Below are 132,490 nucleotides of genomic sequence, written 5' to 3'. Positions count from 1 at the left end.
CTAGGCATGGGACATGGGTTCCACAGCCTAGTGAGTTGAGAGAGTGTGGGGGATATTTTTCTAGCATTGTGAGTACAGGAAAATGGGGCCCTGGGGTGGTTACTAGCCATGTTGGAAAGTGTGGCCAATTTGTACCAGCAACAGGGCCCAGCTGGGTCACAGGAAGGGATGGGAATAACTGCATATATTTCCCACTGAGGGTGCCCAGCCCTGGTTTGTCTGGTCCTAGCTAATCCTCTTCAGATGCTAATCACCAGCCTTTTCCCCATGGCTGCTCCCTCCAGCTGCCTCTCTACCCCTGTTAACGCAAAGCTGCCCAGGGCTCCCTGCTGCCAATGTCAACGGCAGGGCTAGGGGGACTAGTTATGTATTCAAACTCCCCATACTTGTTTCTGGGCTATGGTGACCTCTCTGCCGCTGACCTCCCACTGGGGCTATGGGAGCTGGCAGGGGAGGGCCCAACACACACACAACTGAATCCATCCCTTTTTCAACCCAATTCTGCTCTTTGGTGGGTAAATGGGCCAGAAATTACAGCCAGAAAAACAGGAAGCACAAAATAATGTGGGTATCAACGACACCTTTATTGGGTCTATGAAATGACAGGGGTTAAGGCCATGCTCAGCAGGTGCATCTTAGCACATAGGCATGGACAGTGAGTTGTATGGGCCGGTGGTGCCCATGCTTCACCAATATTTAGAGCATGGGGCCCAGCTCCACCAAAGTTCAAGGCCGGGTCTCTCCCGCAGCCATGCCTGCTGCCACCTCTGCACGCCCCCCGGTGTGATTTTTGGGCTAAAATGGCTTCCTACCCACCCGCTCCGTGCCTGGCGGCTGCGGCCCCTAGTGGGAATGTGTGTGTTTCCGCATGAAATTTAATGTGGATAAATGTAAAGTAATGCACACTGGAAAAATAACCCTAACTATACATACAGTATGATGGGGGCTAATTTAGCTACAACAAATGAGGAAAAAGACCTTGGAGTCATCATGGACAGTTCTCCGAATACGTCCACGCAGTGTGCAGTGGCAGTTAAAAAAGCAAACGGGATGTTAGGAATCATTAAAAAAGGGATAGAGAATAAGACGGAGAATATCTTATTGCTCTTATATAAATCCATGGTACCCCCACATCTTGAATACTGTGTACAGATATGGGTCCCCTCATCTCGAAAAAGATAGACTGGCATTAGAAAAGGTTCAGAAAAGGGCAACTAAAATGATTAGGGGTTTGGAACGGGTCCCATATGAGGACAGATTAAGGAGGCTAGGACTTTTCTGCTTGGAAAAGAGGAGACTAAGGGGGGATATGATGGAGGTCTATAAAATCTTGAGTGGTGTGGAGAAAGTGAATAAGGAAACGTTATTTATTTGTTCCCATAATAGAAGAACTAGGGGCCACAAATGAAATTAATGGGCAGCAGTTTTAAAACAAATAAAAGGAAGTTCTTCTTCACTCAGCGCACAGTCAACGTGTGGAACTCCTTGCCTGAGGAGGTTGTGACGGCAAGGACTATAACAGGGTTTAAAAGAGAACTGGATACATTCATGGAGGTTAAGTCCATGAATGGCTATTAGCCAGGGTGGGTAAGGAAGGGTGTCCCTAGCCTCTCTTTGTCAGAGGAGGGAGCTGGATGGCAGGAGACAGATCACTGGATCATTCCCTGTTAGGTCCCCTCACTCCGGGGCACCCGGCACTGGCCGCTGTCGGCAGACAGGACACTGGGCTGGATGGACCTTGGGTCTGACCCTGTCTGGCCGCTCTTATGTTTTTATGCTGCCCCTGCCCTGAGCCCCTCTGCTGGCAATGGGAGCTGCGAGGCCAGGGCCTGCAGTCAGCAGCATTCAGAGACCCCCGACCCTCCCCACCAAGGAGCTGCTGCCAGAGAGGGGGTGCAGGTCACTTATGGGAGTTGCCCCAGGTAAGAGCCACACCCCCCACCCCATCTTGCACCCCGCACCCTTTCCCACACCCAAACTCCCTCCCAGAGCCCAACCCCTCACCCCCTCCTGCACCCCAATCCTCTGCCCCAGCCCAGAGCCTGCACCCCACACCCAAACTCCCTCCCAGAGCCTGCACCCCAAACCGCCTCCCGCAACCAAACTCCCTCCCAGAGCCTTAGGGGGCAGGGAACGACTTGGACCCGTTCTGGGCACCACCAAAAATTCTACAAACCTGCCACCCCTGCACACAAGGGAGCTATACTGGTATTCTCACTGTGTTACAGCAGGGCAGTACAGAGACAGGAACACAAAGGAAAAGTGAATATCTTTGATAATGTCGTATCTCCCATAGTGTGTGTGTGGCTGCTAAATCATTTGCACCCTCTGCTAAAGGCAGGGACAGTATCTTAAATCAATTGCATCACCAGGGGTGTACGATGAAGCCCTTTTAACAGCAAAATGCAAACCTGCTTCCAGTCTCCCCTGCCTGACCTCAGCATGACAGTCAGGCAGCTCTGATTCATCAGCTCCCTCCCCACAGACAGCACCAAGGATGGACTCGACTGTGTGCATAGTAGGGCTGGGAAGGTTAGTTGTATGGTCGTATGGGAAAGTGCTGAGATGAGAAACGTGGGAGGAGGCAGGGGGGAGCCGTGTAGCCTGGGTGGAATGAACATATGGGGAGAGAGGGAGAAAAGCCATCTTGGTTCCTTCCCCTGAGTGAGTCCGATTCATCCAGCCCGGGCCCCTCGCTCACGCCGCCCTGGGGCCGCGCTCTCACTCCCCTTCCCCTGGCCCAGCTTCCGAATCCTCTTCCCCAGCTCTCCCCACCCCTCCCTCCATCGCGCTGGGACCAGCTCCCTGCACATGGCTGAAGTAGGAGTAATGGTCTCAAGTTGCAGTGGGGGAGGTTTAGATTGGATATTAGGAAAAACTTTTTCACTAAGAGGGTGGTGAAACACTGGAATGTGTTACCTAGGGAGGTGGTGGAATCTCCTTCCTTAGAGGTTTTTAAGGTCAGGCTTGACAAAGCCCTGGCTGGGATGATTTAACTGGGAATTGGTCCTGCTTTGAGCAGGGGGTTGGACTAGATGACCTCCTGAGGTCCCTTCCAACCCTGATATTCTATGATTCTATGATTCTAAGTCTCACTCCTCCCCTGTGCTGCCCCCCTGTGGCTATTTCACCCAGCAGAGACTCCTCCAGGGCTGGGGTATTTCCCTGGCCTACTGGCCCCCTTACACTTACTGGGGGCCTGGGCTTGCCGTTCCTTTGGAAGTTGTATAATGCAGTTAATGGCCCCGAGGGGACCTGAGAATCCTCCAAGTCCCTTCCCACTCCTTCACCGTCACAGTCATCCTCATCAGGTAGGTGAAGTGCAAAACCCACTTTTCCTCACTTTTCACCACCTTAAACACTGTGGGGACGTAACAGAGCACAAGGTGAGACTGAAATGGGGGGGCCTCCTTGGAGCAAGAGGGAGGGAGGAGGGATCACTTGGGTGGGGGGGCCTGTCTCCCAGCAATAAACAGGTCTCCCTGAGCCCCCACCTACAGAAGCACCTCCCTCCCCATCTCCTGAGAGAGAAATCAAACCTATGTGGGAGGGGTGTAAAGTTCTGTTTCGGACACCCAGAACTGTAAACCAAAGTGTTACCCCTCTGTTTCAGAAAGAGTGAGCTTTACTGGAGATTAGACGGTGTCCGCTCCCTGCCACATCTTTCTGTTCAATTCACCAGCAAACTCCTCGAGACTCTGCCAGTCTCTACCATAGCTTGCAGGTAACAAATCAATGATCTCCACTTCCCGAGTTCCCCAGAGATATTTCTCTGCAGCATCCAGTCGCTCTCACAGGACACTGGCAAAACGTTACTAAGTTTTCTGACTCCAAAGAGACACACAGCACACCCCAGCCTGTGAGCTGAGCTGAGGACTCAATCTACACTCCAGTATAACAGCACTGATAGGTAGGAAAAATAAGACTCAGTTTATTAACAAAGAACAGCCATTTAAGTGATACTAAGCAAGAGAAGAAGAGACCAGATTGGTTCCAAACAAAACTAAACAAAGCAGACTTTCCAGTGACTACAACTCAGTTTTAGCACGTTACAATCGTTACCTAAGAAGTGGTTTCAGCGACGTCACTAGCCATCCAGGCCAGGGGACCCAGCTTCCACGGGCTCGGAGGGGGCCGTTCTCTTTCTTCCCTAACTAACAGTATGTCCTGGAAGTCGACTGCATTTTTTTCAGGAGCCAGGAAGACTTCCTGGGGGTGCGGACTCTGTCCCCGGTGTGCTCACTAAGCCCTTTCCTGCCAGCCGCATTGCTTCGTTTACCTTATCTGTAAATGTACTTTCGTTGTTCTCTGCCTGTACCCAAGCCAGTTGGACATTCCTCTGGCTAGGGCTGGCTGGCTTTATGCACTGCCTCCCAAACACATTAAGAACATATTTCCAGCACTCACGTATAACTCTTCTGTACACAACCCACACAGACATCACACAATGATTTTGGGGACCAGCATGTCACCAGTTTATATATGACACCGTCTGGATACCTATGAGGACAACCGTGGGGGGGGGGGGTAATGAGTGTGTCAGACCTGATTTGAGTTACTGTACAGTGGGTACTCTGCCAGTTGGCATTGAAGGGCTCATGGAGCACCTCAGGAATATTTTGGCCCTGGCGTTGCTATACAGCACCGTCCACTGTAACTCCCTGCTCTCTGTCCCATTTTCTCTCTCTGCCAGATGTCTCCCTGCTCCCCTGGCAGCTGCCTTTTCACCATCAGTCCCAGAAACTGTTTTCCATCCAACGCCCCACTTATCCCCCCCTCCCCCTCTATGCAGCGATCTCCTCTCCATCAAACCCCCTGTCTTGGAATCTAGTCACGGCACAGATCTGCACCGTCCTGGCTAACGCTGGGTGGGGTTTGCAATGGAACATGGTTCTGATCTATGTTCATCTTCCCCTGAGTCATACAGGGCCCTGCAGGTGCCTCCCGGGGCAGCGCAGCTCAGGCACAGATGAGACCGAGGTTAGTCCTGTCTACACTGCAGCACCCAGCCGCGCTCTGAGGGTGTTGGCAGCCACCGTGCGCTCAGTGGCTCCTGCAGGAACAAGAAACGGAGAGTGCAGACAGGGCCAATCCCTCCTCACTCATCCCTCCCTCCTCTGACTCCAGCCTTCCCCACTCCTGGATCCCTCCCTTCTGCCAACTCTTACCCTGCCCAAGATCCTCCTGCTCCTCACACTGGGGTCTTCTCCCCTTTGTCATTTCTGACATGGTTCTCTTCCTCCTTGTGGTCTCTCTCCCCTCCCCTCACCCCTCCCCTCTCATAACATCCCCCAACCCCCTCCCCAGCGTCTCTCTCATGATCTGGGCTCTTCCCTTCCTGCTGCTGCAGCCCCCTCCCCACTCCACCCCACCCTTGGCCACAGCATCCACCGCTGACATTGCACCCACACATCCCCATCTGTCCCTGCACCCCCACAGCCCAGCAGCCTGCTCCCCGCACCCCCTTCTCTGCCCCCTCCTCTCCCCCAGCTCACAGGCCTGGGACTGGGAACTGAGGGAGGGGGCAGGCAGGTGATACCCTTTGTACCATCCCCATGGGAACAGGGCTGGGGGCTGGTCAGCGCTGGGAGGGGATAGTCTCTGCCACGGGTGTCACTCTCAGGGACAAAGATTCCCTTTGGCCTGAGCTGGGACAGGACAGATTATTAGGGGAGCAGTGTTTTTACCCTCCTCTTTGTAACCAACATAAAAATAAGGATGGAGCGTCCCGGAGAAGGTGTCAGTGAAAGTGAAGAGATGGGACCTGTCAGTCACACTGTAAAAGGAGACCTCGCCTGCTTCATAGTCCAGGAAAACCCCCACCCGGCTGGGCCTGATGCCTGTGGGGAGGGGGATCTTGGGGGGGGAGGTGCAGGCCTCGTATTTCCCATCCCTCAGCCACACAGCCCAGTATCCATTCCCAGGAGTGAGTCTGACCTTCCCTGTCCTGATCACAGATTCCCTACAAACCCCCACAGTCCAATTTATTTTGTCTCCCACCTCCACCTCCCAGTAAAACCTCCCGCCTGTGAATCCATTTGTGCCCAGGACAATCGGATAAGTATTGAATCTCTCAGGATTGTCAGGTCGATCCTGTCGTCTATCATCGTATGTCACAGTTTTCTGATCCTCAGACAGGATGAGGTTGGGATGAGCCGTGTTTGGATCCAGAGTCACGTCCACTGGGGAGAGAATTAGAGCCAGTGCTGGGGGCAGGGGCTGGTCACTGGGATCAAAGGGCAATTCACCCACATGCCCATTAATCACTGTGATATGGGGTTCCTCACCCTTAAGGGGAGTCAGGAGCTCAGCTAATGCTGAGGGGACAGGGGCAGGGGGAGGGGGGTGGGGAGCAGGAGTGGAAGGGAAGGAAGGGGGAGATCTCTAGGCAGACACCAGGGAATCAGAGGGGGACGAAAGGGTGGGGGCCAGGGATGCAGCAGGCACCAGGGAGGGCACGTACCAGGGTGCAGAGGGTGAAGGGAGGAGTGGGCGCCAGGGTGATGGGGAAGGGGAGGGGTGGGCACCAAAGGGGGAGGGGAGGGGCAGGTGCCAGGGGGTCGGGTCGAGGGGAAGGACATGGGGGGAGGGGAGACAGGGACGGAGGGGAGACGGGGGGAGGGTGTGTTGAGGGGGCTGAGGGTGGGTTGCACGAGGGGAGCAGAGAGGAGGGGCAGGTGCCATGGGGCTGGGAGGAGGGAAGTAATGGGGGCAGAGGAGTGGCGGGGGGCGGAGGGGGAAGGGTGGGGGAGGGGGAAGGGCAGGCTGGGCGGTGGAGAACACCCCTGGCACAGCCGTTGCCACCAGGTGAGGGAGCCCCTCCCCCCTTCCCCTCCCTTCCGCTCCCGAGGTCCCTGCCGCCCACCACCTCCCTCCTCTCCCCCCCATGAGCCCCCCCGCCTGCCCCTCACTGCGTCCCTCCTCACCCCCCAGCCCACCGCTCGCCATCCCGAGGACGAGGTGCGGTGAGCGGTGGGCGGGGGTCTCACGGGGGCAGGGGTGAGGTGGGATGCATCGAGTGACGGCCAAGTGGGGGAGGGAGGTGGGGGAGAGGCCTGGGGCCCAGTGGGGGTGGAGTGTGGGCGGGGCAGCGGGTGGAAGAGGTGAGACGGGGGGCTAGCCTCCCCCAAGGGAAGCTTCGCCCACTGCTCATGACGGCAGGCGCCAGGGGGCAGAGGAAGGTGCTCAGGGCTGGGGCAGGAGGCAGACATTGGGGGGCAGCAAAGGAACGGGAGGGGCAGGTACTGTGGGAGCTGCTGTGGGGCTCTGAGGCCACTCAAGCCGGTTCCCCGTTGTGCTGGTTGCTACACGGGCAGAGGGGGATCTTCACCTGGATCTGAATGACTGAGGGCACAGATCCCAGGGACTGTCAACAGGACAGTTCACGGGATCCGGAGTCACCTAGGGCGGCACAAAAGGAGCTCGGGGCCTAAGTCCCTGGTTTCAGCTCCACGGTGAGGCACAAACCTCCTGCTGACCCCGTAGCTTCCAAAACTCACTCACAGTCGAAGTTTGTGCAGTAAAAGTTCCCTCCGTGCCTGTGTTTCTCCCTCCAGCCATGACCATGGCTGCCTCCCTCTAGGCGCGTGGACGCCTATTCCCCTGCCTGAGCCCCAGCGTGATCCAAAGACTGGGGGAAGATCGGGGTCCAGCCACCCCAGCCTAGTTTGGTAGGCGGGCTCAGGGGCGCTCTCTCAGACCGGGTCCCTCAGGCGAGGCCACGCAGCAGCTGGTTGGGGAGGGCTTCCCTCATACATTTTAACCCAGTGGCTAGAGCATTCCCCTAGGATGGGGGGACTCCCAGTCCCTGCTCTCCTCAGGCAGAGGGGGAGCTTAAACTGAAACAGGGCTCTGCCAGTCTCAGGAGAGCGCTTTGACCACTAGGCAAGGCTGAGGTGGGGGGCTCCCGCACTCTCTCCTGCTGAGGATTTTCCATGGTGGATAAATAAAGGTCCATTGGTGCAGGGACGGGACCCTGGCTTCCCCCCTCGCCGGGGGGGTGCTCTAACCCCCCAGCTGTAAAGTCAGCTGCATACTTGCTCTCTCTGACCCAATCACAGGTGCCGACTCCGTGGGTGCTCCGGGGCTAGAGCACCCTCAGAAACAAAACAGTGGGTGCCCACCAGCCATCCTCCAATCAGCTCTTTGGTGGGCCCAGCTGTTTGGCAGTGGGCAGGAGGTGCTGGTGTGGGGCAGAGCGGGGGCAGGAAGAGATGGAGCAAGGGCAGGGCCTTGGGGGAAGGGGCAGAGTGTGAGCAGGGCCTTGGAGTGGGGGTGGAGCACCCACCCAGAAAGAAGAAAGTCGGCACCTGTGCCCAATGATCTTTAATTATTCAGTCCGTCGTGGAACAGCTTCCAGAGAGAGGAGGTCTCAGAACAGACTAACTTATACCCCAGGGGTTAGGGCCCTCCCCGGAGAGCTAGAAGGCCCTTGTTCAAATCCTTCCCTGCCTTGGGCAGAAGGGGGAATTGAAGCAGGGTCTCCCAGGTGATGGCTTTAACCACGGGGCTACAAGTCATTGCCAGCTCCTCCACCCCTGGCCGGTTTGTGTGGCGTGAGGAAGGCGTCCAATTCATTCCCACAAGATCTGCCGTACGTGCTAAGCAGCCTGACTCCAAGAAAGGGGATCCCTTTGTGGATCACTGAGCAGAGAGAGGTGCCCGTCTCCACGAGAGAGGCTGGGCTTAGCACACACCACTTTCATCCGCATCTCCTATCGTCTAGCGTAGGCATCTCCTCACCTCATGTCTTGGCTTTTGTGAATCACAGTCTAAGGGCAGGTCTTCGCTTAAAATCCTGCACCGATGCAGCTGCGCCGCCGTAGCGCTTTCACGAAGATGCTCGAAACTGAGAGGAAGGAGCTTTTCCCATCAGTTTAGTTCATCCAGCCCTGCCCCGCCCCCGGCTCAGTGCATTAGGATACCCTGGCGTGCGAGGAGCCCGGGGCTCCCGGTGCTACAGTGTGCGTGCACATCCACTGGACTCTCTCATCCCTGCTGGAGCTGCCAGACTCTCCCAGCCTGCTCGAGTACACACACATGGTCAGGCTGCGAGCCAGGTGAAAACACGCACACATAGCCACAGGTGTGAGGCAGAAAAGCTGCTGTATGGGCACAATTTGTGGCAACTGGGTCAGGGGAGTGTCACAAGCTGGTTATAAAAACCTGTCTGCCCTTGCAGTGGGGACAGGGCCTGCCTCACCCCAGAGCCAGGGGGACACTGAACAGCTCTTGTCTGCTCCTGTTACACGAGAAGAACACTGTGGGTAGAGCTCGGTCTGAGCATGGAAATCCTGCCGTTGGGAAGAGAGCTGAGCCGTTCAGTGCCAGTGATGGGCAGATAAGAATGGCCATCCTGCAGAACCCAGGTATGGCCCTGGGAAGGGGACACCAGGGGATATATTTCATCACTAATCAGCCCTTTCCCAAAGGGAGTGTGTCCCTGTGCTCAGCAATAAATCTGCGTTTCGTCAGCCCCCAGTGACATTGCTATTTCCAGCCGACTGAATGTCACAGGGAAATGCTCTGTGCAGGGAAAGGAGCAGAGAGCTCCCAGGGGAAGGTGGGTCTCACCATGGATTCAATGCCAGCGGTATGTACAGTACCTGTGTAGAGCCGGGCGCTTCTCCACTCTGCAACCAAACACAGACAGAGGGGTAAGAACGCCCCTGGACACAGACACACTGAGCAGGAGACAATGTCACACAGGGGTCGTACTGGGGGGAATGGAACTTACTGAGCTCAGCCTGGAGTTTGTCTGAAAATAAAACAGAGAAATGAGTCAGTGTCACATTATCTTGCAGAAGGGAAGTGAGTGAAAAAGACCTTAAAGCAAGGAAGCCTCCTGGGAAGCAAAGGAAAAGGAAAGGAAGAAATACAGTACAGTAACCTCATCTGGCCACCTGGTCAGGAGCAAGAGGTTGTTAGAGCTAAAGAGGGATCCTTCAGCAAATGAAAAGTATTAACCCTGTGAAGCCAGTAGAAAGCCACATTAAGTACACTGGGTGAAGCGAATGATAGGAATTAGGGGGTTAAAATGGAATTAGAAGAGGGAATAGCCAAAAATATAAAACAAATAAAGGGAACAATTGAGGAGGGTAATGACAATGCCGAGAGACTGATTTCTTTGCAACAGTTTTTACCATACTGAGTGTGGTGGGAAGAGACCAGCCCTGGAGCTGCTCTTTTCAAGAAATGAACATCGGGGCTTGAGGTGTGAAGCAGAGATAATAGAACAGACTGATTATGAAAGAGCTAGACGCCACCAAGACCAGAGGAGATCCTTGCCAGGTTGCAAATGCCCAAGAGTTGTGAAATGACCTAAGAGCATTATGGCTGAGCTGTTAACAATAATATGCATCTCATTAAAATCAGCTACTCTTCTGGAGAATCGGAATGTTGTAACCAGCTTTTCAAATTTTGGTAGGACTTGTCCTGAGAATGACAGCTCAGTGAGCCTTGGGGAAGGGGTTGGAATAGGGGCAGGGAGGAGGCAGAGTTGGGGTGGGGCCTTGGGGTAAGGGGTTGGAATGGGGGGTGGGGCTAGGGTGGGAAGAGATGGGGTTGGGCGGGGTCGCATGGAAGGGGTGGAGTGGGGTCAGGGCCGGGGGTAGAGGGGGCTCGAGCACACAGGGGAAATGGGGAAGTCAGCGCCTATGGTGGTATTAGTTAAGTTTTTCCTCGGTGATGCCCTCATCAGGGACAAACATTGTCATTCATGTCCCCAGCAGTGATCCTCACACATGGTGCTTGCCGGGCCTGTGTGAGGCCCACGTTAAAGAAGCGTTGCTCAGTCATGAAATGGATTCAAGTGGCTCGAGACCTTTGCCTAAAGCAGCACCTGCTTGAACAGGCTATGTGACCTGCTTTCGTTTTGAGGTCCTTGTCTGATTGGAAGTGGCCCTTGGGCTCTGAGAGCACTGTTGCTTCGCGGTCCAGAGCAGGTGCCTCTCTCAAGAAACGGGGGAGCTGTTCCCCATTGCATACACCAAGGAAAGGATCTCATAAGACCAACTGAGACTCCAGGAGACTCACTTTGCACAGGGCTGGTGCTCGTGTGCGATATGGCATGGGTGCCTTTAACCTTTCCCTGGTACCATGCGGAGAGATGAGAGACCTGGTGTTATGGGCTCTGGTTCCGGCCCCAGGGCATCTGTGGAGTCTGGTACCAAAGAGGATGACGGTGGCACTGACTGTCTCCGTGTCCGTGGCATTCCAGGCAGCTACCGACCTCCTTTGCCTTTCACCCCAACCTCTCCTTTGGTCCAAGGCTATGCCATCTATAGCCCCATTGGCTGAACAGGCTGTTGAATCAGGGCCAGTATCGAGGTTGGTGTGGGAGATCTCAACAGCGTTCACCGTCCTTGACTTCGGCACTGTCAACCAGTCCAGTACAACTGATGACTTTGGGACTGACACTGCCTCCAGCCTTGGCATACGCAGTGCAGCTGGAGCTGCTTCCATTATCAGCACTGGTCCCTGCCTTGTTATGGGTAACAGATGAGTCAGGCCAGTTACTTGCGCCCTCTGGTCTGGCTCTGACTTTATTCCTGGAATCCCAAGGCTTCTCAGTTTCAAGGTTGGGATCTTCCTTCTCCTGGTCTCCACAGCCAAACCAGCATCGGGGACTGTTTACAGAGCATTATAGGCATCAGGGCTGGTGCTTCTCTCATGGTCGAGATGGGGGTCTCTGGCCACAATGCCTTATCCTTACCAGAGGCCTCCATGGAATCTGTGGGACCTTCCTGGGTGATGGAGGCCATACTGCTTAGCTCAAGCAAAGGTGACATTGCTGGTCAGATCAGCAGTAGGAAATATAGGCCCACCACAGGTTCCAGCACTGGTGAGCTTTACCCATGGAGTATTTCGAGGCCTATCAGGACCTCTTGTCCCCTGCTTCACTGGGGATTCAGGCAGAGTTCCTTCGATGAATGTCCATCAGTTAGCGGATGCCCTGCAGCCATCTGCTCCTGGTAGCGTAGCCCTCCCGATCAATGATGCACTACTGTAGTCTGCAAAGGTTTCTGGAGCCTGCTGACTTCCATGCTGCCCACCACACTGCATTGATTCGGCCTTAACTGGAGTATTGTGCCCAGCTCTTGGCGCCACATTTCAGGAAAGATGTGGACAAATTGGAGAGAGTTCAGAGAAGAGCAACAAGGATGATTAGGGGTCTGGAAAACATGACCTATGAGGGAAGATTGAAAGAACTGAGTTTGTTTAGTCTGGAAAAGAGAAGACTGAGAGGGGACATGATAACAGTTTTCAAATGCCTAAAAGGTTGTTACAAGCAGGAGAGAGAAAAATTGGTCTCCTTAACCTCTGATGATAGGACAAGAATCAATGGACTTAAATAGCAGCCAGGGAGGTCTAGGTTGGACATTAGGAAGAACTTCCTACCTGCCAGGGTGGCTGAGCACGGGAATAAATTGCCTCGGGAGGTTGTGGAGTCTCCATCACTGGAGATTTTTAAGAGCAGGTTAGACAAACACCTGTCAGGGATGTTCTAGATGGTGCTGGTCCTGCCATGAGTGCAGGGGACTGGACTTGATGACCTCTCGAGGTCCCCTCCAGTTCTATGATTCTATGAAAGTGCACAGAAAGGGCTTCTTCTCTCACTTGGCATAAACTCCCTCGTCATGACTGCTGTGAATGATAGAGCCCAGCAGGGCAGGTTTAGGTCCATTCTGAAGGACAAATTCTCCAAAAGGATGGATTAAATGGGCAGGAAGATTGACACTTGCTCCTCCCTGCACATGGGAATTGTATGCCAGCAGGCATTGCTGTCCAGTTATGACTTCATAAATTGGACAGTGATGCCTAAGTTTGCAAACCAGCTGCAAGTAGCCACTAGAGAGGAATTTCAGGAATCTGATTTTCGGCAAAATCTACAGGGTTCTGACCAGAGTGCGGGGTGAGGGGCTCAGCCTACGTAAGCAATGAAGTATGCAACCTTCTAGTTGAAAAAAAGCCACATAATTTTGCTCCATGATCTAAATTTTCACCGTGAGATTCTGTGCTCGGAACCTGCAGCATCGGTGCACGGAAGAGCTAAGGTGACCGTGACGGGTTGGATCACAGAAACCCCCTGGGGCTGCCAACTGATGTGCCAAGACTATGTCTGCCCCTGCTTACCCTGCCAGCTTGGGACTCCAGCACCCTGTCCTGTGGAGCCAGACACGCCAGTCTGCTCCAACACAGACCCAGGGTCTGAGCCACATGCCCCAAAGCTGCAGGCTTATCTGAAAGCAACTTAGGAAGTGTTCCTGTCTTTAACACTCAGATGCCCAACTCCCAATGGGGTCCAAACCCCAAATAAATCCAGTTTACCCTGTATAAAGCTTACACAGGGTAAACTCATAAATTGTTCGCCCTCTATAGCACGGATAGAGAGATATGCACAGCTGTTTGGCCCCCCCCAGGTATTAATAAATACTCTGGGTTAATTAATAAGTAAAAAGTGATTTTATTAAATATAGAAAGTAGGATTTAAGTGGTTCCAAGTAATAACAGACAGAAAAAAGTGAATTACCAAGCAAAATAAAATAAAACATGCAAATCTAAGCCTAGTACAGTAATAAAACTGAATACAGATAAAATCTCACCCTCCGAGATGTTTCAATAAGTTTATTTCACAGACTGGCCGCCTTCCCAGTCTGGGCACAATCCTTTCCCCTGGTTCAGCCCTTGTTCCAGCTCAGGTGGTAGCAAGGGGATTTCTCATGATGGCCGCCCCCTGTGTTCTGTTCTACCCCCTTATATGGCGTTGGCATAAGGTGGGAATCTTTTGTCTCTCTGGGTCCCCACCCCCACTTCTAAATGGAAAAGCACCAAGTTTAAGATGGAGTCCAGTACCAGGTGACATGGTCACATGTCACTGTGAGACCCCCCCCCAAGCCTTCATTGCTCCCAGCCTGGCTCACAGGAAGGCCTGCCTGCAAACAGCCACCCACCGTCAATTGTCCTGGTTGATGGGAGCCATCAAGATTCCAAACCACCATTAATGGCCCACACTTTGCATAATTACAATCGGCCCTCAGAGTTATATTTCATATTTCTAGTTTCAGATACAAGAGTGATACATTTATACAAATAGGATGACCACACTCAGTAGATTATAAGCTTTGGAATGATACCTTACAAGAGACCTTTTGCATGAGGCATATTTCAGTTACATTATATTCATACTCATTAGCATATTTTCATAAAATCATACAGCCTGCAACGTCACTGTGACTTTTAACATTCCTGGCATCCGCCGGATCCTGGGCTGCTCTGGTGCCAAAGCAGCCCCTGAGGTAAGTCAGGGCTAGTCCACATGGGTGTTGCAGTGATGTCATCTCCAGAGCACCGTCTTCTAGCATACGGTGACTTGCATGCACAACACCCTCATTTCTATCCTGGGGCTCCCTATGGTTTTTCATAGGCCAAAGCACATAAAATAAATTTCCCCTTCTGCGGGGTTCTGATATACTATAAATAAATTCATTTATTTATTTTCTCCCCTCTTGTCACTTTACCTTTCTCTCTGTGTTGCCTCCACAAGCAGTACCCGGCCAGGGCAATGAGAACCACCAGGAGAGCCAGGATCACCCCCAGAACCACTGTCCAGGCATCGACTCTTGGGAAAAAGAGCTCTGCAAGAGAAAGTGTTATTGACTTGGGAACAAATATGTACACAAGAATATTAGAACAGCCAGACTGGGTCAAACAAATGTTCCATGTAGCCCAGTATCCTGTCTTCTGACAGTGGCCAAAGCCAGATGCTGCAGAGGGAATGAACAGAACAGGGCAATAATCACGTGATCCATCCCCTGTCACCCACACCCAGCTTCTGGCAGTCAGAGGTTTAAGGACACCCAGAGCATGGGGCCACATCCCTGCCCATCTTGGCTAATAGCCATTGGTGGACCCGTCCTCCATGAACACACCTGCTTCTTTTCTGAACCCAGTTATACTTTTGGCCTTCACTAGATGGCAATGAGCTCCACAGGTTGACTGTGCGTTGTGTGAAGAAATATTTCTTTTTGTTTGCTTTAAACCTGCTGCCTATTTGTTTCATTCCTTGGTTCTTGTATTATGTGAAGGGGTAAGTAACACTTCCTTGTTCACTTTCTCCACACCCGTCACAATTTTATAGACCTCTGCCCTATCCTCCCTTAGCTGTCTCTTTCCCAAGCTGAAAAGTCCCAGTCATTTTAATTTCTCCTCACAGTGAAGCTGTTCCAGGCCCTTAAACATTTTTGTTGCCATTCTCTGCACCTTTCCATTTCTAATATAGCTTTTTTGAGATGGGGCAACCAGAACTGCCTACAGTATTCAAGATGTGGGCATACCATGGGTTTATATATATTTATTATGATATTTACTGTTTTATGATCTACCCCCTTTCTAATAGTTCCTAACATTCTGTTAGCTTTTATTAATACCACTGCACATTGAGTGGATGTTTTCAGAGAACTATCTGCAATGACTCCAAGATCTCTTTCTTGAGTAGAAACATGTAAGTAAGACCTGATCATTGTATATGTCTAGTTGGGATTATGTTTATCAATGTGCATCACTTTGCATTTATCCACATTGAATTTCATCTGCCACTTTGTTCCCCAGTTTTTTGAGATCCCTTCGTAATTCTTCATAGTCTGTTTTGGACTTAACTATCTTGAGTAATTTTGTATCATCTGCAAGTTTTACCATCTCATTGTTTACCTCTTTTTCAGACCTTTTATAAGTATGTTGAACAACACTGGTCCCAGTACAGATTCCTGAAGGACATCACGATTTACCTCTCTTCTTTCTGAAAACTGACCATCTATTCCTACACTTTGTGTCCTGTCTTTTAAGCAGGTACTGATCCATGAAAGCACCTTCCCTCTTATTCCATAACAGCTTACTCTGCTTAAGAGCCTTTGGTGAGGGGCCTTGCCAAAGGCTTTCTGAAAGTCAAGGTACCCTGCATGTACTGGATCCACATGTTTGTTGACCCCCTTCAAAAAATTCTAATAGATTAATGAAGCATGATTTCCTTTCCACGTTGACTTTTCCCCCAACAAATCATGTTCACCTATGTGTCTGGTAATTCTGTTCTTTACTATAGTATCAACCAATTTGTCTGGTACTGAAGTTAGGCTGTAACTGCCAGGCTCGGTTCTGGAGACTTTTTGTTTTTAAATAAGAATTCTCTTCATCACCCCCTTGAGAACTGTGATGTTCCAGCACAGAGAGAGAAGTCACATACAAACCTAAATACTCTTGCTTGAAGCTTGCAGCGTAACACAATGTTTTGTTTTTTAGAATCCAGAATCTTAACACCCAAGAACCCAAAACAGAGAGGGGCTGCTCCCTAAGGCAGCAGGCACAACTTCCACCTTGCAGGGCCCTAGAGCTCAGTCTCTAGCCCAAGCCCAAATGTCTACACTGCAATTTAACAGCCCCTTAGCCCAAGCTCCACAAGCCTGAATCGGCTGGCATGGGCCAGCCATGGGTTTTGAATTGCCGTGTAGACATATCCAAAGAGAACTAAGCTTATTCAGAAGTTTCCAAGAAGTGCTCAACATGTTGAAGATCCAGGCCAATAAATAGGAGACACAATGATAAATACTTTCTGCCCATGTCTGTGGCATCTCAGTCCATCCATGTGCGGCACGGACGGGCACTGACCTGCTATGGAAATCGCTGACTCTCTCTCCTGGTCGAGTCGGGGGTTCCTGACACAGCAGGACACTTTCTGGTTGGACTCTTCTGTTAGAACAATGGCAATCTCTGTTTGAAACAGGCCACCGGCCTCTTGGGATATTTTTTCAGAGGCTGATGGAAAGAGCTTCCCCTGGAGATCTCTCCACTGAGCCTCAGGCTCTGGGTACCATCCAGATGATCGACACACCACCTGGATCCCTCCATCCTGATGTCCCTCTACAGAGATGTCAGGATCGGAGCCCAAACCTACAGAAGAAATAAATAAATTTGTGATAACCCAGTAATGAGCCAAAAGCTTTATTACACTGTTATCAAAAGCCATTTCCTATCAAACTAATAATTGAATGTGAGTCCACGAGTGCAGCTGGTCACCTAATTTGGCCAGATTCCTATTTGATATAGAGTAGAATTAATGTTAATGTCAGTGCTGTTCTATGCACAAACTTTCTCCAGTTTAGTTAACCTGGTTTAGTTAATCAAGTGCAAATCCCTTAAATCAAGACTAAAACGAAATCAATATAAGCCATTTCCAAACTCGTTTCAGAGGTTCCACCTGGATGTTTCCACTAGTTCAGCAGTTCTCAAATTTTAGCAACCTAAGGACCCCCATTTTGATTTCAAATTTTCAGAAAACCCCCTTGCCCAACCCACTCAGCACCAGGCCCTGCTCTCACTCCACCCCTTCCCCCAAGACCCCATCCTCGCCCCACCTCTTCCTGCCCCTCCTCTTCCCCACCTCTTTCTATCCCCTCCCCTGAGCACACCCCGTCTCTGCTCCTTCCCCTCCCTCCCAGCCCCTGCTGCACACCGCTGAACAGCTGTTCCCCAGCACACAGGAAGCACTGGGAGGGAGGAGGCGGTGTTGAGGGAGGAAGGGGAAGGAGTTGATCAGCGGGGTCAGTGCACTCCCTGGAGTACCTGGGGGTCCACGGACCCCATTTGAAAAACTCTTCACTAGTTCATTGAAACCAGTGTATGTGTATGTGTAAACAAGCCTTAAATAATTCACTAATAAAAAACTTTATTATAGGGGAATTCAGGTTGCCTTGGCAGGGCCTTGTATCCTTCCAGAATGCTGAAATGGGTAGCAGAAAACTGATACCTCTCAGAGCCAGGAAATACACTCACCAAAACAGAAACACAAACCATGGGCGGCAGGGAAAGCTGAGCCTTCCCAAACAGCCAGGATGTGGCCCATCCACACTCCGCCCCTTCTCTCCGTCCTGCTTCTCACTCTGCAGGTGTCCGGCTCTTCCGGGGCTGCCAGCCTCCTGATGCTCTGGGGCCAGGGGGGCTGGGGCTGCTCTGCCCGGCTTCGGAGTCCTGGCACACCGGGGCCGGGAAGGCAGGGGCCTTGCTGCCCAACAGCCCAGTGCTTTGGGGCCAGGAGGGCTGCGGCCACGCTGTCTGGCCTCCCCACACTCCAGGGCCGCGTGGTGCTCCGTGGCCGGGAGGGCTGGTCCCTTCGTCCCTCCCAATGTACTGGTCAACAGCCTGGTGCTTTGGGGCCAGGAGGGCTGTGGCCACACTGCCCAGTGTAATGGCAAAAACAACAGCCAGAAAATTTTCCTACTCCAGCCCTCCCAGCCCCGGAGCACCAGGGGTAGGAAAATTTGCTGGCTGCTGTTTTTGCCATTACATTGGCACTCCAGCTTGGAAAGGCTGGAGCTGCACTGCCTGGCCTCCTGGTTCTCGGGGCCAGGGGGGAGGACGGGCGCAAACCTGGGGCAGGGACCAGTGGCTACAATGGAAGGGGGCTGGGGGCACAGGGCAGGGGCCATGCCCACAATGTGAGCTGGGCTCCATTGGACACAGAGGGGATGAGGCCTCGGGTGGAAGGGGCAGGGCTGGGTCGGGGGAGAGATGGGGGCTGTCGCAAACACTAGATAAGGTCACACTGGGGATTTTTTATTACTGATGAGCTAAACTGAAATAAAATTATCTTAATTTGAAGCAAGTGTCTTGTGAATTCAAATGGATTTCTTTATTGCGGGGTCAGTCTGTGGGCAGAGAGGCCCTTAGGTTGCTTGGAAATTGCATACAGACCATCCTAGAGAGGGAAAACAACCGCCCAGAAGAGACAAAGAAGGGATGGGTGTCTGGTACCATTTCCGCTCGGGAGTCTTCACCAGAAAAGCACAGGCTAGCAGGGGTTCTCACAATAATTTTTTTGGTGGCCTAAGTGTGTGCAGCCACTCCGGTGGCCACTCTGAAAAACCCCTCTCCGACCTGCAGCCCTTAAGCAATAGCCCACCCTGAGGAAGGTGAGTCAGGAACTCACTGGCCAGCTACAAAGTCCCAGCCTCCCCATGCCTTGGCCGGGTGGGAGCCGGGCAACTGCCCAAGGGAGTGCCTCAGTGACCGAACCCTGCTGACAAGAGCCACCTCCAGTGCCATTCACACTGGTCCCACATGTCTTGTTTGTCTTACAGAAGCAATTACAGGTCCCAGCTGAGACTGGGTCCCCAGCGGGCTGGGCATGGTGCACATATCATAGGAGACAGTCTGCGCTGAAGAGTTTACAGTCTCAACAGGCATGATGGAGAAAGGGCGAGCAAGGAAACAGAGGCACAGAGACGTGCCCAAATTCTTGCACAGCTCAGTAGCAAAGGCAAGACTGGAACCCTGTCCCCTGACACTCAGTCGACGGCTCTATCCACCAGGTAACCTTGCCTCTCACTTATTGCTGGTCTAGCATATGTGCACCTGCTTCACATTCTCCAGTGATGCTGGGTGAGCGGCCCCATAATCCTGCCAGCTCCTGAGCAGGGGCAAGGGACTGGCTTTCCCGTTGATGAACACAGACCGTGCCTCTCGCCACAGACACTTCGCGGCAGGTGTGAAGGGTTGAATAAGAACCACTGGAAGCAGCTGTGCACAGTTTAACTGATGGGCAGGGAGGCTAAACTCTTCCACTACTTTCACTTGCAAAGGTAATTTTAGAAACATTATTTGTAATCCCCTTGGGCTTAGAGAAGCCCCTTTAACACCTGCCTCAGGCAGAGGAAGGGCTGGGTGTTCCAGAGGGAGCAGGGTGGAGAGAGGGAGAGGACAGGGGTGGAGGCGCCAACTCCGTGGGTGCTGCGGGGCTGGAGCCCCCCTGGAGAAAAATTAGTGGGTGCACCCATGGGCAGCCAAGCCCCAGTGGCAGGCGGTGGGCTACAGGACCCTGAATATCAACCACGGTTACCCTGTGGGTGCCAGACAGGAGGCCAGACATTAGCGTGAGGAGGATCAGCTATTGTTTGGCCCCAGGGGTGCACAAGAGAGTTGTAATAAACACAACATATTCATATCACCCAACTTTTTAGGCGTGTTTGTGTATTTGATTAACCCTGTAAATGTAACCCATTAATGCTACCCCAGACTCCCAAGAGCCACAACACTCTTCGAGACAATCTGAGTACTTGCGTGGATTTTAGAGCCCTTAGAAAAAACAGTCAACTAGAATAAACCTTCACCAGAGCAGAGCTGCTGCCCCACTGTAATGAGATAAATCAGGTGTCATCTCACAATGAATCTTTGATCCACTCATACCCTACTGAAGACATCCAAGTATCACAACAAGTTACTGACCTGCCACCTGTAGTTCCAACAAAGCTTCTTCATAAGCCACTCTAGACTGAAAAAAACACTTGTACTGTCCATCGTCGGAGGGTTGGATATCGCGTATTCTCAGGGAAACACTCCCATCGGTGATGTGGTCTTTTAAGAGCTCAGTCCTTCCTTGATATTCTGGCATCTGCTCACCATACTGATCCTGCCCATCGTGGTACAGATGCACAACTGCAGAGTACTGGGACCTGAACCATCTCACCTCCATGCTCTGAGCATCCATCCTGGGGGAAAGGTGGCAGGGCAGGAAGGCCTCCCCACCTAAGGAAGCGGTGATTGGATGGGCAGGTCCAGTTACTGTGAACTGTGCTGAGAAAAATGCAATGAAAATAGAAATTAAATTGACAGGGGGCTGAGGGTGGCATTAATTCAGCAGTAAGACAAAATAAAAGAGCGTCCTGCATTAGAAGTGAACACCCCGTCTCCATGCAGTGCCCTAGTCATGTCTATAAGTGCAGAGAGTCACATGCTTGGGGTAGCTGCATCTTTGACTCCCTCTGGGGTCTGCTTAAGGATTGTCCCTCAGGTCTCAGGCCTCCAGCTGTCACCTCTCTCTGGGCAGGGACCCATGGCCCTCTCTCTCCACTGGGGTTTAAGGCTTGCAGCTTCATAGAATCATAGAATATCAGGATTGGAAGGGACCTCAGGAGGTCATCTAGTCCAACCCCCTGCTCAAAGCTTCCTTGCAATTCACTGTGGTTTTCCCACCAGGTCTGACCAAAGTTCAGCACCTGTGCTTTGCTTTCCATCCCAGGGCTATGAACAGTGTGTGCCAGAGGTTACCAGTAACCAAACAGGTTTTCCAAAGCAGGGAACATTTATGGACAAAAGCCCGAGAGAGAAAAGTTACCATAAACCAATCAAACATCTTACACTTATCGCAAAGGATTCTCATCTGGCACATGGGGACAGACTCTCTGTCAAACCTTTCTCTAAGGGTTTCTCTCAGTTTGTAGCCCAAGATCCCAGGCTTCTGGTTAGTTTAAATCAGCTTTTCATACCAAAAATCTTCATTCTCTTTGGTTTCTGGAACCTGCTCTGAACTAGTTTAACCGCCTGGGGTGGTACTTCTCTGGAGCTGTTATCTGTCCCACAAGAAATTACACCCCATCATTTGTATATCCTGCAGGAGATGGGGTGACCCTCCCCCACGGAGTAGATTACAATCCGGAGCCCACAAAGATACATATAGAACGGATCGATACTGTGAAGTTCCACTCGGTATGCTTTATGAAAATAGGCTTATGAATCTGAAAATGACATAGCTGGAATGTGCTTTATGCAAAAGGTCTCTTGTAACACATCATTGACAAAGTTATAATGTGCTGAATTTGATTTCCCTATTTGTATGCATGTATCGTTCTCATAGAAATATGAGGTATGAACCTGTATTGCTGGTGTAGTCATACCAGGTGAGGGCCGTCAATGGGGCATCAGGACTTGGTGACTCCCATTGACAGGACAATTGGCTGTAAAAGGCCTTGTTTACCTTAAAGCCTTCCTGTGTATGGGTCAGGCAACCTAGGAAGAATGGAGACTGGGGTCTTACACAGACATGTGACCATGTCACCTGATACTGAAATCCATCTTGAAGCGGGTACTTTTCCAGAGTGGGGGTGGGATTCCAAACAAGGGTTTCCCCGCCTTAGGGAAATTCTATATAAGGCGGGGGAAGTAAACAATGAGGGTCTTCATCTGGCTTAAGAGATGGCCTCCCCACCCCAAGAAGATACCTGAAAGCATCTGGAAACAAAAGAACTGTAACTACAGGGGTGGGAGAGAACAGGCTGGACCCAGGTCAGAAAAGGCAACTGACCTGGGAAGCATTTTACTTGAAATAACATCGAGGGTGAGAAGTTATCATCTGTAACTGATTTCTTAGTGTATTAAGCTGAGCCGTGAGTGTTTTGGTTTATCTTGCTTTATGATTTACTTTGTTCTGTCTGTTATTACTTAAAACCACTTAAATCCTACATTTTATACTTAATAAAATCGCTTGTGTTTATTAATAAACCCAGTGTAAGTAATTGTTACCTGGGGGAAAAACATAGAATCATAGAATCATAGAATATCAGGGTTGGAAGGGACCTCAGGAGGTCATCTAGTCCAACCCCCTGCTCAAAAGTAGGACCCATACCCAATTAAATCATCCCAGCCAGGGCTTTGTCAAGCCTGACCTTAAAAACTTCTAAAGAAGGAGATTCCACCACCTCCCTAGGTAACGCATTCCAGTGTTTCACCACCCTCCTAGTGAAAAAAGTTTTTCCTAATATCCAACCTAAACCTCCCCCACTGCAACTTGAGACCATTACTCCTTGTCCTGTCCTCTTCCACCACTGAGAATAGTCTAGAACCATCCTCTCTGGAACTACCTTTCAGGTAGTTGAAAGCAGCTATCAAATCCCCCCTCATTCTTCTCTTCTGCAGACTAAACAAACCCAGTTCCCTCAGCCTCTCCTCATAACTCATGTGTTCCAGACCCCTAATCATTTTTGTTGCCCTTCGCTGGACTCTCTCCAATTTATCCACATCCTTCTTGTAGTGTGGGGCCCAAAACTGGACACAGTACTCCAGATGAGGCCTCACCAATGTCGAATAGAGGGGGACGATCACGTCCCTCGATCTGCTCGCTATGCCCCTACTTATACATCCCAAAATGCCATTGGCCTTCTTGGCAACAAGGGCACACTGCTGGCTCATATCCAGCTTCTCGTCCACTGTCACCCCTAGGTCCTTTTCCGCAGAACTGCTGCTGAGCCATTCGGTCCCTAGTCTGTAGCGGTGCATTGGGTTCTTCCGTCGTAAGTGCAGGACCCTGCACTTATCCTTATTGAACCTCATCAGATTTCTTTTGGCCCAATCCTCCAATTTGTCTAGGTCCCTCTGTATCCTATCCCTGCCCTCCAGCGTATCTACCACTCCTCCCAGTTTAGTATCATCCGCAAATTTGCTGAGAGTGCAATCCACACCATCCTCCAGATCATTTATGAAGATATTGAACAAAACCGGCCCCAGGACCGACCCCTGGGGCACTCCACTTGACACCGGCTGCCAACTAGACATGGAGCCATTGATCACTACCCGTTGAGCCCGACAATCTAGCCAACTTTCTACCCACCTTATAGTGCATTCATCCAGCCCATACTTCTTTAACTTGCTGACAAGAATACTGTGGGAGACCGTGTCAAAAGCTTTGCTAAAGTCAAGATACAATACATCCACTGCTTTCCCTTCATCCACAGAACCAGTAATCTCATCATAGAAGGTGATTAGATTAGTCAGGCATGACCTTCCCTTGGTGAATCCATGCTGACTGTTCCTGATCACTTTCCTCTCATGTAAGTGCTTCAGGATTGATTCTTTGAGGACCTGCTCCATGATTTTTCTGGGGACTGAAGTGAGGCTGACTGGCCTGTAGTTCCCAGGATCCTCCTTCTTCCCTTTTTTAAAGATGGGCACTACATTAGCCTTTTTCCAGTCATCCGGGACTTCCCCCGTTCGCCACGAGTTTTCAAAGATAATGGCCAATGGCTCTGCAATCACAGCCGCCAGTTCCTTTAGCACTCTCGGATGCAACTCATCCGGCCCCATGGACTTGTGCATGTCCAGATTTTCTAAATAGTCCCTAACCACCTCTATCTCCACAGAGGGCTGGCCATCTACTCCCCATGCTGTGATGCCCAGCACAGCAGTCTGGGAGCTGACTTTGTTCGTGAAGACAGAGGCAAAAAAAGCATTGAGTACATTAGCTTTTTCCACATCCTGCGTCACTAGGTTGCCTCCCTCATTCATTAAGGGGCCCACACTTTCCTTGGCTTTCTTCTTGTTGCCAACATACCTGAAGAAACCCTTCTTGTTACTCTTAACATCTCTCGCTAGCTGCAGCTCCAGGTGCGATTTGGCCCTCCTAATTTCATTCCTACATGCCCGAGCAATATTTTTATACTCTTCCCTGGTCATATGTCCAACCTTCCACTTCTTGTAAGCTTCTTTTTTATGCTTAAGATCTGCTAGGATTTCACCGTTAAGCCAAGCTGGTTGCCTGCCATATTTACTATTATTTCGACACATCGGGATGGTTTGTCCCTGTAACCTCAACAGGGATTCCTTGAAATACAGCCAGCTCTCATGGACTCCTTTCCCCTTCATGTTAGTCCTCCAGGGGATCCTACCCATCCCAGTTGTGCACGTCTCTCTTTCAGTGATATAGAGGGCGAACATTTTATGAGTTTACCCTGTATAAGCTTTATACAGAGTAAAACGGATTTATTTGGGGTTCAGGCTCCCAGAAAGGCTGAACTCTGGGCGCTGGGAAAGTCCCTGTTAACTGAAAAGCCCCACGGCTGAGTGAATCTCAGTTTCTGTGAACTGCAGAGGGGCGTGGCCCAACCTCTGAGTCTGGGCTGGAGCTGAATTGGAGTGTCTGGCTCAGCAAGACAAGAGTGGAGGGGCACCCGTTCTGGCAGGAGGGTTGTTCTCTGTGGTACCCCAGAGCATCAAGTGACAGTCTCAAGGGGGTCTCTGTGACCGAACCCATCACAGATACTATCTATGGAAAGGGTGCAAAATAGACAGAATATTCATGATGTTAATTTGATAGTCCCCAAATATGGCATGCGGTTGCCATATCTGCCACCCAGGGTTCACAGGTGAATGTTATACACTATCCCTATCATCGCTGAATAGGGCTGAACACTTCTCACAAGCACCTTGGGTATAATGGGTAATGGGGAGGGGGGGGCTGGTTCTCTGACACACCAAGGACTTTTCATGCTGCTCCAGTGCAGTGCCCTCCCTGACTGCTGTAAGGATGGTGTAAGGGCCAGCAGGATGTGAAAAGAGATCATTGCCACTGTGCAGGTAAAGTCAGAAGTCAGATAATGAAGAGGGAGAAGGAGGCAGATAGAAAAGTGCAGGGGGCAGAGAACCAGCCATTGTGGAACTGAACAGAAAGGGGGGGTCTCTGGGCAGAGACTCAGCATCCAGAGCAACAAAGAGAGCTGGTTAAATTAGCAGAATGGAAATCACAGCAGGAGGGAATCAAAATGTCTGTGCAGCTGTGGGGACAACCCCGGGGGTGCCATGGGATACGATAAGACTTTCACTGAGGGCACAGAATGAAGAAGGTCTCACTCTCACCCCTAGACGGCTGTGCCTAGTGCAGTGTGAATGACCTGTGGGTTTATTTCATAACTGGAGAGTTGGGAAGTCATGATTTGTTTGTGGCTGAAGAGTCTGATCTGTGACTTACATGGTCCAGCGGTGTAGTGTAGCGGAATTGTGTAGTGTCCCTTTAAATAGTTTGTGAGCCCAGTAACGGCGCTCACCATGTTCTATGTTTTAGAAGCCTCCAGTCAGAGCAGCAGCGTGTGTATAGATAAACACCATCACTAGGACCCAGCTGTGCTCTGCGGTTTATGCTCGTTGTGTAAAGAGCAAAAGACCAGGGCTGGATTTAGGGGCAGGCGACCCAGCCAACCACCTGGAGTGCCAGGATTGGTGGGCGCCAGGCTCGGGGGGTGCCAGGCTTGGGGTCCTGTGTCTGTTAGTGACAAAAGGGAAAACAGAATGTTTGAAGTGAAATGTTTCAAGTATAGATGTTAGTACATTCCAGTTATTCCTACAATTAAAAATTTTCTTTGAGGAAACTTTTTTTTTTGCTTATATAGGCATGAATAGATACAGATGTACAGATCCTAGCATGCACATTTATTGTCTTATATGACAGGGATAAATCATGCATGCAAATCGTGCATCAAAGCCATGAAATGGGCTACAAATACAATAAAAGAAAAGTATTCAAAAAATTAACCAATGGAAGGGGGGGCAACAAAGAAACGCTCCTCGCCGAGGGCACCATTTGGTCTAAGGGCTGGCCCTGCAAAAAGCAGACGTGGTTTACGAGACAAGGCAGTGAAGCGAGGTGGATGGTGATGACCAGCAACAGAACATCAGCAAACCCAGCGAGAAGGCCGGAGCTCCTACCTGACACCAGACTGTGAACCTGTAGAGCGAGGCAGAGAGCGACGTAGCCGGGCAGAGCGGAGCTCACTGTGGAGCTGGGAGAGAACAAGGGAACCTTCCCCATCATCGTAGCTGGGTCTGGGGAACAGGAGAAATAACAAACCAGATGGTGAGTGAGCGGGATGCGGTGACAGCGACACAGGGCAGTGGGGAGGAGGTAACAAGCACCAGAAGGGAAGGGATTTCCCCCACAGGTCTCGCCTGCCTGGCTCTGAGCAGGGTCAGATGTCACTGGGCCAGCAGCCGGTCCATACCACACTCACACCATGGCTGCACCTGTGGAGATGTCTGGTGTAATTTAGATTGCCATAGGACATCTACACTGAACACATCACCGGCCACCGACAGTGCCAGGAGGCATGAGCTGGAGCGACATGGTGCATCAATGATGAGAGAGGGACCGAGAGACTTTGTCCATTGGACCATATGAACTGGAGCCATAAACTCACTGAACGTTAAATCTCACCAAATGAGGGTCAATCCATCCTCATCATCGCATTCACTCACTGTACTCCACACCTGAACATAGCCATTATATGAACAACATACCCTCATACCTCAATGTCTGTCCTTTGACCCGTTAACCTTTTACCCCCAATCGGGGATATTGCAGATTATGTATTCCTTAGCCACCCGATCTCAAACCGAACTTCTTCTTACACCCCTTGACAATCTGTACGTTATTCCCTGATAACCTGAAACGTCTGTGCTTAAATTCTGTACCGTTCACTTTTTTAAAAAACATCATCTTAATAAAAATTTTAAATCTGTAAACTCTCCAGGGCAAGGATGGTTCCTCACTAGTGGTGTGTCCAGGGCACAGCACAATGGGGCCCGCATCTTGGTTGGGCCATTTAGGTGTTACTGTAATATAAATAAATAAATGAGAAAGGGGGTATTAAGGAGAGCAAGTGAGTGCAAGCAATGCCTCTGAGCGTGGTAGGAATGGCCCCTTATTGCTGTAGGAGAAAGCAGCGCCATCTCCCAGCCACACCTGTCTTGGGTGAGGGCATGGGCAGTAGGTATCACAGGCCAGGGAGGCTCAGCCTCCCCAAACAGCCCAGCCTGCCCAGCCCAGCCCATGCTCTGCCCCCAGCCCCCACCTGCCTGCTTCCAGTTCCCTCTTTTCCGCTGGGACTTGGGCAGGGGCAGCCAGCATGTGGCTGGGACTTGGGGCAGCTGGGGCCGGTACAAGCACCGGCCTATGGCCAGGACTCAGGGTGGTGCTCCGGGGCTGGGGGTGGCGCTCCGGGGCTGGGGGTGGCTGGGGTGGCCTGGGACTGGGGGGCCAGTGGCTATGGTGGGGGTGCACCGGCAGGGAGGGGGGCGGGGACTTGGGCAGAATGGGAGAGGCCCAGGGCTAGGGTCCTGCAACGGGCAGGTCACGTGCTGCCCATAGGTGAGGGCTCTCTGAGGATCTCCCTAAGAGCAAATCAGCCCCCGGCCCCAGTGATTTTACATGTCAGTGACCCACCCAACATCTCCAGGGTTGGTGCAATGTCAGGGTTGAATTATGATCAAGGTCACCACATCTCTGTGGCCCCTCAGCACCGCGACATTTAAACAATTCTAAAGTGAGATTCCCAGAGGCGGTACGGTCTGTGGTCCTGTCTCTGACAGCCGGGAACACGTAGCCTGTAGGGTCCTTAGGCTTCCTAGGTGTGTCTGCAATCTGCGGGTACCGGGCGTAGGAGTGCCCAAGTGACTGCATACGCCGGGCATCACCTCTGGCTGGCTGGGGGCTCACTGGAGGGCTCGTGGGTCTCTTTTTGGAGTCTTTTTCCTACGTTCACCCTCTGGAGGGAGAAGGCTGCGGTGCTGGCAGGCATGGCCAAGGAGACTTGGGACCAGGTCAGTCGCCTCTTGGATGGCTTCCTCCGTACGGAGAAGTTTTGATTTTAGTTCCTGGTATTTTTCAGGATCTGTGTGAAGGGGTGTACTGGCCCCTCGTTAGGCCACCAGGGACAGACCAGTCGCTGCAGGCCTCAGAAGGCCACGTCCCCTCAGCCTGGCTGCACCCGCTCCCAGTGGAAGCGACAGATAAAAGGAGGCGGCCCAGCCCAGTCTGGGCCGGCGGAGGAGGAGGAAGGATGTGTGTTGCAAGCTCCTGCAGAGAGGCCGGAGGCTCCCCAAGCAGTGGGAACCTGAGACCCAGACTACACTGTGAGCAGCCAGGCAAGCGCAGAGGTTGACAGGGATGCTGAGCTGCGGCGAGCCAGGAGGTGTATGAGAAGCGCCCTGGGGTAGGAAGTGACCCAGGGAACGTAGTAGGAGCTGATGGTTCATCCCTCAACGTGGAATTCCCTGGCTTCATCGGGCCCTGGGTCGGAACCCGGTGGAGCTGGATGGGCCCGGGTGACCCTGCCACTCCCCCACTTCCCGCTAGGTTTGGCTACTGTTTGTTCTGCCCGGCCCAGAAGGTCAGGAACCCGAACTGTTACTGTCGGCCACAGGCAAGAGGCTCGGAGGCTACAGACTGCTTGTTCTACCCTGCCTGTGGGTTGATATTTGCTCAGCCCTGCCAGGGATCCCGAGACCCCACTGTTGCAATTATTTGATCCCACAGGGAGTCCAGACACGTGTGTGACGGCATGGGCGGCGGGTGAAACCTGGGCTTGGGGAAGCTAGCCCCTGGCCTGGCCCATCCCTTCTGCCTGAGGCTCTTCCCCTCCCACCAGAGCCCAGAGCCCCACCCTGCATGGCCACCACCGCCTCCCCCCACCCCCGGGCTGCCTGAGTGCCCCCAGCCCCAGAGTGCCAGGCGGGTGGCGCAGACCTGCTCCCGCAGCCCCGGAGCACCAGGCAGTTGGGGTGGGTGGCGTGGCCTCCCTACCCCAGTCCCAGAGCACGGGCAGTTGGGCAGGCAACATGGTCCCCCTCCTCCAGCCCTGGAGCACCAGGTGGGCACCTCCCCTTAGCCCCAGAGCACCCCCTCAGCCCCGGAGTGCCGGGTGGGAGGGCAGGCAGCATGCCCCCCCACCAGCACCAGAGCACAGGCCGGCCCCCACTGGCCCCAGCCTGGGTCCCTGGCCATGGGGGGGAGGAGCCCCCCACAGCACAGCACCAGGAAGCAGGAAGAGGCCTGGGGGTGGCGCGTCAGTGGGGCCATGCAAGGCTGTTTGGGGAGGCTCAGCCTTTCCCGGCCTTCGATCCCCACTACCTCTGTGTGAGGAAGTGTACGACCTCCACACTGGATCTATGAGCGTGGCCCCCTTTGACAAACAGCCCCCCCCCATCACAATCTGACGTTCAGTTGGTGAGAGAAACCATTAAAACGTGAGTCTACAATTCCCTGGTCCTCTTTGCTCCTAGACTTAGGGCTAGGTTCAGAAAGATTTAGGTGCTTTTCGTCAGTAAAACTTTCGTTGGCCCAGGGTGTGTTTTTTTCAAACTCTTGACCGACCCAAAAGTTGTACTGATAAAAGTGAAGCGTAAACACAACCCTGTAATGTAACTCACAAAAGCCAGCACGCTACGCATGGAACTGCCTACGCTAGACAATGGGAGGTGCCAGCCACAGCCAGGAACCCTCTTTGGAGATACCCGCCTCTGCTGGTTTTGCAAGAAGCCAGGGGAAGCGACACTTCCCTCGCACCTTTTTAGCCCCCTGGTTAGAGCACTCACCTGGGATGTGAGCGACCCAGGCGACAGCCCCCCTCTGCCTGAGGGTGAGAAGGGATTTGGACAGGGATCCGCTCTTTTTAGGAGCGTGCTCTGAGCACTAAGCTATGGGATACTGTGTTGCGAGGCCCCGTCAGTCTGTCCTATTGAAGCTGTTGCCCTCTGGATAAATAATTAAAGCTGAATTGGAGCAGGGGGACTGGACTCTGGTCTCCCACCTTGTGGGTGGGTACGCTAACCACCCTCCGATAGCGTCAGTCTCATGCGTGTGTTTTCTTGTGCTCTCTCCCTCTCCTTCAAAGAGTGATCTAGGCCAGAGCCTGAGAGAGGGAACATAAACTTGAGTAGGACCCGCTTGCCGGGGGGTTACAGCACTGACCAGCGTCCAGGCCTGTGTCCCCAGTGCAGCTTTACCTGGAGAGACAGGGAACGCCTCACATCAGCATAGCCCCATGGTTCGAGCACCCTCCTGAGTCACCAGCTGCCTGGGGACTCTTACCATAACCCAGTTGTGGCTCTGAGGCCCCGTCCCCGTCTGGAACCAGGTCGGGGGAAGAGCCGTGCAGACAGCTGTGGGGAGCTGCACACCCCCCACCTGCCCTGGCCCGGGGGATGGAGGGTGGGGATATGGGCTGGGGGCTGTTCTCAGGCCCGCCCAGCCTGGGCACACGGGGGGGTCTGTGGCTCCCCAGCCCTGCTCCGGCTTCCAGCTTGGCTGGGGGGCGGGGCCTTCAGGGAAAGAGGAGGGGCAGGGGCGGGGCCATGGAGGGAGCAGGAGCTCCTGGCCCCCCATTTTTGGGAAGGCTCCGCTCCCCTGTGCTGAAGGCCTTTTCTTCCCCTGGTTTGTGACTTGCTCTGGGGCTCATGCGGGAGATAGGCACCGGGCGCCTACAATATGGCAGCAGGGCACGTGCCCAGAGACAGAAACATAGTCAAAAGCTTAGGTGCTGAGTGAGTTTAGACCCCTGCATTTTCAGCTGGAATTTTGTGCGCCACTGGGGAGCCTAAAACGGGAACCTGGTGCCTAAACCCCAGACTTAGCTGCCTGGCTCCTTTTGTGCCTCGGGACCTTAGTAACGAAGGGGAGGGAAGAGAAACACACACACGCACACGCCATCATAACCTCACCTAAGGAAAATGACATAGGGTCATTACCTGCCCATCGCATCTAACATTAAAGAAAGCAGATGAGAGGAAGGGAGGCCAGCACTGTGGATCTCTGAATTTGCATGGCCACTTCCACAGCCTTGTTTATTTTCAGAGTAAGGAGGTGCCTGTTGACCCCTATGGCCTTTTGGCAGTAACACCTCATCTAGATTAAGTACTGTAAGGAAATCTCAGCCAGAGCCATTTACCTGGAGCTCCCCTACCTGCTGAATCCCGGAGAGACCTTTTCCAGCTGTTTCTGCCTCTGCAGGGCGCTCCTACCCACAGCCATTTGAGGAAGAGTTGGTCTCACAATTGTCCATTTCCCTTGCTGAGGCTGTCTCATCCATTCCATTCAGGGAGTCCTGGAGCCCAGGGGCTTGAGGCCGGATTCTTCATGCTTTATTGATTCATTTAAGGTATTTTAAACTGTCCTGCTTCCTGATGCTTCCACCTGCTGCAAAAATGAAAGTAAGAAACCGGCTGGAAAATTACAGTCATAGACTCCCTGGCACACGTTGATTGCTGCACAGAGATCAAAGTTCTCTTAAAGAGACATACACCTGCAGTAAGTACCAAGATGGCAGGTCAGGTGCCAGCAATCTCAGTGATCCATGTGAGCCAACCTGGGGTGTGTCAGCCCTGAAACCTGCTTTTCCTCCTCTCCACTGATCACTATAACAACAATAAATTCTGTTTATACCACACCTTCTGCATCAGCTTTCTGCTCCCGATCTGAGCAGCTACTCAAAGTTTGGGGCCCTGTGGGTTTTTCCAGGTGGGAGAAGAAATTGAAGGTGGAACATGATATCTTTGGGGCAATCTTGTTTATTTACAAGGAATGGACAAAATTAGGTTTCCCTGAACGTGGAAGGAACCAGCAACAGGTTTCTTGCTCACAACACCCAAAGCATTCTTCAACAAGCACCCCAAAACCGCTCTGCAGGCTTTTCCCATGGCTGTGCTGCCAGCTGTTTGGACACGCTGTGGCCTTGTCTACACGGCCACTTACAGCCCTGAGACTTTCCTCGCTCAAGGGTGTGAAACCCCCCCCCCCCTGAGCGACACAGGTTTCAGCGCTGGAAAGGGGCCGTGTAGACAGTGCACCAGTCCTGGGAGCTACGCCCCTCGTGGGGATGGCTCTTTACAGCGCTGGGAGAGCTCTTGCTCCATGGCAGCACTTTAACGTCAGCTGTGTAGACATACCCTCTGTCTGTCTGTCTGTCTGGCTTCTCCCTCACCCACCCTTACTCTAAGACAATACTTCACTCTGGAGCCCTCTGCTGACAGACTCAGAATGGCTGGTTGGCTCACACACACCTTTGTCGCAGGTGGGGCTGTTCAGCTGGAGCGTCCAGCTAGCTCAGACGAAGGGTGGAGGTTACAGCAGTTTAAATGAGCTCTAATCTGACGCTCAGCGGAAAACTAGCCTGTGACCATGTTATTACAGACTCTGTTGTAATCCGTACACACAAGGGGGCTGGATGAAGGTTTCACAGTCACTAGCAGTACTGGCATTTCCTCACTTATGACCAAGCGCTTGACTTCGCAACCTGAACATTCTTTTAACGTTGCTGTTTTGCATGTAATTTCCCAGGTTTTAAAAAATAATAAATGGGGGGAAAAATAGAAATATTTTCATCGGCACCAGACACCAGAGGAGTGTGAGCACGGGAGAGAAAGTGTCGCTGCTCTCAGGGCAAGTGCCTGGCACCCCAGGAATCCGGCATCCAGGAGGTGCAATTGTAGGTTACCTCCTGCTCAGCTCCTTCAGTCTTGGGCGACCATGCTCAGGGTTGCTCTGTGTGGATGGGGCATGTGCAGCCCCATCTCTCATAGGAGTGGTGAGAGGCTGGAACATGTTCCGTGCAGATGGGAGCTTTGGAGAATTTAGGTGCATGTGTGAAATGCAATTTTTCAGAGGCTCATAACTGGGCCAGATTGCAAAAGACACAGCCCTGACTCCAGTCTGATTCTCCTGTCAAATTTTAAATCCCAGCTTGAAAGCCTGGAGGCGCAAGGCCTTCTCAGAGAAACAGGTGCAATATTTTTTCAATCAGAGCAAGAGAAGAGAGAATCATAGAAATGCAGGGATGGAAGGGACGACAGGACGTCACCAAGTCTAGCTCCCTGCACTAAGGCAGGGCCAAGTAACCCGAGCCCATCTCACACAGGTGGCTGCTCTTAAAAACGCCCAGCGACGGAGATTCCACAGCATCTCTTGGAACCCTGTTCCCGTGCGTCACTGCGGCTGTCATGAGACACTTTATCCTAGGGCTTGGCTCCACTGACAAGTTACTGCGCTGAAAAATCACCCCCGCGTGCAGCAAGTTTCAGCGCAGGAACTTGCCGTTAGTTTTGTTCAGGTGCTGGGCGAGCTCCCTCCCCACGCTGGCGTCGCGACCGGCTGCAGGTGCACGCAAAGCCTTAATAGCGAACCCAAGTCTCCCTTGCTGCACCGTAAGCCCCCCACTTCTTGTCTCACCCTCAGCGGACACGGAGAACAACTGAGCACTGTCCTCTTCAGATCAGCCCTTAACATCTTTGAAGACTGTGATCGGGTCCCTCCTCTGTCCTTTTTCTTGAGACTAAACACACCCAGTTATTTTAACCTTTGCTCCTAGGCCAGGTTTTCTAACCCTTTTATCATGTCCCCTGTTCTCATTCTCAGACATGTCGGAGCCATTTTTGCTGAAATTTTCCAAAACTGCTCAGCCTGAGGCAGGCACCCAACATGGAAAATTTGTAGCCCTAACTGTTTAAATTGATTTAGTTGGGGCTTGGTCCTGCTCTGGGCAGGGGTGGGACTAGGTGACCTCCTGGGGTCCCTTCCAACCCGGATCTTCTATGATTGGGGATCGGTCCTGCTTTGAGCAGGGGTGGGACTAGGTGACCTCCTGGGGTCCCTTCCAACCCAGATCTTCTATGATTGGGGATCGGTCCTGCTTTGAGCAGGGGTGGGACTAGGTGACCTCCTGGGGTCCCTTCCATCCCGGATCTTCTATGATTGGGGATTGGTCCTGCTTTGAGCAGGGGTGGGACTAGGTGACCTCCTGGGGTCCCTGCCAACCCTGATCTTCTAGGATTCTACGATAAATTTGTCAAAGTTATCAGAAATTGAAAATAGGGTCTTATGGGAACTGCCAGGCCACCTTAATTACAGGTTTCAGAGCAGCAGCCGTGTTAGTCTGTATTCACAAAAAGAACAGGAGGACTTGTGGCACCTTAGAGACGAACCAATTTATTTGAGCATGAGCTTTCGTGAGCTACAGCTCACTTCATCGGATGCATCACTAGCAGCTGGGCCTGCAATACTCGTTCATTAGCGTTGATATTCAGGCTTTTCAGGTGAAAATTCTAAAGTGCTTTCACAGATGGAGGAACATTATAATCCCCACTTTTCAGATGGGGAAACCGAGGCACAGAGACAGTAATGACCTGCCCAAGCTCTTCAGTGCTCCCTGTCCTGGATTTTAGAGAAGAAAGACTAGTCTGAATCCATGGCTGTTGAAAGAATCTCCACCCCTTTTCAAGGCTCCAAGCCTGACAGGGCTGCAGGCCGGATGCTGTGTGTTTTATAGTAAATGTGAGAGCTGCCTACCTAAATAAGTGCTATGATCTCCAGGGTACTGAGCAAATACAGAGGTTCTCAAACGGGGAGGATGCACCCCTCTGGGGGGCACAGAGTGTATTCAAGATGGGCCATAAGAAACTTTAGGAGGGCCATACCAACCTACCTTCTGCGCTGCTCCTGGCGGGGGCACTGCTTTCAGACCTGGGAGTCCAGCCAGCAGCTGCCGCTCCTTGCTCTGTCTTCAGCGTTGGATGGTGGCAGATGTACGTGTGTGGCGGGAGCGGTGTGAGGGGAGGGGCATAAACGACTAAAGACACCAAGGAGAGGGAGCATGATGACATCCGTTTGAGAACCACTCGTATATGTTAAGCGTGAGACCTGCCTACCTAAATACGTGCCCGATTTTCAGGGTACTGAGCAACTACTGATCCAGCTAACTAAAATGGTAGGTACACGTGCTCAGCACCATTGAAAGCCAGACCACTTATTTAGGTACCTAAATAAGAATGTTGGCAACTCAGTTCAGACCCCAGCTTTGAAAACATGGTTTCAAATAATCCTTTGTAAATTATTGTTCCTCAAATCCTGGAACCACAAGTTTGTGTTGAAAGTCTCTGTCCCTCCCATCTCTGGAAGCAGGAGTTGTTCTAAACTTCAGACTTGGCAGCAATACATTAAAACCCCCTCTCCTTAACTAATGTTTTCCCCGCACACGGTCCCTGCAGGTCAGAACAGATGTTGAGAGTCGTGCGGAATTAACATCAACCTCTGTGTAAGGTGGCAGTAAAGAGAAACTTCCCTGCAGTCCATCTCTAAGCACGAAAACATGCTGCACAGGTGTCTAAATCTGGCACTGATGCTGCAATCCAGGCAGTCAGAAACCCATTGACCTCAGTGGAAATACACAGGTGAGCGGTAGACAACACTGATCTGATCCGTGTAACGTAATCTCTGTACACTCACGCACATCACACATCATTTGAAGGCCTGTTAGGTCTACTTCAAGATGAGCTATGAGATGGAGCTGTCCAACGTCACTGTTACCGTACAAATGGAGATAAACAATGACACCATCAACACTTTAAAATGACCACTTCGAAATATTTGCATTTTTTCTGTTAGTGTAATGACTTCATGTATTAGTTCAAGACATAAGATTGGAGTTCTTTGTGACCTTAAAGCCCCAACAACTAAAGGGTAAAACAAAATTGAATAATAAATTTGCATGGATATCACGGAAATGTAATAGCGCGGGTGACATTTCTATTCACTGTCAACATCATCTTATTCACCATTACAGGCTCTGTGGAGAGTGCGTGGGAAAACCCACTCTTCACTGCCTTAACACATACGCAGTTCCATGCAGGAAAGAGTTTTCTGACAACAATCCCACTTCTGCCCTTTGAGTCTGTGATGACAGTTTTCTCTGTTCCCATATTGCTCTGAGTTCCATTGACAGAACCAGGAGTCTGACACACAGGAAATTCCCCAGAGTCAAATGTACTGTGTACTTCTTCAGGGAGATTTAACATACCAAGGATGGTAGCCATCTGGCCTAGTTTGGCCCGTCTGCTGTAAAGAAGTATGGAAACATGGCACACTGTCCATATAAGTGGAGTTTCCAATCACCCTCTCACTCTGCACAGACATTTAACAGTAGTAGCCCCATAACTTGGAGAAAATGATCCCAAACTTGAAACTAGGAGACGGGGCATTCACCCATGTCTGAAATTCCCCCCATAGTGGTAGCCTGTGCTGAGTTACAGCGTCATCAAACTCTTTACCGACATGTAATAAGGACTCAGTGTCTTCAAACTCCAACACCTTTTGAGTGACAAGGTGGGGGAGGTAATGGAGCAACTTCTGTTCCTGAGAGAGTCAAGCTTTTGAGCTTACAGTGTCAGCCACCACTCGGGAGACAAAAGCTGGCACTACATGAGGTGTACCTCCTCCCTGCTCACACCATTTAACAAATGAAGAGAGTTTCAGAGCACTTGGCCTCAAATGCTGGAGTCAAGCCATGCACAGCATGGTTGAATTGCATACCAGCAGGCATTTGATCTGTGGTACAAGGTGCATACACATCAGAATCAACAAGAAGTCTCGCAATCCTTTGCCTCCCTCAAATTTCCTAATACATGCAACACAGGAGCACAGGGTGCGAAAACCACCCAGGTGAATCACACTGGTACCCTATTCATTTGGGAACGTTTATTTCACTTGCTGAGCAACAGCATATCGCTGCTGATCCATGGGCTGAACGGCAGGCTGCTGTCCTAGAGCTGCTGCCCTTTCCTTTCATTTCAGGATTGTAGCATAGACTGTGGCCAGGTCAGCTTGTTTGGCATCCACAGGAGGTGCTTATGCAAGTTTTGTGTAGGTGCTCTTCTATGTTGCAAACTTGTGGTTGAAACCCCTCCATAAATGGAGTCATTTGAGTGTGAACAACATCTTCCTTTGGTAGTGGTAAGACATCCGGAGATAGTCGTCTTAATAGACATCAGGAGAAATCTTGGACAGCGTTCATTTGTAGGAGACAGTTTCCTTTTCAGTCCAACCCCGACAAATTTCTTAACAAATATTTAGAATTGCCAGAGGACCAAAACCTCCATTCTCCTCCCAGCTCCAACCCAGCATGGGGACCCAGCATGTGCAGCTTTCCCTGGGGTGGCAGCATGTTTTCTTGCAGTTCCCACTCCAGCCTCCTTTGCTATTTATTTAGTAGTATTTTATGTGGCTAGGGTGCGTTAATCCCCATTGCTGATTTGGCCCCTTGGGCAGATATTGTTTCTGACTCAGGGACTCAGAACTGTCGGGCCAGAAGCAGGTGTATGTGGCTCAGCAGTTGTGCCAAGGGGTGGCAGGTATTTTCCAGGATGTACTGGATCCAATCACATATTCTTTGGGATTGTCCAGCATTCCCAGATACCAAAGCCATCAGCTCTTGCCAGACATGTTCTAAAGGCAGAATCAGAAAGTCCCAGCCCTTGAGCTGAGGATCAGGAGTTCCCTCCCCTGGTCCAGACCACATTTCCAATGCACAAGTAAAGTGACATGAATCCCTGTTCCTGAGGTGTGTGTTGGGAATGTTGGCCAGTGACGGATCTCTGAGTGGAATTCCAGAGCGGATTTCTGGGTGTAATTTCTGGTGTCGTGTTTGGTTTGGTGTGTATAATCCCTTCTCTAGACAAGCAGGGTGGGTTGTAAGGCCAGATTTTCAGAGGCATTTAGGAGCCTAAAGAGGCAGATAGGTACCTTATGGGAGTTTCAAAAGGGCTTACACTATTAGGTACCTAACTCCCACTGGTTTCAGTAGCCCTTAGGCACATAACTTGCCCAGGTGCATTTGTGAACCCCACTAGGCGTCTGTCTGCCTCTGTAGGCACTGACATATCTTTGTCACTCTGGCCCATAGTGAAATTCCATGGGCCGTACTGGTCAGGACATCTGCCTCCGTTAGACCTGGACTCCTCAGTGCTTCCTGTGCTCAGATTTGTGAGAGCACAGGCCCTTCCTTCTGGGCAGCCAGGGGCAACCAGGGACCTCACCCCTCTATGAGCACTCTATCTGTGAGCACATCCTGTTGTCAGCTACCCCGGGACCTCCTGTGCCTATGCCCATTCTCTGCTGGCATCACAGATGTAGCCCTAGGAAAAGCCAGACTGGGAAGAAAGCTGGGGCTGGAGTTCATGTTGCATTAGTTTGAGTTACTTTGTGAATAAAGCAAAGTCCCAGGCAGGGGTGAGTTTGACCCCACACAACACGTGCAGACTCTGTTTGGAGCAGGGTGCGAATGTCGCTTGTTTACTGCATCACGTCAGCAGGAGTTTATAGCTCCTTGGCCAGTTTCTAGCCCCCTGTCCAGTGAGAGAAGGAGATTGTCCATCAGTGCCCCTAAAGCAGTTGCAGTTCCATGGCCTGGCCTCAGTTCCAAGCGAGCCGTGTCTAGAGTGTGAGCTTCAGCCAGATGAGCTTGTGGTGGGCCGTTTGCTAGCTCCCCTCCTCTCAGCTCGCTCACGGATAGGAGGTCTGACAGCGGGTGATAGTTGGTTAGACCTGAAGCCTCCAGGGTGGGTTTGCTAGTGTTGGTCAGACTATTGCATGTTGGGAAGATTCCTTCTCAGACTGAGGCCAGGGCTGTGTAGGTGAGGAGTGGCTCGCCCCATTCCTGTCTCCTGTTAACAGAAGATAAAGCACGGCCGCCTGCCCCAGCAACGCTGTGAATTCTGTGACAGACATGCTGAATTCCGTGGCATCGCGATCCCGCCCAGCTGTGAGGAATGGTGATGTCCCCAGGTCTTAGTGGAATCGTCTCAGGCTGTCACATTCAGGCAGGTGTCACTGTATCAATTACACTCAGTTCATTTTTAAGGTTATCTCTGCAACCACAAGGGCTAGAAACAGGGTTTGATACTGTGCTGGGCCTCTGGGACTTACTTGCAGCCCAGAACTCACAGCTCTGGGGGACAGATGGCAAAGGTCACTTGACACCACTTCTGCACCCTTGGAATTCCAGGCCGCTCTGGGGGAGGAGGGTAGCAGAACATCCCCCCGTGTAATTTAAAGTAGCCCGGGGAGCTACCCTAAGGCACAGGAGCCCAGTGTGGGCCACCTAGGGGAGACTGGACTGTGACAATTGCCCCAGTGCTAACAATATGGACCCAAACCCTCTGCCCGCAGCACATTCCCTCCCAGCCCCATTAGCACCCAGCTGCACTCCCAGCACATCCCTTATGGTGGGGTTTCCAAGGGGCCCTGTGATGCAGAGCCTGTGGTTGTGTTGCACAGCGTCTGTATGGGCGAAATTCTTCCCCAGCCAGATACAGATTTTAACGGCCCCTGTACAGTGCCACAGTGGGCCAGACCAAGAGCTTAGATTCTGGATGCCGGTGGCATTCCCAGGGTGCCTTTCTGCAGAACGCCACTGCGAGTTTGGAATGTGAAACTATTTGATGGGTTACCAAAGAATTGTGGTGTCAGAGGCAGGACACCGAGATGGCAAGTGACCTTTGGAATGGCTTCCCTGAGTGTCGCAAAGAGGACACACCTGTTTCTCTGTTTGTGTTTCGGTCTGTTTATTTTCTGTGCACTTGCAGTCTACAGGGGGGCGTCCATGGGTAGAAAAAGTTTCTAAAAACAGAATTTCCGTGTTGTTAATTAATTGACTGCTCCAGGTATGGTAATAATGCTAAATACTTATGAGTGACGCATTTTGGAGCTGTGGAGTCTTAAAGGAAATATTTATTTTTATGAACTTTTCCTCACCTCTTTATAATTCTTCCGCAAACCACTCAGACCGGTTCTCTGGGCTGTGAGTCAGACATTGACAGTGCCTTGTTGGTTACAGTCAGGAACCTTTAAGTAGATATCTGAAGAGATCTGCAGCTTTCTGATTTATGGCCTATAGTGTAAATATGACCTGAAGTGACCTGAAATGCTCAGATTTCCCTGCTCTCCTGCACCCCCACTCACTGTAGTCTGGAGTTGGTGGAGTCTAGAGTTCTGGCAGGTCCCTCTCCAGCCCCTAAGGGAAATGTTGCCTGGTCTGCTCTGGAGGGCTCTACCACCTACCCCAGCACAGTGATTACAGCTTTTATTGATTGCTGGGTTCCATGGAGTTCCCAGAAATTATGCAGCTTCTTTAAAAGTCACTACTGTGTCATTACCCTCCTCTGCACCATCTGCTGCCTCTTGTTTGCAAAAACTGCCCATTCATCACCCTTTTTCAAAGCTCATCAAAAAAAGACTAGTGGCAGATAAAACCCTGAACATTGCATTGCATTGCATTGCATTGCATTGCATTGCATTGCATTGCATTGCATTGCATTGCATTGCAAGAATACACTCCCCCAACGCTTAAAACCTCTTCTTGCTCTTCAGATTTGTCCAGGCTGCAATACCCAACCATGCCAGTTTAATGTATTGGTCAGGGTGTCCCCTTGCCGTATGAACTGTTGGTGGAGGTCTCTTGTCCTTTCTTTACCCAACAGGGATAACAACATATTATTACCCCCAAAACTAAAACTTTACTGAATGTTTACAGAAATGTCCAAAACTGTCACAGAACTGAAATGCAAATGAGGCCTGACCCATTCAGTCATTTTCCCAGCTCACCAGCAGATGCCAGCAGAGTGCTCCTTCTCCCATGGAGCCCATCTACCCCTGGAGCTCTGAAGCAGCTCCTGATTGTAATGGTTCCTTGGTTAAAGAGCCCTTTAGGACCTGCAGTTTTCTCCCTGTAAAGGGACTTGTATACTGATTAAATCACCTCTCAATCTTCTTTTAGTAAACTAAATAGGTTGAGCTCTTTAAGTCTCTCACTGTCAGTCATTTTCTCCAGGTATTGAAACATTTCTGTGGCTCTCTTTTGCATTTTCTCCGGTTTTTAAACATCCTTTTTAAAATGGAGACACCAGGACTACATACAGGACTCCAATACTGGTCCCACCAACACCATATTCAGAGATAAAATCACCTGCCTGCCCTGCTCACTTCTCTCCTGTTTGTACAGATGAGGATCACATGAGCCCTTTTATCCACAGCATCACTCTGGGAGCTGAGTTGTTTTCACACTGTGAGCCCTAAATCCCTTTTAGAATCCAGTCACTGCTTTCCAGGATACAGCCTCTCTCTATTTTGTTGGTATGGCCCACACCCCTTGTTCCTAGGTGTGGCACTTTCCAATTGTCTGTATTAAAACACCTTTTTTGTTGGTTGGTGGCAGAGTGCCCTTCTGAGGGAGTGTGAGCCCCCTCTCCTCTATGCATGTGTCAGGATCTGGAGGCCCTTAACCCTCTGGTGCCTATGAGCTTTTCCCTCTGCCTCCCATAAGTTTACTGGGATGTGGGGGGCCCTGCACCTCTAGGTGGTGTTTGAACCCCTCTCCCTGCCACACCCCATGTAAGACAAGAAGTGAGGGGGGTAAGTCCCTCCTGTGGATGTCTGCAGCCAGGTCTATACTAGGAAGTCAAATCAGTATAACTATGTTGCTCAGGGGTATGAAAAATCCACATTCTTGAGCAATGCAGTTATACTGACCTAACTCCGTGTGTGCACAGCGTTGCAGTGATGGGAGAGCTTTTCCCACTGATATAGCTACCACCTCTCAGGCAGGCAGATTAACTATGCCAATAGGAGAAGCCTTCCCATCAGTGTAGGTAGCATCTTCAATAAGCACTCTAGCTGCACAGCTGCATCTCTGCAGCGTTTCAAGTGTAGACCTGCCATAAGCCTCTCTCCATGTTCCCTTTCATGTGAGCTATGATCTGGGGGTAAGGGTTGGGGTAGTGCCCCTCTGCAGGGATCAGAGCCCCTCACTCTGCCCACCATATGAGCCGGGTCTGGGGAATCCCTACATCTTTTGGTGTGGTGCTCAGAGGCATATTAGGAGTATGCACCAAGAACACACTGCTGAAGAGTGGGGTAAGGAGTTGAGAGCAGGAATACATATCATGGATTTTCCAACACCAGTGAGGAGCAAGATAACACCCATTGAGATGAATGGAGTAATTTACTCCTCTCAGAGCTATTGTTTCATGCTGTGTCATCTATACTGCCTATTCTTTCCATTCTCCCTTTGTCCTTCCTAAAAAGTTCCCCTTGTAGCATTAGCCTGTGCTGAGGATCTGGGTATAGCACAGAAATTGCTGATGACTGATTTAATAAATATTATAGGGCATGCCAGCTCTGCTACAGATCTTTCCGTGTAAAGGATAATTATTTTATGTGCTTTAATATATGCATGCTTGTCCAGATTGTTTTGAAATGTTCAGTGCATTATGGGAGTGTGGAATACCATTGGTAAGCCCAATGTGGGGTTATTGAGCACAGGATTCACAAAATACAGCTTCCCCCAAGAAACAGCATTTCATAAAGTTCACAGATTCTTCAAATATTTTTATGCACACCTGGCTTCTCAAATGGTAATAGGCTTAATGGGATGGGAAGGGGAGGGTAAGCTGGAAATAGTGGTGGGAGGGGCTACATGTTGCAAGGGATTGTGGGGGATAGAGAAAGAGAGACACACACCAGTCTCCTTTCACATGATTAAAGTTACTGTAACCACCATGTCCTCAAAGTATCAGGTAGGTTATTGGGATACAGACCATGTCTGACATTTCTCTCACCAGCCCTGTTAAAAACTGTGTACTACAAATATGCCCAAACATGGCCATTATCCCTATTCAATTACAACAAAGTGTATTGGGGAGGACAGGGCAGTTAGGCATCAGAAGGCAACATTGTGGCCTTGTGGAGAAAACAGTAGACTGGGACTGAGAAATTCTAGGCTTTATTCCTGGTTTTGCCACTGGCTTTCTGCAGGTGACTTTGGCCAAATCATTTTATCTCTCTGGCCTTCACTTTCCCATTTGCATAATTGGAAGGAAGATGTTTCTCTCTCAGACGTACCAATGAAAAAAGCTAAGTATACTCATCATTTCCTGGCCTTTGCACTGTACTGACGACAAGTTACCTACCTGCCCTATACTCAGACACTTCACCTGCTTCACAGAATGAACACCACTTCTACTGCATTTTTTAGCCTCTTCAGCTCTTTATACAGCTCTTCATACAGCTCTTCACTCTCATGCACATACTATCCAACACTGCATTTTCACTTACCCTCATTAAACTCATAGGCCACTCCCACCTCACTGCTGACAATCCCCATGGCAAGAAGAACCCTCTACCCCCCAGTGACACTACCAACAGAACACAGCACTGAAATGAGGTACATTGGATCTCCCAAAGTATACAGGCACCTCTTTTGTTTGATCATACACACGTGGAGGTCAGGGAGAAGGGCCCATGTGAACCCCAGAAGGCCATGGCCCCTCGTACCTCTTTATAGCACAATCACAGCTCTTCCATACAGCTCCATCTAATGTCTCCATACACTGTTTTGATTAAGGTATTTTAGTGCTTGTAGGCCCAGAATGTATTAAGCTGATTTTTAGAGCCTGTTAGACTTTTGGTACGTTTTTCAAAAGCATCTGTTTAAAATAATGTAGGTCTGGGATCAGGCACCTGACGATGCAGATGGGGGCCTAGTGGGTTGTTCAAAACAGGTTAGGCACCAGGGGCTAGCTCCACAAAAATACAGAGGTGGGCTTGGCTGCTACTTTCACTTTAGATACCTAAATCTGACACTTAGATGCCGCCAATCCTCAAACCCCCATACAGCTACGACCTAAAGCCCCTCCACACCTAAATTTCTGAGGTTGAAATCTTCCAGGGGCCTAAAAATCTGCTCCTGGGCACGCTCACACCTGCCTCAGACAAGGCACCCAGCTCCCTAGTTCTAACCGAAGCCCCAGCACGCTCCTCACACGACATGTTCCCTGGCCTGTCTCACAGGTGGGCCCAGTTCGACAGGCCATTGAGCTTTGGTTGCTGCGGGCTCAGCAGAAATTGTCTGCAGTCTGCGCACAGCAGGATTTAAATAACTCCATAGAGACGGGACAATGAGCTTCGTCCTGCAGACTCTCCGTTGGCTTGGCAGCAGCCATGACTCCTTCTGGGGAGAGGAGCTGCCTCTAGATTTCCTCCTCAGCCTCAGCCTGGAGCAAGAGTTGAACGGTCCCCTCCTGGGCACAGACTGGAGCTTGCTGACCTGGAGCGAGACCCTAGGCAGTGCTGCAGCTCCTGGAAGCTGGGGTGAAACTCACCCACTCCAGCTACAGCGTAAAAGAACTACGACCTGGATCTACAAAGGACCCTCACAGCACCAAACTTTTAGGCAGCTAAAAGTCACTAGAATCCAGAAAGCCCAAGTTAGACGCCCAGGCTCCCTGTACAATCAATGGGAAGAAGGAGGTGCCTGAAAGTACAAAACCCAGCGTGCGAGGCACCTCCACACCAACGCTAACCAACGGGAAAGGCCGATGGGAGGGGTGTGTCCTAAGACCCACCCCTCCTTGGATCTCAGGTTACGAGGTCTGGCTTGGAGAGAGGTACCTTTGTCTGCTTGGGAGCCCCTCAACTGGAGTTAGGTGCTCAGGTCATTCTGTGCAAAATAATCCAGCAGAGGAGGAAGAGGTCATGGTGCTGCTGGCTCCCTTGCGGCATTTAAAGTACTCGACCAGGATGTGGGAGTTCAGAGTTAAAATCCCCTCCACAAAGATCCCTGTAAGCTGTGCGGACGTGCAGTTCCATCTTTAGCCACCCTGGTCCTGCGCTGGGACCTGGAGCCGGCAGCAGCATTGCCATACCCTGTCCATGTACAGATTGAATTTTGTGATGTGTCCCACCTCCCCTCCATCCTGGTGCACGCAACAAAATTCACTCCGCACACGGACATCAAACATGAGAGGAAACACTGTTCCTGACTCTCAACCTCTCTGTCACATCTTGAATTTCATACACTGATGGATCAGAATAAAGTGCTCTCAGGTGAGCTACAGACCAACAGTTGTTCATAGGAATTATTCAGCAGGTATTTTACAAGACCGAGAACATGAGAGGAAATCATGACCTGCTAAGAGACAATTAACGGAGAGAAGCAGTAAAATTAATCCCATACATTGGATTGGTTGTGACTTATTTGCTTGATTTGAAAAGAGACCAAAAGGACCTGAGTCTCCTTGCTGTCGATAGCCCCCTGCTTGGCCAATCAGCATGGAGATGCTGAGGGGTGGGAGGCTGAGAGGTCTCACCAGATGTCCCACAGGACGGCCCAGGTCACCATCAGAGGGGATCACTCTCAGATCGAGACCCCCCTTTTTTGAGGACCCCCACAATGAGAGCAACCCCCCCTCCCTCGCCCACACTTCACACACACCCCTCCTTGGTAGAGGGAGGGAAGCAGGGAAAAAAGAAGCAAGAGAAGAGGAGAAAGGAAGGAGGAAAGAGGAAAAGGGAAACCAAAAAGGATAAAACCCAGTGTCCCCAGTGATTCCAAGCATCAAAGCACTAGGTAGGAAATCAAATTCTGCCCCCTTAAGCCAGTGTTTTCTATGCCGAGAATTCTGCCTGCAGCAGGTGGATCAGACCCAACAGGTTCCAAACCTCTCTGAGCCTCTTACCTTATCAAAGGAAAGTTCGTTTCCTGGCACAATCAGTGGTGGAAAAGGAGAAAACTCCACAGAGGCTCCTCCTCATGCTACGACGTGAATCCTAATTCTCTCCCCGTCCTCGAGGGGAGACCGGGAGAAGGAGACGTGCAGCAGCAAAGCCGGGGGGGTCTCAGCAACTGCCCTGGCCCTGCACCTCAGCCCTGCCCCGCTGATGTCGGGGTCTCTCTGTGAGGTCACCCCCTCCCCACCACCTTTGCCCAATGGGCTGAGGTCCTGCAAAAGGCCTTTGTGATGTCACTGCCCCCCACCCCTCCCCTCCCAGCTGATGTCCTGCCCCTGCCCAGCCTCTGTGGAGCTTGGAGTTGTTGCCCCTGGATCTCCGCACTCAATGACTGGTGAGTCGGGGGATGGAGCCGGTTATACAATAAACCACCAGTTTTTCATAAATTAGTCGACTTAAGGCCAGAAGGGACCATTGGAGCATCTAAGATGACGCCCTGCATCTCCCAGCCCTCCCGTGTGTCACAAGAGCTGCTTCTGCACTGAAGCACCTTCCCGAAAGGCATCTAGTCTTCACTGGAAGACATCAAGAGATGGAGAATCCATCACTTCTCTTGCCAGTTTGTTCCAGTGATGAGTCGCCCTCCCTTTACAAATCTCTGCCTTGTTCTAAGGAGAATTTTTCTGATTTCTGCTTCCAGCCATTGGTTCTTGTTCTGCCTTTCTTTGCAAGACTAAAGAGCCCTTTAAATACTTGGTGTTTTCTCTCAGCGAAGGCACTTGTATGCTGCCATCAGCTCACCTCTCCATCTTTTTAAAAACTAAACAGACTGAGTTTTTCAATCCCTCCTTATAAGTCTTCTCCAGCCCTGAAATATGGCTCTTTTCTGCATCCTCTCCAGTTTTTTGAAACGTTATTTTTGAAATGTGGACACCAGAACGGGATGTAGTATTCCAGTGTCAGTCTCCCCACTGCTGAATCACCTCCCTTTCCATCCTCTCTTTATCTATCCATGGATGGCGTCACAGACTCACAGGACTTGTGCTCTCTCTCAGCCTCATACAGTCCTTGGGAGGAACCCCCTTCAGTGTGACAGCCCTTCTCGGAGATCCACTCTCTCAAGGGTTAAGCCGTAGGCCCTTCCGCCTCCTGCAACCCCTCTTCTCTGAGCCTTGAGCATGCCTGTCTGCAGTGTCTACTCCCAGAGGGAAGAACGCAACCCCGATCTCGAGACTGCTGTGACTCTCAGCCAGCGTAAAAAGAGGGGTTTATTCAGCATCTGAACACAGCACAGGAAACTCTCAGGGCCTCAGGCCTAATCTCCCTCTGCACAGTCCATCTAGGTCTCTCCTGCTCCCGTGTGGGCTCTGGCTGTTTTCTCTCCCCAGTCCAGAAGCCCCCTCTTTCCAGCTAAGCGTCCGATATCACCTTCCCACAAGCCTGTGTCCTTTGTCTTCTGTCCCAGGTAAACAGGCTGCCTGGGTCTCCTCTATCTCAGCCTCTCCTCTCCTCCCTCTTTTCTTTCCCCCTGGCTGGAAGCAGTCACCGGGTCTTCTGTCCTCAGCCCATTGTCCTACTACTGGCCCGACCTGGCTGTGACTTCAAAGCTGGGCCTCCTGCTCACCAGTCGCTGGGGTATCCATTCTCCAGGCCTTTGCCTGAGGGCCCAACTGACAGGAGAGATCACCGCTGGTCCTCTGTAACAACAAACTACCTCTCCCACCAGTGCCACCTCGTTAAACAAACAGCACCCAGGGAAACTGAGTCCCACACACGGCACGCAAACCATTGAAAAACCAAGAAAATCACCCCGTCATCACCGATGGCTTTGGCCCTGTTCCCCACAGCATCGCACCGGGAGCGGATGTTGAGTGGCTTGCCCAGTATGACACCTAAATCCTTGACAGAGTCACGGCTTCCCGGAGTACAGTTCCCCCTCGGTGGCCTGCCTGCTCTGTCCTGCTGCCCCCTCCCACTGCGCCAAGAGGGGACCTGGTGACTGGAGCTGCTGTGGTTGTGTGAGAGCGCCGGGCTGAGAGACCAAAGGGCACCTCCGTTCTGGAACAGAGGGGTCTGGCCGGTAGGCGCAGTCGCCCCCGGTTTGGGGCACAGAAGGGGCTGTGGCTGGCAGCAGCTTGAAGCCCGTTCCCCAGCTGCGCTAGGCACTGTTTGAATGAGTGCAACGTCCGTGTTACATACGGGCTTCTGGGGCTCGGTCGGAAGCACTGAACTGCCTCAGAGTTCTCTGTTTGCAAGGTCGGTGCCAGGAGATTAGAGAGACAAGGCGGGGAGGGGATCTCTTTCATTCTCCAACTTCTGCTGGGGAGAGACCAGCCTTTGAGCTCCACAAAGCTTGTCCTCAGGCCCTGGTCTCTCTCCTCAACAGAAGCGGGTCCAATAAACCATATGACCTCCCCGGCCTGGTCTCTCGGCATTTTGTGCTCCCACGGGCGTGGCTGCCTCCCTCAGTGGCAGTCTGTGGGGGAGGTCTAGAGTGGCCAGGTGTCCCGATTTTAGAGGGACAGTCCCGATTTTTGGGTCTTTTTCTTATATAGGCTCCAATTACCTCCCACCCCCATCCCAATTTTTCACACTTGCTGTCTGGTCACCCGAGGGAGGTCTGGCAACCCCCTCCCCAGCCACAGTCCGTGCGTGCCCAGCAGTCTGTGTGTGTCTCAGCAGCCCCCTGCTCACTCCCACGTGGAGTCCAGATCGGGCTGAGCTGGGCCTCTGGTTTGTTTGATCCCTGAAGGGTTTTCTGGGCACTAACTGGGACCCCAAGTTTCTCCTACTTTGAGGAAATCCCTGTGAAAACTCACCTTTTCCGGGTGTCTGTTTCACACCCTCTGCCAGAGACGTTCCCCATTCTTTCTCCAGTTCAGCTGGCAGCAGGTCTCGTGCGAGGGGCGGGGGAGAGCTGAGATTTCAGGCTGCTGTCTTATGGCGGGATTGCTGCGATTAACTGGCTGAACGTGCTAATTCTGGGGACGAAACGGGGAAAGGGGCAGAGATCGAGAGTCAGGGAGTGAAATGGAGAAAATACAGGAAGCATTTCGAGCAAGGGCAAAGTGCAATAACCAGAATCCAGAATATTCTCTGCACCCCTTGTCTAACTCTGGGCCTGATTCTCTTCCGCATTGACAGCCCTTTCCCTGTCTCCGGCCGTGTCTGGAGGGCTTTATGCCCCTGTGCAGCCCCTTCACACTGCCAGGAAGGGAGAGGTGTTATGGAATCTTAGCCCAAAGAGGAACCAGGCCCTGTGTCACCTTCATCCTGGGTTTCAGATGACCCCGAGAAGTTGGGGGGCCACCGGGGCCTAGAGCATGGCCCTGCCACAGCGGCCCCGCCCCCGGTCATCCTCTTCCCCCGAGGCCCCGCCCCCCCACTGTTCACTCCTCTGGCCCCCGAGGTCCCCCTACCTGCCCCTCGCTCCTCTCCGCCTCTTCCCCCAGGACTCCACTCACCCCCTGCTTGCTCCTCTCTGCCCCTTTCCCCGAAGGGGGGCTACCGGGGGGCCATGGGGCCAGGCACCCGTCCCTTTTCTCTGTCTCTGGTGAGCGGGGGGCAGGGGGGTCCTTGGGGAAGGAGGTGGAGCAGGACAGGAAGAGGCACGAGAAGACGGGGCCGCGGGGGAAAAGGCCGAGGGGGGTTGGGGTGCAGGTTTTGGGGGAGGAGGCGGAGGGGGGATGGGAAGAGGCAGAGCAAGAGCAGGGCATCGGGCTAAGAGGCAGAGGGGAGCGGGGTGCAGGCGGGGCCCCCACTTCTCTGGAGCTTCGCTTCCAGCACTCGAAAGATGACCACGGGCCCACGGGCCTCCGGCGGGGAGACCCGCCCCACATCCCCAGCGTTTCCCCCCCGCATGGACGGCCTTTTGGGGGAGGCTCAGCCTCCCGTGGCCTTTTATACGGGCTGCCCGTGCTCAGCTCCTTCCACGCTCTGGAGAGGAGCAGCACCCAGGGGTGGGGCTGAGCCGGGGGGCGCTGGGTGAGGGGCAGAGGCCTGAGACCGCAGGGACACAGCGTGAGGCACCATCCCAGGCATCCCCATGAAAGGAGCAGAACAGGGTTTACCTGGGGTGGGGAGTGTATGGAGAGCGTCTCAGGGCCGGTGGAGATGTATTGCCCTGGTGAGCAAGTGTGGCTAAAACACAGGCCTCGCTGTGAGCAGGATTTGAACCTGCGCAGGGAAACCCGGTCGGATTTCGAGTCCAACACCTTAACCGCTCGGCCCTCACAGCTGTGAGTGACGTGACCCCCTAAGGCCCGAGAAACTGGTAAATAATCACAGTGCCCAGGCCTGAAGTCATCAGAAACACAGAATTCAAACAGGAAACCTGGTTCCCAAAGCGCAGGGGGATTTGGGGTTCTCGTTGCTTAGCCATGTGGTTAAACATCAAACCAACCCCCTCCTGTGGGGCCTGTAATTGTTTAAAGATAGGGACATGGAGAGGTTAACTGACCTGACCAAGGTCACGCAGGGGGTTAGAGTCCACTCTGAGCCCCAGTTCCCTGCTCTATCCACCAATGTACTGACTGTCTTGCTGTATTCAACAGTTTTTATTGTCTCTTTTCTCTATTTATAAACAGGACTAAGCCATGACCGGACTGTCAGATTGGAGAATGGGACACAGCTCCCTTCACCTGGACCCTGGATTTCTCATTACTTCAGAGAAACTTGTTAGTGGAAAAATGAACCATATTCAAATAACTACAGATTATGAACCGTTTGTTGTTGTTGCCTTGGAAAATCTCCCAGCCCTTTCCCCTGAGTCAGGAATTATGGTTTATTGGTTCACTCTGATTTGTTTCAGTTTTATGTTTGCATCTATTGCAACTAATGGGTCAGAGGTCACTTCCGAAAGTCCCAGACACGTGCCTCAGTTTCCCCACCTAGCTCCCTTCTCGGTACCTTTGATTTTCCTCAGAGTCTCCTTCAGAGCACTGGTTTGTTGGCACCAATAACCAGGTCTGATTTCCAGGTCAGGAGACGTGTCCTCCAGCTGCTGGAACTTTCCTTTTTCACAACAAGAAAGAAACAGGTTTTTTCCCCAAATAATCATTATCATATTTTACTATGAATTTGTTGCCACTGAAAATGCTGAATTGAGGGGTCTGGAGAATGAATCTCTGTGTATCCAGCCACAGAATAGCTACAGCCCCAGCAATGGCTGGCCAAGCTTCCCCGAGTGTCCTGTCAATGTGCTTCAGTCCTGATTGACTGAGACCAGCTCTGGGGACAGGACGGGAGTTCAGTCCCCGCGGGCAATTCACTCCTTGGCCTCCATGCTTCAGTGACCAATAGATTACAATGTTCCTGCTGGTCTTCATTCTGTGGACATCTGACCACCTGAATCTGGACCAAGATCCACTCCCTCATGACAGGTTCATTCCTTACCAGTCTCTGAATGGTCATCAGAAGAGAACCCCAGTGCCCTGGAGGTGACAGGCCTGGACTGTGTCCCCGGAGTCCCGGGGCATCGTCCCTGCCCTAAGGCTGTGGCTGCACTGGGGAGTTTACAGTGGCAGTCTCGAGTGGAGCCGCTGGAAGCCGACGGGAGGGAGTTCTCCACCCTCAACGAGCAGCCGTAGCCAGGTTGGCAGGAGAAGCTCTCCCAGCACCATAGCACTGTCCACACCGGCGCTTTGGTCCGTGTAACTTGTGTCACTCGGGGGGTGGCTTATTCACACCCCTGAGCCACATACGTTCTACCGACACAAGGGGGAGTGTAGACGCAGCCTTAGCAGAGAAGCGATTAAGAAAACCGCTTTAGTTTTGTAGGAAATGCAGGAACCCCAGGTTTGTAATAAAACCAAAGGAGATTCCGACCCCACGAGTCACCTTCCCCACTTTGCAGTTGTGCCCTGGAATAGTTGTTTTGTCTCAGCCTGTGGCCAGAATAATGAGGTGTGAGGGGGAAGGAGCCAGGCACCTGTCTATGGTGCTTCTGACATCCTAGAGGGGAGAAAGGAGAAAAGACGCTCAGTCCCCCATGCCACTCACACAGGGGGTGGGAACTTTGGTGGTAATTTAAAGAGAATCAAGGGGCTCAAAGAGAGACAAAGGTGTTAACGTGACCCTGTCACTGTCCAACATTAAACAGGTGAAACAAGGCTTGCAGTTTGGTATTTAGAAACTTCAGCCTGCTTAGTCCCAAGGCAAACACCCCTCTAAAATCCTTGTTAGTGTTTTATTAAAATACAGAGGAAAAAAGAGAAAGAGCTAAAGCAATAGAAATGTAAAATATTCAATAAGACTTTTCTTTTTACGGCGTCCCTTGTGCCCTTTCTCTTTAGCTGGGAGAGTTTTTAGCAGGAAAGTTCCTTATGTGACAGTCTCTTAGATGGTATTTAAGATGGTAAGAGCTGTCCTTCTGGGGAAATAGAAGAGGTTAGCTGAGATGGGCTGGAGCTGTCATTGTTGTGGTGTTTCTTGTAAAAGTCCAATCCCATTTCCTAGGTGGCAAGATAAGGCAAACACACACCCAAATGGGGAAAGAAAGGAACAGCAAAGATAGAAGATGCAGCTTCTGGCTCTGGTGTTGACCTCTTGCAGCTTCACTGCCAGAGAAACACAAGCCTTGCACAAGGCCTTCCAGCGACGCCGAGACCTGGGAAACTTGTTTCAGCTCAGGCTGCTTGGGGCATGGCATTTAGCTGTCGTTCTTTTCACAGGCTTACAGCAGTGTTGCAAAACATGCAGTCTTGGCCGGCTGAGTCAAATGTTGATTGAACAGAAGCAGAAGGAGAGGGATAGGAGAAAGAAAAAGCGATACGGAAGGGAAAAGAGAGGCTGGGGGTGGAGGTGTCTTACTTAGGCCTGGCTACACTAGAAAATGAGGTCGACAGAACGACATCATTCAAGGGTGAAATCCAGACCCCTGCGCAGCCTAGCGGAGCCAACAGACGTCCCTCCTCCCCCCGCGCCCCAACCCGGAGACAGTGCTCGGTCCAGGAGAGAATTCGTCCGTCCCCCAGCTCTCCGCAGCCGGCGATGGCGTTCCGTTGGCACGGGGGTGTCCCCAGGTGGTGTTTGGGATTCAGTTGGAACCAGTGGAGATGACACCGTCATCTAGCTCCCTCTCTCTGGCGTAGTCTGGTAAGAATATCTCATGGGATTACAACAAGGAAGGTTTGGAGTTTGAGATCCCGGAGCCCTTCCTTTTCTGGCTGGTACCTAGCCACACAGCCAAAGGTGGGGAATTAGCTCACATGGAAGAGCGGTTGCTTTGCCTGTGAGAGGTTGTGGGCTCAGTGGCCGTATTCCCCATGCGCTGCTGTGCATCTTTATTCTGTCTCATGTGATCAGCCCACCCGCCTCCTTTTCCTCCTGTTTTGGCCTCCCTGTCCATAGCAGTCAGGCAGAAGATCAAACGCCTTCCGTCCCAGGCCTGCAGCTAGCCAGGGGATCGAATCCACAATCTTGACCTCTTTAGCGCCAGGATCTGGCCAACTGAACGAGGCAGCCCCTGGGAAGCTCCTCAAAGCCTTCCGCCAGCGTATGGTTAAAGATGTGAAAAGCATGTGAAAGTTCATCAACTGTTGCAAGAAGTGTGAAAAATGTTTCGTGGCCATTGTGAAATCCTTTCCTTTTCTTTTATGGGGGGAGCATTAGGGCTCTCTCTCTCTCCCGCTCTCTCTGTGCACGTGTAAGCGCATTTCCCGTTTAGATGCATGAGAAAATTTGGAAGGTTAGACAGGCTTCAGGGCGGTGGCGTTAGCTCAACTGGAAAAGTGCTGGCTTTGCATGGGAGAGGTAGTGGGATTGCTCCCCATGTTCTCCAGCCGACTCTCTTGGGGTGAGGAATTGGCCCTCTTCTTGCTGAGCACCGACCACCCTTTGCCTCCTCCCCCATGCTCCTCTGCACAAAGCTGATTGGCTAGGAGGGAGTGTCACTCAAGGACATGATGACTCTGCTCTCTGGGATGCACTGAGTGAATGGGCAGACGGGTGGGAGGTGCCTGATGCCATCATAGCTGTAGGTCACGTAACCCACATGGCCTCCTGAGCTCAGCCCACGATGGAGGCATACAGACAGCTTGGAGTGAGCCAAACCAGCTAAGGGCTGTGTGCGGCCATGTATCTGTGGGTGTCTGGCCAGGCCAAGGGAGGGGTGTTAACTGGACGCTGTGCCAGGGAGTTTGTGTAGGTCCGGTTGGAGATCCTGAGCTGGGTCTGCTCCTGGATTTGTTGGGTTAGATAAAAGTGGTGTTCTCTTCTGAAGTCTGGTGCTTGTTCTAGGGGCTAACTCTTATCCCTGCAACACATTTCATGCAGGGACCGTTGGTCTTTGTGCCAAGGTGCGTGGCTGGGATCCAGGACTATAAGTATCCCCCCTCCCCCAACACTGTTGTGCTTAAGAACCCAAAGTCCACGGTTTACCTGGCTAGCGCCTCGGCCTGGGGCCAAAGGTGGGGAATTAGCTTAAGTGATAGAGGGCTCACTTTACCTGTGAGCAGTAGCGGGTTTGATGCCCACATTCTCCAAGCGCTGACTTGTTGCAACTGGAACAAAGGACAGTAACTACAGGGGTGGGAGTGATTGCTGGAACCAGGCCATAAACTACAGCTTTGGTCTGAAAAGGATTATACCAGAGATAACATCCAGAGTGAGAAGTTAGTAGCTGTAACTAGATCCTTAGTGTATTAAGTTAGCCTTGCGTATTTCGATTTATTTTACTTAGTAACTTACCTTGTTCTGTCTGTTATTACTTGAAACCATTTAAATCCTACCTTTTATACTTAATAAAATCACTTTTGTTTATTAATAAACCCAGAGTAAGTGATTAATACCTGGGGGAGAAAACAGCTGTGCATATCTCTCTATCAGTGTTATAGAGGGTGGACAATTTATGAATGGACCTTGTATAAGCTTTATAAAGAGTAAAAATGTTTTAATTGGGGTTTGGATCCCATTGGTAGCTGGGTGTCGGGGTGCTGGAGACAGGTACCCTGCTGAGCTGTTTTCAGTGAATTCTGCAGCTTTGGGGGCATGGCCCAGACCCTGGGTCTGTGTTGGGGAGGCGAGCATGTCTGGCTCAACAAAGCAGGATTCTGGGGGGGCCAGACTGGCAGGGAAAACTGGCTCAGAAGTAATTTTGGCACATCAGGTAACAGTCCCAACGGGGGCTCTGTGACCGAACCCATCACAGGGATATCCCCTTGAAATCAACCTCTCTAGTCTCACGCACCCTTGTCTTTGTGACACTGGACGTTTCCTGTCTTCCTTCAGACTTTCTGCCATGCAATCTCTATGACCCTGGAGGGCCTGATAGGTGTCTGACCTGTCGAAGTATAGGAAGCAGGGGCAGCTTCTCTACCTCCTCCGATCTCATTGACCCACGGCTTTTGCCGCCCCTATGGCACTGTCCTCTATGGCGCAGGAGGACTCTGGGAATTCTGGCTCAGACAGTGCTCCTGAGACGTGGTGGGAATAGTTCAATAGGCATGAAAAAATGGGTGTCTCTAATCACAGTCATCCTAGTCTCTGGAGAGTCTGGAGGACTCTCATCTACCTAGCCTGGGGCTCATCTTTATGACCTTGGAGGACACCTGTCTACCCAACTCCAATATCTAATCTCTGTGACACTCCCCTTCCCGCCCTGCAGCCCCAGGGATGGGAAGGAGGGGGTGTGAATAGCTCTGGAGCTGCAGGAGGAGCATAGGGGCCCTGAAGGGCACATGTGGGGGCTGCAGGATGAGAACTGTTGGAGGGTCAGGGACAGAAGTGATGTGGGGCTTGGGGCTGTAACTACTAGCGGGTCTGGGGGACAGGCAGATGTGGGGGTGGCAAGGACAGCAAATTAATTGTGATTTGGGAGGTTTGGGGAGAAGGTGAATCCTCTGCACCAGCCAGGAGCCTGGGAGATAGACACCCAGTCCCAGGGACTGGGAAGTGTGACCTCCAGGCTACTGGGGAAGGGATGCTGTGGTGAGGAGGAGGGGTGGGGAGGATGTCATTTGGATGAAGGTGAGCTGGCTGCAGGGAGGAGAGAGGCAGGTACAGAGCAGCTTTAATCAGAAGGGAGAGAAGAAATCAAAGTGGTGGGGGGGAATAAAGTAAAACAAGTGTAAATAGAGAAACCTGGGGAAAGGCATGGGGGGTAGGGAACTAATGTGAAAAGAGTGAAAGCAAAACAATCCTGAAACCAGAAAACCTCTTTGGGGCAGAGCAGAGGAAGGGAAGAGCTCGGGGAGAAAACTGGGAACCTGTGTTGGAATGATTTGTGATAGGGAATAAAAGAGATTTAGGGGCAGACAGAGAAATAAATGGATGGAAAACAAGTGCTAGCTAAAATGATGTGAAAAACCGGGTGAAATAAAATAAAAGGGAGAAGGAAAGAAAACACGAGAGGGAGATCTATAAAATCTTTCTGAATGTGTGACTGTAACTCATTAGCAGGGGTGAAAGTAAGCAGAGGGACTTACTGGTACCCCGGGTCCCCCCTGGGCAAGGTGTGAGGGGTGGCTCTGGCCACCGGAAGGGGGGGGGGCCTCATGTGGAGGGGGGGCTGGGGATCAGGCTCCCCCAGGCAGCCCTTCATTGCTGCCACTGTGATTTGAAGGGCCACCCAAGGCCGCTGCCCCTTTTGGCCCCCCCATCAGGGGCCCTGCCGGACCCTACCGCAGGGCTGCCGACGCGGGGGAGCAAAAGTAGTAGCGCTTTAACGTTGGTTGGTACTGGCGGCCAGTTCTCACCAGCACGCCATAGCGGCCTGCACCAGCCACTTTCACCCCTGCTCATTAATTCCTACCCAGAGCTCATTTGCAATATTTCCACTTTAATGCCTTTCAGGACAATGCATCAAATTTTTGACTGTTTTTACCACATGGTCTGGTTATGAAAGTTCCCTCCCAGTCTCTTTAAGCCTGACATTTACTTAATGTAAATAAAGCATATAAAAATGTTTCCTTGTTTATTTCCTTTTCATTTTCCAGGTGTGGTTTTTGAAGATAGTCGTGGAATTTTTTTTTCTCCTGACGTGGTTGTGTCACCGAACACTAATGAGGATATGCATGTCTGTCACTCTGGGATTGTCTACAATGCAATGTAAGCCCAGGGTTATTGGGTCTGGAGTCCGCTGGCCCATGTTGGAGAACCCTGGGCTTGAGCATCGACACTGTTTCTTAACCCTACATAAAGACATTTCTAACCTAGGGTCAAACCTGGGGCTCTGGTGTCCACACTGCAGCATGTAGACCTGAGTCAAACCAACCTTATCCCAGATTCCCCAACACCCACCTGAAATGTGGCCGCTGTGGCCCTCTGACCATGTTTCAGTGTAGCAAAACTTCTCCGCCCACCCTGCTTGTTACAGGAAGTTTGAACAGCCCACCAACACAGACTGCCAAGGAGTGATTTGGTCTGAGTGTGCCCAGCTACCAGAGCCAGCAACATGGAGAAGGCACCTTTTGAAGAAGTCCTCTTGTTTGCGCTTTCACTCCTGCATCAGAAAAAGGACAGAGCTTCCTTGAAGTGCTGGTGGATATTTCAGAGGAATTTTCTGACCCACCAAAGGTACCTGATGGACTGTATGATGGAGCAGGAGGAGGAGTACCCTGGCATGGCAGAATCACACTGGCATATGCTGCTCAGTATAACTGGCATAGCTGCTGGTATTCCCTAGGTAGACTGGCACAAGGCCTCAAGCAGAGACTGGTGAGATCACATCATCCTGCAGATGCCCACCAGACAGTCCAGAGTTTATGCAGGAAAAAAAGGTACTCTCCTTTAAAAAACAAACAGTTTGAAAGAAACAGAGAAAAAAGAAAATAACAAGCAGAAATAACAGTATTTAAAATACATGCTATATTTACAGTCAGGAAATGTGAGAATTACAATTAAATGTAATAATCAGAAAGCAGAGAAGAGAGTGTCCAAAATCTGTGAGAATAAGGCCCTAAAATAGCTTTTCTCATGAACAAAGGGATTGATTTAATAAGCCATCCAATAACACAATCACTTTCCATAATATTTAACAGTTTTATTCCCTCTCTCTTTACTTATCCCCTTTCCCTTTCTTTCTCTCTCCATTTCCTTCCAGCATCTCCCTCCCCAGAAAAGCCCCATGTTCCCCTTTCCAGTCTTCAGCTTCTCCACTCCCTACCATAGGCGCCGACTTCTCCTGGCGCCGGTGGGTGCTCGACCCCTCTCAGCCCCTGCCCCACCCCGACTCCACCCCGGCCCCGCCCCCTCCCGTCCCTATTCCAACCCCTTCCCCAAATCCCTGCCCCGGCTCCGCCTCCTCCCCTGAGCGCACCACGTTCCCAGTCCTTCCCCTCCCTCCCGGAGCCGGTTACAGCTGTTTGGCGGTGGCAAGCGCTGGGAGGCAGACGGAGGAGCGGGAACGCGGCACCCTCAGGGGAGGGGGAGGAGGGGGAGATGGGGGGGCGGGGATGGGAGCTTGGCTGCTGGTGGGTGCAGAGCACTCACTAATTTTTCCCCATGGGTGCTCCAGCCCTGCAGCACCCACAGAGTCGGTGCCTATGCTCCCTTCAACCCCCCATCTCCTCTGTCTCCCCCATGCCCCTCTCTAGAGCCATAGCAGTGTGTTGTAACCCATCTGAGCTGTCCCTGGGACAATGACTAGTTCAGTCCATTTCTGGTCCACAACCAGAGTGAACCCTAGTGGGATATTGCTACCCCTGACTCCACCTCCCCATCTCCAGGCCTCAGGGGCAGATTTTGAGCAGGACGCCAATGCCCACCCAGAAGAAGGGAAGGATTGTCTCCCCAGTGAAAGACGCTGACATGAAAGTAAAGATCAGGGTCTCATTACCAGTATCATAAAATGCCACGCACTCCGCTTCATAGTCCAGATAAACCCCAATCTTCTTAGGCCTCTCATTCAGGGGCATGGGAGTCTCAGGGGAGGTGAGAGCCCGGTACTGATCCCCACACCGCTCCACAGCCCAGATCCCCTGCTCAGGGTTAAATCTGATCCCTCCCTTCCTCCTCATAGACTCTCTGGCGACACCCACAGCCCAAAATCCCCCATCTCCCACCTCCACCTCCCAGTAATGTTTCCCCAAGGTGAACCTCTCGCAGCCCAGCAAACAGAAAGAATGGAATCTCTCTGGATTGTCCGGCACCTCCTGCCGTGCAATTCCACGCCTCACGCTTTTCCGATCCTCGGACACAACGAGCTGGGCGTTTGCCGTGTTTGGATCCATGGTCACATTCGCTGCAGTGGAGAGAGGGAGAATCAGGACGCTAAAGGCAGAGCCAGAGGTGCAGGAATGCGGGAATGGCCCCCCCACTCCCCACGGGCCTGGCCCCCTGCCCCTTCTCCTCCCCCCAAAGGCCCGCCTCCTGGCCAGGCCAGAAGCTGGAGCCCGACCTGGGGAACCTCTGCAGCTGTGGGGAGTCGTGGACCCTCCCATGGCCCTGCCCCCCAGATGACCCCCCATCCAAGGCTGATGGAGGGTCCGTGGCTCTTCGCAGCAGCTGCCCGGCTGTCGCTTACCATGGCCCGGTTGCAGCTCTTTGGCCCCCCAGGCCAGGCTGGAAGCTGGATCTGGGTCAGGGTAAGAGCCACGCGGGCAACTGTGGGGAGCTGCAGAGCCTCCACCTGCTTTGGTGGGGACCCAGGGGATGGGGACTTGGGCCAGGGGCTGCTCTCGCCCCTCTCCCCATCCCAGGTCCCAGCTTCTGGCTTGGCCAAGGGGGCAGGGCCTCTGGAGGAAGAGAAGGGGCAGGGGCAGGGCCATGGAGGGGGGTGCGGCCTCGTGCCCCCCCCCGCCCGTCAGTTTTAGGAAGAAGGATCCATCACCCCTGGACAGAGCTCATCTCTGGGGGAAGGTTTGATCTGCCCCAACTCCTTCCTCCGGGATTTGCCCAGCTCTGAATGGGGAGGAGCTCCAAGATCTCATCAGAGTGCAGGGCAGAGTCACAAACCCGAGCAGGAACAGGTCAGTGACAAGAGCAAAAGGTCATCTGAGTCAGGCCTGAGATGCAGACTCTTTCCTCTCCTGCAGATGCCTCTCCCTGGAACCAGAGACCCAGGAATGCTGGGGATTTTATTCCCGTTTCTTTCTCATGGACAGAACCCCTGCTGTGCTCCTCCTTCCTAATATTTAAAGTCAGATCACACCATAACATGATTTGATATACCCCTAACTTAAGTTCAAGGCCAGGTAGAAAGGAATAACAGCCAAGAGACCATCTCTACTAGAGGGAAGCGATCCACAGGAAAAGGGAATTAGGACAGGTTGAAGAAGCAGAGAGATAGTTTAGCACAAACAGTGCTTAAAGTAGATTGAAACACAATGGGCCGCTCTCACAACTAGAGTCGGTGACATTGTTAGGCCAAAACTTTTGTTGGTGAAAAATTCAGATTCAATAACACAAACATTTTCCAAATCCACGTCAGTTTGGCCAAATTGTTTGTTTAAGAGAAATAAAAATATTAAAAAAAAATCAGAATATTTTGTTTTGATATTTTAAAAACTAAACATTTTAATTTCTTTGGTTGGGAACAATTTTTCATTTCAAAATTTCCCTTAATCTTATTTTTAAAAAAGCAAAAAAACTTTATAAATGCTTAAAATAAAACATTTTGTTTAAATCATTTTTTTAACTCTCTACAAATTTTCATTTCTGATCTGACCCAAAACAAATTTGTCTTCAATTTTTTGAAATTGCCAATGAACTGAAATATCCACTTTTCACCCAGGTCTCCTCATGACATTATCTAAGGAGGAAGGAGGAGATCATCTGTTTTCAGCAGAGGAGAGGAAACTTCTCTCCTATCCACCACACCCCCCACACTCTCTATCCTTTAACCATCCGTGGACGTTACTCCAGTTCTCATTCGATGTAAGTCACTGCAGAGTGGTACCAATGTAGACGTAGCTCACTTCCAAGGTAAAAAGTTGGGGAAGCAGCTGTCCATTGGCTACCCTACACTGCAGTGGCCACTGCAGAACTGACCTTACCATCACCTTCCTATGCTCAGTGGCTCTGGGGTCATCTCAGCTGGGAGTTACTTGACTCTTCAAATGCATGGGTTGAATTTGCAAGCCATGTTCCCCTAACAATCATGTTCTGATTATTGTTAGTGATATTCCAGTGTATGCGGTTTGGAGGGAAAGCAGGGCTTATAATGGAAGCTCACTTGCATCCTCAACTACAGAAGACATAGGTGGCCCACAGCTGATTCAGGTGTCTTTAGCTTGGCATCCAGGTGGAATGAAAAGGGATTGAGAAGGTGGTATCACTTTTTCCATTTGAAATTAAATGTAGGCCATCTCCCATCCCAAAGCTAGATCTGACTGAGAATTCTCACCTTGTGTGAGGTCCTGGCATGGCAAAGGATAAGGCCAATATCCCATTTCAGTGTTAGTATAGATAATGCTTGTTGTGAATGAGTCAGAATTTCATGGCTGTCATGAAATCTATGCAGCTATCAAAGTTTGTTCATGGTAGCAATGTGGACCAGTGAAACTCACTCTATAGATAAGGTCCCAGCTGAGTTTCCTTTAATAGCCCATTTTTGCCACGGTTACAATACTTATATTAGCTTCAAAATTGGCTGATGAGGTCTGGCTCTTAATATTATATAAATAAAGCTGAAAACAAACAAACAATCAACAACACAGCAGTCAGCAGGACAACCCTATATGAAGACCAGTGTCCAGCATCAAAATGTAGGGGATTAAAGTTTAAATTTGAAAGTAGTTAATATGGTTTATTCTCTTTGGCAATCTAAGCACTGAAGCTGGGGGAATTTTTTTTTTTCTGAAAAATGTAGATTTGGACTGACTGAAAGATTTCACGAATTTGTGTAAAATTCAGAGAATTCTTCTGGTAGGGAAAAAACTCTGAAAAAGTTGACACACTGCTTTTTCACATTTTTGAAACAAAACAGTTTGACTTTTTGGTTCAGAAAGATTTTTCTTTTTGAAATTTGCTTCAATTTTATTTTAAAAGATGTTTTAAACCTTTATAGATTAATCAGCCATTTCTGGCCAAAAGATTTGTTTCATTCAACCAGATTTTTTCAACTTTTCAGTTTGCCCAATTTCTTTAAAAAAAAAAATCATTTTGAGCCACCCTGAAAAGATTTTTTCATTTTATTTACAGTAGAACCTCAGAGTTACGAACACCCCAAGAATGGAGGTTTTTCATAACTCTGAAAAAATGTAATGGTTGTCCTTTCAAACGTTTACAATGTTCAGCTGACTTAATGCAGCTCTGAAATTTTACTGTGCAGAAGAAAAATGCTGCTGTCCCCCCCACCCCCCCTTTTTTTTTTAGTAGTTTATGTTTAACACAGCACTGAACTGTATTAGCTTTTTTATTTAATTTTATTTTATTGCCTGATCATGCACTTCCAGTTCCAAATGAGGTCTGTGGTTGACTCGTCAGTTCATAAACCTGGTGTTTGTAACTCTGAGGTTCTCCTGCATGTATTTGTTTTCAGTACAGCTGGCAAACTGAAGAATTGGCTATTCACACACCTCCACTAAGCACATCAAATGACTGCCATAGAATCAAACTTTAACAAAAAATGACAAACTAGTCTTTTCCCCTGAAGACAGAGCTCCCAGTATAACCTGATCACTAGGATGGCTGACAATAAAAAAGGACAGACAATTTCCATCAAATCATACATCAGGAATAAGGAGGACTGTGTGGGGAAGGGGATGTGTTCAGTGCTTAAATTTGTGCCAGGACATGCCAGCGTTGAGCCCTGTCATCTCTAGGCTTGGCAGTTTGTAGCCCTGGTGCCTCTGGGCTTGCTGCATCAATTATGAATGTAAAAAAAACTGCTTGAGCCCTGGAACCTCTTTCATTACATGTTAAACACTGGATGATATAAGAGCAGACCCATGGAGCAAACCCGTGTGGGAAGCGTTTGTGCATCTTTGTCTTCTTCTCCCAGAACTGTGCAAATAACTGATTTTTAGGTTCACACCAAAAATAAATTTAAAAAAATCATTTTGGGTCAACCAAAAATCTTAAAATGTGTTTGTTTTGGGTTGAATGACATATATTGTTTGACACAGAATAAAACATTTTGTTTCACTTTTGAGGGTTTTTAAACCTGAAAAAAAAAATGAAGTAAAATTTGAAATGAAAAGTCTTTTTGAATAAAAAAATCGTAATATTTCACTTTGGACATTGCCAAAATGGAGACTGGGGGAAATTGGGCTTGGAGAGGAGGATAGGAGGAGATTTGGGTGGAAGAGAAGAAATCTTCTTTCATGTTGCAGGAAATGTCTGCAGGCAGGGAGAACCTTGTGGGTGATTTGTTGAGTTCAAACTCAATAGAAAAATCCTACCTTGGGCCCAGACTTAGCCTATCAGTTTTCAGGCTAAGAATCACCTTGCTTTTGTTCTGTTGATCTCTCTTCTCTTCCTTTGTTACTTCCTTGCTCATACATTTTCTTTCAGGTATGTTTCCCCTTTTCTTCCCCTATCCTGACTCTCTCAGTCAGGTTCCTAATTCTCCTCTTCATAGCCTTTCCCTGATACGTGATCCCTTCCCTTCAAATAGCTGCTTCTTTCTTCCTCATTCCCCAGGGCTCCCTTTCCTTCATTCTTTTCCAGTGTTCTTCTTCCTTCATGCTGACCTCCCCCTTCTTCCTCTTTCTAACCTCCCTGCCCGAGGATAACCTTTACTCCCCTTCTTTCCTGTCTCTCTGGCTCTGTCAGGGAGGCTCATGCAGTTTACTGTGCAGGCCATGGCGTTCATGCATGAACAGAAAGAAAGGAGCACTAGATGCAAGATAGTCAGGGAAATGAAAAAAGTTCAGTGAATCATGCACGATGTCCTGAGAAACACTGGACATGTCTGAGCCATCTGCCCCACATAAATTATGTAACTTGTATTCACAATTACTGAAAATGTAAATCAGTTTGCTAGATTCAGTGACATAATTTGACCCTCTGCTCTGGAAGTTAATTTTACAATATACTTAAGGAGCTAGGCTATGGTTCATCCATATATATATATATTCAGGAGGAGACTAAGGATTTAGCCATTCTCTGGTTAGAGGCATCGCACTGTCAAGAATATACTGTTTATACATGTAATGCAATGGCCATAAGAATGACCAGACTGGGCTAGACCCAAGGTCCATCTAGCCCAGTGTCCTGTCTTCCGACAGCGGCCAGTGCCAGGTGCCCCAGAGGGAATGAACAGAAAGGAATCATCCAGTGATCCATCCCCCATCACCCAGTCCCAGCTTCTGGCAAAAAAAGAAATTAAGTGATTTGCCCAATGTCACACAGGAGACGGGATCTGAACTGAGGCCTTCAGAATTCTAGGTTAACACCCTAGCCGCTGGACTGTCCTTCCCCTATGAATGTGCAAAGAATAACATCAGGACAGCATCCCATTCAAGTACTACCTGAGCATGTATTATCCAGAAAAATGTTAATTCACTCCTCTCTGTGTTCCCAAAGGAAGATTCCCCAGCTCTACAGCTCACTTGGGGAACCGCCTTCACCATTCAAACTTCAACCAGAGAAACTATTGCGTTATTTCCTGTTTGTGTTTTGTGTTGTTTTAAACTATTTCTACCAAGAAAGGGAGCAAGGTTCTCTCAAGGAAGTGAAATTTGGACATTAACTAAATACAAACTTTACTTACTTGGACAAACTAGGGCTTTTCTCCATTCTGAAACCAAGCAAATCAAATAAAGGTGAGCACTCATGTGAATAAGTTCATTGTTAAGCTGAATCTGATTAATAAAAAAGGATGCATTACAGAAAAAAGAAGGGGGGAAAAGCTTACCAAGTTCCCTTTGCAGTCCACCTAAATAATAATAATAGTAACAATAATTAAAACATCGGAAATAAAGACATTGTGGACGAGCTTTTCTCCCAAGAATAAATGAAGCCCGACTCCTTCATCAAAACCATCTCAGGCCAAGACTTTTTAATCAAGTCTTTGGGAAACGATTCCCTTCCAAACCATGGATAAAGCACCTCTGAAATCTTCCAGTATCAATTATTCTAGCCCTAAGTGGGTTTAAAGGCCACATCCTATACCCAACCACTACACAGCGTGGGACAGGGGTTGTAGGCAGTGAAATTATGTAACTTGATGATCACTGTAGACAAACTCCTTACCTACAGATAGTGTTGTATCTTCATTTTAGTGTTAAATTGTTGTCTTGTATGTTATTATCTTGTTGTATCTGATCTGGGACTTTAGTACAAAGTCAAGGCCTGCGTGTGTGTGCTGGAGTTGGTACTCGCAGTGTTTCTATACATTTCTGTGATTCCATAAGGAAGTACTATAAAACTCCAGACTAGAGCTTGTCAAAACTCAGAATGTATGTCACACTGTTTCATTAGGTGGCTGAGAATCTGGACCAGCATATCTATTCAATACCCTTAGTTCTAATCACTATCTCACAATCTTTCTTGGTGACAAATCATTTGTTGTGTGTTTGAATTCAGCCTGCAGTTCCTGTCTGGGGAGAAAAGTAGATGGAAAATGTCACGAGAAGATGCAATCCATACAAAAATGAGAAAATATCACTTACTAATTTTTTCATTGAGTTCACCTTAAATAAAAAGAAAAGGAAAAGGCAATTAAAAATTCTCTTACAATGTTTGGAAATTTAAAGATCACTTTTCATTATAGTCATTCAGCTCACGTACATAGGCCTTGAATTATTTCAGTGGAACTAATCACATACTTAAAGTTAACCATATGCAAGTGTGATGGCCACCATACTGTTTGATGCACCAGGCATTTAACTGGGGACCTCCAGAGCTAACAAAAAGACCAAATTGCTGTAGATTTAGCAAGGGTCTGTAGCAGACTCATATTGTATGTAGAGCAGTACGCAGGCAGGCCTGTAACACATTCACCAGTGGGTTGTATAATGCAGAAGGATCATGGCTGTTCATTGCTATTAATATCTACCTTCCCATGGTATTCTAAAGACCTGAATCTACGCTGAAATCAGGGGGGCTGAATTCAACAGTTCACTCGCATGGCTCCAAACTCAGGATCAGGAGCTAAGATTACAGGCAACAATGCATTATAAACACCCAATCTGACCAGCACTCAGGCACATGCATAAAGTTACTCATGCATGTAAGTATTTGCAGGCTTGGACTCTTAGGCACTGATGATACAAAGAGTGAGGCTCGTACGTAATTTTAAGCATGTGAGCACTCCCATTGACTTCAACAAGGCCACCTGTGTGCTGAAAATGAAGCATAAGTTTAAGAACGTGTTGGCTCAGAGCTCCAATATAATTTTTTAAAGATTTACAGTTTTGCAGAGCAAAGTGTCTTTAGGTCTGATTATTAATTGTTAGAGCTGGTGGGAAAATAGCTTGTGTTTGTGGGGGGAGGGTAAGTGACAATTTGGTTGACATTTTCCCTGCCCCTTTTTGGTCATTGGAAATAAAAATGATGATGATGGAAAATCAAAATTCAGAATATTTTGATTACTATTCCTCACAGCCCAGTACCCTTTGATTGCACTGGGAGTGGTGTGCGTGCAAGAAATGAAAGGTCAGACCTTAACATTATTATCAAAGTCTGGTTTTTATTCTGACATACCATTTTGTAGACGATGATTTATTACAAAGACCCCAATCCTGCAAATGACTGATCTGCTGTGCCCTCTGAATTGTGGCCAAAGTTAGTGCATTTGATTTTCAAATTGACATTATTCCTTTAATTAAAAACAACAACAATTTAACCGCGTACAACTTCATATGAGAGATTAGATTGGGAGAAAAATTGAACTTACTAATATTTTCAAGATGTGCCCCTGAAATAAAGCAAACAGAAATAAATACAAACTATTTAAGAGTTTTTTCAATGAACAAAGGTTTAAATATTTTTCCCCATTTTATATTGATTCCTAGTGTCCAGATAATCATTAATTACATTTCTATCCATATTGTGGATTTTCTGGTTACAAGTGAAACTAAAAATTCAAAGGTTTACAGTTTTGAATTGTGTCTAGAAGTGGGGCTCAGTTCTGCTTCTGGGAGCCTGAGGCGTACAGAGATTGCAAGAGTAAGCCCTAAAATGATAACGGCTAACACCACATGAACAATTAATATTCATTCAGTTCTATAACTCAGTCTTTAGACTTTCTTCTTTCCTTATCCTTAATATGGATTGGTTTAACTTTCTTCTAATATGGCACATCTCTCCATTATATCCTTTCCCCTCCTTCTGTCACCAGAATTCCCTCTCTCTCTTCCAAGGTGTAGCCACTTCTGCCACCACTGAGAACAGCCGAGCTCCATCCTCTTTGGAACCCCCCTTCAGGCAGTTGAAGGCTGCTATCAAATCCCCCCTCACTCTTCTCTTCTGCAGACTAAATAACCCCAGTTCTCTCAGCTGCTCCTTGTAAGTCACGTGCCCCAGCCCCCTAGTCATTTTTGTTGCCCTCCGCTGGACTCTCTCCAATTTGTCCACATCCTGGACACAGTACTCCAAATAACAATATCATAGCATCTGGGGACTAATGCTGATATGGCTGAGGTAGGGGAGACATTTATCATACAATCTAGACCTTCATGTCATGTCTACTTTCCTTATCCTTAATATGGATTGGTTTAACTTTCTTCTAATATGGCACATCTCTCCATTATATCCTTTCCCCTCCTTCTGTCACCATAGTTGCCACCCTATACCAGAAACCTACTGACTGCTATAACTACCTACATGCCTCCAGCTTTCATCCAGACCACAGCACACGATCCATTGTCTACAGCCAAGCCCTAAGATACAACCACATTTGCTCCAACCCCTCAGACAGAGACAAACATCTACAAGATCTCTATCAAGTGTTCTTACAACTACAATACCCACCTGCTGAAGTGAAGAAACAGATTGACAGAGCCAGAAGAGTACCCAGAAGTTACCTACTACAGGACAGGCCCAACAAAGAAAGTAACAGAACGCCACTGGCCGTCACCTTCAGCCCCCAACTAAAACCCCTCCATCGCATCATCAAGGATCTACAACCTATCCTGAAGGACGACCCATCACTCTCACAGATCTTGGGAGACAGGCCAGCCCTTGCCTACAGACAGCCCCCCAACCTGAAGCAAATACTCACCAGCAACTACACACCACACAACAGAACCACTAACCCAGGAACCTATCCTTGCAACAAAGCCCGTTGCCAATTGTGTCCACATATCTATTCAGGGGACACCATCACAGGGCCTAATCACATCAGCCACATGATCAGAGGCTCCTTCACCTGCACATCTACCAATGTGATATATGCCATCATGTGCCAGCAATGCCCCTCTGCCATGTACAAACCAGTCTCTACGTAAAAGAATAAATGGACACAAATCAGACGTCAAGAATTATAACATTCACAAACCAGTCGGAGAACACTTCAATCTCTCTGGTCACTTGATTACAGATTGAAAGTCGCAATATTACAACAAAAAAACTTCAAAAACAGACTCCAACGAGAGACTGCTCAATTGGAATTAATTTGCAAACTGGACACCATTAAATTAGGCTTGAATAAAGACTGGGAGTGGATGTATCATTACACAAAGTAAAACTATTTCCCCGTGTTTATCCCCCCCCACATCCCACACTGTTCCTCACACATTCTTGTCAACTGCTGGAAATGGCCCATCTTGATTATCACTGCAAAAGTTTTGTTTCCCCCCCCACCCCCGCTGGTAATAGCTCACCTTAACTGATTGCTCTTGTTACAGTGTGTACGGTAACACCCATTGTTTCATGTTCTCTGTGTATATAAAATTGTCATACTGTATTTTCCACTGCATGCATCCGATGAAGTGAGCTGGAGCTCACGAAAGCTTATGCTCAAATAAATTGGTTAGTCTCTAAGGTGCCACAAGTCCTCCTTTTCTTTTTGTGAATACATACTAACACGGCTGCTACTCTGAAACCTGTCATGTGAGTTGCTCAAAGGGGCCAGGAAGCGGCTGATGTCTTCCCCAGCATGGGCAAGTCCCTAACAGGCTTTGAACTAGCATGGCCAGCTTCTGCACAGCCGCCCTGCAGCCCACCACAATGGGGCCACGCAACAAGTCAGAAGGGGGGTGGCTAGAAAGCATGGCCCGCTGGTAACATCTGCCTGGCGAGAAGCCATAGAGCAGCTGCAGCCAGGTGGTATAGATTAGAATAGCCCAGCAGCTGCTGTAATCAAAAGCTGGGCGAATAACAGGTTCCTCAGATCTCTGCAATTCCAAATAGTTGGCGGGGAAGGCGCATTTCAGGTTGAACCACAAAGATTTTTTATTTAGTTGTTCTCAGTGACTGAAAAGGTCAGTAAAAAATTAGTTCCAGGTTGACCAAGATACTTTGTTTGACCTGAAGTGAAACGCCTTGCTCTGATTTCAAGCATTTTCTTAAAAAATATAAAATAAAGGAATTTTCAAAACAAAAAGTCATTTTGAATCAAAAACTCAATGTTGCATTTTGAAAACGTGAAACCAAAACATTTCAATCTCTTCAGACTTTTTACACCAAAACAATTTGGCAAATTCAACATGAATTCTCAAAACATTTTGATGTCACTGAATTTCCTCTTTTCCCCCCTAAAAATAAAATTGGTTAAAAAATTCCACCCCTCTAGGCTACTCGACAGTAAGGCTGGGGTCTGTGTCGAACTGGCCAGGGAGCCATTACTGAGTCCTCTCCATCTTCTGCTGCGGCCACTCTCAGTCAGCATGCTGAGGGTATGTCTACACTACTCACTGGATCGGCGGGCAGCGACCGATTTATTGCGTCTAGCCTAGGCGCGATAAATCGACCCCCGAGTCTCCCATCGACTCCAGAACTCCAGCGCCGTGAGCGGCAGCCGTCGACTCACCGCCGTGGAGACACCACAGTGGGTAGATCTAAGTACGTCGACGTCAGCTCCGTTATTCACATAGCTGAAGTTGTGTAACTCAGATTGATCCCCCACCCCCACCCATGTAGACCAGGGTTGAGTCAGTACCCTGACTTCTAGTCACTTAAACATGTTCTCACATTGCCTTTTTACATCAGATCATTCACTGTATGTCTAATCTAAAGCTGCAGGAACTTTGAGGGTAGAAAAAGAAAATTATGTTATAATGGAAAGTAACACCCTACAAAAAAGTTTCAACTGCGGGAAATATAGCTTACTAATTTCTTCATGGAGTTCACCTAAAAAGAGAGAGAAAGAAATCCACATAAATAATTAGAAGCTTGTAATATTTTATCTGAGTGCATCCAGATTTAGGCCTGATCCTGCAAACACTTATTCACGTGTAAGAGTCCCACTGAATTGCATAAAGTTACATATTGGCTTATGTCTTTGCAATATCTGGGTTCAATTGTCATTACATGGGATTTTTCTTTGCTGCCTAAAACTTCATGTTAGATATTTCATTAGAAGAAAAATAGAACTTACTGATATTTTCAAGGTGTTTCCCTAAAATAAAACAAAAACAAATACAAATGATATCATTAAATTATATTTTCATTCAAATTATTTAGGAACTTGCAGTGAATAAAAATTTCAAGGATTTTTTTTTCATTTTTTACATATCAAGATCATCAGCACTAACATTTTTCTTTCATGTTTCAGAGTAACAGCTGTATTAGTCTGTATTCGCAAAAAGAAAAGGAGTACTTGTGGCACCTTAGAGACTAACCAATTTATTTGAGCATGAGCTTTCGTGAACTACAGCTCACTTCATCGGATGCATACTGTGGAATCTTTTTATACACACAGACCATGAAAAAATGGGTGTTTACCACTACAAAAGGTTTTCTCTCCCCCCACCCCACTCTCCTGCTGGTAATAGCTTATCTAAAGTGATCATTGTAAGGAGAGTGATCACTTTAGATAAGCTATTACCAGCAGGAGAGTGGGGTGGGGGAGAGAAAACCTTTTGTAGTGGTAAACACCCATTTTTTCATGGTTTGTGTGTATATAAAAAGATCTTCTGTACTTTCCACAGTATGCATCTGATGAAGTGAGCTGTAGCTCACGAAAGCTTATGCTCAAATAAATTGTTTAGTCTCTAAGGTGCCACAAGTCCTCCTTTTCTTTTTTCTTTCATGTTGCTTTACACTTCTGGATTCACTACACATACAGATCGATCCTTTCAAAGGTTTAGAGCTCTGAATTATTTGTAGGATTCAGGCCAATTCTGCTTCACAGACCCTAATCTCCTGTTGGCTTCACTAGCAATCGAGAGTGCAAAGACTGCAGGATCAAATCCTAACATGGGAATAGTTTGTTGATATGACTTGAACCTTCAATATTTATTTGCTTCTCTAGCTAGGGAGGTTGTGAAATCTCTATCACTGGAGGTTTTTAAGAACAGATCAGACAGGCACCTTCAGGGATGGTCTAGGTATGCTTCACCCACATGTACCAAGGCAGGATGGGGGGAAGTGGCAGGACTAGAAGACCTCTTGAGGTCCCTTCCAATTCTGCATTTCTACAATTCTCTTGGTCTTTATTCGTGCTGTTGCTTTTATTATAAAGATTAAGGGTAGTATTTTCCTAGCTCTGTTCCCACTGAAGTTAGTGGGAGTTTCACCATTGACTTCAGTACGAGCAAATTTAGGCCAGTCCCGGGTGTTTTTGATAATGCCACCCTAATAGGTTTAGACGGTCTCTTGTCTGCCACAACGCTATTATGTTATGGCTCCAATTCAGGAAAGCACTTAAGCATGTGTTTCAAGATAAACACTTGCTTAGGTGCTACGTTGAATTGGGGCCTTGGCCTATAATCACTCGGATGCTACAGCGAACAATAAAACAGCGTCAGAGTTTCTATTGGAAACCTTTATTTCTGTTCCTTTTCATGTTTCTCCCATTGCCTTTTGGTGACCTTAGTGCATAGTGAACCTTGGGGAGGGAGGGGGATTGTGCTGGAGAATAGAGTTAAAATTCTTCATATGAGATGACTATGTACAAAAGGGAATACGAGGAAAATGCTAACTTACCGATTTCTGCCTGCAATCTCCCTAAGGAAAGAAGAAAAAACAAAACAGATAAAAATAAATACAAATGTCGTGCTCCTGTCCAGGTGCCTACAGATATGAAAGACCATTTTCATTACAAGCACAAAATTATTCTTTCTTATTACCGTATATGTCTCCCAGTAGGCACCCTCGGGTTACAGGTCAGACCTGTGTTAGTTGTGCCCAATTTTGCAAATCTTTATGCACCGGAAGAGCATTATTCATACGTGTGATCCTGTGTGGGGCTGGGCTCTGGAAATTATTTTGGAAGGGTTACCAGTTTGATGGGTGCAAGACGGTTTTGTCTGCTCACTTGTTACTGATCTTTTTTCCATTTTTTGTGCATCCCAAACTCCTGTTCACTACTCTGGGAGTTCTGCACACAGAAGGAATGAAAAGTAGGCCTTGAAATCACTAATACTTTACTAACAATTTGAGGCTATGGCTTGTTTTCTACTTTTCTGGTTAACAGAATCAGAGCTGTCAGCAGCGGTGTAGCTCAGTGAATTGTTGATTTTTCTGTTCGGTGGCCAAACTGAACGTTGCCCCCCACACACACACACACACACTTTTGTTGTTTCAGTTTGTTTTTTCCTTCACAAAATGAGAAATGAAAAAAACAAAACAGTTTGGTTGAACAAAATGTTTAGAATATCAATCTGAATGGCTATTTTGAAACAAAATATTGATTCAAATTGACACTCTCTAAATGAAATATTGATTTGAATTCACATTTTTGAAACAAACCATTTTACCATTTCTGAATTCTTAAGTGTTTTCAGTTGAAATTATTCAGTGAATTCAACCCAAATTTGCAAATAGTTTCAGTACCCTAAAAAACATATTTCAGTGAATTTACAATCCCCCCTCAAAAAAACAAAACAAAAAACCACCCCAGCCAAGCTGTACGCCTTATGCCGAAGATTACAACTTGGGCAACACATTCTAGCATTTTTATAACAATAATTAATAATGATGTGGCTGAGGCAGGGGACTGGATTTTCTGCTACTTTGTGGGCCCTTTTGACGTCTAGACTAAAAAGCAATTGGATGTCCCAAGCTGAAGGCTTCCCTGGTGTGATGGAGTCCCTAGCAGGCCCAGAGCTGGTGTACTCAACTTCTGAACCACCCCCTCAGCAGCCTCCGGGGAAGAAGGTGCGCTGGGGCTGGAAAATGACCAGAGTGACACAGATTATGTCTGTGCTGGGTCTGCAGGACTGGTCCCAGAGTCAGGGAGCCGTAACTTGCTCTTTTATGTCCTCCTCTGGCCACAGCTGAAAATGGGAGCCAGCACTTCTATTAGTTATTTATTATTTGCATTGGGTAGTTCAGAGGCACTCCAGCCCTGGGTCAAGACCCCGTTGTGGTAGGTGCTGTACAAACACAGAATAAAGACAGACGCTGTTCCAAAGAGTTGATTTGGGCTTGGATTTTCCAAGCAGGTTAAGTGTGTAAGGGACCCAAGTTTCATTGACATTCAGTGGAAAGTGGGTGCCTAACTGCCTTCGGATCTTTTGAAAATCCCAGACTTTAAATTTATTCACAAAGCCTGGGGTGTCATGTCGTTTCCCTACCGGTGACTGAAGCCTACAGTACTTACGAGGTCTTTGTCTACACTACGCAGCTTTTAGCGACACGACTGTCGGCAAAGCCCTGTCGCTAAAAGTCGGGCAGCGTAGCCGCTGTTTGTTGGCTCTTTTGCCGACAAAATACTCCCACCCCCAATGAGCAGCGTTCGCTTTGTTGGCAGGAGAGTGCTTCTGCCAACAACGTTCTGTTCACACTGGCACTTGTCATGGCAAAACTTTTGTCTTTTGGGGGGGGGAAGGGGGTTAACACCTCTGAACAACAAAAGTTTTGTCGTTCAATTGCCAGTGTAGACACAGCCTAGCCTAGCAACTCCATACAAACCATTGCATTAGAGGAGGTTATAACTTACTAATTTCTTCTTGAAGATCACCTTGAAAAAAAAGGGAAAGAACTAGATCAGTAAATGAAAGCCTATCAAGAGCTTTGTTTCTCAAGGCTATGGATCTCAAGGTCAGCTTTCATTATAAGCACTCTAATTAATCTACTTTGACCCCAATCCCAAATGGGCAGTTGGCTGTAACCCTGTAAAGAGCCGCTGACTTGAACAGGACGACGAGACGAAAGCTCAGTACGTGCATAAGTCTCTGTACCCTGGGCGCCGGAATTACTGTCGATTTCCAGGGCACAATGCGCAGCAGTGAAGATAGGTGTCTGCAGGATCAGGGCCTCTGGTCATATTGCCTTGGTAGGGCAGTAAGAGCAGATCTACACCACAGACGCCTGTTGGCATAGCGACGTCAGCCAGGCACGTGGGGAGACAGAGGCGCCGAGTTCCTGCGTTCCCTGGGTTGCTCGACCCCTGCCGTGCCCCATGCTCCACCCCCACCAATCCCCACTCCTGCCCTGCCTCGTCCCACCCCGCTCCCCGGTCACATCTCTTCCCACCCTATTCTTCCCCCTCCCCCTGCCTCTTCCTGTCCCTGCGCCACTCCCTCCCCGCAGCCCCTCCTGCACCCCGCTGAACAGCTGACCCCAGCAAGTGGGAGGCACTGGGGGAAGGCGGGGGGGGGGGTGGTGCTGAGCATCCACGATTTTTTTCCATGGGGCAGAGAGGCGTGAGAGGCAGGGGTGGGGGGCGCCGGGGAAGGGGCAGAGAGGCGTGAGAGGCAGGGGTGGGGGGCGCCGGGGAAGGGGCAGAGAGGCGTGAGAGGCAGGGGTGGGGGGCGCCGGGGAAGGGGCAGAGAGGCGTGAGAGGCAGGGGTGGGGGGTGCCGGGGAAGGGGCAGAGAGGCGTGAGAGGCAGGGGTGGGGGGGTGCCGGGGAAGGGGCAGAGAAGCCTGAGAGGCAGGGGTGGGGGGCGCCGGGGAAGGGGCAGAGAGGCGTGAGAGGCAGGGGTGGGGGGCGCCGGGGAAGGGGCAGAGAGAGATGTGAGAGGCAGGGGTGGGGGGTGCCGGGGAAGGGGCAGAGAGGCGTGAGAGGCAGGGGTGGGGGGTGCCGGGGAAGGGGCAGAGAGGCGTGAGAGGCAGGGGTGGGGGGCGCCGGGGAAGGGGCAGAGAGGCGTGAGAGGCAGGGGTGGGGGGCGCCGGGGAAGGGGCAGAGAGGCGTGAGAGGCAGGGGTGGGGGGCGCCGGGGAAGGGGCAGAGAGGCGTGAGAGGCAGGGGTGGGGGGCGCCGGGGAAGGGGCAGAGAAGCGTAAGAGGCAGGGGTGGGGGGCGCCGGGGAAGGGGCAGAGAGGCGTGAGAGGCAGGGGTGGGGGGCGCCGGGGAAGGGGCAGAGAGGCGTGAGAGGCAGGGGTGGGGGGCGCCGGGGAAGGGGCAGAGAGGCGTGAGAGGCAGGGGTGGGGGGTGCCGGGGAAGGGGCAGAGAGGCGTGAGAGGCAGGGGTGGGGGGCGCCGGGGAAGGGGCAGAGAGGCGTGAGAGGCAGGGGTGGGGGGCGCCGGGGAAGGGGCAGAGAGGCGTGAGAGGCAGGGGTGGGGGGGCGCCGGGGAAGGGGCAGAGAGGCGTGAGAGGCAGGGGTGGGGGGCGCCGGGGAAGGGGCAGAGAGAGGCGTGAGAGGCAGGGGTGGGGATGTGGGGGAAGGGGCAGAGAGGCGTGAGAGGCAGGGGTGGGGGGCGCCGGGGAAGGGGCAGAGAGGCGTGAGAGGCAGGGGTGGGGGGTGCCGGGGAAGGGGCAGAGAGGCGTGAGAGGCAGGGGTGGGGGGGTGCCGAGGAAGGGGCAGAGAAGCCTGAGAGGCAGGGGTGGGGGGCGCCGGGGAAGGGGCAGAGAGAGGTGTGAGAGGCAGGGGTGGGGGGTGCCGGGGAAGGGGCAGAGAGAGGTGTGAGAGGCAGGGGTGGGGGGGTGCCGGGGAAGGGGCAGAGAGGCGTGAGAGGCAGGGGTGGGGGGCGCCGGGGAAGGGGCAGAGAGAGATGTGAGAGGCAGGGGTGGGGGGTGCCGGGGAAGGGGCAGAGAGGCGTGAGAGGCAGGGGTGGGGGGTGCCGGGGAAGGGGCAGAGAGGCGTGAGAGGCAGGGGTGGGGGGCGCCGGGGAAGGGGCAGAGAGGCGTGAGAGGCAGGGGTGGGGGGCGCCGGGGAAGGGGCAGAGAGGCGTGAGAGGCAGGGGTGGGGGGCGCCGGGGAAGGGGCAGAGAGAGGCGTGAGAGGCAGGGGTGGGGATGTGGGGGAAGGGGCAGAGAGGCGTGAGAGGCAGGGGTGGGGGGTGCCGAGGAAGGGGCAGAGAAGCCTGAGAGGCAGGGGTGGGGGGCGCCGGGGAAGGGGCAGAGAGAGGTGTGAGAGGCAGGGGTGGGGGGTGCCGGGGAAGGGGCAGAGAGGCGTGAGAGGCAGGGGTGGGGGGCGCCGGGGAAGGGGCAGAGAGAGATGTGAGAGGCAGGGGTGGGGGGTGCCGGGGAAGGGGCAGAGAGGCGTGAGAGGCAGGGGTGGGGGGCGCCGGGGAAGGGGCAGAGAGGCGTGAGAGGCAGGGGTGGGGGGCGCCGGGGAAGGGGCAGAGAGGCGTGAGAGGCAGGGGTGGGGGGCGCCGGGGAAGGGGCAGAGAGGCGTGAGAGGCAGGGGTGGGGGGCGCCGGGGAAGGGCAGAGAGGCGTGAGAGGCAGGGGTGGGGGGCGCCGGGGAAGGGGCAGAGAGGCGTGAGAGGCAGGGGTGGGGGGTGCCGGGGAAGGGGCAGAGAGGCGTGAGAGGCAGGGTGGGGGGTGCCGGGGAAGGGGCAGAGAGGCGTGAGAGGCAGGGGGTGGGGGGCGCCGGGGAAGGGGCAGAGAGAGGTGTGAGAGGCAGGGGTGGGGGGGGTGCCGGGGAAGGGGCAGAGAGGCGTGAGAGGCAGGGGTGGGGGGCGCCGGGGAAGGGGCAGAGAGAGGTGTGAGAGGCAGGGGTGGGGGGTGCCGGGGAAGGGGCAGAGAGGCGTGAGAGGCAGGGGTGGGGGGTGCCGGGGAAGGGGCAGAGAGGCGTGAGAGGCAGGGGTGGGGGGCGCCGGGGAAGGGGCAGAGAGGCGTGAGAGGCAGGGGTGGGGGGCGCCGGGGAAGGGGCAGAGAGGCGTGAGAGGCAGGGGTGGGGGGCGCCGGGGAAGGGGCAGAGAGGCGTGAGAGGCAGGGGTGGGGGGCGCCGGGGAAGGGGCAGAGAGGCGTGAGAGGCAGGGGTGGGGGGCGCCGGGGAAGGGGCAGAGAGAGGTGTGAGAGGCAGGGGTGGGGGGTGCCGGGGAAGGGGCAGAGAGGCGTGAGAGGCAGGGGTGGGGGGCGCCGGGGAAGGGGCAGAGAGAGGTGTGAGAGGCAGGGGTGGGGGGTGCCGGGGAAGGGGCAGAGAGGCGTGAGAGGCAGGGGTGGGGGGCGCCGGGGAAGGGGCAGAGAGAGGTGTGAGAGGCAGGGGTGGGGGGTGCCGGGGAAGGGGCAGAGAGGCGTGAGAGGCAGGGGTGGGGGGCGCCGGGGAAGGGGCAGAGAGGCGTGAGAGGCAGGGGTGGGGGGTGCCGGGGAAGGGGCAGAGAGGCGTGAGAGGCAGGGGTGGGGGGTGCCGGGGAAGGGGCAGAGAGGCGTGAGAGGCAGGGGTGGGGGGCGCCGGGGAAGGGGCAGAGAGGCGTGAGAGGCAGGGGTGGGGGGCGCCGGGGAAGGGGCAGAGAGGCGTGAGAGGCAGGGGTGGGGGGCGCCGGGGAAGGGGCAGAGAGGCGTGAGAGGCAGGGGTGGGGGGGCGCCGGGGAAGGGGCAGAGAGGCGTGAGAGGCAGGGGTGGGGGGTGCCGGGGAAGGGGCAGAGAAGCGTGAGAGGCAGGTGGGGAATGTGGGGGAAGTGGTGAAGAGTCACAAAAGGCTGGTGAGGGGGCCACAGGAGAAAGGGGTGGAGAAGCATGAGTGGTGGGTGGAGGGGCCATGGGGTAAGAGGCAGGGCAGGAAGAGGAGCAGTGTGGGTAGGGGGTTATGGGGGAATGCAGGAGTGGGGTCTCAGGGTGGAGTGTGGGCAGGGCCATGGGCCATGGCCCTTTCAGGGGCAATGCTCCAAAGGCAGCCAGGCAGCTCCAAAGGGGGGTGCCCTGCATCCTCTTTGGGAAGGTTTTAGCCTCCCCTGGCCTATTATACCCACTGCCCTTGTGGGGCGGTGTGATCCCTGGCTGACAGGGCTGTGCTGTGGAGATCCAGTTATAACGGCAAACCGTGCCATGACCGATATCACTTGTTTCGCTCGTGGGGGTGGCTTTACTATATCATACAAAGCACGGCTTTGCTGGCACAGGCCCCATCCGCACTTTCCCCCTGTGATCTACTGGGATTCCTAGACCCGGAAAGTGCTTCTGATGTAGACAAATCCTTGCAGGTGAAAAGTGCATTATGGTTTCCCGGGCCTGAAAACACTTAGGCATGTAAGAAAAATTTCTCATGAACACAAGTGTCTGAAGGACTGGAGCGTTACCGTCAAAGGTTTACCGTTTGGAATGGTGCAATATGTTTAGGCCCGATCACTAATTACTACTAGAGAGGCAGTGTGGCCCAGCAGACACAGTGCGGGGACTCAGGTGACATGAGTTCTAATCATGGTTCTGCCACTGGCCTGCTGGGAGACCTGGGCATGTTAGTTGCCCCTTCTGTGCCTCAGTTTCATGATCATGATCTCTAAAGTGCTTTGAGATCTACCGATGAAGTTTCTTTACAGAAGAGCTCGGTATTCTTACTGCTTACTAGTCTTTGTAAACCTTCATTCTTTGGGAACCTCCTCCTCCCTTCAAGCTTCAGAGGGGGAGCCGTGTTAGTCTGGATCTGTAAAAGCGGAAAAGCGTCCTGTGGCACCTTACAGACTATCAGACGTACTGGAGCATGAGCTTTCGTGGGAAGTGGGTGTTCACCCACGAAAGCTCATACTCCAGTACGTCTGATAGTCTGTAAGGTGCCACAGGACGCTTTGCTGCTACTCCCTTCAGTTTCACCGGGAGTATGAGCTATTCAGGAATGAGGGAAAGTCAGTCCTTCAAAGTATTTTAAAATCCTGGTTGCATTATGACTTCCCATAACATAGCGTGGGGATTACTGTTAATAAGTTATTGACGTTACCTGTGATTTTTCAGTTGACCTTGTCCCTTAAATTAAAAACTTAACTGCGCACAACTTCACATATGAGGTGATATTGGAGGAAGGGAATGAAACTTACTGATATTTTCAAGAAGTTTCCCTAAAATAAAACAAATGGATAAATACATTATTTAAGATTTTTTTCACTGAATGGAGATATTAAGGAGTTTTCCATTTTATTTTGATTTACAGTTTCAAGAAAACCATTGCTCAAATTAGAACTTCCACCACTGCAACAGACTACCAAGGGAAGTGATGGATTCTCCATCTCTTGATGTCTTCAGACCAAGACGGGACGTCTTTCTGAAAGATCTGCTGAACACAGAGCACTGGACTCAATACCGGGGTAACTGGGTGAAATACTCTGGTTTGTGTCATGCAGGAGGTCAGACTAGATGATCTGATGGTCCCTTCCAGCCTTAAATCTATGAATGAATTACATTTGGATTCATGATACAAGGTGGGTGAGGTAATGTCTTTTATTAGAACAACCTCTGTTGGTGAGAGAGACAAGATTTCGAGCCACACAGACCTCTTCTTCAGATCTAGGAAAGGTAATCTGAGCTCATAGCTAAAGGCAAGGTGGAACAGATTAGTTAGCATATATTGTAAGGGACCATTCAAGGTAGTGTCCCATTAACACCTGCAGTCATAGAACAAAAAGAAAGGGTTAGTGAGTTACGGATTGTTGTAATAAGCCCAAATCCAGAGTCTCTGTTCAGTCCATGATTTTTAGTATCTAGCAGAGTGATGAAAACCTTTTGAAAGCGGTGGGCAGGTTTCCTTTGAGGATAAGGACTGAGAGGTCAGATATAGAGTGATTGTTTTGGGAAAAGTGTTCACCCACAGGTGACAGGGTGTTTTGTCTTTTATCAGTTTCCTGAGAGTTCATCTGAGGGCTTGTCTACACGACACAGGTTTTAGCGACACGGCCATGTCGCTAAAAGTCTGGCAGTGTGAATGCTTTTTGTAGGCACTTTTTCCGACAAAATACTTCCACCCCCTATGAGCGTCTTTCGGGGTGGGGGTGGGGGGCTTTTTTAAGCACCTGTGAACTACAAAAGTTTTGTCGTTCAATTGGCAGTGTAGACAAAGCCTAGGAGTGTAGTGATTGTCTGGCTTCCCCCACAAAGGGCACAGCTACGCTCGCGTTCACAGCCGCGCAGCTGCACGTATGCCGCTGTAAGCGTGCTGATTAGCTAATGCGCTAATCGTGTTGTCAGACGATGGGAGAGACGTCTCCCTTCAGCTTAACTCCACCAGTCCCCGCGAGCAGCAGACGCTGAGTCAGCAGGACAAGCTCTCTCGCTGACATAGGGGCTGGTGTGGACAGTCAGTGCAATGTCAGTGTAGCGTATGTTGCCAGTATACGTTGTGGCGTAGACATAGACATAGGTGTTGGGGCATTTAGTGCACAAGTTGTTGTGATAGGCCTGTGTAGGATTCATGGATCTTGAAAGTGTTGTGGGGGGTTGATCACGGTAGCAATGGAGATACGGCTGCAGGTTTTGCATCTGCTCTGGTAGGGTCTGGTGCTGCTTTGACTTGGTGTGTCCGGGTCTGTGTGGAGCTTTGTTCTGATGATGGGCTTGGAGAGACTGGGGAGGTTGTCTGAAGGCCAGAAGTGGGGTTTAGGAAAGATTTATTTCAGGATGGGGGTCCCTCTTCAGTATGGTTTGTAGGTGTTTGATACCCCATCTGGATTCCAGTGTGGGGTGGTAGGTGGCAACTAGGCTGAGTTTTCATTCATGCTTGTGCATTCACTACAATTAGCTATCAAACAAATGAATACTTTCAGACATTTACAGGTCTGAATTACCTGTAGGATTCACACCAAATCTGCTTTTTCACGTACCCTAAACTCCTGTTGGCTTCACTAGCAGCATACAGTGTGCAAAGACTGCAGGGTCAGCTCCTACAATGCTAATAGTTGGCTAATATGACTTGAGCCTCTCATAGTTACTTGGTTCTGTACCTGAATCTTTAGCTGTTCTTCTGTCTTTACTATAAAGATTATGAGTAGGGCTGCCCTAGCTCTGCTCCCGCTGAAGTTAGTCAGTCGTGAAACTCCCATTCAGTCAGAGCAAAGCAATGGGTGCTTTTGAAAATAAAAGTAGGACAGGGTTAGATTTTTTGTCTTCTGTGTCACAGGCCTGTAGAAGATCAGTGGTGTCAATTCAGAAAAGCGTTTAGACACATGCTTGGGTCCAGGCACATCGAAGTCAATGGGAATGCACATGCACTTAACTTTAAAGACTATCAGAGCTTTTTTGAATCAGATTATATCGTCATTTAATATTCATTTGATTCTGTAACTGAATCTTTATCCATTCTGCTCTCCTTCCCATCAAGATTAATAAGCTTAGCTTTGTGTTTCTATTTACTTATTGTTGGATAAAGACACCAAGACAGAAGCTCTAATTTTAACTAATATAAAAATCTGACACCATAGAAGCAATGAAAAAGAACATTCAACAGGAAAGGAAGCCAACATGGGCAGCCAGCAGCTACAAAAAGCTCTTTCCATCCCCATCATCCTGGGGACACACCCTCTTTGTAACAGGCCAGACTGCCCCTTTCAGGGCCAGAGGGGCCAGGGACCAGACAGCCCTATTCCTGGGAGAAGCCCAATAGGCAGGTCCTGGGAATCATCAGACCCACTGAGCAGCATCAAGTGACTGGGTCTGAGATATTGATGAGGGCCCCAGCTCCATTAGGGAGCCTGGGACCAGGAGAATACTGTCCTGTAACTACACTCTAGACATCAGGAAGTGCAGCAGAGGATGCCAACAGGGTGGAGGCACCCACATGACAGATTTACATCAAGACCAGCCAGCCATGGTTGATGGGTCATTAAGGAGAATGAACTCTGCCAGTGGGCATCTCCAGAGGATGTTGCAGAGAGCACATGGACAATGGAGGCCCAGTGACTCAGCGGGACATGGAAGACATGTGATCCCTGACTCCATGTTTGTGCCAGTAACTTTCCATGCATACAGGCTGAGGGTATAAAAGTGGAGACGGTGACATAATTTCTTTGCCTCTTTCCTGTTCCACATTTCTGGACTACAATTTCTAACAAAGAAGAGCTTTGAACAATGGACTGAGGACCCCAGTATTTGGGATGAACCAAAGATTTATTGCAAGCTAGCAGATTTAACATCACTGCTATTATCCTGACCTACAGACTCTGAAACCAGCTGCAAAGTATCTGATTCATTTTAATCTCAACTCTCTTCCTTTTCAAAGCTATTAATAAACCTTTAGTTTTTAGTTACTAAAGGATTGGCTATCAGTGTGATTTTAGGGTAAGATCTGGAAGAGCCTAATATATGTGATTTCTGGTTTTAATAATCACGTATCACAGAAGTCTGATTTGTCTGGGTGATGGAGCTCTTGCCGTGTCCCATATCAAGCAGTGGGACACAGACTATTGCAGACCAAGGAGGGGAGCAAGTTTCAGAGCTCTCACAGAGAATGCGCTGCCAGTTGCCTTCTCCCCACCCTATAGGTGCCTAAATCCCTTAGGCACTCAAGCTTCTGCCTTTGGGCATGCACACAACTGCCTGAGTCCTGGTGGCACAAAGGTGCTTGGGGAGATACTCTGGCTAGGCATTCCCCTGTCTAGCCTGTGGGACCTGATCCAGTAGGCATGCCCAGACCACACATTACACCAAAAAAAAGGTGTGAGCAACCAGATCAGGAAGAGTGAGAGAAAGTGAGTGTCTCTGCATCTGTCCCAGAATACCCAGTTGCTAGGGCACTCACCTAGGGTGTGGGGGACCCAAGTTCAAATCCCTGCTCCTAATCAGGCAGAACAGGGATTTGGAAAGAAGCTCTCCCACAGCCCAGGCGACAGCTTTAACCACTGAGCTCCAAGGGGCCGAAGCAAGTTGAAGGGGAGAGGACTGCTGCCCAGAAGAACTGGAGGGAATTTATACCTCCTGCAGCCCCAGAGAAGCCCTCTTTCACCTGCACTGGAGTGGCAGCACCCACCCAATTGGAAAAAGGACAGGGTTTCTTCATGATGTGGTGTGAGCATTATGGATATAGTGAGATGGGGGGCTCTCTCTCTCACTGTCTGGAGTTAGGAATTGCAATACTTAAGTCTCTTTTAGGACCTAGACCTTGGTGAGTAGATTAAAACAAATCAAAAGGATACAAATGTGCACAGAAGATTATACTAAGAAGAATGTAACTTACATTTTTCAGCCTGGATCTTCCCTAAGGAAAGAAGATAGATAAAGCAGAGTAAAAAAGAAATATCACAAGAATGAGCTTCTGGATAGGTTTTATTCTAAGCATTCTAATAATTTACATAGCTATTATGCCAGGCAGAATTCCATTTTTTAAAATCTTGATGGATAATGTTTATTTTAAGCTTTTTATATTTATCTATCTATCTGAATTCCTACAGTTGAGGGAACTTTGGGGGGTGGTGGTGGTGTCAGACAATGATTTGAGGACACTAGACATGAGATTGAGAAAGGTAAATCTTTATAACCATTAAAACCCAAATTCTCAGCCTTGCATGTCCAAATATACAAAGTAAAGATCCTTAAATCAAACCCTAAATTCTCAAGCAGCATTTTTATTACTTTGCCTACCTGTAAACTTCTATTGTCTACGGAAATCTTCTTTGTTCAGTTTGTACATGTATGGCAAAATCAACATTGACCAACACTACCAATTAGAACCTTATCCTTCCAAGCTCAATTACTGTATCTCTTTAGTCGTAGTAACTTATTATAGTTAGACTTTCCCAGTGAGTACCCTATGATTATTTGTCAATGTGCTTTACATGTATGGCCAGTCCTGAAAATGTATATGGGAGTGAAGTTACTCATCTGCTTGAGGGCTGACCTATACACAACTGTAGAACTGGATGGGAAACAGTTTTCTTGCCCCTCGAAACATCTCAAGAACTACGGACTTGTTCAGCAGATCATGTTTCGTGAGACCACTCCCAAATATATTTGAGCAAACTGTATGTCAGTTATTGTTCAAATGCAACTGGCTCCCCCCACACACACTGTATTCTTATAATTAAAATTATGAATAATTAAAAAAAAAAGTATTTTCAAGAGGTCAACTTTTCTTCCCAGCTCAAATCAAGACAAAAAGTCAGAAAATCCCCTGAACTTCCACAAACTGAAAAACAGAACTTTATTCCAGTTCATGTCAATCAATGTTCTGTTTCAATAATTTGACCATGACCGGCTAACTCCTGTTAAAAATACAACCTGCTTGGTCTTCATCAGGTATTTTACCTCTGGTTAGCTAACACATGTAAGTACCAATGTTAGCATCTTGTTTTCCCAGTGAAAATGCACACTTAGGCATCTTAGAAAATCTCACTCTGTCAACACTGACCCAGCAAATGTTTGCGCACATGTGTAGGTGCATGCATAAGAGTTTGCTGGACAGGGGCATAAGGTATTTAAATATGTCCTGACTGCCAGAGATGCTGAGCACAAAGCTCAACGGGAGTCTGTCTGAGCGATGGGTGAACATCGAGGCATTCCTCTCTCTATGGATTTAGGTGCCTAACTTCAGGCTACTATGGGTACACCTACATTGCACACTCCCTACAGCAGCGTGCAGAGTACAAACCCTGCATGCCCCCCTCGCATGGGGACAAATAGCTGTGTAGATGGTGAGTCACTGCTTAAGAGCGTAGAGTACAGACATGCCTGAACCTGACGGCTATGCACCCAAACAATTCTTCCCCCACCTACACAGCTGTTTTTAGCAATGTAGTGTCCTGCTGCCACCCTGCTTCTGGAGCCTTTCCTCACTGCCTCCCCCAGGCCAGAGTTTTTCACTGACTCATACCACATTGCAGTGTGGACACTGCCTGCTTTTCACTATGGCCTTGTCTACACTACCACGGTAAATTGACCTAAGTTACACTACTCCAGCTTCGTGAATAACATAGCTGGAGTCAGTGTAGTTTAGGTTGACTTACTGCCGTGTCTGCACCGCCCTGCATCGACAGGAGACGCTCTCCAATCGACTTACATTAATCTTCTCCTTCCAGTGGAGTACTGAAGTCGACCAGAGAACAAATCTGCTGTTGATTTAGTGGGTCTTCACCTGCTAAATTGACCCCCGCTGCATCGATTGCAGCAGCGTCGATCCCTGGTAAGTGTAGACATGGCTTATTATATGTAGCTACCCACACGCAACATGTCACTTCAAGTGGTGTGAAGTCTAGACAGCCTATGTGTGGTTCATCAATCCTTATTTGCTCTGTCCCATCTCTACCCTGTGGCATTGGGATTGTGGTGATAAGGATTTGGTAGGGTTATGGAGCTACATTTTCAGAAAGTGTACCCCCTCTGCAAATCAAGCCAGTCCAGGAGATTTCAAGTTTGGCACCCAAAAACTAAGGTGTCCAAAGTCACTACTTGTAGTCACATTTGAAAAAGTGGGCAATATTTCCATTCACTTTAGGCCATGAAATGATGTCTGCCTGGACTCTCAAACATTATTTAAAATAAATTATATTAAACAATCAAATTAAAACACTGACAGACACACACAGGTATGATGTAGTGAAGAAGAGGGAATAACTTACCAATTTTTGCATGAAGGTTTCCTAAAACAAAACAAACCAGTGTAAGTTAGTATAGATTACTTAGGCTCTTCAGTTTCAGTAAATACATATCTAAAGAAAAGTCTTCATAGCCTCATGATATAGTGTCATTCTATTTTATCCTATTAAATATTCTTAATGATTCCACTGTGACTGTAAAGTGGCATAAAGAAGCTATGATACTAGAATAATAACATTTTACACACATTTTGCATTCACTTTCATCGTCAAGGCAAATCCACTCAGGTGTAAATCATGAAGAAACCTTGAACATCAAGAATGCTACATAAATCATTCTGGAGAAAGATGTGCGCGCCTCAAAGAATGAAAACAAATTAATATCTGGATAACATGATGTGCATTTAGAGCCAGATATTTAAAGATATTTAGATGCCAAACTCCCATTGATTTTCATGGGATTCAGGCACCTAAATACTTCCAAATATCTGACCCTTAGTGTTTCTTTCATAAGAACTGCATCTTGTCAGCAGTTCTCCATCTGTTTAACACCTCTTCAACTCCGAAAGCGTTCAGTTTCCCCTTCGTATCTTTGCATTACACGAGTTTACTGATGCAGAAATCAGGGTTGAAGCGTGTATCTATACACAAACCCTACTTATAACGACTTATAACTTTCTCAAGTTGTCTTTTGTCATGAACTATCTCATGCTTGGTATCCGCCCCCACACAATATTGTTGTTGTAGAAAGTTCAATGAATACTTCTTCAAATATTTTGTTTTCTATTAAGATTTTTTTCACAAAAGTAGGTATTTAATCATCAAATAGCCCTTGCGTATAACACATCACACACCTGGTGTATCAGCATTACCAACGCCAAGTTTTCAAATAGCCTGACTCAGGCCTCTACTCATGGGATTAGATTAAAAAGTGAGATTTAAATAAATGTTGTGTTCTTATTTGTCTACTGGGGTTTGAGCTGCTCGTAACCACGTTCATCTGGGAGGCCGCAGAACCCCCATCACTGGAGGTTTTTAAAAACCGGTTAGACAAACAAGTCAGGGATGCTCTTATTTAGTCCTACCACAGAGTGTGGGGATGAAGTAGGTGACGTCTCAAAGTCCCTTCCAGTCTTACATTTTTATCATTCTATGGCTTTGACCTTTTCTCCTCAACCATAACTGTTGGTATCAGACATTTTTTTTTTTAAAGAAAGTTGAGATTCTCTCACAAACAAATTTTTCCAGTTGCTGCAGCTTTGAGTGGGAGAAATGAGCGAGAGACTTGCACTAAAATTGTGAGAACTGGCAACCCCGTTAGTGTGGTGTTCAGTGATCACTCAGGCCCAAATCCACAATGAGACTTATGTGCTTGAAAGCCCCTCGTCCCCCTGGCCATTTTGTGTGGCATTGGGTCTACTCTGCCATTGTATTTGCAAGAAATGGCTCAGTGCAGGAGAGGGGTTCATAGAGAGACACCTCTCTCCAGTCTAAATTGAGGTGCCAAACTCAGAGATGGGGCAGGACTCAGACCACACCCCTCTCCTTGGCATCTGCCACTGGCTAGTTTAGGTGGCTCCCTGCCTGGCATTCTGGCTTTTGTGGCTCCCATTCTTAGGTGCCTCTCTCCCCCCAGTCATTGACTAGGGAGCCTAACTCGGGGTTTGTGGATCACAGTGCTGTGCAAGTGATTTTCTGGGTGCCAGAACATTAGCCATTGTGATGCTCAGCATTTTAACACTTCAGTCTATTTGTGGATCCAGGCCTTAGTGCCTCAGCAGAGCAAGAGGGAGGCTGGGAGGAATTACAGTGTTCTCCAGTCTGTTTCCTGTTCTCCAGTCTGTTCCTGGCGCCCTTTGTCAGAGCAAATTACAGAGTTACAATCTGTCCTGAATTCTGTAAATCACCAGGAACACGGATCTATGCAGGGCTCTATGTTAAGTAAACGGTGAAGCATCAGGTCTCATTAGAGCCAGCCAGGAACTGGGAGAGGGGTATGGAAAGGTGAACAAATGGTACTAGAGGCTCTCTTTGGAGGGGAAGGAGGAGGATTTGGGCTAACAAATGAAGATTGCTATTTGGATAACATGTCATTATTAGGGCCAGACCTCAAATAAATTAGTGGCACAATTAACTAACCAATTTCCATGCACAGCTAATGTGATCGCACATGCATAACTGCTCAGACTGGGTTTATCAGGATAACCACATGTTCATATTAAAAGCATAATGCTGCACCATGGTTATAGCCCTGATTCTGCAAAACCCTTCAGCACATGCTTAATCATGTGTGTAATCACATCCCGATTCAGCTGAGCCTGGTCCTACATCATTATTATTTTCCCCCCTCCTTTCCTCACCTGCTGCACTTTCCGTGCCGGTCTCTTTCATCCTTTCTATGCTGTTCTGTCCTAGTCATTCCTGTCTTGTCCATTTACCAGTATCTTTTCTACAGAGGAAATCTTTTTTTTCCTCTTATCACATTGTATTCGCCTCTTTAGGCCTTTACCTCTTAATGTGAAGAGAAAAGCAGCAACGCCTAACAAAGCAAAGGAGATAACCAGGAACACGTACAGAGCCACCATCCAGGGAGACACCCTTGGAAAAAAAGGTTCTGAAAAACAAAACCCCAGAGAGATGCGGCAGTTTGGAAAATAAAATACTTGTATCTCAGAAAAATACATCCCAGCAAGATTTATGAGATAAGGGTGTAAATACTCTTGTCTGAGCAACAGAAAATACCAGAATCCAATTTTAAACATTGTTTCAGCTACATAATTTCAACAGAGTAGGGAGGGAAGAAAGTGCATCAAACAAAGGGAAGTGAGGATCCCATATTTCTAATGTGGAAACCATCTAGAAGAAAGAGTGGGGGAGGGGAATATGAAAGTGTCACAAAGCAGAAGTGAAGGGGGGGAGGGAATGTATTTGTCTATTTCTCAATATACTTTAGAAATAATCCCTGCTTGTGGAGAAAAAAATATCAGCATTAACTGAAGTAATAGCTAAACTTAGACCATGTACAAGTTAGTGATCAGAGTGCAATGGTGATTGTAAGAATTTGAAACACATAACACACACACCCACACCCGTATTCGTTTAAAAAAATACTAAAGACAGCAAAGAAATGAATGGAATAGGAGCTATTTCTGTATCCATCAGCCAAACCCAGGTTCCACCTTCGAGGAGAGTATAGGAAGGGGAGCTGCAGCTCCTTTCATTTCTCCATTAAAGGATTGGTTTAATTAATATACATAGGAAGAGATCTGGTACTGGGCTTATCAAATTCACCAACCTCCCCCCCCCCCCAAATTTTTAAACTTAAAGTCAATGAAGTTGAGAACATTAAAGTTAACACAAATAACTAGACCTGTACAAGTGACAGACTTTTCAGTTTGCTCTCAGTTCTGGGGGAAAAAATCATTTTGGGCCAATCTGAAAACGATTTACAGAAATTCTGATGAACCAAAAAGTAAAAACTCATTTTAATTTTGAATGTTTTTCTTTAAATTTTTGCCCTTTTGAAGAATAAAATTGGAGGCAATTCGAAAAGGAAAGTCATTTCAACTTGAAAAATCAAAATGTTTCAAAAATGTCAAAACAACATCTTGTCTTTTGGGGGGTGTTTTGTCGATGAACAGTTGAGTGAAGCTGACATGATTTTTTTTTTTTTTGAATCTGCATTTTTGCTTGGAAAAAAAGTTTTGGACAAAAAATGCACCCCAGCTCTATAGGTAACTTCAAAAAGTGTATTAAAGTTCGGTTCAGCTTTTCACTTCGGGCTTGGTCCTGCCAGGTATTAAGCAGTGCGGCACTGAATAGCATGTAAGTGTAACCCCATTGACTTCCTGGACCCAGTCAACCTCTTTGGTTTGTATAAAGGATCCAACCTTAATTACAGTCTTAGCAACGTGAGCAAATGTTGAGGGTTGGAATACGTGCCCAGGTTCGGTGTGCAGTGTGTTACCTGTTTGCAGGGTGAGCCTGTAGCTGTGAACAGGAATTTGCATTATAACAGGGGGGAGGATCCATGTGGTGTGCTCAGTGTGTTTCCTTATCTGTTGCAGGCAGAAATTCCTTGCAACGTCTGTCACTGTCAATAGAGTTATGATCCACAGACATAACTTGTGTTTCTTTTTGTCCCTTCCGCCCTCTGTGTATGGGCTGGAGACCTACTTCACTGGCAGTCACTCTACCAATGTAGGTCAGAGTTCCTCACCATCCAGACACAGACAACGTATGGATATGTGACCAATCCACTCTGCACTAGCTGCAGAGGCTGCAGATTTCTGTGCATCTCATTCAGCGAACAAGATGCAATGGCTGGAAGTTGAAAGTAGACAAATTCAGACTAGAAATGAGGCCCACATTTTTAACAGCAGGGATTATTAACCATTGGCACAATTTACCAAGGGTGCGGGGTGGATTCTGTATCACTGGAAATCAAGATTGGATGGCTTCCCCGCAACCCCCCTACAAGATACGCTCTAGTTCCAACAGGAATTAAGTCAGGGAAATCCTGTGGCCTGTGTTCCGCGGGAGTCAGACTCGATCAGGGGTTCTCAGACTTTTGTACTGGTGACGCCTTTCACATAGCAAAGCCTCTGAGTGCGACCCCCCTTATACATTAAAAACACTTTTTAATATATTTAACACCGTTATAAATGCTGGAGGCACAGCGGGCTTTGGGGTGGAGGCTGACAGCTTGCAACCCCCCATGCAATAACCTTTCCACCCCCGAGGGGTCTCAACCCCCAGCTTGAGAACCCCTGGACTAGATGATCACAGAACTTGGCAATGGGTAGACTGCTAGTGTGCTGAGACGACACCCTATCATGGTCTCATTGTTTATTCATACTCCCATGCCTGTCTATAGCCATCTGTTGTCTAAGCAGAGGCCCATTAAGATTTACTGGGGCCCTGGGCACAAAGAACATTTGAATCCCCTATGCCCAGGGGGCCCAGGGGCACCAGAACTGGGGGACCCAGTGGGGCTATGGCCCCCTACTTTTTAACATGGGCTTAGTGGCCTCAGGCAGGCATGGAGTCGCAGAGGCGGGGGCTATGCTTCATGGTGGGGGAGATGATCCCATGCTGTGAAGCGCAGCCCCTTCTAGCTGTACCAGCCTCTTCCCGGAGAGGGGGCTGAGGTGAGCCTCAGCACTTCATTGTCATGGGCCCCTGCCCCCTGCTTCCCCCGAGGCCCTCCCCCATGGCGAGGCTGGAAGCCAGAGCCGGGCATGGTAAGAGCCACCCAGGGAGCCCAGGCCACTGTGAGCAGCCCCACCACCTGCCCTGGGGGGCAGGGACACAGGCCAGGAGCTGCTCTCAGGCACCCCAGCCCCCCTCCCAGGGCAGGTGGAGGGTCCAGGGCTACTCACAGTGGCCCGGGCTCCCCAGGCAGTCCTCACCATGGCCTGGCTACAGCTTCCAGCCGGGCCAGGGGGCAGAGCCCCAGGGAGAAGAGCAGGAGCAGTGGCAGGCTGCTGGGGGGAAGACGGGGAGCAGGAGTTACACTGTTCTGGCACTCGAGCCCCCCACCCTCCCCTCTACACAGATCCTGGCACTCCTGTGAGGGCCCCAAATTGGCCAGGGCCCATGGGCCTGTGTGTTAATCCACCACTGGCTGTAAGGCCCCTGGGGCGGGGACTTTCTTTTTGTTCTGTGTTTGTACAGCATCTGCACATGACGAGGGCTCCCTGGTGCTATAGTTGGGATAATCATCATCATCTCTGAATCTGTAAAACCAGCTGTGACACAGAAATCCTTCGCTTCTCTGGGTCAGCAACTGCTGACAGTCCTGAAAAAAAAAACCCAGGAGGACTTGTGGCACCTCAGAGACTCACAAATTCATTAGAGCATAAGCTTTCGTGGGCTACAGCATTGAATGCACTCGATGAAGTGGGCTGTAGCCCATGATGATGAAGTGGGCTGTAGCCCACGAAAGCTTACGCTCTAATAAATTGGTTAGTCTCTGAGGTGCCTCAAGTACCCCTGGTGGTTTGGTTTTTTTGCGGATACAGACTAACACGGCTGCTACTCTGAAACCTGACAGTCCTGAGAAACTCACTACACCCCACACACCACTTTCACGGTATTTATCCGTCAAGAAAATGATGTAAGGGGCTGTCATGAATACAGGGGGAAAGGAGGTAACCTTTATGTATGCCAGCCCAGTCAGTTAGCTATAAAATCCTTCTTAGTAGCTGGTCTCTACTTGCTTTCCCTGTGAAGGGTTAAAAGGTCTCAATGCTATGCAAAGGTAAACTTACAGTGGGCTGGCACCTGAGCGGGGGAACCAACAGGGAGGCTGAACCCTTTCAAATTGGGGAAATCTGCTGGGTGCAGGGTCTTTGTTCTCTGGGCGGCGGAGAGAAACCAGACAGAAAATATGCCGTCAGAACCTCGGGCCAGGTACGAGAAATCCTCAGCATCAGACTGAGACACACCTCATTGGAACCCCAGACATGTCAGTAGATTAGAGAATGTTAGAAATTGTGGTCACGGATCTTTTTGTTTGTTTTGGCTTGTGGGTTCCCCTGTGCTAACCCCCGGTGTGTTTGTTTGGTTTGCTTGTAACCTTTAAGCTGGACCCCAAGAAAGTTATTTTTGGTGTTTAATCCCTAACAGCCTGAGTTTTCAGATGTGGTTCTCTATTTTGTTCTTATAATAAAATTTACCTTTTTTAAAAAAAGAACACTTTGATTCCAAAGTCCTTAGACAAAGGGTTTGTCTGTGCTCACATTGCTAAGGCAGCTGGTTGGTATTTTATTCTCAAGCCTCCCCAGGAAAGGAGGTGAAAGGACTTGGGGGGATATTTGGGGGGATAGGGATTCCGAGTGACCCTTCCCTGAATATTTGGTGTAAATCACTTGGTGGTGGAAGCAATACCTGTCCAAGGCAAAGGACTCTGTGCCTTGGAGGAGTTTAAACCTAAGCTGGTAAAATATAAGCTTAGGGGGTCATTCATGTGGGCCCCCACCTTCTGCACTTGAAGTGCCAGAGTGGGGAATTTTAGCCTTGACAGGGACCTAATAAAAGATTTTGTCATACTGCTCTTCCTAATCAGTGTGAGATGTATGTACAGATGATACTTAAGAAGGTGTGTGTATGTACTGAAAATATGATTTAGAAACTGTGTCCCAGGCAGAGCAGACAGACAGGTTTCTTCCAGACAGGAGATAAGATGTAAATTCAGCATTATAAGTCATGGGAGCCTTGGCTGAATACAGGGAAACAGGAATATTTAAAGAAACCTTGCAGCCTGCACCCAGGAACCAGGGGAGTCATACAGACTCTGAGGACAAAAATGATAGATTCTGGGGTCTAAGAGGAAGACAAGTAAGCCATTTTGTTATTCCTCACAGCACTTTTTGCATCCATGAATGGTGGGTCCTAGCCATGTGGGTTGGTGATGCTGGAAAAGACTGTTTTAGGTGAGAAACTACGTTAGACAAGGATTTTAGTCTCTTGAAGTTAAGTTTAGCCTCTAATAAGCATGTTATACTTTTGTTTTATGTGTAACCATGTCTGTTTACATTATCTTTACTCAGTATCTCTTAAAACTTAATCTTCGGCAAACTTATGATTGTTTTCACTATAATTATACCTCAGAAGAAGTGAGCTGTAGCTCAGGAAAGCTTATGCTCAAATAAATTGGTTAGTCTCTAAGATGCCACAAGTCCTCCTGTTCTTTTTGTTGTTATAAAGGACCTGATCCTGAGTTGTATACCAATCAAGCTGTGTGTATACTGTTCCCCTGGGAATAGCGAACCTGGTAGTTACTGGGAGTGTCCAGTGGACGGGCTGGACATTACAGAGGGATGCTTCAGAGAAGCTCGGGGCCTTGGATGCCTCTAGTGTTAACCTGCAAGGTAAAGTCCGGGCTGGCAGAGCCCTGAGCAGATTGTTTGGGGGGTGACAGGCTGGTGGTGCCAGGGAGCTGACACCCAGCTTAGCACTCTCTCACTGAGACAGGCGGTAACATGGTGACTCACAGCCTTGGGTACCCCCAAGAAAGTGTCACATTACTAATCCACCCCGGACAAGAGAAGACGAAGTGTCTGACATTTAACATTTGCAAAGTCATTAACATGAGATGAAAAGGAAGAGCACTCATGAGACCTTTAACAGTAGCTGTCTTTGGTGCAAATGCATTCATATTATTTATCAGTCGTAATTTATTTAACCAATTTTTATTTTATGTACTTATTAATTATTGGTGACCGCTGGGTGTTGTTTGGATAGTAACTGACCTGCTATATAAACTGTCGACTCCTTTTCTTGGTTGAGGAGGGCGTTCCTGATATGACAGGACAGGCTCTGGTTAGAAGTCTCTGTTATAATGATAGAACTCTGTGTCTCAAACAGGCCGTTAGCCCCTCGGGGTTTTGTTTCTGACAGTGATGTTAAAGCCTGTCCACTGGGATCTCTCCACTGCACCTCGGGCTCTGGGTACCACCCAGCTGATCGACACACCATTTGAATCCCTCCATCCTGATAACCCTCAACAGAGATGAGAGGAGCAGAGCCCAGACCTGAAGGAAAGTGGGATAAACTGCTTTAGTTCTCAATGCTAACTTATATGAATATTCAGTATAAAATATAAATACTTAAATCTCTAATAAAAGGAATGAATGGGTTTCCCCTCTGAATTCCTAGGACTCATCATCCAGGAAACCATGGCCCAGCAAAAAACTTAACCATATTCTTAATTTTCTTTTCAAACATATCTTCCAGTGAGATGCCCCTCATTCCCTGATCACCTTCAGTTTGATCATAAGCCCCATGAAGTTTGAGTTCTGTGTAATTCAGGGGCCACCTCTCTGCTCGTGCTTCTTATCACACTTCAGATCTCTTGCACTTCAGTTCTGATGTTTTTGCCTGGGTGGTTGAGGAAGGATGTTCTCTGAAAAGGACTCTAAAGTAAGGAACTAACTTAAGAGCTAGTTGAAGTATTTGGTTTGAAACTTTTTCTGGGGAGGGTGTGGGAGGTCAGTGAAAACTGGAAAACTCTGAAGGGATAATTTCAATTAAAATTTGTGTAGAAATGTTTCTGGGAGCAAAACCTCATTTCTTAGCCAGCTCTAACTCCCCCCATTTCCTTGGCCTTGCAGACCCTGAATTTGATAAATTTTGGAGCGTGTTGCAAAGCCCATCTCGTCTCTCAATATGGTTTTTTTATGGGATGTGTTGAATGAGGCTGGGTGGCAGGAAGTGGGAGGGGTTCAATTAATTGTGCTGGGAAGATTTTCTGTGGACAATAACTCAACTTGACGATCAAAAAGAGTTTAGGCATCTGCTGACTATTGTCACACACACCCACCCACACCCACCCCCCACACACCCACCCCACACCCTACCCCCCATCCCCCCCCCGCCCCCCCACCCCCCCCCACAGATCCACCCACACACACACACCGCCCAGTGCAAAAAAATACTGAGACCAACGACAGGTTTCTCATGTTTTGACCCGTGGCCACCTGGGAAGTTGTAGCCTGTTAGCTGTAAAGAGGTCTGGGGTGAGGAGGGGGTGGGGACAACCTGAAATGCAGAGAGACACGTGGTGAAGATGTCAGACAATTTTTCAGGGCTGCTGGAAGACCTACACGACAGTGTCGTGATAATACACAAGTGAGGGTGGGAAATGTTGGGTCACAAGGAAACACCAGCCCAAGGTACTGACCTGCTACTTTCAGTTCCAACAGGGATTCTTCATGAAAAACACTTGATCGAAAAAAGCACCTGTACTGTCCTTCGTCAGAGGGTCTGACGTGGCGTATTCGCAAGGCAACGCTTCCATTCGCAATGTCGCCTCTCAGAAATTCCGTCCTTCCCCGATATTCCGGCATCTGCCTTTCGTTCTGAGTGTCCCCGTCGCGATAAAGGTGCACGAGTGCGTAGAACTGGGACCGGTACCACCTCACCTCCATGCTCTCAGCACTTACCCTGGGGCTGAGGTGACAGGGTAACACAATGTCCTCACCTGCAGTGGCCATGACAGGGTGCTCAGGTCCAATCACTTTAAATTGAGCTGTGAAATGTAGCAAAGAGACAAAGAAAACAAATATGAAAACAATGAACTTTTGATGAAAATGTAATCATTACAAGCGCTGTGTTATATTTCATTACGGCTGGTCTAACACTACTCACCCCAGCTATGATGAGGAAATAATACATTGTCTTGCTAACATTAAAATAAATTCTTACAAGTATTGCAGCCCTGGACAATCCAGGACCCCATATTTGGAGCAGGGACATGAAATCTGGCAGGCAGACAGCTCTGGGAATCAGGGAGGTGACTCTTGTTGTCCCTATGAAAATCCACCCATATTTGGCCAAGTTATAATGCTCTGAAAACCACCATTTGTGCATGTGCCATCGAGAAGATTTTTTATTTCTCATTTGGGTCCCTATGGGGCGGGGGAGGTTGACTGTTACGATCTCCAAAAGTTCTGTCTTCTTGAGCGTGCTCCAACCTCACTTTCTTTTCACTGCACGGACTGTGCTCTGACATTAAGGCCCTTCCGTCTACACTGAAAGTGATCCCAGGCTCCACTGTGTGGTGTTGGACATGACTGCATCAAGGGGTCTGAATTCCAGCATTTCCTAACCTTTGAGTGCTTGACTTTACAACCTTAACCTTCCTGTCGTGTAATTTTGTGCATGCAATAGTAGGGGGAGCTGGCAGTGACTGCTCTGTGGTGGCTGCTTTTAACACTCTTTGCTCTTCATTTTCTGGGTGTGAAACCTCAGAAGCGCTGAGCACTCACAGCTGCAAGGGAGGTCAGTGGAAAGTATCTACGCTGTCATTACAGTAGTAAAGAGTGTGAGGCATTAAAAGATGCTGAGTTTCTATCCTGTCTCAGATCCGACCGTGACGCGAACAGGCTCGGGAGGTATATTACTGGGTAAAACACAAGCCCACTGACAAGTGAATTAGTTTAAATACACAGTGGCAATGTTTATTGGATAACAAAGTTACGCGGTGACTGAGGAACAGAGCAAACGTTTTTGCCCGCGAACGATTCAAATGATACAGCTTCTTAGGCGACAAGGAAAGGGGGGGGGTACAGACCTAGAAGTAATGGATGTACTTTTAAATGATAGGAAAATTACATACATACACAGCCGAGCCAACTGACCAGCAGGACAGACACCAATTGCATGGTAGTCATAAGGCGAGCTACAATAAACACGACACGACACGGGCCGGTGCTAACGGGAGGATTCTCTCAGCTGAGGGATGATCAGTCTCCTTGGCGGACACACGGGAACCCCCGCCCCCCGTGCTTGTTGGCTGCTGTATTTTATGGAGCTTTGTTGGGGTCGTGTCGCTTTGCTATAGGTTGTTTAGCTTTTCCGCCTTCCGGGTTACGGGTTGGCGCCCTTTACGTCAGTGGGTTTGTGCACGGCACCCTTTGGTGTACGTGACAAGAACCTGCCGTAAGCGGGAAGCTTTTTGTTCTTTCCTGTGGTCGGTCGACAATTGGCCAGCCCGGTATTTTTTTTTTTACTTTGGGTTGCGACAAGATCCTGAGTCACTGTGGGGTGTTGCACTTTACTTTTCAGTTCCCCATCTGAACAATACTTACCCAACTACTTCTCTTGAGTGTTACAGAGATTAATTAGCTGTCCAAAGAGTGCTCCGAACATATAAAAATGTGACCTACCCTGAAATAAATGACACCTCAGATGTCTCACATTGGGGCCTACATTTAATGGTGACCTTTGCAAATTTTGTCCTTAATCACGCCGTGCCTCAGTTTCCCACCGCTAAACTAGTAATAAATAATAACACCGAACACCCCTGTTTATTCAAGTGGCCCGAGGGCCGCCTGAAGCTTTTGAATAACCAGGTGTTCGGATAAAGGGAAGTGCTGTTTTGAACTGTGCTGTTGGGCTCGCTGATGAGAGAGGAGACCTGACTAGAGATGCCACTGCAGATACAAGGAGTTGCCCGGACGGCGCTTTGATCTGGACGCAGTGTTGCAGCCACGGAACCACAATGTGAGAGGATACACTGTTGCACTCATGTGGCACGAATGAGACTCCCTGCTGTAAATGGCTCTCCTTGTTATCTGAACCCCCAGGGTTTACGGGGTGTGGGGACACACTGTGGATTTTCAGATAAAGGGAATTCGGATAATGGGCAGTGTCCTCTACTCTGCTATCTCACACCAGAAATGAGAAGATCAAACATTCATGTTTGGGAGGCACTCAAGATACTTCAGTGATGAATGCCCTAGCAAAGCCCACAAGGTCATTCATTCCTCATTCAGCGCAATGAGGCATAGCTCCCGCATTCCCTGAGCACCATCCATCCTGTGCCCTGAATACATGAGGAAGGAGACTGATGGGAAATTAACACGTGACTTTGCATATACAAGGAAGCTGAATTAATGTTGCACCTGCAATCATAAATCTGGCATTTCCTAACTTTTGAGTGGTAGACTTTGCACCCTAAATATATATTACACCCCCAAACAAAACAAAACAAACCCCCTCCTTTTAACAGAACAGTAACATTGCAACCCCATGACAGAGCTCTCCACTTTTCCCCAGGCGTATCCATCTGCGGATGTTTTCGGGCCCTGATACCACAGCGTCTGCGCACTTTCAGCTGCTCATTCATGTGGGGTAACGTGCTCCGTTTCACCATAATGCTGGCAGTCGTGGTATCCCTACATGCTGAACCTGTCTTTCCTTCCTCCTTTCCCCTGCCCAAAATCCCATCAGTCAATGTCGTATTTCAGGCATCCTCCTTAGGAATAGAGAAAATGTCGGCATTATTCCAGCCTGCTTTAAAAGCTTGACAAACTCATATCTTTTGTACAGAAATTTGGTAAATTAGGAACAGAGCTGTCAGGATTTGCGGGGTGGGGAAGGAGTAACTATTCGTGTAACATTGTTTAACACGCTTGCTGAGAAACCTCAATGCCAGAGGCATGTAGACAGGCACCAGTGCCTTTAGCTAATGGTTCCAAGGCCATATTGAATAGAAGAGGTGGATGCTTAACACACGCCTCGATTCAGAGTGAATGCCTCGGAGATAAGCCTATTGGTAACATTCAGGGCTATAGATTAGGGGATATGTATATCCAGATAATCACCCTGTTTGCTACGGCATCCCAGGGGAAAGGGACAGCCCCCAGAAAGTGGGACCCCCCCCAAAGCATAAAGACACCTACCCTCCAGACATGCACAAAATGAATGCGGCTTCCTTTTGGCAGCACAATATTAGAGAAAGAGGCAAAGGTTGCTAGAGGGTGCTAGGACACCAGAGAGACAGAGGGAGGAAACTGAAACAATGAGCAAAAAGAAAAGGAGTACTTGTGGCACCTTAGAGACTAACCAATTTATTTGAGCATGAGCTTTCGTGAGCTACAGCTCACTTCATCGGATGCATACTGTGGAAACTGCAGAAGACATTATATACACAGAGATCATGAAACAATACCTCTTCCCACCCCACCCTCCTGCTGGTAATAGCTTATCTAAAGTGATCATCAAGTTGGGCCATTTCCAGCACAAATCCAGGTTCTCTCACCCTCCAGCCCCCCACACACAAACTCACTCTCCTGCTGGTGATAGCCCATCCAAAGTGACCACTCTTTACACAGTGTGCATGATAATCAAGTTGGGCCACCTGGATTTGTGCAGGAAATGGCCCAACTTGATTATCATGCACATTGTGTAAAGAGTGGTCACTTTGGATGGGCGATCACCAGCAGGAGAGTGAATTTGTGGGGGGTGGAGGGTGAGAGAACCTGGATTTGTGCTGGAAATGGCCCAACTTGATGATCACTTTAGATAAGCTATTACCAGCAGGACAGTGGGGTGGGAGGAGGTATTGTTTCATATTCTCTGTGTGTATATAAAGTCTGCTGCAGTTTCCACGGTATGCATCCGATGAAGTGAGCTATAGCTCACGAAAGCTCATGCTCAAATAAATTGGTTAGTCTCTAAGGTGCCACAAGTACTCCTTTTCTTTTTGCGAATACAGACTAACACGTCTGTTACTCTGAAACCTGAAACAATGAGGTATTTCCTTGATGTTTACTTATTTTTTCCCTGACCCACCGCTCCAGCTGCACCAGGCCGTGGTTCGGTCTGTCCACCTTAGATGTCTAAGACCGGTGCAGAATGGGCAGAGCACTCGTTCATCTCACCAGGAAACTTTCACCTCTCAGCTCTGTGATCTGCTCAGGCATCCAGTGCAATTCAAGGTGGTTTTGATCTAAGTCCTGTGGAATCCAGGGCTTGACTACATAAGAGATTGTGTTGCCTCGCTACGGCATACCATGGCAGAACATATCAGCTGGGCTGCTTGAGGTAACCGCTCTCTGGTTTAAATGGAGTGCCAGGGAACTTTCAGTGAACGGTCCTTGATGCTTCAGATTTCTTTGCTCCTTGGTCTGGCTGACTCCCGATCCGTTGATCTTTAGTCCAGGCTGCCAGCCCAGACCTAACTATTCCCCTTGATTTTGGGAATGGACAAATTGAATCAAGAATGACTGCGTTTAGATGGAGTGGGAAGATTTCTTTTCCAGATATTAGAGCAGTTTGCGGTTATAGTTTGTGTTTGGTTATGTATAAATATCATTGTACATGTTCCTAAAGGTTGGAATTGACACATATCCATATGCTAAAGAGATTATATCTAATCTAATCATCTATTGATCTACCACGAGAGCAGAAAGCACACTGAAGCCATGGGAATTTCTTACCTGAGTCCACTTTGTGACCGGACAGAATAATGAAGAACATGATGTAGCCAGGCAGAGAGGAGCTCATTACAGGGCCATGAGGGAAGGAGGAAACCTTCATTTTCCTTATAACTATATCAGGACAGCAAGAGAGAAAAATGAGCATGATGCAGAGATTGTGACAAGAGAAAAACTGGAGGCTGGAGTATGAAGAATAGATGAATACTTTTTGCAAAAATTCTGTATTTTTTCATGATCTTTTGCTATTGTTTGACCAGCTTATAAGTGATCATCATTTTTTTCAATTAAATCTCAGCAAAAAGTGTATTGACCAACTCTAAAAGGACATGGCCTCTGAAAGAGTACAAAGGTAAGTAACTGTTTTGATCATCACTGTAAGATTTTACAAAAAAGCTGAAATCGTATTGCCTCGCCTCTTCTTTAAAGCTGTGTAAATAACGGAGTTTGGTGGCAGTCCCAATAATAATAATAGGAATATTTATTTTATTTTTTTTAAGTTAAAATATTCAGCTTGACCCAAAAATCTTTTTTTTTCTTTTTTTACAAATTTCAGCAAATCAAGAAGTAAATAGGTATAACATTTCACATTTCATTTGATCCAGAATCATATAATAGAATCATAGAAATGTAGGACTCGATGGGCCCCCAGAAAGCCATGAGTCCATCTTTCCAGGCTGAGACAGGATTAAGTATACTTGAAACGAAACATTTAATTTCCTTTGTTATTTTAAAGCCTTTTAATTTAAAAAATAAAATAAAATTGAAGTAAAATTCTAAATGAAAAGTCATTTCAAATAAAAAAATCAAAGCACTGAATTTCAAAAATCCTGAAATGAAACTTTTAATTTTTTCTGATTTTTTAATTTTGTTTTTCTTTTTACCAAACAATTCAGTGAAATCAACACAAGGTAACTCTGAGCGCTTCCCATCGAGTCTCCCATCACCAGCCAGTCGCAAATCAGCTACATGCCATTGTGGGCAGTCTCATCATACCATCCTCTCCATAAACTTAGCAAGCTCAGTCTTGGCGTCCATTAGGTTTTTTGCCCTCACTACTCCCCTTGGAAGGCTGTTCCAAATTCACTCCTCTGATGGTTAGAGATGTTCCTCTTATTATAAACCTAAACTTGCTGATGGTCAATTTATATCCATTTGTTCTTGTGTCCATACTGGTGCTTAACTTAAAGGACTCCTCTCCCTCCCTGGTATTTATCCCTCTGCTGTAGTTATAGAGAGTAATCCTATGTTCCTTCAGCCTTCTTTTAGTTAGTTAGGCTCAACAAGCCAAGCTCTTTGAGTCTCCTCTCATAAGGCAGGTTTTCCATCCTCGGATCATCCGAGTAGCCCTTCTCTGTACCGGTTCCAGTTTGAATTCATCCTTCTTAAACATGGGAGACCAGAACGGCACACAGTATTCCAGGTGAGGTCTCACCCGTGCCTTGTATAACGGTACTAAAACCTCCTTATCCCTGCTGGAAATACCTCTCCTGATGTATCCCAAGACCGCATTAGCCTTTTCCACAGCCATATCACATTGACGGCTCATAGTCATCCTGTGATCAACCAATACACCCAGGTCTTTCTCCTCCACTGTCACTTCCAACTGCTATGTCCCCAGCTTATAGGAAAAAATTCTTGTTGTTAGTCCCTAAATGCATGACCTTTCACTTTGCACTATTAAATATCATTCCATTTCTATTATTTCAGTTTACAAGGTCGTCCAGATCATCTTAATTATATTCTGGTCCTCTTCCATATTGGCAATGCCTCCCAACTTCTTTGTATCATTGGCAAATTTTATTAGCACATTCCCACTTTTTGTGCCAAGGTCATTAATGAAAATGTTAAAAAAGTTTGGTCCCAATACTGATCCCTGAGGAACTCCATGAGGAACCTCCCTCTAGCCTGACAGTTCACCTTTCAGTGTGACCCGTTGTAGTCTCCCCTTTTACCAGTTCCCTTATCTTCCCTTGCTTCCAGATGTTGGAGAACTGGCCATGTTTTTCCTGACATCGCTTGTCTATTTTGTAGTTTGTTAAACATACAAGACTGACAATTCATGAGCCAGTGTTTGGAATGTGTAAAAATATTTGCAAGTCAGGACCGGCTCTCGGCACCGGCAAAGCAGGCACGTGTGGGGGGCGGCGCAATTCCAGGGGCGGCGTTCCAGCCACCCCCCTTTTTATTTATTTCTTTTTTTTGCTTGGGCAGTTGCGCTTTTTTTGCTTGGGGCGGCAAAAAACCTAGCGCCGGCCCTGGTGGGAGTGTCTCCTCTAGGGACATTAGCACCTTTCAGGACCTTCTCCCCAATAGGCAAGGCTGTGCTAAATCCACATCTTCCTATTTGCTTCGCAATTTACATCTTCACAGGGCTGAAAAAATCAGTCGCTACCATTCCCTGTTGCAGCAGGTGAGCGAATGTTAATAACCCACTTTTGGCAGGCACAGAAACTGAGACACAAAGAACTTGACCCTTCACTCACTCAAGACCGTGGTGAAACCCCCATTGACATCAATGCAGGCAAGGTCAGGCCCAGGAGTGGGGGCAGGGAGGAGAGTTATTTCTCCAAGATTTTTTTTTTTTTAATATTTATTATTATAAAGAAATTTATTTCACCATGTGACTCTCCACCCATCAGACTATGCAGCTAAAGAGCAGGACTTTGGGGAGGGGGAATCCTCCCCCATCATGGGGCTGGGTCCTAGGAATCCAGCACGGCCTGACTCTCACAGCCAGTTCGCCAGCCTAATTGGGACCAAGGCGCACCCTGTGGTGAAGAGATCCCTCTTTCCTTTCGCCATGCACCCCATGGGGTGCTGAAGTGATGTTGCTCAGGGCTCTGTGCTGACCCTTTACATCACAAGTAGCTTTCTCACGTAGGAAGGATGCTGCTTCGCCCTGGTGACAATCCCCGGATCACACCTGAATTGTAAAGAGACAGGACCACCATTCGCTACAGTGGCAGAGCTGAAGCTAATTGTCAGATATTCCTGGCCCCTTGTGCCTGTCCTTAGAGCTGGACCATGCTGCGGCCTGAATGACAGCAATAAACAAATGTAAATACAGCTAAGAGGAGGTGTGTTTGTGTTTCACCTACCTGTTTAAATTGGCAGAAACTGCTCAGCAGAGTCAGTCTGTGGGGACTTCCCAGCTTCTCCTTCCTCAGAGTCAAGCCAGAAAGGCTTTTTTGTTTGTTTTTTGCTTTTTTTCCATTATATATTTCCAGTTTTGTTTCAGGGCATTAAAGTTTTCCCCCAGCTCCTTGATGTTCCTCAGATCTTACAGACTTTAATTTTGAATGATTTTTAATCAGCATTTCATACGCCCCTCTCTGCTGCAGTGAGAGGGTGAATGTGAAAGTGGAAGAGGACAGGAGGAATTCAAAAAAGTCACATGGTTTTGTGATATTTTAAAAAAAACCAACCCAGCTCTTTTTAAAGAAACACACACAATTGTGACAATCCACTTGGGGTCTCAGTCCCTGTTCTTGGCTTGGCTTCTGTGATGCTGGAAGACCAGCTGCCAACTCATGCCAAAGCCCCAGGCCAGTTCACTTGTGCATTAGTATAGATCAAAGTGGTTGTAAATTTATTTGGTGTTTAAACTTCATGAAAACTGTGGGATGTTACGTGCATTGTTTTCACTTATCTGTATCCTGATAGACTGTAATAGAAAACATTTACATTGTATATACCCCTGTAACTAAATAACCCATCAAATGAGAAAGAAATAATCATGCAATGCAAATGAAGCACTTTAGCAGGAAAGTGCTAATTCATGCACATTTGAAGGCAAGCGGTAATGGTGTGCGATGATCAGAGATCAAAGACTCAAAATGGGCTTCTCTCTCTCCACCAGTCAAAGAAAAAGCCCACCTGGTGGTGACACTGTCAGCTTGTTTCCTGTGAAAGGAAGCTATAAGTATGTGTAACCCTTCTGCCAGGTGGATTTGGCAGCAACCAGGGCCAGGTTCAATATCTAGAGGTTCCTTTTCAACAGTACAACACAAAACCGTCTCAAGCCCACACCCAATAACTGGGAAAAATTGCACACCACTCCTAGGTGCCTCTTAGAGGCAATACTTCCCCACTCGCAAACACAGAGTCTGAATGTAATAAAGAAACTTTTAATGAAAGGAGGAAAGTCACCCAACATTAATTAGGGAAAATGCTGCAAGCAGGATTCATCACAAACATAAACCTGTGAGCAGGACGCCCACCCCCACTGAATGGGGCAGTGTCTTTTGCCTCATGTTCTACAACCAAAAGTTCCTTTACTGTGCCCCCCCCGCTCCCTCATCACACCCCACTCCACTCACAGTGGTTGTCCTTCATCAGTAGGATCCAAGGTTCAGAGGTGCATCTGTGTGAGTTCACCTCCCACCGAGGGAAGAAAGCACCTAGCTTTCTTTGCCATCTGAGCACTTGCTCTGACTGACCGTGTCAGGGTTCCCTCCCCACTCTGAACTCTAGGGTACAGATGTGGGGGCCCGCATGAAAGACCCCCTAAGCTTATTTTTTACCAGCTTAGGTTAAAACTTCCGCAAGGCACAAATTCTTTGCCCTTGGAGGGTACGCTGCCACCACCAAGCGATTTAACAAAGAATCAGGGAAAGGACCACCTGGAGTTCCTATTCCCAAAATATTACCCCAAGCCCTTACACCCCCTTTCCTGGGGAGGCTTGAGAATAATATCCTAACCAATTGGTTACAAAGTGATCACAGACCCAAACCTCTGGGTCTTAGGACAATAGAGAAATCAGGTTCTTAAAAGAAGGATTTTGTTTAAAAAAAAAAAAAGGTAAAAATCACCTCTGTAAAATCAGGATAGAAAATAACTTTACAGGGTAACAAAAGATTCAAAAACACAGCAGAACTTCCTCTAGGCTTAGTTTCAAAGTTACAAAAAACAGGAATAAACCTCCCTCCAGCAAAGGAAAAATTCACAAGCAAAACAAAAGATAATCAAACATGCCTTGCTTGGCTTTTACTTACAATTTTTGTAATATGAGAGACTTTTAGGATGGTTTATAGGAGAAGAAGTTTTCTGACCTGATGCTTCTCTCCTTCCCAAAAGAACACACAAAAACAAAGCCTCCCCTCCCCGCCCCCAAGATTTGAAAGTATCTTCTTTCCCCATTGGTCCTTTTGGTCAGGTGCCAACCAGGCTATTTGAGCTTCTTAACCCCTTACAGGTAAGGAGGAATTCTATCTAGGCTACCCTTTGCTGTATGGTTATGACAGGCCGCCTTGCCAGCTACTCTTCCTCAGTGCCCGGCCACTCCCACCAACCACCTGCTTGCCATTCCCACCAGCCAAGATGCAGGGGCCTGTGCCAGTAGCAGGGATACCCTCAAGGGAATTCTCACCACCCCTAGCCCAAGAAAAAGTCCCCTCTGGCCCTGTCCCTGTCCCTGCCATGCCAACTCTCAATAGGCATGACAGAGTTATAAGACCAGTAAACAAACAAACTTATGAGAATCCATGCAGTTTGTAACATCTGGAGCGGGCTTTGCTGCGATGACAAATTATCTGTGGGGGAGGGGGGTGGGATGTGAGCAGGATCTGAATGAGCTGTCCCTGGTCAGCTAGCTGGGAAGGGGAGAGACTTCAGGAGCAAACTGTATTTACATGAACACACCTACACTGCCTAGATATCCAGCATATAGAGCAGTGTGGCTCAAAATGATCAACTTTGGCTGGTGCTGGGTTACAAATCACTTTAGTACTGAATGAAATGTTGTTGTCTTTACTGTTTGAGTAAAGGGGACCAGAATTGTGCTTAGCCTGTCCCAAATGAGGGGGTCACCCTCAGCTGAAAGGACCTTGTTAAGCCAGGGGCTTGAATGCCAGACCCCTGTGAAAGCAAGAGGGGTAGGGATATGACTGGGCTCCAGTTCTGTGTAAGAGTAATACTCCTCCTTAGTAAACACAATAAATAAATAGCAGTATTTCAGCTAGGTTTTGCACTAAGAGCTATAACTCACATTTGTGGAGTGACATAAGGGCTGACATCTATCTACACAGCCACCATTTACTTAGGAAGGTTCAAAGGTGGCATCTTCAGCTGCCGAACTCAATGTTTCTATTCAACCGGCTGAGTACTCAACATCCTACAGTCAGAGCACATAAATTACAGGACACAATACGTATGACTTTTTTTTTTTTTAACCTTAGCTCTGCTCCAGTGGAGCTGGGGCATTCATCTGCAAAACAGCAGCAGTGATTTCCTCCCCCTTAAAGAAATTCTTCAGCCAACAGCATCCAGGGAACAGCAGGGCTGGGGGAAGTCAAAGCAGCATCTCTGCTTTCCTCAGCTCAGATGCCACAATATCTCTATTAACCATGTTGCCAAATTGCTGCATCATTGTACCCAGGAACTAGCCACATCCCCAGCAGCATCTCTAGTGATCATAGCTTCCCCAGCACAATTGAATTTCTGCTGCTCATCCCAGGTGGCCTCTTCCAGGCCCCCACAATGGGTCCCCAGATTACCTTCCTCAGCCAGACTGGACAAGTGAACTGAGAGCCTTGTGGACTGGAGTTCTTTGCTTATCCCACAGCCTGTACAGGGCAGGAGCCCCAGCATCCACTCACCCAGGCTGCCCACTTCCACGGGGCTCAGCCCTGACCTCAGAGAGAGAGGAGCTCCATCGAGTCCTTGGCTTCCCTCCTGAAGCTAATGACAAAGGGTGCAGGGCAGACTTCACTGGTTATGTTTGTGTGTGACAGGGACACCTGCCCCACTAGGGACCAGGCTGAGACCCCAGCCCCTTCCACCAGGCCCATGAGCAGCCACACATGGACTTTCAGCCACTGCCCAGGTCAGTGAGGTTTATGCTATTAAACTGACATGGACCAGCTAGGGAAGGGAGGAGCTTTACTTGTTTACTTGTTTACTTTACAGTTCCCTCAGCTTCTTCTCGTAAGTCATGTGCCCCAGCCCCCTAATCATTTTCATTGCCCTCTGCTGGACTCTCTCCAGTTTGCCCACATCCATTACACTGTGTCGATACAGCCTTGTCGCTAAAAGTCAGCGTGTGTGAATGCTCTTGCGGTATTTTGATGGCACTTTTACCGACAAAACACTTCCAGCCCCGTGAGCGGCATAAGCTTTGTTGGCAGGAGAGCGTTCCCACCGCCGCTTGTGGTGGCCAAACTTCTGTCTTTCATAGGGGGGCTTTTTTAAGTACCCACAAAAGACAAAAGTTTTGGTGACAACTGTGCAGTGTAGACATACCCTTAGTGTATTAAGCTTCGGCTTGCATATTTTGTTTTATTTTGGTTTGTGACTTTGTTCTGTCTGTTATTACTTAAAACCACTTAAATCCTATTTGGTATACTTAACAAAATCACTTTTGTTTATTGATAAACACAGTGTAAGTCCTTGGTACGGGGGGGGGTGGGGTGCACAAATAGCTGTACATATCTCTCTTTAAGTGATAAAGAGGGCGGACACGTATGAATTTACCCTGTATAAGCTTTATACAGAGTAAGGCAGATTTATCTAGGGTTCAGGCTCCCAGAAAGGCAGTACAATCGGTGCTGGAACAGTCCCTGTGAACTGAAAAGCCCCATGGCTGAGTGAATCTCAGTGTCTAAGGAACTGCAGAGGGGTGTGACCCATTCTCTGAGAATGTGCTGGAGCTAAACTGGAGTGTCTAGCTAGCAAGACAGAGTTGAGGGGCACCCATTTGGGCAGGGGGGTTATTCTCAGTGGTACCCCAGCGCATCAAGTGACAGTTTCAAGGGGATCTCTGTGACCAAATCCATCACACCATCCAGAGGCTCTTTTTCCTTGGGGTCTCTCTCCCCTTCCCACTTTGTTACATCCCCACTCCCGGCTGTAATGCAATAAGATTGGATAAGAAACCCTAGTAATTACACATAATTTCAGTGTGCAATAGCGAAAGGAGCACAGGTATTTCTGAATTAAATTTTAAGGAAAAAATATTTATTTTCAGCTTAACCTTTCCCTGTGTGAAAGCCTGGGAATAACAAGTAGCTTCACCAGCCCATGCCACCTAGAAACCTGCAGGTTGGATGAAAACCCAAATGAATCCATTTCAAGATAATTTTAGGTCTTTATTTTCAAATAATCAAAGTGAGGAGAGTGCACTCTGCCCTAAATTGAATATTGTGAATAAATCTTCAAAATTGAACTACAATAAAAGTGTTAATGCTGCATCCAGGTTAAAACAAAAACGTAGTCGACGTAATGCCAGGTGGTGTGCTTCCCCTCATGACCTGCTCAACTATCTCTTCAAGTAAGTAGCTTCAATTATTAATTTCAAGAAAATAGACTAATCAATCACAATTTTTACAGAGCATTCCAAAAGATGGTGGACTGAACCCAGAGCAATTGGGATGAATTTTCTAGAACAGCTTTATTTTCTTTGTGGTCTAAATCTCACATGACACAAATATATCATCCTTTGTGAACTGATGTATGAGAAGAAAGGTATCCTGATGAATTTTCACCCAATTGCATGGTAAGTCTCTTTAAGTGCCAGGGTCTTTAATACAATCAACTTGATTTGTGATTATTCAGTTAAGCCCATAAAGCACACAAGAACAGCAATACTGAGTCAGACCAATGGTCCATCTAGCCCAGCGTCCTGTCTTCTGACAGTGGCCAATGCCGGGTGCTTCAAAGGGAATGAACAGAGCAGGTAATCGTAGAGGGATCCACCCTCTATTGCCCATTCCCAGCATCTGGCAACAGCAGCTAGGGACACTTAGAGCATGGTGTTGCATCCCTGCCCATCCTGGCTGATAGCCATTAAAGGACCTAACCCCAAAAAACTTATCTAGTTCTTTTTTGAACCCTGTTATAGCTTTGGCCTTCACAACATCCCTCGGCAAAAAAGTTCCAGAGTTTGTGTGTTGTGTGAAGAAATATTTCCTTTCTTTTTGTTTTAAACCTGCTGGCTGTTAATTTCATTTGATGACCCCTAGTTCTTGTGCTATGTGAAGGTGTAAATAACACTTCCTTATTCACTTCCTCCACACCAGGCAAGATTTTATAGAGCTCGATCATCTTCCCCATTAGGCACCTCTTTTCTAAGCTGAAAATTCCCAGTCTTTTTAATCTCTCCTCAGATGGAATCTGTTCCAAAACCCTAATAATTTCTGTTACCCTTCTCTGTACCTTTTCCAATTCTAGTATACCTTTATTGAGCTGGTGCAACCAGAACTACATGCAGTATTAAAAGTGTGGGCACACCATGGATGTACCGTATATAATAAAAGTGGAGGAGTTTAGTTTGACAGACTGTTCAACAAAGCCAATGCCATCAACCTACATGAAAAGGCTGCAAAAGACCAAGCCTCGGGACTGCAACGACACACCGAAAGTCTTATAAGCCAGTCACTGTCAAAGCCAATTTTAGAAGTACTGAATGAGGCTGTTAAGAATGCTGGAGACACAACATAGTTTATGTGAACAAACATGGCTGTCACATCATACTTCCTATTTAAGCAAGAGATACCACAAACTAGAAACTGGAGGCCAATGTTAAGTGCATTGTCACTTGTTAATTCTGAAGCTGGCCACTGGTTCTGACCAAGACCAGCAAATGCTCACTATCTTTCTGCAAGGAACTCAGCTGACTGGCTAGAAGCATGCGGTGCAACAGTGAAAGACTCAGCAGTTGAAAAAGTGAAGGACTCTCTCCCTACATTCAGAAAATGTGCTCACATGGCTGATGAACGCACCGATGGAAATGGGTTCAAGTTTTAAGTCATTGCCTATCTTATCTTGACGTCAGTAGTAGGCCAATGGATGTATTTCTAGATGTTCAGATTATAGAAGACACATCATCTGCATCTCTGACAACCCACATCTTGGAAGAATTAAATGCTTGTAAATTGAACCCCAACGAGATGGCTCTTTGTGCATTTGATGGAGCTGCAAACTTCTCTGGAAGACATGGCTTTGCTCAGAGAAAAGAAGCATAACATAGCCCTAATCGCTCTTATACTCACTGCAGAGGCCTTCTACTCTAACTAGCACTAGTATGAGCTGCAGAATGTTCAAAAGACATTTTTAAAACCATAAATGTAATGTCTTTGTTATACTCCTTTCTTCCAGCAAGAGTCCAAAAGGACTGAAAGTCTTGGAAAAAATAGAAGATACACTGGGATTAACGTTCAGATGAGTCCTACCTGGGAAAACCTGCTGACTTTCTCATGAGTGATCCTTGGCTGTTATCTTAAAATTACTGCAACCATTATTACTGGCTTTGGAAAGTATCTGCTGAGATGGGACAGATTTGAGTGGTGAGGTAGGTGGACTACTTTTGCTACTAAATTCAGATAAAACTATCGCCATTCTTTCTCTTGTAAGTCTACTGTTGCAACCACTTTGGTCATTAAACAATGCCATCCAGGCATCTGCTACAACAGTACTAGATCTCTGTCCAGCAATAGAAGCTACATTTGATTCAATCAGTTGAAAACCTATTGGCAGAAGCAAAGACTTCAGTCTAGAAGTTGACTTACAAAGGCACTTAAGTGAAGTCTTCCTAAGTGAAGAGGACAGAAAGTGTTTGTTAAACCAGCTGAAATAGTACACAGACTTGATTTTTACGAATCTACAACAGTGACTTCTGGATTCTACTCAACCTCTACATAGCTTTTACAGGTGCCTGTCTTATAAAATGCTCACAGTTGAGTGGAGTGAGGCACGACCAGCAGTGGGGCTGCCATGTGCCCAGGACAGAATAGAGAATTTGAACACAGACTGGAATATCATATGACAAACAGATTAAGATTTGACTTCAACTTCTTCTTTATCATCACTAGTGGTTTGACCCACTTTTTGTGCTATGTTTCCCGGGGTGAAAGAAGTAGGAATTCATCTCTTGCTACTCCCAGTCACAAGAGCTACAGTTGAATGTTATTTTCCCTCACTGAATAGAATTTTGTGTTCTGAAAGGAGTCACGTTCTGCCTGATCATGAGCATATCGTGAGGGACTGGAAGTACTGGAAACATGAGAAGTCAGCAAATATGAACTCACTGCACTCAAGAAGTTCATTAACAGAGTTGTGCAAAATTACAAGAAGCCAAGAAGGATGTAGGTATAGTGCTTCATAGAAGGCTTGAGTAGTCACTTTAATTTGTGTGATGATTTTAAAACATGAGTTAAATCTAATAAAATGGTTGTGAAACATTTTTCAATTTTTACTATGGTGCCATACAGCAGCCCCCACAGTAGATTTGCCCACTCTGAATTGGTTCCCGACTGACTGGTAGCAGTCAGGTGTTACAAGCTTCCACAAGGCTATTGCCACTCACTTCTCAACTGTCAGGGCAGCTCTCATCTTGGTATTCCTGCACTTCAGGGCGGAGGAAAGCAACTCACAAAGTTCCATGAAAGTGGCCTTATGCATGCAAAAGTTTCGCAGCCATTAGGAATCATCCCATACCTGACAGGTTTCAGAGTAACAGCCATGTTAGTATGTATTTGCAAAAAGAAAAGGAGGACTTTGATGAAGTGAGCTGTAGCTCACGAAAGCTTATGCTCAAATAAATTGGTTAGTCTCTAAGGTGCCACAAGTACTCCTTTTCTTCATCCCATACCTGCAACACTATGCGGTCCCACCAGTCTGTGCTTGTTTGCTAGGCCCAGAATCGCCGTTCCACTGTATCAACATGCCCCAATGCCACCATGATATGCCAATTGTCACATCCCGTGCTTTCAGGAATGTCTGTGTCCGTGTCCTCGTCACAATCTTCCTCGTGGTGGCAGCTCCTAGCTAGGCTCTGCACATACTGCAGGATAATGTGCGAGGTGTTTGCAATGCTCACAAAAGCAGTGTGCAGCTGAGTGGGCTCCAGGCTTGCTGTGCTAAGGCATCTGCACGGAGAACCTAGGAAAAAAGGAGCGAAATGATGGTTTGCCATTGCTCTCTAGGAGGGAGGAAGGGAGGAGAGGAGACTAACATGTACCCAAAACCACCCGCGACAATGTTTTTGCTCCATCAGGCATTGGGAGCTTAACCCAGAATTCCAGTGGGCAGCGGGGACTGTGGGATAGCTACCCATGGTGCACCACTCTGAGAGTCGATACTAGCCACGTTATTGAGGACACACTCCACCAACCTAATGCGCTTAGTGGGGTCATGCATGATCGGCTGTATAAAATCAGTTGCTAAAGATTGTCTTCTATAAAATCGACCTAATTTCGTAGTGTAGACATGCCCTTATACTGAACACATCTGGTGTGAGGGTATCTGTCTTAGAAGGAACCTCTGTAGCCAGTCCATATCTGGGATAGATGCCTGTTACGATGTCAGAAATAAACTAGTGCCAGAGGAGAACGGAAACTGAAGGAAGAAAGCAACAGACATGTAAATAGAAGGGAAAAAAACCAACAAAGTTTGCAGGATCTCATCAGCATGCCACTTTTAAATGCCCCAGAGAACTTCAGCTTTGACAAACCTTCAGAATGGACAGACTAGAAACATATTTTGCAAGATTGTACATTGAAACAAACTCCACAAGGAAACTGGACCTATACAAGTATCTTCTTTAATTTATGCTATGGAGAAGCAGGCAGAACATAGCCTTAAATCCTTTGACTTTACTGAAAACAGTCACAAAGATGACTACGAAAGGGTTCTATCTTTGCTGCATACTTTATACTGCAGAGAAACATGATTGATGAAAGAGCATGTTTCCACCAGAGAATTCAAGCACCAGGGGACAATATTGACTGTTTTATAAGAGTTCTGCATACGTTGGCTGAAAACTGTCATGTTGAAACTAATCAAGCAGCAGAACAAAAGGCAGGACAAACTTGAAACCCGCAAAACTAGCTTAGAAGCTGCAAACAGAAACTTGAATGCTAAAAGTCTATCATAAAATGCCAGAGGTAAGGAGACAGAACTTCCAACTAAGAGGGACAAATTCCAGCCTACATGTACAAGGTGTGGTAAAAGTCATAGCCTGAGAGATGCATATCAACCCAGAGGTGGAAGGTGTAATAAATGCACAGAATATTAACAATTTTGCAGCTGCTTCCTGCACCAGTGCAGTCAGAGGTTTGACTAACATTACAGAGAATCAAGAGCCATTGTTTCTGGGATCTTTCACTTGTGACAACACAGAATCTGCCTGGAGAGTAAAACTGGATATTTATAGCAAGACTATTGACTTAAAAATTGATTCAGAAGCTGATGTCACAGCCATTTCAGAAGGGACTTACATTCAGCCCCTCCCAGAGCTGAAGTCAGCTGACACAGCTCTGATTAGCTCTGGAGGGATTCTGAACTGCGTGGACAAGTTCACCATAGAAACAATTTACAAAGACAAAGGCTATGCATTCAGAGTGAATGTGTTCAACAGATTGAAGACCAAGAACCTTCTGAGCTGCACTTTGGCAGTCAGGATGAGCCCAATGAGAAAGAACTCAATGGACGATTTAATGATAGTTAACTTTTGAATGGAGATCCAGTCTAAATCAAGTGGAGACAATACAGAAACAACGTACAAAAATCCCTATCAGAGAGACTAGTCTTGGAATAGACGGGCTGCAGATTTGTGCAAATTCAAAGGATATTATTACCTGGTTATCATGGACTACTTTCCAGGTATATAGAAATGATGGAAGGTAATACCGATGGTGAGCGTTCAGCTGTTGTGACCTGCACAGTTTGTGCCATGTTTGTCTTTCTGCCACAGGACAGAAGTGACTTTGTCTGTACAAAGTGCAAGCTGGTCTCCATATTGAAAGAGAAGGTTCAAGATCTGGAGAAACAAGTATCGACCCTGTGTTGGGTAAGAGAAATGGAAGATTTCCTGGACAGACGTCAGGATATGCTTCTACGGACACAAGGTTCTGAAGATTCAGAGCAGGCTGCGCAGCGGGGACAGGAGGATGGTGAAGAAAATTGGCAGCATGTGACCGCCAGAAGAAGAAAGGGGAGCGTCCATGTACCAGCAATGCAGATACAGGTAAGTAACCGTTTTCATGTTCTCTCCAGAGTTACTAACACGGAGAGTGGACTAGATGATACATCTGAGGGAAGGGAACAGAAGGAGACTCCGCCGATTGGAAGGCATGAGATGCACTGTCCTAGGGATGGGGGTTCCACGACCACCACTCCCAAGAGAAGGAGGTGGGTGGTGGTGGTCAGGGACTCTCTCCTCAGGGGGACTGAGTCATCTATCTGTCCTCCCAACCAACTTTGCCTCAGTCTTTAATAAGACTAAAGAGGATCTTAGGGATAATGGTAGCATGATAAATGGGAATGAGGATATGGAGGTAGACATCACCATATCTGAGGTAGAAGCGAAACTCAAACAGCTTAATGGGACTAAATCGGGGGGCCCAGATAATCTTCATCCAAGAATATTAAAAGAATTGGCACAAGAAATTGCAAGCCCATTAGCAAGAATTTTTAATGAATCTGTAAACTCAGGGGTTGTACCGTATGATTGGAGAATTGCTAACATAGTTCCTATTTTTAAGAAAGGGAAAAAAAGTGATCCAAGTAATTATAGGCCTGTTAATTTGACATCTGTAGTATGCAAGGTCTTGGAAAAAATTTTGAAGGAGAAGGTAGTTAAGGACATTGAAGTCAATGGTAAATGGGACAAAATACAACATGGTTTTACAAAAGGTAGATCGTGCCAAACCAACCTGATCTCCTTCTTTGAGAGAGTAACAGATTTTTTAGATAAAGGAAACGCAGTGGATCTAATTTACTTAGATTTTAGTAAGGCGTTTGATACTGTGCCACATGGGGAATTATTAGTTAAATTGGATAAGATGGGCATCAATAGGAAAATTGAAAGGTGGATAGGGAATTGGTTAAAGGGGAGACTACAACGGGTCCTACTGAAAGGTGAACTGTCAAGTTGGAGGGAGGTTACCAGTGGAGTTCCTCAAGGATCAGTTTTGGGACCAATCTTATTTAATCTTTTTATTACTGACCTGGGCACAAAAAGTGGGAGTGTGCTAAAAAAGTTTGCAGATGATACAAAGCTGGGAGGTATTGCTAATTTAGAGAAGGACCGGGATATCCTACAGGAGGATCTGGATGACCTTGTAAACTGGAGTAATAGGAATAGGATGAAATTGAATAGTGAGAAGTGTAAGGTCATGCATTTAGGGATTAATAACAAGAATTTTAGTTATAAGCTAGGGACGCATCAACTAGAAGTCACGGACGAGGAAAAGGACCTTGGAGTATTGGTTGATCATAGGATGACTATGAGCTGCCAATGTGATATGGCTGTGAAAAAAGCTAATGTCGTCTTGGGATGCATCAGGAGAGGTATTTCCAGTAGGGATAAGGAGGTTTTAGTACCGTTATATAAGGCACTGGTGAGACCTCACCTGGAATACTGTGTGCCGTTCTGGTCTCCCATGTTTAAGAAGGATGAATTCAAACTGGAACAGGTACAGAGAAGGGCTACTAGGATGATCCGAGGAATGGAAAATTTGTCTTATGAAAGGAGACTCAGGGAGCTTGGCTTGTTTAGCCTAACTAAAAGAAGGTTGAGGGGAGATATGATTGCTCTCTATAAATATATCAGAAGGATAAATACCAGAGAGGGAGAGGAATTATTTAAACTTAGTACCAATGTGGACACAAGAACAAATGGATATAAACTGGCCACTAGGAAATTTAGATTAGAAATTAGACGAAGGTTTCTAACCATCAGAGGAGTGAAGTTTTGGAATAGCCTTCCGAGGGAAGTAGTGGGGGCAAAAGATCTATCTTGCTTTAAGATTAAACTCGATAAGTTTATGGAGGAGATGGTATGATGGGATAACATGGTTTTGGTAATTAAATATTCATGGTAAATAGGCCCAATGGACTGTGATGGGTTTTTAGATGGGGTAAGATCCAAGTTACCCGGGAAAGAATTTTCTGTAGTATCTGGCTGATGAATCTTGCCCATATGCTCAGGGTTTAGCTGATCGCCATATTTGGGGTCGGGAAGGAATTTTCCTCCAGGGCAGATTGGAAGGCCCTGGAGGTTTTTCGCCTTCCTCTGTAGCATGGGGCACGGGTCACTTGCTGGAGGATTCTCTGCTCCTTGAGGTCTTCAAACTACAATTTGAGGACTTCAATAGCACAGATATAGGTGTGAGGTCTTTTTTAGGAGTGGTGGGTGAAATTCTGTGGCCTGCATTGTGCAGGAGGTCAGACTAGATGATCATAATGGTCCCTTCTGACCTAAATATCTATGAATCTATGAAAGTCTGCTGCTTGCCAGGAGCCAGAATTCACGATGTGAGGGAGAGACTGCCGAGACTCATCAAGTCCTCGGATCGCTGCCCCTTCCTGCTTCTCCATGTGGGCACCAATGATACTGCCAAGAATGACCTTGAGCAGATCACTGCAGACTACGTGGCTCTGGGAAGAAGGATAAAGGAGTTTGAGGTGCAAGTGGTCTTCTCGTCCATCCTCCCCGTTGAAGGAAAAGACCCGGTTAGAGACCGTTGAACCGTGGAAGTCAACGAATGGCTACACAGGTGGTGTCGGAGAGAAGGCTTTGGATTCTTTGACCATGGGATGGTGTTCCAAGAAGGAGGTGTGCTAGGCAGAGACGGGCTCCACCTAATGAAGAGGAGGAAGAGCATCTATGCAAGCAGGCTGGCTAACCTAGTGAGGAGGGCTTTAAACTAGGTTCACCGGGGGAAGGAGACCAAAGCCCTGAGGTAAGTGAGGAAGTGGGATACCAGGAAGAAGCAAGAGCAGGAGAGTGCGAGAGGGGAGGGCTCCTGCCTTATACTGAGAAAGCAGGACGATCAGCGAGTTATCTTAAGTGCCTATACACAAATGCAAGAAGCCTGGGAAACAAGCAGGGAGAACTGGAAGTCCTGGCACAGTCAAGGAATTATGATGTGATTGGAATAACAGAGACTTGGTGGGATAACTCACATGACTGGAGTACTGTCATGGATGGATATAAACTGTTCAGGAAGGACAGGCAGGGCAGAAAAGGTGGGGGAGTTGCACTGTATGTAAAAGAGCAGTACGACTGCTCAGAGCTCTGGTATGAACCTGCAGAAAAACCTGAGAGTCTCTGGATTAAGTTTAGAAGTGTGAGCAACAAGGGTGATGTCGTGGTGGGAGTCTGCAATAGACCACCGGACCAGGGGGATGAGGTGGATGAGGCTTTCTTCAGGCATCTAAATGAAGTTACTAGATCCCAGGGCCTGGTTCTCATGGGGGACTTCAATCACCCTAATATCTGCTGGGAGAGCAACTCAGCAGTGCACAGAGAATCCAGGAAGTTTTTGGAGAGGGTAGGGGACAATTTCCTGGTGCAAATGCTGGAGGAACCAACTAGGAGCAGAGCTCTTCTTGACCTGCTGCTCACAAACCGGGAAGAATTAGTAGGGGAAGGAAAAGTGGATGGGAACCTGGGAGGCAGTGACCATGAGATGGTCGAGTTCAGGATCGTGACACAAGGAAGAAAGGAGAGCAGCAGAATACGTGGAAGCATGGGGCCCAGGACAGCCCGGAGGGTTAGCAGGGGACTGGCACCAGCAGCAGGGGTCGGGCCTGACCCCGCAGTCACCAGCGGGAAGCAGGGTGACCTGGCCCCAGCCTGCTCCAGTCCGCCGTCTCCCAGCATCGCTCGGAGAAGGGGGCTTGGGGGAAGGGTGGAATGGGGGCAGGGGTGGGGCGGGGGCAGAGCAGGGACAGAAGCTTGGGGAGGTGCAGGGGGGTGGAGCAGGGGCAGGAAGAGGGAGGGGCAGGGTCTGGCATGGAGTGGGGGTTGTCACAGGCCCCGCACCCCCCCAGGGATGGCCCTGGTAGCATTAACCAGGTAACCTATCCTCCCAGCGTCTGCATATTCACATCACCATAATTTGGGGCACCACCGGGACAGCAGGTGAGGGATGGCCCTGGGTGTTGCAGACTCCGGTGAGGTGAGGATGCAGGGTGCTCCTGCTCATTGTCAGGCCGGTCTGGAGCTGTCTCCCAACCCCAGGGCTGCACATATGCAAGAAGCCCATCTCCCCTCTTAGGGTCAACCTGATGCCCTCACCCCCGGGACTGAGTCCTTCTCCAGCCCCCTTTCCTGAAGGGCTGTAATGTGGGCTCTGTGGGTTGAGAAAATCCTCCCTCTGTCCAGGTGTCCCTGATACCAGCAGCATTCTTTCCGCTGCTTCCGTTGTGCTGCCAGGCAAGGGGAAGACACCCCCCAGCCCCAGCCAGCCAGGTCATTTCCATCTTCACATAGATGCCTGTTCAGCATGAAGGCTCCTTGGATTCAAATCCTTGGCTGTTACAGAGGCAGGGGCTGAATTTTGCCTTAAAGAGATACCGTCCTTTTCCACAAGTATGTCAAAATGGATGCCTGGTGAATCCCAACCCCTGCTCCCCCAGGGATCAGATGTGCCTGAGCCCAGCAAGGTAAAACAGGACATAGGCACTGGGGCCTGGAGGGAGAGCCCGTCTGCCACCACCCCATGTCCCCAAGGGGTTGGCTGTGTGACTGCTTTCCTCTGAACGGTCCGCGACACCGTCCACTCTCTGAGTCTGAGTTCCAGGCTGCTTGCCTGGCGGGGTGCGGGGGGTGGGGGAAGTAGAGGCTGAGTCAGCCCCCCTGTGTGGGGCATCCATCCCCAAGTGACCAGCATGAGGACATGCCTGTGCTCACAACATGACTCGCCAGGGTGCTGCCTGGGCACACTCACTTGCTGAGAGGGTTGGTCAGGGCTTTGGTTCTCTCCCACTGGAGCTTTCCTAGACAATTTTCCGTCTTCTTTAAAAGGCCTTTCCCTGTTTTCCTTTCCTGGGGCCCCCTCTAAGCCACCATCCCTGGTGCTCTCTTGGGCCAGGGCTATGCTTTCCTCAACTGCAAAACTCTGGCTGTGAACAACTGGAACAGCTTGTTCAGTGGCAGGCACCTCTTCCACCCCTTTGTCTCTGAGGGCACGGGGCAGACTGCCTTCTGCTGCGCTGCAGGAGTTCATCTCCCCACCTCCTTTTGCTGCTGGAGACACGCTGCTTCTTTCCACTGCCGGGGTGTCAAAGAGACTTTTTCTGTCGCTCTGAGTAGCTTCTGGGATTTCCCCCCTTCTCCCTGGGATCTCAGCACAAAGATGCACTTTGGCTGCAAGTGACCACATCCACACCATTAGTCACATCAAAAAATAATTCCCAATAAGCATCTCAGCGGGGATGTCATCCACCGCCCCCACTTGTCAATCACTTCGTAAACCATCTTCTTCTTTGTGCGCCATGGCTAAAGGTACAATACTCCTAGATTGTCTTCTTAACACAAGCTCTGCCATTGCGCCAGGCAACGGGTCAGATTTTGGAAACACGCTCGACATAACCAGAGAAATTTGTGTCCCTGTAACTTTCCATCCCATGTCTACTCTGTCATTGATTTCCCTCTCTCTCGCTCTGCAGAGCCAAGCCTCTCAAAGCCTTTCAAGTAATCCTCGGGTGCTTCAGGGGTGTCTGTGCTGAGGACAGCTGAAATAATGTGAACTGGCTGAGGCTTGGTTTTTCTCAGCTCAGGGCCCTGATTTGTCTGGTGCTCTGGGTAGTTCCTCTGATCACAATTCCTCAGGCTCTTCCTTGACAGGAGATTTATCGTGGGAATTCCTAGGAGAGCAGGGGCAGCGAGTTATAGTCCCTTGTGGAACCCGGGCTTCAGAAATATTCAGGGCTTAGGGCCCTGCTCCAACAATGTTTGGATCTGGGTCTCTCCCCCGGCCCTGCCTGGAGCGGCCCCTGGTCCAGAGCATCCGCCCCCAGCCCCCACCTGCCCCCCCGAGCCCCCTGGCTGAGTGAAAGCGGCGCGTCTCGCCCTGGGCTCCGCTGCCGGCAGCTCCAGACCCGCACAAGAGCACCTGGGAAGGGGGAGTGGGAGGGGGCACACACATGCTTGGCAGCCCTCTCCCCCGCTCCCCTCTCCCGGCACCAGATGCCGAGGGGCCTTCTGGCGGGAGACATCTGGAGTGGACCCGCTTGACTCACCTCAGCAGCCGCTGGGGCTTCGGTGAGTGTTTAACCCTCTGATCCACCCACCCACCCCTCCTGCAAACACTGGGCAAGGGGCAGCCCTGTCCCCAGCCCCAGTAAGGCTATGAGGAGGGGGAGCAGGGGAGGAAGGAAGCCACATGGGATGGCAGTCCCCTCCCCACAACACCCATCACCCCCTCCCAGAGCCCACACCCCTCTCTGGCCCCCAAACTCCCTCTCAGAGCCTGCACCCCCAGTCTAGAGCCTGCACCCCAACTCCATCCCAGAGCCTGCATCCCTCACCCCCTTCTGCACCCCCAGGCCCTGCCCGAGTCCAGAGCCTGCACCCAGCACCCAAACTCCATCCCACAGCCTGCACCCCCACCCCCTTCCCACCCCCACCTCCTGCACCCAAACTCCCTCCCAGAGCCTGCACCCCCACCCCCTTCCCACACCCCCCTCCTGCACCCAAACTCCCTCCTACACCCCACCCCTTACCCCAGCCCAGAGCCTACAACCAAACTCCATTCCAGAGCCTGCATCCCCTCCCCCGCAGCCCCTCCCCCGCAGCCCCTCCCATCCCCAAACTCCCTCCCAGAGCCTGCACCCCTCCACCCAACCTGCACCCCCACCCTGTGCCCCAGCCCGGAGCCTGCACCCAGCACCCAAACTCCATCCCAGAGCCTGTATCCCAGACTCCATCCTAGAGCCAACCTCTCAACCGTCCTACACCACAATTCCCTGCCCCAACCCAGGGCCTGCACCCCAGACCTCCTCCCCCAACCCGAACTCCCTCACAGAGCCTTTGGCAGGTTGGGGGTGGAGTTTGGAGGGCGGGGGCAGCCTCTGAGTGTTCTGGGCACCACCAAAATTTCTAAAAAACTTGCCCCCCCGTAAGAGAGGAATGATTCTGGGGAAGTCAGTGCCTAACCTCCCAATCCTGCTCCTTTGTCTTTGTTTAATGAGCAAATTGAGGATAAAAGCATTGTACTCAATACTTGAAGTGTCCATACAATCTCTGTGCGCATTGGATTTGAAAAGTTGTCCTTCTTCGTCTGTACACCACCAGTGTCCATTTTAAATCAATAGATGCACAATGGCCCATGGGCTACTTCCCTAGGATACACAGGGTCACAAACATCATGGCGAAGAGGACAGATTACTAACGCATCACGAAAAGAAAAGGAGGACTTGTGGCACCTTAGAGACTAACCCATTTATTTGAGCATGAGCTTTCATGAGCTACAGCTCACTTCCTCAGATGCATACCGTGGAAACTGCAGCAGACTTTATATACACACAGAGAATATGAAACAATACCTCCTCCCACCCCACTGTCCTGCTGGTAATAGCTTATCTAAAGTGATCATCAGGTGGGCCATTTCCAGCACAAATCCAGGTTTTCTCACCCTCCACCCCCCCACACAAATTCACTCTCCTGCTGGTGCTAGCCCATCCAAAGTGACAACTCTTTACACAATGTGCATGATCATCAAGTTGGGCCATTTCCTGCACAAATCCAGGTTCTCTCACCCCCCCTCCAAAAAACACACACACAAACTCACTCTCCTGCTGGTGATAGCTCATCCAAAGTGACCACTCTCCAAGTTTAACCAGAACATCTGGGGGGGGGGGGTAGGAAAAAACTAGGGGAAACAGGCTACCTTGCATAATGACTTAGCCACTCCCAGTCTCTCTTTAAGCCTAAATTAATAGTATCCAATTTGCAAATGAATTCCAGTTCAGCAGTTTCTCGCTGGAGCCTGGATTGAAGCTTTTCTGCTGCAAGGCAGCGACCGTCATGTCTGTGATCGCGTGACCAGAGACTGAACTCCTCCCGGGGGGTTCCAGCCCCCTGCCATCACCTGCCAGCGGCCCGGGCGCGGGAGCGGCCCCCGCCTCCCGGGCAGGCCACGGGCCCGGCCGCCCCGCGGGCTCTGCAGGGGACCCCGGCCCGGAGGCGCGGCTCCGCCCGGGATGGGCCCGGCAGCGCCAGGGCGGCCCGACCGGCCCGAGGCTTTTCCTGGGACCGGGGCGGGGCGGGGCGGGAGAGCCGCGCTCCGGGCAGCCGGCCCCGGGGAGACCTTGCCGCGCCCCGCCCCGCCCCGCCCCCCAGCGGCCGCCCCGGGAGCCCAGCACCGAGCGGGCCTCGCCCGGAGAGCGGGACGGCCGGCTCGGGCCGCGGCCACGGCGTGCGCGCCGCGATGGCTGATGGGAAATGGAGGGTCACCCGCGGGGCCCGGTCCGAAGGTGGGGGGAGCGTCGCGCGCTGTGACATCATCTCGGCGCGACAGCGACGGGGCGGGAGCGGAGCCTGCGGGGTGACGTACGTGCGCACGCTGCGTCTCCCAGCGTGCCCGGGGCCGCGCGGTGGCTGACGGGAGTAGTCCCCACGCAGCGACTTCCCGCGGGGGCCGATGGGAAAAGCGGCCGCGAGACGCGGGCGCGCACGGCGCAGGCGCGCTACGGCTCGGCCCCGACAGCGCAGCGACGCCCCCTGACGCCGGCGGGACTCGACCCGCTGCCGCGCTACGGCGGCCCGTGAGGCCGGGTCCGGGGGGTTCAGCCGGCGGGAGCGGGAGCGGGAGCGGGGGGAGCAGCCCGGCCGGGCCTGGCCTGGCAGCGCCGCCCCTCCGCCACGTAGCCGCGCGCCGGCCGCGAGCGGGGGCCGGGCTCGGGGCCGCCCTGAGCCGGCGGCGGGAGCGGGGGGGCCGGGGCCGGCGGAGGGAGCGGGGGGGCCGGGGCCGGCGGCGGGAGCGGGGGGGCCGGGGCCGGCGGCGGGAGCGGGGCCAGCCACGGGGGGGGCGCAGCATAAAACCAGCAGCTTTGAATTCCCGACCCCCCCACACACAGAGACCCACCGACGAGACAGACCCCCCCACGCACAGAGACCCCCACCCCCCCCAGAGACAGAGACAGACCCCCCCACACACAGAGACCCACCGACGAAACAGACCCCCCCACGCACAGAGACCCCCCCACACACACACCCCACACAGACCCAGAGACCCCCACACACACCCACGAGACACAGCCACGAGACAGACCCCCCCACACACACAAAGACCCACCGACGAGACAGACCCCCCACACAGAGAGACCCCCACGCCCCCCCACAGACCCAGAGACAGAGACCCCCCCACACACAAAGACCCACCGACGAGACAGACCCCCCCACGCACAGAGACCCCCCACACACACACCCCACACACACCCACGAGACACAGCCACGAGACAGACCCCCCCACACACACACAGAGACCCACCGACGAGACAGACCCCCCCCACACAGAGAGACCCCCACCCCCCCCAGAGACAGAGACAGACCCCCCCACACACAAAGACCCACCGACGAGACAGACCCCCCCACGCACAGAGACCCCCACCCCCCCGAGACAGACCCCCCCACACACAGAGACCCACCGACGAAACAGACCCCCCCACGCACAGAGACCCCCCCCACACACACCCCACACAGACCCAGAGACCCCCACACACACCCACGAGACACAGCCACGAGACAGACCCCCCCACACACACAGAGACCCACCGACGAGACAGACCCTCCACACAGAGAGACCTCCACCCCCCCCAGAGACAGAGACAGACCCCCCCACACACAGAGACCCACCGACGAGACAGACCCCCCACACAGAGAGACCCCCACAGACCCAGAGACAGAGACCCCCCACACACAAAGACCCACTGACGAGACAGACCCCCCCACACAGAGAGACCCCCACCCCCCCCAGAGACAGAGACCCCCCACACACACAGAGACCCACCAACGAGACAGACCCCCCCACGCACAGAGACCCCCACACCCCCCCCAGAGACAGACCCCCCACACACACAGAGAGACCCCCACACACACAGAGAGACCCCCCCACACACAAAGACCCACCGACGAGACAGACCCCCCCACACAGAGAGACCCCCACGCCCCCCCCACACACAGAGACAGACCCCCCCACACACAGAGACCCACCAACGAGACAGACCCCCCCACGCACAGAGACCCCCACACCCCCCCCAGAGACAGACCCCCCACACACACAGAGAGACCCCCACACACACAGAGACCCACCGACGAGACAGACCCCCCCACACAGAGAGACCCCCACGCCCCCCCACAGACCCAGAGACAGAGACCCCCCCACACACAGAGACCCCCCCCACACACCCCACACAGACCCAGAGACCCCCACACACACCCACGAGACACAGCCACGAGACAGACCCCCCCCCACACACAGAGACCCACCGACGAGACAGACCCCCCACACAGAGAGACCCCCCCCCCAGAGACAGAGACAGACCCCCCCACACACAGAGACCCACCGACGAGACAGACCCTCCACACAGAGAGACCCCCACACCCCCCCCAGAGACAGAGACAGACCCCCCCACACACAAAGACCCACCGACGAGACAGACCCCCCCACACAGAGAGACCCCCACCCCCCCCAGAGACAGAGACAGACCCCCCCACACACAAAGACCCACCGACGAGACAGACCCCCCCACACAGAGAGACCCCCACCCCCCCAGAGACAGACCCCCCCCACACACAGAGACCCACCGACGAAACAGACCCCCCCACGCACAGAGACCCCCCCCACACACACCCCCCACAGACCCAGAGACCCCCACACACACCCACGAGACACAGCCACGAGACAGACCCCCCCACACACACAGAGACCCACAGAGAGACCCCCCCACACACGAGACCCAGAGACCCTGAGACAGAGACCCCCCCCACACACAGAGACCCACCGACGAGACAGACTCCCCCACACCGAGAGACCCCCACACCCCCCCCACAGATCCAGAGACAGAGACCCCCCCACACACAAAGACCCACCGACGAGACAGACCCCCCACACAGAGAGACCCCCACGCCCCCCCAGAGACAGAGACCCCCCCCACACACAGAGACCCACCAACGAGACAGACCCACCACACAGAGAGACCCCACACCCCCCCACAGACCCAGAGACAGAGACCCCACACACACACAGAGACCCACCGACGAAACAGACCCCCCCACGCACAGAGACCCCCCCACACACACACCCCACACAGACCCAGAGACCCCCACACACACCCACGAGACAGACCCCCCCACACACACAGAGACCCACCCACAGAGAGATTCCCTCACACACAGACCCAGAGACCCTGAGACAGAGACCCCCCACACACACATAGAGACCCACCGACGAGACAGACCCCCCCACACAGAGAGACCCACCCACAGAGAGATCCCCTCACACACAGACCCAGAGACCCTGAGACAGAGACCCCCCCACACACAGAGACCCACCGACGAGACAGACCCCCCACACAGAGAGACCCACCCACAGAGAGATCCCCTCACACACAGACCCAGAGACCCTGAGACAGAGACCCCCACACACACACAGAGACCCACCGACGAGACAGACCCCCCACACAGAGAGACCCCCACGACCCCCCCACAGACCCAGAGACAGAGACCCCCCCCCACACCCACGAGACAGACCCCCCCACACAGAGAGACCCCCACACCCCCCCAGAGACAGACCCCCACACACACACACAGACCCACCGACGAAACAGACCCCCCCCACGCACAGAGACCCCACACACACACACACACCCCACACAGACCCAGAGACCCCCCCACACACACAGAGACCTGCACACACGTCCTGTGAACCGGGAGTTCTCGGCTATTTCTTAAACCGCGGGCAATTAGCAGCAAGATTTGAGGAGTCCCTGAACTAGTTAATATCCAAGAATAACAATTACTGCAACCCAATCAAGTAATTTTCATAGTGTGTACATATAGACACACACACACACATATATATTGGGGCTGTCAAGCGATTAAAAAAAAAACACAATTGTGCGGTTGTACAACAATAGAATACCATTTACTTTAAATATTTGGCATGCTTACATTTTCAAATATATTAATTTTAATTACAACACAATACAAAGTGTACAGCCCTCAATTTATATTTATTTTTGATTACAAATATTTGCTCTGTAAAAAACAAAAAAATTGTAAAGATTCTTAAACCTTGGGCCGAGCGCTGTTGCTGTTTTTAGAAATCTCACATTGGTACCTTCTTTGCGTTTTGTCAAATCTGCTGTGGAAGTGTTCTTAAAACGAATATGTGCTGGATCATCATCCAAGACTGCAGTAACATGAAACATATGCAGAATGCAGGTAAAATAGAGCAGGAGACCTACAATTCTCCCCCCAAGGAGTACAGTCACAAATTTAATTGATGTATTATTTTTTTAACGAGCATCATCAGCATGGAAGTATGTCCTCTGGAATGGTGGCCGAAGCATGAAGGGGCATATGAATGTTTAGCATATCTGGCATATCTTGCAACGCCGGCTACCAAAGTGCCATGTGAACGCCTGTTCTCACTTTCAGGTGACATTGTAAATAAGAAGCAGGCAACAGTATCTCCCGTCAGTTGTAAACGAACTTTTGTCTTAGCGATTGGCAGAATAAGAAGTAGGACTGAGTGGACTTGTAGGCGCTAAAGTTTTCAACTGTTTTGCTTTTGAGTGCAGTTATGCAACCAAAAAAAAACCAAACTGCATTTGTTACACTTTCACAATAAAGAGTTTGCACTTCAGTACTTGTATGAGGTGAATTGAAAAATACTATTTTTTTGTTTTATCATTTTTACAGAGCATATATTTGTAATAAAAAATAATAATATAAAGTGAGCACTCTGCACTTTGTATTCTGTGTTGTAATTGAAATCAGTATTGAAAATGTATCAAAATATATATAATAAATTGCAATTGGTATTCTATTGTTATAAGTGTGATTAATCGCGATTGATTTTTTTGAGTTAATCGTGTGAGATAACTGTGATTGACAGCCTTAACGTACATATATAAAATAATACCAAATCCTCAGAACACCAATATAATGGGGAAACTAATTCTTACCTTAAAATGACAAGTGATTTTATGTACTCATGTGGCACTTGTTGGCATTGCCCTAGCAACAAAGCTATTGAAACAGAAAAGCAAGCAGGGTGCGGCAGTGAGGCTGATGCCTAGCAGGGCTACCAGGGGGGAAAAAAAATCTTTTCATTTTGCCTGTGCTCCTAAGAGGTTGAAAGTTACCTAAACCCCAAAGCATAAAAGTGGGAGTGGGGGCAGGTGCTTTCAAACTTCCATTCCCAGGATCGCCATGGCACATGGATCATGAGAGAGAGAGTCTACAGGGGCCAGGGCAGGGCTTGCAACTAAACTCCCATGTTTCCATGTTTCCCTCAGGATTTTCAAACTACACTGGACCCTCACTAGAATGTGGGATTTGGGATCCATGCCAAATCCCGCATTCTAGGGGGTACTGCGTTACAGTGGGGACCGCGTTACAATGAAAGTTAATGACGGTTACTAAATTTGGGATCCGCAACCATGTTCTATCAGAATTTGTGTTATATAGACGCGTGTTCTAGCGAGGGTCCGGTGTATAACTTTCAGGTTCTCGTCTCTGTCAACTCAGGCTATGTCTACCCTATAGCACTTACAGCGGCACAGCTGCAGTGGGCTAGCCCCTTGTTCTGTGTTTGGGAGTGGCGGGGATTCCTTCATGGTCTTTTTCCTCTTTCAGGTGCTTTCAAGGGTCATCATGGTGCACCTTGGTAAGTGCAGACAGGGCTTGTTAAGGGTTGCGCGCACACCATGTTGTACTGACAGACCCCAGTTTCTGCATCCCTCTAAATCAATCACAGTTAGTGGAGAATGTGCAGCCTTCACCGCTGAACTCTCTTAAGGGTTGGTAGAGCAAATCTGTCATCTTTATTGTAAATAAATTGCTGTAAGACCTCAATCTCCTGGCCAGGTACAGACTTCGATTCCATCATGAAGAATAATCTATTGTTGCTGCGTAAGGGAAGGTTACAGCAGTTTTCTTGATTTTTAAATGAAACCAAGCTTTTCTCTAAGGCCTTTGGAATTTTTTGGCTCGATGTCTATACGCATCTGTTTATAATCAAATCTATTGTGACACCTGTTGATCTTCCCTTCAGCTCATCTCCTTATGAAAAATTATCATGGAGGACACGTAGCTATCCGATTGGCTCTTGGTGGTTGTGCCAACAGACCCTTCTTCCGTATAGTGGCCGCATATAACAAGCGAGCACGGGACAGCAAGTATTTGGAGCAAGTGGGCTGCTATGACCCACTCCCAAATAGCCACAATGAAAAGCTTGTTGGCTTGAACATCGAGAGAATCAAACACTGGATTGGTTGTGGAGCACATGTCACAAAACCAGTTGAAAAACTTCTAGGTAACTCAGTGTGTTTTCCAATCTCAACTATTTGCTTATTTCTCTTCAAAGACCATAGGTTTTCCTTGGTGATCCTCCGCATACTTGGAGTACCAAAGACTCTTTCTTCATTTCTTTGCATGAATTCTTGAGAATATGTATATATGCAATCACCCTTCTTTTGGCCACAGGAAATGGGATGCTTCAGAGTAGCAGCCTTGTTAGTCTGTATCCGGAAAAAGAACGGGAGGACTTGTGGCACCTTAGAGACTAACAAATTCATTTGAGCATAAGCTTTCGTGGGCTACAGCTCACTTCATCAGATGAATAGAATGGAACATATAGTAAGAAGATCTATATACACGTACAGAGAATCATGAAAAGGTGGGAGTTGCCATACAAACTGTAAGAGGCTAATTAAGATGAGCTATAATTTGTTAGTCTCTAAGGTGTCACACGTACGCCTGTTCTTTTTGAGGAAATGGGAACGGGTCTCATTTATGGAGACACTGAGCTGGCTGAGACAGCAGTAAAAGGTACTTCAAGCCACTAGAGGGTTGGTGAGAGAGACAATTACTCTCACTTCTTAAAAGTCTCATTAACTATTGGAACAGTTGACCCAGGGTTGTCGTGAATTCTCCATCACTGACAATTTAACTTGAGATTGGATGTTTTTCTGAAATATATATGCTAAGAATAATTTTGGGGAAGTTCTATAGAATATGTTATATAGGATGTCAGACGAGATAATCACAGCGCTCCCTTCTAGCCTTTGAATCTGTGAGTCTAGAACAGTCATATTGCAACTCCAGCTATAAACATAAATCATCTTTCTTTCAGGTCTTTCTGGATTTTTCCCATTGCATCCTATGACAATCACAAATGCAGAAAGATTAAGGAAGAGAAGAGCCTTGGAAGCCATAACAGCTTCTGAGGAAGAAACTCCAGGTGACTGATAACATCTAACTGAACTGAATTACTCAAAAGATTACTGTACAGACAACGATCAGAACAGTGTGCCAACTAAAAAGGACAATATATTTACTACAGGCAAAGAAATGATAGTGGATGTGAATTATTTCATAAGAACATTAAAGTATTTTGAGGCTTTAGGAGTCCTCAGACAAGGATTCTGATTGTCCTCATTTGTTAATTACTTCTTATTTTGCACAAATTATTAATCTTTCATGTTTGTCAAACTGCAATTACTTAAGCCCAGATCCACCAAGGTAAAATTTAGGCTCCTAAATTCCACTGAAATCCAATGGAAGTCAAGAACGAAAATACCTTTGTGGATCTGGGCCTTCCAGATTACAGCATTCATACAAACTGAATATAAACTCCCGTTTTCAAAATAGCTCTATTGTGGAGGTAGAGAGAGCGTTACTGACTGTCGTAAGAGTCTAATGTATAGGAAGTTGTGCTGGATCAACGAACAGGTGAGGATGCACCTGGAGGCTTCCTTCTAAACGTCACCTTACCATTACTTAAGACAAGCCACAGTTGGTTTTTAATTTTACAGTGAACTATTTCAAGATTTTTGTTAGAGGAGGGACACTCAGACCTGGCCACTGTTGCTTCTTTATTTTCACCCAGTGAAGCTGCAAATAGTGTAAGCAGCAGAAAATCCTTTTTTTGGTGCAGGGGTGCAGCACAGAATGTGACACGAATTACTTAACCACACTACTGTTCTTCCAGAAGGTATCCCACAGAACATGACCGCTCTAAACATAGCAAATACTTGGATGGTTTTATACCTTTCTCCCTGAACAGTATTTGATCAAACATTATACATGCGTCCAGCTAAAACAATAATTTAAAAATCCAGGAATTACTACATGATGTTCATAGATGATCAGCCACCCATAGCAGCCATTCATATTCCAGCGTGTTAAGCACAATAAGAATTGAGCTATGTTCAGAGGCAGACGGCTATCCCTGTTACTTGGAGGAACTCGCACATCATTCATTCTAGAGTCTTCCATCCACATTCTAACTCGCTTAAATGTCTTAGGTAAGGCTTGTACCATCCACGAAGATCACCAACTTCAGACTCTGGTAGACCAAACAAAGCCACTGAGTTTGAGTCATAGAACCATCACCCCAAAAGCCTTAATGCCAATCAGTGCAAATCTCAGAATTGATGATGGGGAGCACATGAGATCTTTCTCAGCCCACACAGTGCAGCGCATCACCCCTTTTAAAGCACTCGACGTAACAAAGCTGAGACACGCTCACTGGACGATCACAGTATCCTGCTTATTTAAGAAGAGCACAATACAATAGACCACTCTAGTGCTGACAGAAAAGTCGCCTTCCTCAGCTGTTGCTCCAAGATGGCAATCTGCTGCTGTTCCTGCATGTGAGGAAGTTGGTGGGGCTCAAAAGGAGGGCAGCTCACAGCAAGAGAAATGGCTGAGAAGAGCTAGGCAAGTTAGAGGCACTTGAGATTCATTGCAGGCCTGTGTGTTGCTCCCTTGGCAGCACACCCATAAGGGTGCGGGGAGAACCATGGAAACTCAGCCAGCTCTCACTTGCCAGGCAGCTGGGAATTGGTTACATTTTTAATGGAGACGTAAAATCTGAGCAAATATATACATGGAACCAAAGAAAAATAAGATCTTTTGGGTGATACCTGAAGTCCTGCCTGAAAAGGTTCAGGCAGATATGGCTGGTTTGGATTTTGCCTATTAGTACATTTAAACCAGGGGTTCTCCAAACACGTTTTTTGGTGGCCTCGGACTGTGACCCACCAATTCTTGCTGGTGGCCGCACTGACATTTTTCCCTAAAATACGTAACTGTAGGAAAAACAAATAAATATGCACATACGCGTGTCCAAATCCTTGTAATTTATTTATGTAGGGTTTTTTCAGACTCACAAATAATATGAAAAATTATATTTGTATGTTGAATATTGCTTTTCGCAGCACACTCAGTAGCTAGCTGGGAGTTTGTGAAAAGTGATATTAACAAACATACAAGTATCACTTTTCACAGCCTCCCAGGTGGCTAGTCAGTGTGCTGTGAAAAGTGATACTTGCATGTTTCTTCGTTTCGCTTTTCTCAGCAAGCCCCAGGTTTGGAGAGGGAGGCAGCAGGGGTCTGGGGCAATGGGGGGGATAGAGGTGGAACCAGGGAAGGCAGTGGGGGCTGGGGGCGATAAATGGGGGTTTGGGGAGGTGTCGGGGAGAATGGTGAGCCCTGCTGCCCTATGGCTGGATAAAATCATGTTGTTGGTGTAATGCAGGAAGTCAGATTAAAAAACTCACATTAGTCCTGTCCATGGAATCACAGCACTGGAAGGCCCGTCCTAGTCCCGTCCCCTGCACTCAAGGCAGGACTAAGTACAGTAGAACCTCAAAAATACGAACACCAGAGTTACAGACGGACCCGTCAGCCAGACACCATGTGGCCCCAGAAGTACGCAGTCAGGCAGCAGCGGAGACGAAACACAAAAAAACCCAACAAATACTGAGCTGTGCCGGCATGGCATCGTCCAGTTAGGCACATCGGGGCTGCCTGTCCCCACCCCCACCCACGACTTGCCACGCGGAAGGCCAGCCACGTACAGGTGAAGACGCTGAGGTTCACAGGCACAGCTGTGAGCTCCCGAGAAGGAGTGCTGGGGTCTGCACTAGCCACAGGGGCTGTTTCCCGCCTATGGCTGGGAGGGGGACAAGCCTGCAACCTTAGTCTCAGTCCAGGAAAGAAGCTCCCTGAGCTGCTGCTGGAACCTGGCCGAGAGCGTCAGCTGCTGGAGCCCGAACTCCTGCCCGCCTGCCGCGCTCTGTAGGAGCGGCTGCGTTTGAAAGGGCCCCGGCCTGCACTGCGCACCCACTGGTGCCAAAGCGCCCCCGGGTGCCTCACGCATCACCCTTGCAGTCAGGGGGCGAGAATCAGAAACTTGCCGGGCAGCCGCTGCAGAGCGTGAGCCCCCGTTCCGAGCACTCCGCCCTGAGGAGCAGCCCATAACGGCTTGGGCAAAGTTACCAACAACCTCCATTCCCGAGGTCTCCGTAATTCTCCTGTATTATCTAGACCAGGGGCTGTCAACAGGCGAACCACGGGCCAAATCCGGGTTGCCAGACGCTTTTGAACGGACCCCACAAACTTGTTATTTACATATTATCGTTATTATTTTTTTAAATGATTTTCTCTGCAGTCTGGCCCCGACTGTACATTGATGAAGAATTTGGACCTTGACAAAAAATAATTGACTACCCCTCATCTAGACCATCCCTGAGCGGTGACTGTCGATCCTGCTAAGAACCTACAAT

The 132,490-nt window shown here is 49.3% G+C and overlaps 3 protein-coding genes and 1 non-coding gene across 7 annotated transcripts; 1 reads left to right on the top strand and 3 right to left on the bottom strand.

Moving 5' to 3' along the window:
* Positions 1-5,408: 5,408 nt before the first annotated feature.
* On the bottom strand, positions 5,409-31,606 carry LOC140895986 (butyrophilin subfamily 1 member A1). Of its 2 annotated transcripts, none has more exons than XM_073307027.2 (8): positions 31,311-31,606; positions 26,296-26,412; positions 20,272-20,619; positions 16,660-16,941; positions 14,520-14,636; positions 9,737-9,757; positions 9,606-9,632; positions 5,409-6,182 (listed from the first exon to the last, which is right to left on the bottom strand). In XM_073307027.2, exons 2-8 carry the CDS (start codon positions 26,399-26,401, stop codon positions 5,620-5,622), a joined length of 1,464 nt encoding a protein of 487 aa, XP_073163128.1. In that variant the 5' UTR covers positions 26,402-26,412; positions 31,311-31,606; the 3' UTR covers positions 5,409-5,619. The 2 variants fall into 2 exon arrangements, with proteins under 2 accessions (XP_073163128.1, XP_073163129.1); XM_073307028.2 differs by having other exon boundaries at positions 31,326-31,606.
* Positions 31,607-49,846: 18,240 nt separating this feature from the next.
* TRNAS-CGA (transfer RNA serine (anticodon CGA)) lies at positions 49,847-49,928 on the bottom strand. The gene has a single exon. It is a non-coding gene; the product is annotated as a tRNA-Ser (tRNA).
* A 7,994-nt stretch (positions 49,929-57,922) lies between these two features.
* Positions 57,923-103,340, bottom strand: LOC140895985 (butyrophilin subfamily 1 member A1). Of its 3 annotated transcripts, XM_073307024.2 has the most exons (17): positions 103,062-103,340; positions 99,964-100,074; positions 94,920-95,267; positions 93,490-93,771; positions 87,744-87,848; positions 85,259-85,279; positions 82,882-82,902; positions 78,758-78,778; positions 73,563-73,583; positions 71,606-71,626; positions 70,056-70,076; positions 69,788-69,808; positions 66,414-66,434; positions 65,188-65,208; positions 64,431-64,451; positions 64,287-64,313; positions 57,923-58,871 (listed from the first exon to the last, which is right to left on the bottom strand). In XM_073307024.2, the coding sequence occupies exons 2-17, from the start codon at positions 100,061-100,063 to the stop codon at positions 58,360-58,362; spliced, it is 1,584 nt and encodes a 527-aa protein (XP_073163125.1). In that variant the 5' UTR covers positions 100,064-100,074; positions 103,062-103,340; the 3' UTR covers positions 57,923-58,359. The 3 variants fall into 3 exon arrangements, with proteins under 3 accessions (XP_073163125.1, XP_073163126.1, XP_073163127.1); XM_073307025.2 differs by lacking the exon at positions 64,431-64,451; XM_073307026.2 differs by lacking the exon at positions 87,744-87,848.
* A 24,177-nt stretch (positions 103,341-127,517) lies between these two features.
* On the top strand, positions 127,518-129,341 carry MRPS16 (mitochondrial ribosomal protein S16). Its single transcript, XM_073304716.2, has 3 exons — positions 127,518-127,584; positions 127,972-128,232; positions 129,052-129,341. The coding sequence occupies exons 1-3, from the start codon at positions 127,533-127,535 to the stop codon at positions 129,165-129,167; spliced, it is 429 nt and encodes a 142-aa protein (XP_073160817.2). The 5' UTR covers positions 127,518-127,532; the 3' UTR covers positions 129,168-129,341.
* Positions 129,342-132,490: the final 3,149 nt, after the last annotated feature.

Source organism: Lepidochelys kempii, chromosome 11 (genome assembly GCF_965140285.1).
Source record: "Lepidochelys kempii isolate rLepKem1 chromosome 11, rLepKem1.hap1, whole genome shotgun sequence".
NCBI classification, from domain to species: Eukaryota; Metazoa; Chordata; order Testudines; family Cheloniidae; genus Lepidochelys; species Lepidochelys kempii.
This window is presented reverse-complemented; position numbering and strand designations above follow the sequence as displayed.

Excerpts from the sequence above, each read along its gene's own strand:
- LOC140895986 (XM_073307027.2), bottom strand. The coding sequence starts at position 26,401 with ATGATGGGGAAGGTTCCCTTGTTCTCTCCCAGCTCCACAGTGAGCTCC. Across the intron at positions 20,620-26,295 it reads GGTTCACAGTCTGGTGTCAG|CACAGTTCACAGTAACTGGA; the intron begins GTAGGAGCTCCG and ends CATTTTTCTCAG. Across the intron at positions 14,637-16,659 it reads GTCAGCGATTTCCATAGCAG|AGCTCTTTTTCCCAAGAGTC; the intron begins GTCAGTGCCCGT and ends TTTCTCTTGCAG.
- LOC140895985 (XM_073307024.2), bottom strand. The coding sequence starts at position 100,063 with ATGAAGGTTTCCTCCTTCCCTCATGGCCCTGTAATGAGCTCCTCTCTG. Across the intron at positions 87,849-93,489 it reads GTCGACAGTTTATATAGCAG|AACCTTTTTTTCCAAGGGTG; the intron begins GTCAGTTACTAT and ends TTTGTTTTTCAG. Across the intron at positions 70,077-71,605 it reads GAGATTGCAGGCAGAAATCG|GGAAACACCTTGAAAATATC; the intron begins GTAAGTTAGCAT and ends GTTTTATTTTAG.
- MRPS16 (XM_073304716.2), top strand. The coding sequence starts at position 127,533 with ATGGTCTTTTTCCTCTTTCAGGTGCTTTCAAGGGTCATCATGGTGCAC. Across the intron at positions 127,585-127,971 it reads GGTCATCATGGTGCACCTTG|CTCATCTCCTTATGAAAAAT; the intron begins GTAAGTGCAGAC and ends TCTTCCCTTCAG. Across the intron at positions 128,233-129,051 it reads ACCAGTTGAAAAACTTCTAG|GTCTTTCTGGATTTTTCCCA; the intron begins GTAACTCAGTGT and ends TCTTTCTTTCAG.